Source organism: Podarcis tiliguerta (assembly GCF_965153285.1).
Source record: "Podarcis tiliguerta genome assembly, chromosome: 7".
NCBI lineage: Eukaryota > Metazoa > Chordata > Lepidosauria > Squamata > Lacertidae > Podarcis > Podarcis tiliguerta.
The window spans coordinates 87127266-87244212 of NC_139540.1; the positions used below are offsets into that span (position 1 = coordinate 87127266).

General features: G+C 43.4%; 1 protein-coding gene and 1 long non-coding RNA gene across 15 annotated transcripts; one reads left to right on the forward strand and one right to left on the reverse strand.

Moving 5' to 3' along the window:
* Positions 1–25624: 25624 nt before the first annotated feature.
* Positions 25625–43091, reverse strand: LOC310681244. 5 transcript variants are annotated; one of them, XR_014513155.1, is made up of 4 exons: positions 42586–43091; positions 41640–41744; positions 28334–28690; positions 25625–26588 (listed from the first exon to the last, which is right to left on the reverse strand). It is a non-coding gene; the product is annotated as an uncharacterized lncRNA (long non-coding RNA). The 5 variants fall into 5 exon arrangements; XR_014513159.1 differs by lacking the exons at positions 25625–26588; positions 28334–28690 and adding exons at positions 29205–32549; positions 32810–33512 and having other exon boundaries at positions 42586–43085; XR_014513156.1 differs by having other exon boundaries at positions 25625–28685; positions 42586–43088.
* A 170-nt stretch (positions 43092–43261) lies between these two features.
* On the forward strand, positions 43262–113327 carry KIZ (kizuna centrosomal protein). Of its 10 annotated transcripts, none has more exons than XM_083448684.1 (15): positions 43262–43478; positions 47965–48000; positions 56235–56297; positions 59744–59906; positions 61075–61164; positions 68506–69133; positions 70295–70526; positions 74447–74581; positions 82725–82889; positions 84738–84888; positions 85237–85393; positions 86537–86602; positions 101607–101706; positions 111314–111357; positions 112619–113327. In XM_083448684.1, the coding sequence occupies exons 3-15, from the start codon at positions 56266–56268 to the stop codon at positions 112720–112722; spliced, it is 2067 nt and encodes a 688-aa protein (XP_083304810.1). In that variant the 5' UTR covers positions 43262–43478; positions 47965–48000; positions 56235–56265; the 3' UTR covers positions 112723–113327. The 10 variants fall into 10 exon arrangements, with proteins under 10 accessions (XP_083304810.1, XP_083304802.1, XP_083304811.1 ...); XM_083448685.1 differs by having other exon boundaries at positions 43292–43478; positions 85237–85369; XM_083448683.1 differs by having other exon boundaries at positions 43335–43478; positions 70283–70526.
* Positions 113328–116947: the final 3620 nt, after the last annotated feature.

The window sequence follows — 116947 nt, forward strand, 5'->3', positions numbered from 1 at the left end:
GGGAAGAGGAGGAAATCTAAGAAGGAGCAGTGTGAGATGCAGTGAGGAAGCAGATTTTGGATGCTATGGTGAAAGTATGAGACCTTGAGGTAGATGGAAAGATAACAGGAACTGCTTTTAAAGGAATGGTTCTATTTAAAGGGATTAATGCTATATTTATCATCATCATCATCATCATCACCATCATCATCATCATCATCAATATACTGCCTTTCTCCCAGAACTGGAATTCAAGCTATCTCACAAAAATTAAAACAAACATATAAAAGCATACTCTCCAACATTTCTCCGATGAAAATAGGGACGTCCCATTCCATAATGATAATTTTACAATTTATATCCTGCACATCTTACTGGGCTGCCCCAGCCACTCTGGCCAGCTTCCAACGTATATAAAAACATGATAAAACATTAAATGCTAAAAAACCTTCCCTATACAGGATTGCCTTCAGATGACTTGGGGGTCGGGTAACTCCATACCCTCCAACATTTCTCCAATGAAAATAGGGACATCCTAAGGAAAAGGGGGGCATTCTGGGATCAAATCAGAAACCAGGACGGCTTTGCTAAATCAAGGATGTCCCTGGAAAATAGGGACACTTGGAGGGTCTGTAAAAGTTTATGGTTACAAAGTAATTGAACTATCTATAGAATTAAAAGAACATAATAACATTTTGAATGGTTTTAAGCAATGTATTTGAAATTGTTGTCACCTACCCAGAGGGTGGGTGGTGGCAAATATTATTTTATTTTATTTTAGTCAGTGATCTTATACAGCATGGGCAACGGCATGGGGGCAACTGCCCCCCAAATCAGTAAAAATCAATACAAATCAATACAAATCTGAGGTTCTGCCCCCCCCCCAACAAAAGCCTGTCCCCCCAACAAATCCTGGCTACACCCATGTTAAACAGATTGTGTTAAACAGAAGAGGGTGAACTGTTTCTCCTTCTTGACACTTAGGCCAGATAGGACAGGGAGGTGGAACAAGTCATTGCTGGTATTAATTTGTTATCCTATGGTAACAGCAAAATATGAGCATGATCCTGCATTTTAGGGCCGAGAAATTTCAATTGGAGACTCAAGCATATGCTGGAGATCTTGCATTAAAAATAAAAATAAATTTTACATTTTTAAAAATGGGACATAATACGTATTACTTTGGTTGCTTGGTGGCCTCAGATTGTGTGTGGGGTGTTTTGTTTTTTTTAATAGACCCACTTTCAACAACAACAGAAAACCTCATGGAGAGCTTTTCAGAAATCCAGTCATAACAATATTCCACTTTTGCAGCCACCACTTACATAATCAGTCCAGACACAAAACTTCACGGGTCTTTTTGAAGAAGAAGAAGAAGAAGAGAAGAGTTTGGATTTGATATCCCGCCTTTCACTCCCCTTCAGGAGTCTCAAAGCGGCTAACATTCTCCTTTCCCTTCTCCCCCCACAACAAACACTCTGTGAGGTGAGTGGGGCTGAGAGACTTCAGAGAAGTGTGACTGGCCCAAGGTCACCCAGCAGCTGCATGTGGAGGAGCAGGGAAGCGAACCCGGTTCACCAGATTACGAGTCCACCACTCATAACCACTACACCACACTGGCGTTTTTGATGCCATTATGCTCTAGTGTTTTGTTGTTTTTGCCAAGGTTGCCAACATTTGAATTGTTTTGGTATTTTCATCACCAGACTATGAATATACATCTTTAAGTGATAAATTCACAAAAACACTTTAAATAGAACAGGTCTGTCCAACTGTTTGCCCAAGGACATTCTAATCTGCTGGGCCTACCAAATTTGAGAAAATGTATGTAAAAAGAAAATTCCCACAGTTGTAACTCATAAGGAAAAAAACACATTTTCAAGTTTTAAGAAATAAATGCTTTGACTTTTCAATTGTGCACATAATATTGGTGGTATGATAAAGTGAATGTGGATTTTAAAAATCACTGTATTAGAAGTGCCATATTAAAAATTAGGAATAAATACAAGCCCAGGTTGTGGCAAAAAACACCTTTATGAATTTCACCACAAGAAGCTTTTGCCGAAAAAGAGATGACAGGCAAAGGGAAATGGACAACATACCAAGAATTAATAGAACCGCATCAAGGAGGTTGCAAAATTAAAACAAGGGAGCCATTAATAATGGAAGCTTACAATCTCCATTGGTTCCCTTATATACAGTTAGTTGAGAGATTCAAGCTGGAAATAATTTTGCCGTAGAGCAAGAAAAGACAGACTTTGAAAATCAGCTGTGCACAGATGATGAACATGAAATTTGCAGAAATTTGAACTGAAGAACAGGTTAAAGAATACATGATTAAATGGGGGGGGGGGGTTCATTCATTCATTCACATACATACATACATACATAGCCACCCAACGGACTGGGTGACCCCAGCCATTTGGGCAGCTTCCAATAAATTAAAACACAAGATACATATAGAACAGTGGGAACATATGTGGACTAAGGGGTTAAATTTTACATTGTGTTATGATCTTAAAGAGATTTTTTTTAAAATAAAATGATGTTTTGCTTGTATTTAACTCTTGAGAAACTATTCAGAATGTATAAAGATGTTTCAAATGTTTGCTGGAAATCAGTGGCGGAGGAAGAGGGGGGGAGCGCACTGCCCCTGGCAACACGGTCCTGGTGGGGTGCCATCGCGGCTGCCCCCCTTGCGCTGGGCGCCATGCCCCTGCAGGCAGTGTCCCACGCCCCCAGGTCACGCGCCAGCCACCCTGCCTGCTCTCCGCCCCCCCCCCCCCCCCCGGTGCAGGAGCATGAAGCTCTGCCACTGCTGGAAATGCTAAGAACATGAAGGGACGTTCTATCATGCTTGGTGGACTTGTAAAAAGGCTAAAGAATATTGGACACAAATACACGCATTAGTACAGCAGATTTTAAAGCTTAATATTCAGTTGAAGCCATAACTCTTTCCTTTAGGGTTAAATATAAACGGCTGGAAAAGGATTGTGGAAGTTTACTCCAAAAAGTGATTACAGTGGTGAGATTGCTATATGCACCAATATCAAAAGATACAGCCTTACCCACTATAGAAGAATGCTGATAAAACTATTGGACTTGGCTGATATGGCAAAGTTAACATGCTTAATTAGAGAAAAAACATTACTGACATTGATTAGGGATTGGAAGTTTCTTATGAATTTTTTCCGTTAAAGAGCAAATGGACTTGAATAGCTGGATTTTGAAGTCTGAAAAAAATACTGATTTATAGAAGATAGAATGTTTGGCTCTTATGGAGTGAATACTATATTTAGCTGCAGAACAGAGAGTTAGAAATCCCTTTATTCTTTTTTATCTTTCTGTAATCTTTTCTCTCTCTTTCTCTTCTCTCACTTCTCTTTCTTTAGATTTTCCTTTTTCTTGTGTTTTCTTCTTTCTGCCTTCATTCTTTTTTAGACTAAGTAGCTGTTTTATATATAAAATATATTTTGTAATTGTATTTTGTATTTTGTATTTTGTATTTTGTATTTTGTATTTTGTATTTTGTAATTTTGTAATTATAAAATATACTTTGTAATTGGTAAGTATTTTTGGTATATCTGTGAATAAGTATCAATAAATACAATTTATTTATTTTTTTAAAAGAACAAATTTATTTGTCTGTGCCTGCTCCATAACTGGGCAGATCTGTGAATCCTGCACCACCACCCAAAAAAGAGACATTCCCACAGAACCAAAAGGGTGGCCAAAAGGCTGGTCAGAGGGATTCAGGATGGAGAATCTCCATGTGGAAAGTCTCCTGTTTACAGAGAAAAGAGCATTGCCTGGAAACTAGGTAGGGTTGCCACCTGTCCTGTTTAATACAAGAATGTCCCTTATTTCAATGTAAAATGTTGTGTCCTGTGCTTATTCAATACAGAATGCAGCTTGTCCTGTATTCACCTCTTTCCGCTCTGCTCTCTCTCCCCCACCTGGAGCCCCTCATCGTCCACCGGCCACCTTCACGGGTATCTCCTCATTAATGCAGGAGAGAGGACCTAAAATTTAAAAACAGCCGAGTTAAGGAGGGAACGGAAAATAAAAAAGTGTGGGCTTCCAATTCAGTATCTGCCAATTGTATATATAGTGATCATTCAAATTATTCAAAACCTATACTACAGGATAACATCTATCAGGATTCAAAATGACCTTAAGTGATTGGAGACTTTGGCTGAAACTCACAAAATGAATTTCAACAGGGACAAATGTCAGGTTCTGCACTTAGGCAGGAAGAACTAGATGCACAAATATAAGACGGAGGCCACCTGGTTTGCTAGCGGTACATGTGTAAAGGATCATGGGGTCTTAGTGGTCCACAAGCTTAACATGAGTCAACAGTGTGATGCAGCAGCAAAAAAAGCTAATGCTATTCTAGGCTGCATCAACAGCAGTATAGTGTCCAGATCAAGGGAAGTAATAGTACCCCTCTATTCTGCCTTGGTCAGAACACATCTGGAATACTGTAACCAAATCTGGGCTCCACAGTTTAAGAAGCATGCAGTATTGATAAGCTGGAACTTGTGCAGAGGAGGGCAACCAAAATGATCAGGGGGGTGGAAACCAGGCCTTATGAGGAAAGGTTGAAGGAGTTGGGTATAGTTAGCCTGCAAAAAAATGGAGACAGAGAAGATATGATAGCCATCTTCAGATATCTAAAGGGCTGTCACATGGGAGATGAAGCAAGCTTGCTTTTTCCTGCCCCAGAGGGCAGGCTTCAAAACAATGGCTTCAAATAAAAAGAAATGAGATTCTGACTAAACATCAGGAAGAAGTTTCTGACAGTAAGAGCTGCTTGACAGTAGAATGGTCTCCATTGGAGGTTGTGGACTCTTCCTGCCTTGGAGATTTCTAAACAGAGGCTGGATGGCCATCTGTCAGGGATGCTTTAGCTGAGATTCCTGCATTGCAGGGGTTTGGACTAGATGACCCCGAGGGATCCATTCCAACTACACAATTCTATAATTCTATTATTCTAAGATCTAGGTATATCATATTATATAGCTGCTTATCATTCTGCCAGGCATAATTCTTCTGAGGCATCACCTACCCATCTTTTTCCAATCCAGAAATCCAAAAGTGGTTCTTAAATTTTTATGGAGATAATCACATACTCATGAGCTGAAAGTGCTATGTTTAATTCCTAGCTTGTCTGTTTCATATGGTTTCTTTTTTAATACAGAAACTTCCAAATAAGCTGACACAAGAGAAGGGTGAGCATCCTCAAGATACTGTAATCCAGTTCCACTTTGTGGTCTGGAAGTAGTTAACTATAAAACATGGAGTGCTAGTATTATCTGACTTGACTCCTAGAGCAAAACAAAAAAGTTCTTATGAGAACTTTGTTATTACTAGAGAAGGCCCATTGTAATATCGGCTATATCAGTTCAGATCTCACATAGAACTAGTTACCTACCACTTGTTACATTCAGACAAAGCAACTGAATTAAAACCGTCAGAAGGTAGGTCAAGGCCTTTCCACTCCTTTTTTAATTGCCTGTGTACTGAGCCTTTGGAAAAGGACTTTTGGGAAATGGATCCCACTGCTGGGTCATGCTGGGTCCCATTCTCTATACAATCTGTTGCATCCAGCCCAAATACAGCACTTAAGCTAAAGAGCTCAAATTTTGCTTTCCACAAGAGTTGCATGATGAGAACTTTATTTCCCCCGTGTCTGCAGTGAGAAAATACAAAAGAGATGGAGGACATCATCCTGTATTCAAGTGAACACTCCTGGCAATTTTTTTGTTTTGTGATATTCACCCAGCTCTAATAAGCGAGGTTTCTCTCATTCAGCCACATGCCTGGCAGTATGATCTTTTAAAAGAGGTCTGGGAAGTGGATTGTTATTAGGGCCTGAAGATTGTTTGCCGGTATTTAAGGATCAGCAGTGCCATGTTCTCATTAAAGTGCAAGGACATCCAGTGTATTTACTTCTTATTCAGAACTCCTCTGAACTGTTGGGTGTAGTTTTCAATGACTTCAAGTGTCCATCCAGCCAATGCCATATTTAAGAGGGAAAGAACACTCTTCTCTTATGTACAGCTGACTCAGCTACAGAGTTAAACAAACAAATATTAAAAAGGCAAACTTAAGTGATGATCTTGCCAAGTTAAACACTTTGAACTTTGTTGGTTTCATGAAAGTGTTAAGCACATGCTTAACTTTCTCTTATACAATGATAGGGTTTAAAAATAGCTGGATCTTAGCTGGATTGCTCACAATTTACTATGAAAACATACTTTAAAGGATGCCTCTATTATGTGAAGATTTGAGAGGGTAGCAGTATTAGTTTCAACAAAAAAGCAGATAGTTTTGTGGCAATCAGATAGTTGATTTATTGTGGCACAAGTTTTCATGAATTTGAGCCAGATTCCAGATTTCTTGAATGTGTAACTAACTGGGCTCTGGTTCACAAAAGCTTATGCCAAATAACTTCATCTTTAAAATTGCTGCAAAATTGCTGTGCTATGCTTACTATGAAAAATGATCTCTATTGCAATATATTAAGTTTACTATTATAATAGGACCCATTCACACAGGCATGCACATCACTTGATTAAACTGAGAATATTCACATGCATACAGTAATGTGTGAACTGACTCCAGTGGAATGCACTGTATCTGAGGTGCACACCTGCTTAAAGGCCCATCTGTGTTGTTAGACCTGTGATAACACATTCACACACAGAGATCTTCACCATGTTGCTGCAGTCATCAAGCAATGAGCATGAATGTCTGAAACAGTCATGAGTTCCTCTTCTAAACTTCATTACAGTTTTTGATGAACAAGGCAGAGGAGGAAAGTGGAGAAACTGAACTGAGAGCTGCTGCTTCCCTGTATTATCAACCTTGAAAAATATTAAAGCTCCGCATGAGGCAGCTTATTGGGGACAGGGGCTGCTTCATCTAAGTGGGACCAGTTCACACATGAGTTCATTTCTATTCACTTGATTACTCATCTCTTAATGGCTCACAACTGAATGCTAATTCTGTCCTTTTCGATGTCTGGTTTCGGAAGTGATAGCCAAATTCTGCCTGTGGCTCCTCCACACATGCAATTTCCAGAGTAATAGTTATGTTAGCCCTTTGCTTATTTATATATTTCATAAAATTTATATACTGCTTGATTGTAAAAAAAATCAAAGCAGTAGCAAGAATCATTGTGGCACCTTAAAAACAAAAGGTGCTGTTGTGGTATAAGATTATGTGGTACTGAAGTCCACTTTATCAAATGCTTGAACCACTATCCACTGCTGGAAGATAATATCTAATATTAGCTGAAATAGATATGGCGTGGGATCCAATGCACTCCCTCCATTAGCATAATGATATCCCTCCTTCCCTGTGCGCACCCCTCACCCCTCCAAAACCTCTGAAGGGTTTAGGAAAACCCCCGAACAGATTTAGGGTGTGGGTTGTATACAAGGAGAGGAAGTTCCAATGGCACAGCCCACGGTCCTTGCACTGATGGAACAAATTCATTGAAATAGATACATGGCAGCAGAAACGGGGAAAGGCTGTTAAAAAGTGAGTCCAAGAAGTCGGTCCAATAGGCCCTATCATGCAAAGCATAACAGAATAGACTTGTACTTGCTGATAAAGCCTATTTAACCTATTTCAGGCTAGAGCAGGCATCCCCAACCTGCAGCCCTCCAGATGTTTTGGCCTACAACTCCCATGATCCCTAGTTAACAGGACCAGTGGTCAGGGATGATGGGAATTATAGTCCAAAACATCTGGAGGGCCGAAGGTTGGGGATGCCGGGCTAGAGCCTTCCTGCTCTTGTATACCTACAGCAGGACTGGGGAACCTGAGTGCCAACTCATTCTAGTTTTGTCCCCATCCTCCCTGCTGAATTCCACCAGAGGCAACTCTGAGGAAACTGATAGGCAGTCCAGGATGCCAAGGACTGAACGTTGGGCTCCTCCAATTCCCATCATGATTGTCCATGGCTTTTGGGGTTGATAGGACCCACGCTGCAGGTCCCCCAGTACAGTGGCAGCCGTCCACTGCAGTGGGCAAGGACATTAAGTACTTGTGAGGGCCTCTCCTTCACACATTCAAGCCATCACCAGATGTTCAGCAGCTGAGCTAGTGCACGGACCCCTTCCAGCGACAGGGCCTGCTGCAGACCAGGATGCTTGCATTCAGTTCACTGCTTGTCCAGAGGATGCTTCCCCTACATTGTCTGAGGAGCATTTTAGACCCCCATCTCCTTCTCCTGCCCAGGTAGACCTGCCTACCCCACCCCACCATGGGTGCAGCCAGGATTTATTTTGGGGGGAGCAGAACCAAGTTATCTGTGACACAATTGGTCAGTTAGTTAAGTATTTTTATTTATTTACGTGATTTGGGGGGCAGCTGCCCCCCTGCACCCCCTGGCTATGCCCCTGCCCATGCACCCCACCTTCCCCTGGAAGCATAGGGGCCAACTCCTAGGGGCCGAGGTGCCTTCACCCCCCTAAAATATTTGAAGGCGTTAGGCTCCCCAAAGTTGATGGACATTCAAATGTTGTGTGTGCACCGAGTCATGTGATCGATTATGCGGGGCGGGGCTTACCTGGGCTCCCACAATATTTTCTCAAGTTGGCTGGAAGCATCTTGAATCACCTCTCCCCAGCAGCCCCACAGCCCGCCCTTGTTGCTAATTGCTGGTCGTGCCCCCCCCCCGCCCCTTACTGAAAGGCGCCGGTTCTGCAGCGGAGCAGGCGGGCGGGAGCAGGGCGCCGCCCGGGCAACTAGGGCGCCCAGGATGGGAGGCTGCCCAGCGGCGGCGAGGCGAGCCTTGGCGCGGGAGGCCCTGCCAAACGTTTCAACCCTGAATAGTCCCGGCTTGGCAGATAATTCAGAAACTATTTGTATGAGCTATTTATCAAATTATTAACTGCACAGATGTTGTTTGGCTGAAGAGCAGCTGAACCTTCTCGCTGCCAGCCGCGGAGACAAAGGTCTGGAGGAATAATTGAAGATGTGCATGGAATATTAAATTAATTTACTGCTCTTAATTCTTATGCTAATCCTGACCTCTCCTAGAGCCTATCAATTACCCTACACAGAGGAAGAAGAAAGAAGGGAAAACAGTTTCTTCTCGCGTCGTCTTCTCCTCCTCCCCCCCCTTTTTTTAAGGGAAATATTTGCAATGAAGCCAGAAGCAAAGACTGGGATTGTTTAATTGAAGCGCCGCGTTGCAATTACGGGGTGTGGGAAGCAAGGCTTACTCAGTAGTCTAAAGGCGGCGGCGGGGATCTGGGGAGAAGGAAGGAGAGCGAAGGCGAGAATCTTCTGAAATAGCTACGCATCTGCGAGGACTATTTTTTTAATAAAGGGGGGGGGCGGTCTTAGTGCTGGGATAAAGGAACCCGGGCTGGTATCTCGCATCCTTAAACAGAAAATACAAGCTTTTGGGTAATCACCGGGTTTTTTGTGTATGTCTGAATGACCAAGACGCGTGTATTTGCTTTTACTGGAGGGGGAAAATCCCAAACCCCAAAAGAGTTCGTCGTCGACCTCCTTCTGAAGCCGCACAGCTGAGCGAAGGAGGAAGCGCTCTTGCACAGCTCCAGCTCCGTGCGGAGGAGAACTTCCTGCTGAAGCAAACCAATTTCTTTTGCATTCGAGTTGTTAGCTAAGGACGGTTGCGTATTCGGGGCCTTTGGGCGTCTCTCCCTTTCGCGTCCCTTTTCTCACTGCCTTCTTCCACCAAGGGCGGTGGCAGGAGGCGGCAATGGAGTGCGCCGGAAAGGTTTCCGTCCCGCCGCGCCCCCCCCCCCGGCCCGCGAATATTTGCTTGGCCCTTTTTCAAAAGAAGAAAAACAAAGCAGACCTCTTACATGTTGTGATGTCATGACAGGCGGGATTAAATCAAATTGTCTTTGGGAAAGGGCTATTTTTCTAATAAGCAAAGGGGAAGGGGAGAGAAATAGAGCGGGGAGGGGGCTGCCCCACCCGGCGCGCTCCGCAGCAGCATTTCTTCAGCAAAAGGCTCCTGGCTTCCCCCCGCTTTCGTCGCTTTTTCTATTAAGAGGTAAATAAATAGGAGCAAATAAGCGCGATCCGTCTCGTCCCTCCTCCCCCCGGACGACCTTTGCGGGACCTCGGCGGCGCAAAGGCGGTCTCTGGCGCGCCTGGGCTGGGGCTCCTGCGCTGCAACGCGCTGGCGGCCCCCCGCCTCCTCCTCCTCCGGCCCCCGCTCTAGCACAATATCAATTAATCATGCGGCAGGCAAACAAGGAGATTTATTCCACTACAAATAGCCTCAAAGAGAGCTGCTGAATGGAGGTGATTAGCATGAGAAAAGCGGAGCAAAACTCCACAGTTCAACAGCTAAAGAGCAATTTGATGGGGCTGGGATGGGGAAATTACTTGATTAGCGTCTGTTGGAAAAGGATCACGCTGAAAGAGCCCCGCAGTCGCGAAGCCGGAGAGGCGCCGATCAAAACGCGGCGGCCGAGGAAGCCAAGGCGGCGAGAGCCCTGTGGGCTCCTCGGGGCAGGCCTTTCTGCCGCTTGCTCGCTTGCTTGTCCGCACCTTGTACGTCCTGAGCGTTCTAGCAATAGAAGCGCGGTAGAGTCGAATGGCAAGGTCTGTTTTGGGCTTTTTGTCGCTCCGTCTGAAGGAACCAGAAATCACACGGAAGAAATGGCACCTTGTTCTGCTGGGAAGCCGGAGCCTGCGCGTCCTAAACGCTGACCTGAATTCTGGGTTTCAATGGGACTTGCTCCCAAATAAGCGAGTGCGCGGGAGCAGTTCTAAATATCTGCGTTCATTTAAAAGGCAATTACTCCCAAGTAAGCGTATACAGTGGGTCAGAGTGTTGGACACGATCCTGGCAGAGTTAAACATCATTTAATGCACTTCATTTCAACGGGAGAGATTTAAGCACTTCCTTAAATCGCGCGGGTGCAGAAGGCAGAAGACATAGAAAGGACAACAGTGTCAATTCAACAGAGGATTTCATTCCTCTCACCTGGAAGCGGCCCCGTTGGATACGGTGTGATCTGCTAACGAGCAAATATGCATAAGATTGCGTTGTAAGGCTGCTATATATGTATACTTGAGTAAACATGGACTGGACTGCAGTTTTGGCTTTACCGTGTCCTTTAGCGTAGCCAATGAGACAATGGCGGCTTTGAATCCACACACTTCAGGTCGATAGGGTGGGATAAAAGTTAATTCGACGTTGCCGCCAACCTCTCTCTTCTTATTAGCTGTAAGAATCACACGCCACTTTTCCTGGAATTAGATGGAGACCGGTCTTCCGATGCCTCCTTCCTAAACTGCTGCATAGTATGTGCCAAGAGCACGTCAGGTGCTGCAGTCCTGAGAAAAAAGAGCATAACAGTGGAGCCAAGTCATCTATCCCAAAAGGGAGGCCGAAGGTTCTGTTTCTTTGGAAGCAGAAGTGGGTACCTGGAGTCCAGAGAGGGAGAGAGGGAGAGAAAGAGAGAGAGCGAAACCAAAAGTTTGAGCCATGCAAAAGAGAGCAGTAGGCAAGTTACGGTACTAAATATGCTGGGTTTCTCTTATATGCGGGGAATATCGCTTTCTCTCTGTGCAGAGAATCACATCATTATAGAAGGAACGTTGGCTCTACACTGGAGATCCCACAAGATCTACAAGGAAGGAAGCGTGCAGCTGCAGCTTCGCTCACAGGTGGCGCTATAGCGTCTGCTTTAGAGTCTCCAGCGATGGAGAACCCAACCACCTCCGGAGGCTGTCTGTTCCAGAGGCCAGCAGCTATTGCCGTTAGGAGGTTCCTCGCTGTGTTTTGGCTGAGCACTTCTTCCCTGCCGCTTCCACCCGTTTCTGGAGCAAACAGGGAACAAGTCTGCTCCTTTTCTGTATTACAACCCTTTATAGGAAGATAATTTGATTTATTTCGTATATCTTTCTAGGTAACATATATGAAATGTGACTTCTTCTTGGCTGCATCTTATAGTAACCAAACTATTCTGGATTATAACGGATGCATTTCACAAGCACCTGTATCCGAAATCTTGAAATCCAACCAGATATGTCATCTGGGTGAAAAATGTCCACGGCATCAAAGCATATCCTATGGATTTCAGTGGAAACTATTTCCAGGTCATAGCCTGCTCACCATGTAGGCATGCTTTCAACGATAAGGGCTGCAGCAGAGCCAAAGATAATGACTATGGATGTGCATTTTAAACTACTGCTTGGCAAAGCCAATGGAAATGGGCAAACCCACCCAAACTTTGGCAATAGCAAGTGTTTCCCAATTCAGCCAGAGCAGCGAGCTGCTTCTGCAGTGTCTCTCAGGCTGGGTCCCTCGTGTGTTTTGCTTTCGGAGTTTAGAGACATAGGACCCTGTGCAAAGGCGCCCAGTCTAGCTTTCTCCCTAATGTGTTACTTTTCAACGCGCGGAGAGGATCCCATTGGGCGGAGCATTGGGAAATCTTCAAATATTCCGTTCTCCATTAGAATTCGGAAACGCGACTTTTAAAAACTCCTAGAATAAGGGAAGTGCAATCCTATTCAGGCCTTTCCTGAAATATACTCCCACTGAGCAGAGTGGGATATTTCCTTATAAACATACGTAACATCGGACTGCGTGGCTAAATCCAAAATAGGCATAGTTAGAAGTAGACCTATGAAAAGCAACAGGGCACCAGATTTCTTCAAAAGCAAGTGACAACTTGCATATGTGAATAAGTTATCACAGACCTAATAATACAGCCATAAAGTGCATAGCTCTCCCAGTCAGCTCAAACTCAGTGCTTTTCAACTGGAACCAATTTACATATTCAACTGGAAGTCATCCCGTGTGCAGAGAAAATAAGATAATCAGGGCACGTGGGAGGCCTCTTTATCCCATGTTAACAGGTATCGGATCTGTTGATTTCGCTTTCAGGAAGATCGAAGCAAAAAACGTTTCTTTACATTCTGGTTTTGCAGAAGCTCGCTCTGCTTTTCTTAGAGACACAGGTGTAACCTGGTCGTGGGTGGTAGTAAAGAGGCGACGTCTGGCCTCTGTAAAGACGCCTATTGTAGTCATCGCAAAGCCTGAGCACGTTGCAAGGGATCTTAGAGGTCCTTATCCGGGGGAAAGCTGTGAATGGAATAAATGGCTCATCACCTGCCATGAACAGCTATCTCGAAAAACAAAATCAACATCTCAAGTCGTCCACAAACCTCAATGGTAATTCGGTATTTCCTTTTCCTTTAGATTATTTCAGTGCTACAAGGATTGCCTTTGTTCTTCCAGGAGGCTTAAAGAAGCGTGGTCTTTGGTCAAAGAACGGAATGATCTCGCGCTTCTGTTTGTGAAGAATTCTGGCTCTCAACCTGGCTTTTCAAATTAAAAGCAAGGAACACGATGCGGCTTACAGAACTGTCTCCAGAGAAATAAGTACTGCCCTCCAGCCGGGGTATCTGCTTCCTGCCGACCCAGACCATAAAAATATATGTTTACCCCACCCTGAAGAGATTGGTGTCACTTAGCGGCGGGAGAAACAAACCTAAAAAGTCCTGAAAACTCCGGTTAGCATCTCCGCTCGTCAATAAACTCACTTTCGGAAGGGCCTTATTCTCTCAGCCTCCGTCCTCCATCTGCAACATGGAGGGAATAACCTTAACGTGCCTTTGCTACATACGTGGCTGTATTATAGGAATTACAAGAAGATAACGCCTTGGACCGTAAGATCTATAGCCGGGAGGCGGAGAAGTTATAGGAGACCGGAAACCTACGCTCGTGATTTAGCCTTAGGCTACCGTCCTTAGTATAATTTACTTCGGAGTAAGGCCTGTTAAATTCAATGGGACCGTTCCGAGCAAACAATGCACAAACAGTATAAAAGGTTCAGCTTGCCTATGTTCACTTTCCATGTGCTGGGTTTTGTTTTTTAAAATATGTTTTTTAATTTATTTTCAGAAGCGGATCAGTCAAACACTAGGTTGCAACGGAGTTCTGATCACACACTTTCTTGATCTGAAACAGATCCATTGGGGAAGAGCTGGTGTCCTGGGCAGGCACAGGCTGACGTTACATCCTCGCCCCTGCGGGGGTTTCTTTGTCCACTGTAGCCAGATGAGCTCGGGTGGGAGACGGCATCGGCCGTTCCTCAGTGGGCTCTGCGCGAAGCCCGAGAGCCGGTGTGCGCAGGGCAGAAGGTCTTTCAGAGCCACTGACGCACAGGAGCCAAGGGGGCTTCGTGGCCCAAATAAAACATTTTGATGGGCATTGCCATTCAAATGTCGTGCGTGCACCGCGTCATGTGATCGATTGTGTGGGGCGGGGCTGACCTGCCCCCCGCAATATTCTTGGCCCCCCTGCTCCGACCAACTGGCTCCGGCGGTTCTTGGTTCTCACTCAGCAAGGCGCTTGCGTCCTTAAGGCAGAGAGTAGCGCTGTGTGCGGGGGCGGACTTAGCGCAAGCCTCGGCCCCGAGTCGCCTCGGTTCAACACCTCACTCAGCCACGGAGTCATTGGCTTGGATCCTAAACCACCTAAGGGGGTTGTACCTAGGATAAATAATATATATTAGTTCTACGTGGTTATTTTGCTGTGCCATTGTAGTGTTTTTGTTTCTTTAAAGTAAAATTTATCACTACGTTTAATATCTGAAAACAAGAACACCCTATTAAAATGTCCAGTCTTCAAAATGGTGTTTGGGTACATATAATGATAAAAACAGTAATATCATAATGATATTTAATGACAATAATTTATAAGCAATGTAAAATGTAGTCTTCGGTAAATTATTCGAAAACACAAAGCTGATGAAAAATAGTTGCTTCAAGAACTGAGAAACCGAGTTAACTACCCATCCGCGGGATAGAATTTTTAGCGGGCACGATCCTGCCTGAAGTTCTCCTGCGCGTGACCCACTGCAGTGAGTGGGACCTGCGCAGGAGCAGGAAATGGCATTTCGTATTGAGCGCGAAATATGGGGAATTGGGCACGACTTTTGTTTTGCTGCGTCTCAAATTACGCTGAGGCCGTATCCCGATAATTCAGCATTGGATCGGACACACAGCATTTTCTACGCGTTTCCGTATTTGTACTGGAACCCACCGCAAGCGCCGAGGATGAGAGTGGAGACGCCCATCTTGTACACAACTCCTTCCCTTAGGCGCGTATCGACTCCGGACATTTCCGCAGTTCACACGGTTCATTAGGCGGAAAAGCTTCATGTATAATGGGAGACCTTGCACTCCCGAGGACCAGCTTCACACCAAAGGTGTAAAACAGAGTACCCTAAAATAGTTAATTACACGTTTTACTTGTTTTTAACTTTTATTGTAAGCCGCCTTGGGCAGCGTATAACTACCATAAATAAATAAAGATAAGTCAATACCGCTGTTCTTCAAATCACAGCTGTTTACAAACTACGGGGAAAGAAAGGCTGTAGTCCTCAACACACTTTTTGTGGAGTAAGCTCCACACGTGAATAGGCTCGCACTGCAAATCAGATATCATCATTCATCACAATGGCTATGGGGTTCTCCGGCTTGGGCACTGATGAAGGGAAAGTAGGAAAATCTGCAAGAGAGTTGATTATTTTAGTGGCGGCGGGTTGAAGTACAAGAAGACAACTAGTCTAGGATGGACCAGCGAGATGGTTCAAAACAAAGGAGGAGAGCGAGAGTTAAGAGGTAGGGCTGGTGGCGCCACTTTTTCGTGATTTCTCAAATGCCTCCACAGTCACATCCTGTGAGCGAGAGGTTTTCAACCTTTTTGAGTCCGTGGCTCCCTTGACCCAAGTACATTCTTTCTGTAGCTCCCCTGTGGGGCTCAAGAGCCCAGTTATGTCCCCCCTTGCCTGCAGAGCTGGCAGCCTCTCACCCTTTTTCGAGGGAGGGAAGGAAAGAGGGGCAGAGAGGCCAGTGTTGCCCACGGCACCCCTGACCATCATTCAAGGCACCCCAGGGCGCCACCGCACACTGGTTGAAAACCACTGCTGTAAGCCATCAAATGTAAGCCTTTCTCAGGCTGTTCATTCATCGTACTTCCTTTACGCTTTTGTTGTAGCTGGAAAACTTTTCATTAAAAGCTATGTTTTAGAAATGCACTTCTTTTACAAATTCGACAATTGGGTGATCAAGGGGCGGTTAATTTGTGCTTTGTGAACTCTTCAGCCTTGGTCCTAGCCCGCATATTCTTAACCTCTCCCTTTAATAGCCAGTGACGACGGTGCTGCTTGGAAGCTGCTCGAACTCAGGTTGAAAGGAAGCAACGTGCTAAGAGGAAGGCACGCTCACCACCATCAACTCTCGCCCAGAAACCTATCTTCCCACTGTGGAAGGACGTGTGGATCCAGAACCGGCCTCCACAAGTCTCTTACGGACACACTGTTAAGACTGTCTTTGTGGAAGACACTCTTACTGGGCTACGAGTGACTGCCAAAGAAGAAGCAGCTTGGTAGGAGCAGGCCTGCTGCAGGTGACGAAAAGAGGTGAAAGGGAGAAAGCCAGGGAGGAAGAGAAAGTCAATCCAGTTTCTCTCTGGATAGTTGAGATTTATTCCCATCCAAGCTGAGTTGCGACTGCTTCCAAACGCAAGCTTGGGGAAGACGTAGCAGAAATAAAGTACTTACAGATTTTCGCCTTTGGTTAGACAGTTGTTAATTAACTGGGGCGGGGGGTTAAACAACTGCGATCCTGAACGTAAGTGCAGCACAATCCTATGCATGGTTACACAAAAGCGAGTCCTCTTGGACTCAGTTGGATTCAAGTGCGCATGGAATTGTAGTTTTTCAGTCTAACTGATTTAAAAATCCTTATTTTTGGCTGGGTCCAGCCCAGTGGATGTAAGAAACGTGCGTGATCAAATTTAAGTACTCCGAAGGCTGTAATCTCAAACCTGCCAATTAAGAAATAGATTTCATTCCATGGGTTTTTCTTATGTTCAGGACAAGAACAGCAAAGGGTCTTGTGGCCCCTGAAAACCCAAGCAAAGCATTTCGGCAGCAGCTTCCGCGGGATCGCCTTCGAGGTGCCACAAGGCTGTTGTTCTGCTGAAACAGCGGCGTCCAGAGGAGCCAAGGCCAACGGGGCCGAGGTCCCTTCGGCCCCCCAGTAAAATAATTGAGGGGTCCCCCATCGCTGATGGGCATCGGGATTCCAATGGTGTGGGGGCCCCGTCATGTGATCGATGGTGCGGGGCGCGCTTCCCGTCCCCCCAATATTTCCTTCCCCGGTGCCTCCGGAAGGGGCCTCCCAACCTCGGGGATGTCCTCCTCGCTGCCCCTCGGGAAGCAACCTCGACAGGGCCTCCCTTCGGCCCCGGGGCTGGATTTCGGGCTGCTCAGCCCAGGCCCCTTTCCTCAGCCGGATCGGGCCCAGGACGGGGTCTCCGGCAGCCCCCAGTCCCGCCACCGAGCCGCCTTGGACCTTCGGACTTGGACCCGGAGGGCGAGTCCACGCGCCCAGGCCAGCTCGCCGCCCCGCAGCTTCCAGCCTCTTGGCTCTCCTCGCTCCTGGCCGGGGGAATCCGGGGCGGAGATGAGGACAAAGCGGGAGGCGGCGAGCGGGAGGCGCCGCGGAGGAAGCTGCCCGGAGGCGAGAGGGGGGCGCGCGGGGCGGGAGGCCGGGGAAGCGGGCAGAAAGGCCGAGAGAGGAGGCGCGCGGCAGCCGGGCGGCGCTTTCCTCCGCCGCGAAGCCGCCCGGACACAGCCCGCCCCCGCCCCGCGCCCCTTCCGCGGCCCTGCAGCCCTGCAGCCCGGCGCCCCCTCGCCGCCCCCTCGCCCGCTCTCCCGCCGCCTTTCGGAGGCGCGCAGCCCGCGAGGCTCCCGGCTTGGAGAAGGCGGCAATTGGAGGCGGCCGGGTGTTATTTAGTGCAATATGAAATCAAATGATCCTATTTCTGAAATAACAGTGTCTGCGAGGAGAAGTGAGGACTCTGAAAGGGGTAATTGTCTCCCGGTGCTGCTGCCATTATCCCCCCTCGGGGTCTTCGCGGCGGCGCCCGGACGCGCGCGGGAAAGGGGCGGGAGCGCGCCTAGTCGGGAGGGCGAAGCGGCGGCCCGAGAGCCGAGCGAGGCGCGGGCCTGGCCCGGTGCGGGAGCCCCGGCCGCCTTCTCTGCCCCGCCGGGCGCCTTCGCTCGGGGCTCCCTCCTTCCAAGCCAACTTCCCCTGACAGCCTCCGAGGCCGCTTTGCTCCCGAGAGGCGCCCGCAGCTCCCGGTTCGGCAGCCGGCGAAGCGCCCGCTCGCGAAGAAGAAGAAGAAGCGGCGCGCGCGGCCGAGGCGACGAGCTCTGCGGGGCAGCCGCCTTTAGGACGTTGCAAACCGGTCTCATCCTGATATTGTTTAACGGCCTTTCTTAAACCAGTACATAATTTGTGCTTCCGGGTTGGAGAAACTTTAAGGTAGATTACTTTTATATTATTTGCTTCACACACTACTCCACCCTGTTTATTATCTTGCACTAGAAAATAAATGCTCCTATAGCCAACATCTCATTTATTTCGTTTTACTCTCCTGATAATGCAGCCCCCCCTCGTCCTAAGAGGCACGCACAACACTCAGATGAATTTATAAAGGGCAGTTAAATAATTCAATAATTCTAAATGTATTACAAGTAAACTATTAAAGTAACATTACTCGGACCAGGGCTTTCGCAAGTAGAGATACTTGGCACAAACTTCCACAGCGGTTATTTCTTTCACTTTTGCCTTGCTTTTTTTTGGGGGGGTATATTTATTTACAACTTCAGTGACAATCCGGTTGCATCGTGGTCTGTAGACGCATCTTTTCCGGTTTGATTAGAATACAGTATAGATCAGACTGTTCTAATTATTTTCTCCTGCAGGCGGCACTTTAAAAGCTGGACTATGGAGAGCCGCGGACCAAGGCGATCGGCGAGGAGCTGTCCACTATTTCAGCAACCCGTTAGTTTTTATTACTACGCTTAATTCGCAATTTTTTCCTAAAGCTGCTCATACATCCTGTCAGTATACTTAACAGGGCGAATTACAGAATAATTGGGTTTTGTTTTGCTTTTAAAAAGTCTGAACTTTTGAGGACTTTCCTCTTCCTTGGGCATAATTGCCCGTTTCTTTTTCCCCATGGAAACCACTTCATTGTAGTAGTTCCGGCATACTTCGGAATATTTTGAGTGATCTGAATGTGCACGCATGTTTGGGAAAATATGCACAATGTTTCTCTTTATGAGTATATATGCTTGTGGATCGTGTGTGTATTTTACACTATTTATATTGCAGTGTTGATGCTCTTCCTCTTCGTTTGTAAATGTCCGAAAATCCTTACATCCAAATCTCGGTTTTTAAACGTGACACCGGTGACTGCTGACAGCTACGTTAGGTGAAGGAGAGCATTAATCTGTGTCTGTGTCCTCCTTTTCGAAGTGTACAAAAAGGGACCACCAAAATTGTCGGCATTCCCATGTGGTCAAGGACCCTGCATTTCTGACATTCAGTGTAACATAATTGCTCTCTTCCAAGTAATATCAGGCTGTTTGGTTTGTGTTTTTTTAACCAAAACAAAACCCCTGATATGCAATATATTCTTAATATCCTTAAGGGCGTTATGTGGGTGGGTACATAAATTCGCTGAATAAATTATGCTTTTCAAAATCCCAGTAATCAGTGTAATAAGTTGGTGCACTCTCTAAGCAGGGGAAGTCTTCCTGTGCCAGCTCCATTCAAACAAATGGGAGCTGCTTTTGCGTTTTACAGGTCATTACTTCCATGTAGGGTTGTGCAGGAGACATTCCCGCCGGGTGATGGCCTTATATATATTTTTGCGTCACTTCTGTCTATTTTCCTATTAGAATTCCACACCAGGATGCTAACAACTGAAAAGTAAAGGACTGCATCTAGTGGCACGATCCCACCACCGATTCGCCTTTCCTTTAAGGGCGCTGCGATTCCCCCCCCCCCCCGGTTTTTATATCTCTTTAGGTTCAGGAATGGCAGCTTTCTGGTACAAGTGCAACACTAATTGTTCTCTTGTCTCAGGTTTCATACCTTCCCCCCAATACTTGGAAGCAACCCCCTCCTCTAATTTTAACGGAATTTACTTACAGTGCATAAGCACAAAGCCCGCTGGAATAAATTATTTTGTCCTCCTGAGCATCATTCGACAAAGAATTGCTTGTTGCTTATTGTTCTAGCTTTTTATTTTTTAATACCTGATCGCAAACAAAGGAACTTGAAATTAGTTTTTAATTGATTTTCACTGGGATTTTCGATACCAATAAAAGGGAAAGAAAGTGCAAACTGTGGAGTATGTGCGTAATGAAAAGGTGGGCAATGCCTTTGCCCGCAGGATATTAATTTCTTAAACGCAGCTCTTCCAAATGGAGGCGAACTGCTCGCTCTCAGACCGATCCACAGCGCTGACCGCCTGCATTAAAAGCAGCACGTAGAAAATGGAAATATTGCTGCAATTGAAATAAGGCTTGGAGCTGAAGAACACGCTTATTTACATGGGAGCATATCGTCACACTAAATAAAATGGGCTTAAATTCCACGAAGTGGTTTAGGATTGGTACGTATCGGTTTACTCCCGAGGTGCTTTGTTTCACTGGATTGGCTGATTTCCTTATTCCTTCTTATTGTCCTGCCAATGTGCGCGGCGCTTTTAACAGGGCTTAAGTCGCCGTCATGGTATTACTATACTTAAAAAAAAGAAGCAGCAGTCCGGAGAGAAGCAAACAAACCAATACAGAGAAGCTCCAAAAAGCAAAGGAGACCTACCTGAATCCACTAACACCTGAACTAGTAACCTCAGCCCAGCAAAGTAGATTTTAAGGTGTGATGGAGATGGGGAGACGGAGAGATCTGGCACTCTAAGCAATTTAGTCACCCGTTTAACAGAAACCCAGCACTATCAACGGACTAAAGGCTAGCTTTCACTCCCCGCCCTCCCCAGTAAACATAATTTTGACAGGAAGGATTAAACCGTGAGCCTTTTTCCGTGTCCAATATTCCCTGAAAAGCATGGGCACCAAAGCGGGAAGAGATGGGAATCGGCTTTACCTGCGGAAGGCAAAAGCTGCAAATTTAACTTTCCACGTTTCTGCTCCCGGAGCAGCTTTCTTCCGCTTTCAAAGGAAATGCATATTTACTGACATATTTAAGAAAAGGAGAAAGGAAAAGGAATTAACAACGATTCACTGGAGTACGCATGCACTCGTTAATATACAGATACGAGGTCTGTATAGGAAAGATCTCCGCAGAAAGTCAGCCCGAGATTGACCTGATATTGGAGTCCACTCTTTGGGAACAGGATAGCGGCCCTCTAGGGCGACCCCGGCGGGAGCGGAGACCGGGACGGAGAGGGAGGGGGCAAAAGTCCATGTCCCCTCTCCGGGGACAACCTCCGCCGGTGGCAGCATGCAAAAAGAGGGAGAGGCCGCGTACCTACCTCTCTGGTGGAGTCTTTGGCTTAACTCCTTAGTCCAAAGAGAACCAAAGAGAGCTCGCGTTTGCGCATCACCACCCGCTGTTATCTTTGCCTCTCCGCCCTCTCGAGTCTGCCGAAAGTTAGATTGTAAGCTGCTGGGAGCAGGGACCTGTCTTCTCTCCACATGTTACACCGCAAAAGGCCCAGCCGTGAAACAAAAACAGCAACAATAAATATTTGAAATAGCTCATCCTTCCCCACAACCAATCGTAATCTTGAACCTCTTCTCTCCTCTTCACAGACGCAGACACGTCCTTCGGAACTCTTCTAGGGGTCCTGGCGCTGCTTTTCCAGGCGGAGCATTTCAGGGGCTGGATGTCTCAGTGCAACCCTTGGGTGGAAAACTCGGAGATGCCCAGAAGAGCCTCAGGCTCGGTCGCAACGCTGCCTGCCTTCCTCCCTTTCGTGCCCATGCACAACCTCTCGAAGGCTACAGCCCCAGGTTCCGCCACTCTTTGCACTGGCGGGCAAGATTGGCTAAGGGGGTCTCACCAACCAGAAGGTCCAGGTACCCTAAAGCATAATCCATGCAGAGTGCCCCCCCACCCAGTCCAGATGTGCCCCTCTGGAAGACACGGGAGTTTCTCGCTTTCCAAAAAGGACAGATCCAAGATCTCCATCTGCTTGCAACTGTATTATGATTGGAGTTAAAATTATCAGCGAGTTAATCACACCGTTGTTAAATTTTAATACACAAAACGGGGGGGGGGGCTCTTTCCCGTTCTTCTTCAGTGCCCCATACTGAAATTATTGTTGACTTCTTAAGAACTTAAAAGTGACATCCTTTACAACTAGTAAATTAGGGATCCTCTCTTTGCCACTTTCCTCACAGGCGCCTTTGAATTTGTTGATATTTTTGTGGGGGCAGGGGAACACCACCACAAACCCTATCCAGTGTATGGATTTGTATAAATGTTTCAATTACAGCCCTTGTAACAATAACAATACTAGACATTTATTTAGAGCTCTTGTGTAAGTCCAAAACAGTTCACACACATTATTCCAGAGGTCCTTGAACAACTTTGACATGTAAATGGGACTGTTATCCCATATTGCAGATACGTCTGCGTTTGGAGAAGGTGGTGGTGCAAAGCTTGAAGTTGATACTTAGTTTGTTCACTTCCTTTTAAAAATCGAATTAGTATTTAATTAATCTTTCCTCTATTAAAATTGCAGAAACAGTGTACAACACTTCCTATAATGCCTGTTTGGAATTTGATGTGAACAAGGTTCACCAGAGGAGGCTTGTTGGAGAATAGGCTGTGCAGGCAACAGCAACCCTTTCCTTGGAATTGTAATGACTGCAGGACATCCATGACAAGCCTGGACACAGTGAAACATTCAAACAAAATTGTGCAGTCACTAAACGTAGTGAGCAACATATCTAAAAACAGTCAAGAACCACTCCCATTTCAGCCATGCACTCCTTAGGCCTCCTTAGGCAATTCTGTACCCTCTTCTCAGAGTCCCACCCATTAGGAGGATTGCTACGAGACCAGCCTATTGCTTAAAACTTGAAATGCACCTCTATAAAAATGAAAAATGTTAATAATTTCTTATATATCTTCTTCCTATTCCTACTGCACTAGTGTTAGATTAGAATTTTGGAAAGCTTACTTTCAATTCAAAAGAGGGAGGCATGAATGATGTTTATTCAACAATATTCAGTTGGGCTCCTCCAACCTGTAAGCGAGTCTCCAAGTTTGTTCTTGGAAAGTATCATTTATCTTGCAGACTAACACATGCCAATTAAAGTTATGGGTAGGTAGGTGAAAACGAACAGCCAAAATTAAGCATTCAAATGTCCCAGTGATATTTTAGGGAGAATCAAAACATCTGCTGAATTTAGGCTGAAGATTTCAATCCTTTTTTCTTTCTTTTGTAATGCACTCTGCTTATGAAGGTGGCCACACTCTTTCTCAGTGATTTACTTACACCTCTAATGCACACTCAGTCATAGGTACCACTTGTTGTAGCTGCTGACTGTTGTGCTCTATTATCCCTTATCTCTCTACAGCCAGCCATCCAGTACTTCCAGGATGTTCCCCACTTGTTGCTTTGAAGGTCACAAAAGATACTGACAAGCAGCAACCAATGGGAAGCTAGTCGTTTCTATAGGGTTGCCACCTTTCCCCTTAATAGAGCTCAAGTGCTGTTCCAAAGTGCAGGCAGAAAAGAAACAGGTGCCGGTGTTCTCAGCATGGGGATGCAGTGACAGCAGAAGCTGTATCTCCTCTGTCAATCAAGTAGCCTTCAAAAGATGCAGGATTGTTAACCCTATACTTACGTGATGCTGCCACAATTCACTCTACAACCAATGATATTCAATAAAAGCTCTGTTTCCATATTGTCTCTGTTCCTGTCAAGTTAGCAGACAGGCTGTCCATCTTCTATCTCAACTCAGATGTGACCAACACATTGGGCGCACAATGTGAGCAGCAGGCAATGGGCCTTCTACCATGACACTACCAATCCACCAGCCTTAGGATGGAAGGTCTGAATTTCTTTTTGCCTATTGCAAACCATGAAAAGGTGACTGGTTAGGCCCCAAGAGCTCACAGTCCTTTTGACTCCCCTCATGGTAACTGCTGGCATGATAAATCTGAACTGAAACTCTCAAAAGGTGAAAAAATTGAATTAAATATGTGAGAAAGGAAACGAGCAGGATTTTTATTTTTATTTTAAAGGAGGGAGGGAATGATCAACCAAGCAAGAATGTTGCTGTGCAATGATACAATGATGCTCAAGGCATGACAGCAGATTCACCAGTGAGGTGTTGCTGGAATCAAAAACATTGGTTAGGTGTTGCTGATTTTTAAGGTGAAAGAAAATACAGGTTTTTGGATGGAGGAAGACTTTACCTAAATAAAGTAGGAAATTGCTGGAGTGAGGTCATTACAGTGGTACCTTGGGTTAAGTACTTAATTCGTTCCGGAGGTCCGTACTTAACCTGAAACTGTTCTTAACCTGAAGCACCACTTTAGCTAATGGGGCCTCCTGCTGCCGCCGCACCGCCGGAGCCTGATTTCTGTTCTTATCCTGAAGAAAAGTTCTTAACCCGAGGTACTATTTTGGGTTAGTGGAGTTTGTAACCTGAAGCGTATGTAACCTGAAGTGTATGTAACCCGAGGTACCACTGTAGTCCATTTGCCAGCCATTCCATGTTCTATGACTGGTAAGGATGTGTCTGGCTGCTTCCCAACCCTTTCCCCTAGGAACCAGTAGTCAGCATCAAACCTGCCATTTCTTGTATGCTGAGCCAGTCAGGTTCCATTGACCTATAGTTTCATGTAGTGTGTCCGACAGCGAAGAAGGTGGTTTCTGCCCATGCTGTAGAGGGAAAGGTAGCCCATCTAGAAGAAAACTCTGATCCTAATCCTCCACTGCCCTGCAGGATATCTTCTGGAAAAGAAAAGGCTAAGGAGTAAAACCCTATACAAATCTGGAGTGGAACCTCCTTCCAGCAACTCCTGCAAGGTAAAGGTAAAGGGACCCCTAACCATTAGGTCCAGTCGTGGCCGACTCTGGGGTTGTGGCGCTCATCTCGCTTTATCAGCCAAGAGAGCCGGCGTACAGCTTCCGGGTCATGTGGCCAGCAGGACTAAGCCACTTCTGGCAAACCAGAACAGTGCACGGAAACGCTGTTTACCTTCCCGCCAGAGCGGTACCTATTTATCTACTTGCACTTTGACGTGCTTTCAAACTGCTAGGTTGGCAGGAGCAGGGACCAAACAACGGGAGCTCACCCCCTTGCGGGGATTCGAACCGCCGACCTTCTGATCGGCAAGTCCTAGGCTCTGTGGTTTAACCCACAGTGCCACCCGTGTCCCATAGCAACTCCTGTAGCTGGTGCCAAACTTATTGCTCTGCTTTTTTTGGACCATATCAGCAAGGCCAAAAAGGGGGAGGTCTTGTCTGGTCACCCAGGACCTCCACACACACTGCTCAGGCTTATACCCTGGTGAGGTCACTTTGGTGCTGCTAACACAGTGGTTTGACTTCACCCCCAGGGGCAAACTCCATTGTCTCTCAAGACAGTGCCAATGCAACAATCCTTCCTGTTACTCATGTCTGTGAGTGAAACATTCAAAGCGATTGGCTTAGTGTTTAGAATTAAAACACTTGGTTAGCAGAGTTTAGATCACCATCCTTTGCAGCATTTAGTGGAAACTCTGGGAGCTAGGCTGTTTAGCATTCTTACCCTCTTAATAAAACAATCAGGCAACAGACTGTAGAATAAACATAAAAAGTATTTATGTACTTACATAAAGTACTTCACTTGATTTGAGCTGTAGCAGCAACCAAAATAAGGCAGTTAAAAACTACTTCTAAGTTACAAAATATAAAATGAGCTTCTAAAATGAAGTCCAGGCTCAGATAGAGCACAGACATATGCCTGGCCTGTCTCACATCCTGGGAAGAATGAGGAGGGAGGCTAATATATCTTTAATCCTTCCCACCATGGGAAAAGACATCACACAGACCCCTTTCTACCAATTACATTCTATGGTCTGAATCCAATTGTCTAGAAATTCGAACTTTTAATTCCTTACCCCTACAGTTATGATTTGTGGGTTCCCACTTAATTTTAATTTGATTTTAAATGTGACTCAAATTGTATTTTGAATTAATCGTTTGATTTTGTGTTTTAATGTATTATATATTTGGTGTTAGCTACCCTGAGCCCGGTCTCGGCCAGGGTATAAGTAATAATAATAATAATAATAATAATAATAATAACTAAATTTGTAGCTCTGTGGTTGTTAGACTCTAGATGCAGTTATCACCAAAAGTATGCACTGTTAGTTTTGGATGCAAATCTCCCACAAACCCCTTCTCAGACAAATAGAACAATTGCATGTACAATTTTTTATTAAGCCATCCAGAGTCCCATCATGATGTGAAGGTTCTCAAAGCTATGTACAGGTTTGGTGAGAATATCATCTGTCATCTCTTTGGTATGGCAAATAGGTCAACTCAACAAGTCCATCTTGCATCCCCTCACACACAAAGTGGTACTTCACTCCAATATGCTTGGTTGTTGTATGGAACCTCTTGATCTGTGTTAGCTTCAAACAGTTCTGGTTATCCCCCATCAGCTGAATGGGCTTCTCCTACACCAGCTGGTTGAGCTAGGCTAGCTCTTTGCATGCCTCAGTAGCAGCTACATACTCAGATTCTGTAGAAGATAAAGCTACACAATTTTGTTTATAACTGTCCCAAGAAATGGAACCATTTCCAAATAACATAACCACCTATTTACTTATAGTCTTTAGTGTCCCCAGTCCATCAGCGTCCAAGTAACCTACCAGTTCAAGATTACTGTCTGCTGGCAGCTTAAGTTTGCAGTTCTTTGTTCCCATCAGATATCTGCACAACTCTTTTGATAGCTTACTCCACTGCGTTTTACAATATCTGCTCTACTTGTTGTGGTCAATTACAGTGGTCCCTTGGTTCTCAAACTTAATCCGTTCTGGAAGTCCGTTCCAAAACCAAAGCGTTCCAAAACCAAGGAGCACTTTCCCATAGAAAGTAATGCAAAACAGATTAATCTGTTCCATACTTTTAAAAACAACCCCTAAAACAGCAACATGAATTTTACTAACGAGACCATTGATCCACAAAATGAAAGCAATAATCAATGTTCTGCACTATAAAATAAATAAGACAGTATTGTAGATGATAAAAATTAAAATAATTTTTTTTCTTACCTGCACCGATAGTAATTGTTTGGATAGGGGGCTTTTATCCATTTCTACAGTCACACAATCAATCAATCATTCAATCATAAAACGAAAAACAAGCCACAGACACAAAAATAAAAAAGGCACACAAAAAATAGCAAAAACAAAAGACCAAATATCACCTCAGAACACTACAATCAGAAACGGAAGGCTTTAATTATGATGGGGTGGGGGAGACTTAAATTTGCTGCTTAAGGGTAAAACGAGAGGGGGAAAGCCTTCATTACGATGGTTTTTTTTAAAAAAATGTGGTGCAAGGGTAAAATGAGAGGGGGGAAGCCTTATTTACGATGGGGGGGGACTTAAATTTGCAGCTTAAGGGTAAAAACGGAACGGAAAAGTCTTATTTATGATGGGGCGTACTTAATTTTGCTGCTTAAGGGCAAAACGAGAGGGGGAAAGCCTTAATTACTATGTGGGGGACTCAAATTTGCTGTGCAACAGTAAAAATGGAAGCTCAGGAGCACATTCGGCTACCTGGGCAAGTTCGAAAACTGGAACACCTTCTTCGGGTTTGCAGCATTCGGGTTCTGAGTTGTTCAGGAACTAAGATATTTGGAAACCGAGGTACCACTGTACAAAAGTTTTCCTATCACTGACCTGTACTGATTGCTGTCAGTTAAGAGTTTAGATTCATATTGGCTCTTTAGAAAATCAGAGGCCATAGGTATGGTTACAGCTTCAGCCTGCCGAGCAATTCAACAACTTGTTTTTGGCTTGGAAGATTGGATCCACCCTCTGATCCTCCTCTTTCAATTTAGATTCCTAGGTAGTAGTAGACTTTTCCTGATTCTCTGACTGACACATCCTTTGCCACTTCCTTTACTACTTAATCTCAGTCACTCTTAGTTGCAATGATCAGGTCATCCACAAATGCTAGAACATAAGGACATCGTCCATTTTTGTGTTTTGTGTACAAACACTTGTCTGTGTGACCTTGTGTGTGACCTGTGTGAGCTGTATGAACATGCTATGCAAATTCTCGTCCAATAGCAGCTAAATTAGATTTATTTGGTTTGACAAAACCATTCGGCTGCTTCATGTAAATCTCTAAAGGTGTTCTAAAGTAGTGTATCTGAATACTGGAGCAAAAGTTTCATCAGTCCTCTCCAAACTTTGGAAGGAAGTCTTTCCCCACAAGCCTTGCTTTGCAGCACTGAACTTTGCCTTCTGCACCCTGTTTTATCTGGCGTACTTCCAATTGCCTTCTTCCCAGGAGGCAGCTTGGTGAGGGTCCAGGTCTTGTTCTGGTGCAGTGCATCAAACTCCTCCTGCATAGCATCTTTCCACAGAGCAGCTTCAGCGACTGGCATCTGCTCTGTCTCTTCCCAGGTGGAAGGTTCTAGGGGCTGCACCAACCCTGCAATGCAGGAGAGTCGCAGAGGTGGAACAGTTCTGTTGAGTCTGTCAGACCTCTGGTTCTGGAACTGCATCAACATCCTCATATTCACCCTCCAGTGGTAGTATCTTGACATCACTCTCCATCTCATCCCCTCTGGTGGTGCTATTTGGAGTCTGGACTTCTGCTGCTTCTTTCTGTTCATCATCTGTGCTAGAAGGTACGAAAGTAAAAGCTAGATCTGGACTGCTACGTATTGTGAAAAGTACAAAGGGTCTTGTGTTTCTTTCACTGACTGCTGAGAATAATCTATCACAGAATAATCTATCTTTTGAGCTTTACTGTGCTCATCAAAATGAACGTCTTACGCTGACCTTTCCTGTTTTTAAGTCCATAACTTTTATCATTTTTGCCCCCAGAAGCATATCCTACCATAATTCCTTGTTCTGCCCTGGAGTCTGGGTTGTGCCTGCTCTCTTTGTGTACAAAAGCATAAGCAATACTGCCAAATATACTTATGTGTGACAAGTTAGGTATTCTTCCATGCCAAAGTTTAAAAGGTGTGTGTAACTCCCTTGATTGGCAGTCAGTTTTGGAGATACACAGCAGTGGCTACTGCATCTCCCCACATGTACTTGGGAAGGCCTGCATCAGTCAGCATGCATCTTGTCATTTCCAAAGAGACCTAAACCTTCTCTCTGCATCTGAGTTCTGTTCAGTGTTTGAATTTTTTTGAGAATAAATGTGCTTTATTGATTAAGCTCAAAAATAAACGTAACATAAAGTGTGCATTACAACTTGAGAAAAAAAGAACAGAAAAACACACAAGAAAAAACAGTAAAAACGTTTAAATAGGCCAAAATAGCAATCATCTTCTATTCTGTTATTCTGTATTTTATAGCTTTATACATGACTTCCTGTCAACACCCAATGAGTTTACCTTTTCTGCAAAACATTTGTAGATTTCATAATTCAATCAAATTTATCATACACCTTACATATTTTTCACTAATCCTTTTCTCTAATTTTACTTCAAACACAGTATTGTTTACAGAGATCATTCAAATGCTGCCATAGTTAACACACCCTGATTATTGTTCTGTAAATATTTTTTAAACATGTCCCATTTCTGAATAAAGCATTGATTTGAATTGCCTCTCTTGTCATCTGTGCCATCTCAACGTATTCTAAAAGTTTGTTTAAACACTCTGATTCGGAAGGAACCCTTTCCCCCTTCCAATTCATTGCAACCAGGGTCCTTGCAGCCGTCGTGCCATATAGAAAAAAATCCTTAAGCCCTTTTGGTATTTCTTTATCTAAGATGCCTAGAAGGAAGGCCTCCAGCTTTTTTGGAAAAGATACTTGCATCATTCTTTTCTGTTCATCATTTTCGATATTCCATAATTCTTTAATTTTTATACTGAGCCACCACATGTGGTACATATTTCCTTCTGTATCTCCACACCACCAGCATGTGCTCAGGATATTTTTATACATCCTAGATAGCTTTGACAGCATCAAATACCACCTGAACTGCATTTTCATGAGATTTTCCTTAATATTATAACGGGCCGTAAATTTCATATTCGTTTTCTACAAATTTTCCCAATCACTCATCAGAACATTATGACCAACGTCCTGGGCCCACCTAATCATCACTTATTTGATCTCCTCCTCCTTGACTTCCCAGTCAAGGAGGAGTCGGTACATTTTAGGAAGTATCTTAGTTTTATTATTTAACAATTCTGTTTCCAATTTAGAGGGTTCTTTGGCAAAGCCCTTCTTTTTATCAAGTTTAAAGGTCTCGTTTAGTTGGAAGTACTGTAGCCATCCTGAAAAAATGTTCTTTCATATCATCATACTGCTTTAACTTTAGTTGGGTGCCTTCCTCCATTAATAATGACTTATACGTGAGCCAGCCTACCTGCATATTCTTTTCTTTTCTTTACTGCATTAGCCTCCAAGGGGGAGATCCTTCAATCAGGTCTTTATATTTTATCCAAACCATATATAGCGCTTTTCTAATAATATGATTAAAAAATCCCTTGTGTGCCTTAGTCTTGTCGTAGTTAAGGTAGGCATGCCAACCAAAACAATTGTCATGCCCTTCCAAATCAACCAAGCTCATATTTTGGAGTAGACATCAATCCCTTATCCAGAATAGGCAGGCTGCCTCATAATAAAGCTCCAGGTCGGTTTGTGTAGCTCCCTTGGTTGGCAGACAGTTTTGGAGATACACAGCAGTGGCTACTGCATCTCCCCACATGTACTTGGGAAGGCCTGCATCAGTCAGCATGCATCTTGTCATTTCCAAAGAGACCTAAACCTTCTCTCTGCATCTGAGTTCTGTCCAGTGTTTGAAATTAACCAGGCGCTAGTAGCATTTTGTGACAAGCAACTGGCCTTTTGAAAAGATGGGTAAAGGAGGAAGATGATGATGATACCCCAGCCATCTGGCTGGGTTTCCCCAGCCACTCCAGGTGGCTTCCAGCTTAATATTATTAATAATATTAATAATAATTTATTGAATTTTGAAACATAATAAAACGTTAAACATTAAAAACAGAGTTTCCTTCAGATATCTTCTAAAAGTTGTGCAGTTATTTATCTCCTTGACATCTGATGAGAGGGCATTCCACAGGGAGGGCGCCACTGCTGAGAAGGCCCTCTGCCTGGTTCCCTGTACTTCTCGCAGGGAGGGAACCACCAGAAGGCCTTTGTAGGTGGACCTCAGTGTCCAAACTGAATGATGGGGGTGGAGACTATATATCCCCTTCAGGTGTACTGGGCCAGGGTTGTTTAGGACTTTAAAGGTCAGCACCAAGACTTTGAATTGTGCTCGGAAACATACTGGGAGCCTTTAGGACCAGTGTTGTATGGTTCCAGTGCCACGTTTGGTGCCTAACATCTCCATCTGGCTGGCTGCAATGCTGCACCATTCAGCTAGACTTGGGGGCATCAGGGAACAAAAAGATATGCCTGTTTTGCTGCTGCACAAATCACCAGGTCAACAGGGTAGCATGGCACCAGAAGATGCATGTCCTTTGGTGCCGCAGTGCCCTATGGATTTCCTGGCTCACGCAGCACTGAAAGAAAAATATATTTTGGTGCTGCATGAGACAGGCGATTTGCCACAGCTGGCCAGTCACTCCAGCTTGTTGGGCTTCAGCGGCTCTTCCTCCATGAGGTTGGTATTCTCCCCGGCTCTCCCTGTTGCCAAAACATCTGCCGGTGCCCGTCCAGCCATGCAGGGGGCGCTGCCTTCCTTAAGCCTGCTCAGGAGACCGCTGGCTGCCTCAGCATTGATGGAAAGGAGAGGTTCTGTGCCAAATTTCTGTATCTGCTTCATCCTTCTGGCATTAGTATGCCACATTTGCAGACTGGGGTCCTGAAAGATTGGTCTCATATACACCATTAGTTAAGTGTGCCCCCATCTCTGGTCACTTGGCACTTCCCATATTTAAACAGCCTATCAAAACCTTTTCAGTCCAAAGCAGACATACTAAGCATGACATATTTCAATTGTGGGACATGCAGGACCTGCTGCACAGTATTCTCTCTCAGTTCATTGCTTAGCTGCAATTTAAGGTTCATGAACCTGTGCCACATACCTTTATGGTTTTGTGCTCTGCAATTTGGATATTACCATGTTAATGCCTCCAAAGAAATTTTTATCATAACTCATGTGTGAAGGACACCCAGAATCAATCAACCATTTGTTTCATTTCTCATCATTAAAATTTGCGGTTAGATTCATCTGTTGTTCCCCTTATTTTGTCTTGGTTGCTTGTTTTCAGGGAATTTCTTTGACTTTTGTGCTTTATAAAATTTGGCTAGGTATCCCTCTTTGTAGAAACTGTAGCAAACAACTTTTCTGGATATGGCCTTGACTCTCTTCTGGGATTGGGACACATAAATTGTGTCACTTCCATTCCTGATTCAAGAGTGTTCGCTCCTCTTCACGTTTTCCTCTTAGGTGTCCAACTGCATCACCAAGTGGTAAGTTTGGAATGTTATAGCCATGTGAGCTATAAACATAACAAATTTGTGTCCTAGTGACCCCAGGAAATAACTACCGTATTTTTTGCTCTATAAGACTCACTTTTTCTCTCCTAAAAAGTAAGGGGAAATGTGTGTGCGTCTTATGGAGCGAATGCAGGTTGCGCAGCTATCCCAGAAGCCAGAACAGCAAGAGGGATTGCTGCTTTCACTGCGCAGCGATCCCTCTTGCTGTTCTGGCTTCTGAGATTCAGAATATTATTTTTCTTGTTTTCCTCCTCCAAAAACTAGGTGCGTCTTGTGGTCTGGTGCGTCTTATAGAGCGAAAAATACGGGTAATTTTGCATTCCTCATCCATTTTGCATTAGGAAATTTATATCTTTTCAATAATGGTTAGGAACTGTGTTTCATGATTTTTACAGTCCTCCTTGGATTCATGCCCTAAATGAATCTCTCATGATGTGAGTGCTTGCTTGTAAATCCAAATGCCTTTTCCAAGTTCTGAAGCATCTGAGCAGCTGTTTTTCTTTCCTTTGGGCATCTGTTGGATTTTCCTAGATAATAGACACTGCTAATTTATCTTGCTCCTCCCATAACTTTAAGGCTTCAGCCTCACCAGGTTTGGCTCTCTTGATACAATCTAAAATACACACTCTATCAAATCTGGTTCTCAGTCATCTCCTCCACTGCATGAAATTTCCTTCTGTTGACTTAGGTAACTTGGGGCTTTCTTCCTCAACTAAATTCTTCCTATTCATGTGCACATTTGTTTTTCCAGGCAGCCTGCTTGTCCGTTCTGTGTGAAATAGAGTTAATAGGTTGGGTAACATTGTCAGCCAGTGTTCCTGATGTTGCAGGTTTATTTTGGCACTGTTGGTGCTTATCATGCATGTCTGGTGGGGAGAAGCATTGCTAGGCAGTCATTGTGACTGGCAGTTTCCAAGGATGGAGTATGAGTTCACTGTAAATGTTGTGACATGCAAGCCTTGATTCACAAAAGGAAGGAACTCATACAGAATAGTGCCATTTAGATTGCCTGGAAGAAGGAAGGAGAAATGGTTAATGGAGCAGGCCTTTTCTTCAAGGAAGCTGTGTAGGGTCAATACTGGAACTTTAATTGGGCCTAGAAGCTAACAGTCAAAATGGGGCAACATGATCTCCCTATAACAGCTGGGTCTCGGCATTCTGCACTGGTAGAAGTGTTTAGACCATTTTAAAAGGCAACCATAACACGTTACAATAATCCAAAATAAAGTTGATCAGAGCTTAAATGAGAGCTGCTGAATCCCACTTCCAAAGGCTTTTGCAGCTGGGAAGTTCTATTAAATACCTTGATAAGAGAGACTTTTCTCACTTTTAGCAGCCCTCCAAGGGATTACTTTTCTAACTCTGTTTCGGATCATCCTCTGGAAAATCAGCCAAGGGACTCCTGACTGCATGAAGAGTACACAAGGTCAAACTAGGAAAGACCAAGAAAGTATGATACAGCTGTTACTGAATCCACACCTTCCTTTTCCCTAGACAAGGAAATGCAAATTATGAACACCTACTATAGGATGGAACCAATATTTGTGAATTTACCCTCCCCATTGTAGCCCTCCCCCACTGCCTTCAACCTTGTTCTGGAAGGTCCCTCCATTCTCTGGAGCCCATTTCTGGGAGGGGATGAAGCTGGCAAATACTTCTTCCCTCTTTTTCCATTAGTGGAAGCACCCACTGGATCACTCCATGAACAGAAGGCCATCAATGGGATGACACCCATATAAAGGAAAAATACATTATTAAGCTGTTCCCCGCCCCCGTACTATGCAATGTCTGCTTTCAGTAGACGCTTATAATTTAATGTTGAACTTAAGTAACTTTCTAAAAAAGCAGTTATAATTTTCATGCATAAGGTAGATCAGGAAGTTTATGTTTCAGTGTTGGCATAAGTCTAAAACATTGGAGTGGGAGTGCTGAGCAGCATAATTCACATACTTTTAAAAATGGTACACCTGGAACATAATCCAGCCAAAATTAAATCAGTTTTAGATTGATTTCAATAGGAACAGCTGCTTAACTGGTAACATTAGTTAGCCTAATATTGTGCCTTCATTGATGCATAGCTCTTCCCACAAGATCAGTTTAACCTAAAATTCCTTACCTTTTTATTAGATTGCACCTCATGTTAGCTGTTTGTTGGGTTATCAAGTTGCAAACATAAATTGATTCACCAACAGATTGTTACCACTTTGCCTCTGATCAGAAGGCAAGGTGAGTAGAAAGCATTGCAACTGATCAAGATTGATCAAAGATATATTTAATGATGTAATGCACAGAGGAGGAAGTGTCTCTGCAGACCTTTAATTCTGCATCTTCTAGTAACCACTGAAAATTTTCTGCACTCTGGAAGTGGGGCATTCAGGACTGAGGTCTTCGTTGTCTTTGGCAAAGCTCAAAACAATGGACAGCAGATGTTTCAATCATTTACCCACCATCCTCTGGTTGCCTAACTCTTGTGGGGAATGTTTGCAGCAGCTTTAAACAAGGTAGAAGCCCATGATGCAGTAGCGTCAACCTGAAAGCTACACTTGGGGAACTGAATAGGCTTTTGGGTTCCAGCCAGCAAGTGGAATGGGGTGGGGTGGGGAAAAACAAGGTGGCAATTGTTTCCTGCTTGGCAGGGGGTTGGACTCGATGACCCTTGTGGTCTCTTCCAACTCTATGATTCTATGATTCTAACTGGCTGGTAGCAGGAAGCTATCAGTTACTCTACACACCGTCACTCCACTTCCTGGCTGGCTAGCAGCTGCTCTCTTTTACATCAACAATGGAACAACCCAAGGGTAGACCAAACACTTCTTTTATTTCAAACTCTGTTAAGCTTTGTGTACTTGTTCAACCTGCTGAGAAGGGTATCCAAGTGGCAGATAATTATAGATATCATAAACAAATTTAACTTGAAACACTTCACATTTTACAGGACAATCCTGTCCTATGTGCGGTAATTTATTGATGCTGTTATCATATTGACTATTATTCATAGCCCTCTTAGTCTTATTGTACTAGAGCATTCCATAGAAAATGTATTATCCTACTATATAAAGGATCCATTAATCAGAAAAGTCAAATCTGTTTTTTTTTTGGAGGGGGGGAGTTTCAGGGTGGGGTTCCCCCCCCCTTTTGTAAATCAACCTTTCCTATGATAGCTCATTTCTGTCAGCAGAGAAATTAATTTTGGGGGCAGGGTGATGGTGGAATCAAACAAAATGCCATGTAACTTTCTTACTCAGAAGTAGATTAAAATATATTAAGTTTTTGTAGCTATATGTAGCTATAGGACATAATTCAAGTAGGTCAGTTTATGTAATGCTAAACCATGGTTTGGTGTTATGAGAACAAACCTTGTGCTCATGTGCTTTGATTAGTTATGCTGTAGTTTGTGGAAAACCATAGTCTGCTGTGACATTTGGGGGGGAAAGCAAGCTATGGTTTACATTCTCCCTCTAAACTATTGTTTAAGCTGGTCTGAAATTCTGGTTTGGAGGGCAAACATAAGTTTGCAGATTTGGATGAACAGTAAATTATGGTTTCTCAGCAACAAACTAGGAAATGACTAATCAGAGTGTGAAAGCACTGACTGTTTGCCTCCATTTTGTGATGTGCACCATTTGTCACCTGAAGCGGCTTTTTTCATTCATATAACTTGTTATGCACCAATTCAGCCCACTGGATCTGAATACTGAGTCAAACTAGAGATTAAACAGGAGATCCAAAATCAAGGTTTTCTAGGAGCTAAAAGCAGCCACAGGAGGAAGAACTGAACTGAGGAAGGGATCGTGCACAAGAGGTTTTAACTGCTTGCTCCCATTCCATTTGCTTCAAACAGGGGATTCCTTCTCATAATATGCCTCAGAATGCCTGTTGCTGAGAACATGAGTGGGAGTGCGCTACTGCATCTGTGCCTTGCTTGTGGACTTCCACAGGCATTTGGATAGCCAGTGTGAGAACAGAGCTGGACTGTGTAGGCTTTTGGTCTGATCTAGAAGTGCCCTTCCTATTTCTAGTATCTATCTGCATAGCAATATCATAAATATATTAAAAATTAACTATAATATTTAAAGTACAGAATATGTGACAACATAATTCATATGAAGTCACAAATTCTTTATATATTCTGCTCTCATACATCTCCGCTTCATATTATCTACAAAAAGGAGACACTCACTATTTTACTTTTCCAGGAATCTCCTGTCCTTTACATAAAGTTAATTTTACCAATTAATAGTAGTTTTAACAATTTCTAATTGTATTATGCTTGCATTTCAATATTTTGTATATAGTAGCTTGACTGCTGCTAGAGATTTAAGACTACATCTTGATTCTCACTCCCCTCCCCGACTACACAATCCTTCGTGTAATAACAGGCCAGAAGAACCTTTGGAATAAAAATCCTAGTATTGCTCTGATGATTTCAAGGATATTTCCCCCAGACTTCTTAGCTTTTATATTCTCTCCAGATGCATGAAATCTCATTACAGTACTAACAGCTGTGTTCAATCATTCCATAAATACTGTTTAACTTCCAAGGTATTAGGTGCCATTGTGATGCAAAGAAAATACTGCTTTGAGATGGTGAGACATGAAGTGTCAAACTCTCCCTCCATTGTCTTAGATTGTTTACAGCACAATCCTCTGCAGGTTTACCCAGAAGTAAGTTCCACCAGCTCCGTGGGGATTACTTCTGGGGAAGAGTGGTAAGATTGCAACTGTAGACACACTTTCCTGGAACTGAGTCTGAGAAAACAAAGTGGTATCTGCGTAGGCATGCAAAGGATTGCACTGTTCAGTGGTACCTCAGATTACATACGCTTCAGGTTACATACGCTTCAGGTTACAGACTCTGCTAACCCTGAAATAGTGCTTCAGGTTAAGAACTTTGCTTCAGGATAAGAACAGAAATTGGGCTCCGGTGGCGCGGCAGCAGCAGGAGGTCCATTAGCTAAAGTGGTGCTTCAGGTTAAGAACAGTTTCAGGTTAAGTACGGACCTCCGGAACGAATTAAGTACTTAACCTGAGGTACCCCTGTATAGGACTTAATATAGGACTTAATTCTAGTGCAATCTCTCCCAAGTAGTATCTGAGCTAGAAACTGCCTTTTTCTTTAAACTATGAAAACTGAATTTAATAAGTTCTTACTCATCTTGCTTGCCACTGTTATGAAGTGTTGGATTTGAAGATTTTGAAAGAATAAAAACAAAGAAAGATATGTTGGTCCATAAGAAAAAGCTTCAAAATCTGGAGTTGGGCAAATATACCTATTAGGAGCAATCAAAATGTCAAATATAGGGAACAAGCTTTTGAGTTCTCCATATAACCCTCAAAATGCAGGCCACCTTCAGGTGATAGAAATGTTTCCTTTGGCTTTAGATTTTTCCCCAAACAGTTACGTTTGGTATTCTCCAAGGCACAAAAAAGACCAAGGCAGTCAATTGAATTCACACACACACCAACTAGGAATGCCCTGAGAAATTTCACTAATCTTATATAACCACTTTCCTTCCCACAAAAATTCTGAGTTGTTTCTCCTGGACAAATTCTCCAAATTTATGTGGGACAAAATCACAGCTCTCATCTCAGGCAATATTAGCTTTCTCTACTTCCTCAAATCTTTTTATTGGGCAGGAACCACCAAATTTTCTTAAAATGTTGCCTTGCAAGCAATGCAGTGCAACTGTGGTAGCAACATATAAGTAAGTTCTCATCTGCTACAAACACAAGAACAGTCAATGTGGTGTATTGGCTAGCATGTTGAAATGTGGCCTGTGCGATCTGGATCCCTAGCCAATCTGGAGATCTTAGGCAAATTACTGTCCCTCAAAACAAGGTGGTTCTGAAGATAAAATGTGCTGACTTTATGTTCGTAATCTCCTTGGAGGAAGAGCAAGGTACAAATACAATGGATAGAATTATTCTAGCAACACGAAGGATCCAGGCCTCCATGTGCAGTGAAGAAATGACTCTGAAAACATTGGTATTTGAACAGCTGTTTGTAGCTTGATTATATCTAGGTTCTACATACTTCAGTAAGTGTTCCTGAACATGAACCATCTTTGGTTCCTAAGCAGCATGTGCAAACTTATTCTAAAATGGATGATGACCTCTTCATTGAGAGATTCCTTTGGCCCAGGCCCTAAGATTCTTACAAAACATCTGAAGATTAAAACCAATACAGTCTTGTTATTCAAGTTTTAACACTTTTAGCACAAGCTTCTTCTGAACTGAGAACTGTCAGAGCTCATTTGACTGATACTGCAGTATGCAAAATGCCTATTTTTTTCCAACAAAACAATATATTTGTACATCAGAGAAAAGCAATTATTCATTTCAAGGAACTGTAGGCCTGAATGAAAGCGTTTCATTGCATATAAATTTATTAAAATTTAAACATTAAATTCAACATGTTAATTAGGACTGTATGCCATGCACTGACACTGACAGTAAGAAATGGATCTCAACAACTGCTCTGCAGAGATATGTTCACTGGTATTATTTGCTCTTTGATTACTAATATATTTATAGCACTCTTAATTTAAGACTTTTCATTAAAAAAGGTCTTATATGGGCATTATGTAAATTTGCTGTATGTCTTTTACATCAGGACAAGTGCTACCAATTTAAAGGGGGATGGTAAATAAAATGCATTTATATGTATGCCAAATGGTGCATAAGACTGCACAGTTAAATCAAATAAAGAAACACAATTTCATTTTAAAATATATAGATCACAGTTGAATTTATGCAAATCCATGATCTGCAAAACTGCAGAGTAACAGAATCGGTGCAATTTACCAGAAGCAAAGGAGTCTTGATACAACAGAGAACATCATTTTCAGATTTCCCCCCCTTCCCTGCCACTTGCATATAGTCTGTTGTTTTACTGCTCCTACTTTTAAAAGTTCATTTTGCATTGATGCAACCCCAAAGCAAGGCAAGGAGAGGTGGTTGCCTCAAGAGATCTATTTCCAAGGCAGCAGACAGCAGGAGAGCAGAAGACAAACAGACTTGAGAAACTGAGTCTGTTAATCCATCAGCACGTTCCGCTGGGGAAGCTGGCTGAGCCTTAAAAGAGAAGTGAGACACTGAGACCCCCTTCATGTTCTTGGCTCGGACAAACTGTCATTTAGCTCCTCCCCTCCTAGAATAATCCCCCCAGCAAGCTTCCACCTGGTCCTTATGTAACAGTACTGTGTTGCGTTAGGTAAGAAAGAGTTGCCACTTGGATTTGCTGGTCTTCCTGTTTCATCTCGATTCCTTTTAAAATTATGTCTCTTAAGATTATAAACTGTTCTTATAAAATGTAAACTACTGTGAGTGCTTTGGCATAATGGTGGCATGAAAATACCAAAACCAATAACTGAAATGAACATCACATTCCTCTCTCTTGCAAAGATATATCAAATTGATATTTCAAGGCAAAGCAGGCTTTCCACACCAATATTGTTCTTGAAAGTAGTACTGAGCATTGATAAGCAGGTTAATACTTCTCCCTGAGAAACTAGATTGAAGTGCACTTCCACAATTTGCTTCAGCAGCATGGATAAACAGCACATCCTAGTTACTGAATATCAGCATTGATACTTAAAAGTCCAGTCTGGACTTTGGAATAAAGATAATGATATCAAACTGCGTGGTTATCTACTCTGTGCTCCTTGCTTAGACCTGAACCTTATATTTCCCTTGTAAAGCAATTAGAAGCTGCAATAAATTATATGCCAGGACAAGAAAGGCAAGCAATGTGAAAAAACAGACAAGTATAAAAAACAAAAGGGAGCTTGTGAGGAATTCTGTAGACAGTGTATCAATCAGAACATATGTAAGTTATTATTTGTAAAGAAATGCTCAAGGAATAGCTAAGTCTGTATTCTGTAGTTTGGTAGGCTCCAAGAAGAAACTCCTGCATGGGAGCAATTGATTTTTTTACTGTGGAAATCAAGGCAGAAGCAGGTCTTTTCTGTCTGAATACAAACAGGGGGTTTGGGGTTGGGTAGTACCTCTGGTGTGGGACATGTCGTGCTCCTTCTGGCTTAGTTTGTCCATCTCCGGTTCCCACCCTACACTCAGCTCTCACCTGTGGCTCCTAGGCTGTCAGCATGTGACAGCAACCATACCCCGGGAAACAGCTTCGACTGGCCAGCTGTTGGGTCTCAAAACCTCAATGAATTAGGGACTTCCCCTGCATGCGAGGATAGGCTTCAGCAGTTTGAGTGGACAAGATCAATAGTGGGTCCAATGGAGCAAAATGGCAGTTTCTGCATGTGCTGTAGAGGGAAATGAGGGGCAGATGGGGCTCATCAATCTGGGAAGGGAGCCCATCTAAGAGAAGGAAAACTCTGATCCTAATTCCCCACTGACTTGCGGCTATGCTCATTTATGAGAAAGGCTTCAGGAGTAAACCCTGAGCAAAAATCTGCACCCACTGCCTTGTGGGACACCATTGGGAGAAGAAAAGGCTAAGGAATAAACCATACACAAATCCAGAGTGGAGTCGCTAAAACAGCTGGATGGTGCCTTGTACACCGCCTCCTGGCAAGTCCTGTAGCTAAGCTGGTGCCAAATGTATTGCTCTGCTTTCCTTTGGACGACACCAGCAAGGCACAGAGGGGGTTCTTGTCACCTGGATAGCCCAGGACCTCCATACACACTAACCAGGCTTCCACCCTGGAGAGGTCACCTTGCTGCTGCTAATGCAGAAAAAAACAAGGCAGCAGGCAGCAGTTATGAATTACCAGTCCTTGCAGTCACTGTGTTTCTCCAGTAATTTAACTTCATTCCTGTCTCTCAAGACAGAGGCATTACAACAGGTGCCCCTTTCCAAAGGAAAAGCAGAAGGACCTCCAGTAGACAGTTATGATTTTCCCATGCAGAAGCAGAGAATGCTAGATTTTTTCTCCTTTCCTGCTGGACTAAACTTGATGCTGAATCTATTAGGCTAAAGTAGACATGTGGAAAATGTGAGGAATTCACTCCATTATCTTGCTGGTTTCCCAGCTTTCTTCCTGTCCTGTGGCTTTATGGTAAACCCATCTTTGTGTCCACTGGGTACATAATCTAAGTATTGTTTCTGAGTGCGGATTAAGTAAATAAAAGGATCCACTAAAAATATTAAATGCATTATTCTTACTAACATTCTCATGGTGCTGTTACTTCCCTTATCCCAAAATAAAGTTCTCTTAAACATATTTTGTTCTACTTCTGTTTCCCTCCATATCGCCATTCTTATCCCAAACTAAAATAAAACAAACACAAATATTAATCATACAGATCCCAATTTAGTTTTAGATCTCAATTATACCACAATTCAGAGAACATTATCAAGGTGCAAACAGGCTACTGCTCCTATCTGCTAGGATAGCAGATCAGCTGACCAAGGATGAATCCAAAGGATTGTCAATATGACTAAGTACTCTTATACATTGTGGTTTTTTTTATTACTGCTCCTTAGTATATAATCTCATGTGCATTTGCTCAGCCTTTATGTAGATAGCTCTCTGCAGTAGCTGTTGCCTTGTATTGTGCAACAGGATTTGGTGAAGTGGAAAGTGATTTCACACAAGAAGGGTCTATAGTTTTGAGAGATAGATGGATTGAGGACATTGTTCAACAAGCCATTTTATTGTACAATTGTATCCAATTGTTTTCTCAGAATAGACCCACCAAAATTAATGAACCAAATTTAGTCATGCCTATTAATTCCAGCGGGCCTACTTTGAGTGGAACTAACATTGGACAAAACCCTTAAAACACAGTAATAAAAAAGAACAAACCGCAGAAGTGTGCTGACAGTAGAATCCTGCTACGCAATGCAGGTTTGCAGTGATAATAAATTAGTTCAAGCCACTTCACAGCATTAGAACTGCAGAGTTGGAAGGGACCCCATTTAGTCCAAGGTGTTTGGACGCTGGGTTTGACCTCCATTTGGTTCCTCTCCTAACACGATTTTACTTTGGAGGCACTGTGGGCAAATCCTGCGACCTCCACTAAACAGCTCTGAAATACACCAAGCAAAGATTTCATGGCACAAACTGTTCACACCAAGAAGGAAGGAATGTCCCTTGAGACACACCTACCTGGGACCAAACCCCTTTCGATGCGACTTACTCGCGGGAAACAAGGCACGTGATCCGGCAGCACGCTTGCAATCCAAGGTTAAGCAATCCAATTGAAGCACTTGAAAAACAACAAGAAGAAATCCAGTTGATTTTATCCGGTAGGAAACTTACGCAGGAGCTCTGCTCTGCACTTACTACCGAGGTGGTCCAACTGGACTCGGCAGGGCTTACTTCTGAGTAACTGCACTCAGAAGCAGGCCTCAACCAGGGGCGGAGCAGGGGGGCAGTGGCCCCCATCAAGTAAATACAAATACAGTGGTACCTCGGGTTAAGTACTTAATTCGTTCCAGAGGTCCGTTCTTAACCTGAAACTGTTCTTAACCTGAAGCACCACTTCAGCTAATGGGGCCTCCCGCTGCCGGAGCACGATTTCTGTTCTCATCCTGAAGCAAAGTTCTTAACCTGAGGTAATATTTCTGGGCTAGCGGAGTCCGTAACCTGAAGCGCCTGTAACCCGAGGTACCACTGTACTGAACTGTCCTCGCAGTTAGTTCGGCTCTGCCCCCCGCCCAGCCCCGCTCACCTGCCCGGCTCCCCTCAGGGCTTCCTTCCGAGTCAGGACCAGCCGGGACGCCCCTCCCCCCCCCGCCCGCAATCCGAAGGAAGAGAAAGGGGCGTGGCCTCTTCTCGGCCGGGCCGCGACTGGCTGAGTGTGGGAGGAGGCGGGGCTAGCCGCGGTGCACCTCGGGAGCGCGGCCTCGTCGCGCAGGAGACGCCCCCAAAACAAGCGCGGCTGACAGGCCCCTTTGCCGCGCTCGCCCCATGGCCGGCAGCCTCCGTGGGACCCCCGGCCCTCCCGCCGCCGCTTGCGGAGGGCAGCTGCGCCGCCTTCGGGAGAGTCTCCGGGACAGGTGAGGTCGCCCCCCCCCGCCCTCAGGGGAACCGGGTCCTTTCCTGGGCTCCCCGCCCCGTGGTCCAGTCCGGGGGTCCAGTCCGGAGCTCCCGCTCCCCTCGGGCCGAGCCGCCTTGCCCGGTGCTGGGCGCGACGCGAGGATCCCGGGCTCCGCGGAGGCGCCGGGGCGGCTTCTGTCGGGGAAGTTGGGGCCGAAGGGGCGGAGTTGGCGCGGAGCTCCCGATAGACTCGCTCGTGTCCTTTTTATTTAAATACTTTACTTCCTGGGCGCTGCCAGGCTTCATTTTAGTAGGACGCCCACCTGTCAGCCCCCTCTGTGGGGCAATGAAATGTCTCAGCGACCGTTGTTTTAAATTACTGTCTTTTCACCCCAAGTGCTCAGAAAAATACAGTATGTCTAAATAGTTCAACAATTTCTACATTTAGTTAAGTATTTTTATTTATTGATGGGGGGCAGGCAGCTGCCCCTCTGGCTATGCCAACACTTTATTTAAATATCAACTATTCAAATGTGTTTTCCTGTGCAATGTCCCGTGGCAGCTGCCACAAGAGGTACCGGCTTGCTTGTAGGAGGACAGAGTGTACAGAGGCTACAAAAGCTCTGGTGCCAGGCTATTTTGTGCCATAGGCAAAGCTGGCTACTTGCATGCACACTCCCCCCCCCCCAATAAAATTGCTAGCTTCAGTTTTCAAAAACAGATGCTTTGCAGGAAAAACAAAAAGCCGCAAAACTTTAAACAGCTCAGTTTCTTTTAAATGGCAAAACTAAGTAATGCAACTGTATTTTATCGCCTTTTTCAAATACAAAAGAAAATGCTTGCATCCACAAATCATTTTGAATAAGCTTGCAGGTTGCAGTGTTAAAGTTTAAGTCTCTCAGAAGTTTCATTTCCTGGCACATCAACACCTCATTTTCTCTTTACTAGTTTTCCTTCAGGTCAAGTGCTAGTGCTTGGGCATGTGCAATTGGCATAGTTGCCAAGCCCACAACATTGTAAGTTTTTTTAAGCTTGAGCTTCAAGAAACTGCGTTCAAAATATAAAATAAAAGTAAAATATTATCAGGAATGTATAAGACATAGCAACAGCAAATTGTATGAAACTGTGGCCCTCTGAGGTCTCTTCTGTAGGCAGCAGCCTAGTTGGCCTAATAATAGTGCCCTGGGTGTCTGCATATGCATTTTAATGTCCTGCTCCTGCTGCCCAAACAATCCTCCCTGGAAGCAGAAAACTTGCATATATAATATATATATATATATATATATATATGACTGTTTTACAGTCTGGTGTGCAGGGGAGTTGTTTTTTTAACGTGTAGCGATTTTTGTGTGTTTTCTGGAGTGCTCAAAATCAGAAGCTCACCAGGTTAAGTCTTACACTTAATGATTCTTCCATCTCATTCTGGGGTGCGTGTGCTTACCTGTGTTATGGTGGCTAGGTCTTGGAGCTGTTCTATACATTATGCTGAATGAGATGAAATAAAGTGATAGAATTCTGGACTGAAGCACTCCAGGTGTGAGAGTCATATTTTTGAATGCGCCACCATGTGAAAAAGTTTCCTACCAGTGTTAGAAACTCAGGTATATGAGCTAGGCACCAAATGGCTCCTTAAACCAGGGTTATAGTTGCAAAAATGGAATACCTAGCTGCCATTTTGGGGCCAGACAGCTCGAAAGTTGTATTTTTCTGTAAAACGTTTTGGTTCCTGAAATTCATTCTAATTGTGCAGATAAAATATAATGGATAGCATTCTACAGCATATTGCTGGTGTCTCCCCCTCTCTCTCTGCATGTACCGTATTTTTCGTCCCATAGGACGCACCTAGTTTTTTGGGGGTGAAACAAAGGAAATTTTTTTTCCCTTTATTTCCCCCCCAAAAGCAGGTCGGGGAAACCCAACCAGGTCGAGGAACAGCGGGATGGCGGCGCTGCGCCTCCCTGCTGTACCCCGAGCTTGTGGGGCTGGCAGATGTCTGCCCGGCGCGTGGGGCGCTCTGCTTCAGGGCGCCCCGCCCGCCGGGCGGCAGGCTGCTATCCGCAGCGTGGGGAGCGCTGCGGGGAACTCCTGGAGGGCTCCCGATGCTGCGGATGTCTGCCTGGCGTGAGGGGCGCTCTGCTTCAGGGCGCCCCTCGCGCCAGGCGGCAGGCTGCTATCCGCAGCGTGGGGAGCCCTGCGGGGAACTCCTGCAGGGTTCCCCATGCTGCGGATGTCTGTCCGGCGCGCGGGGCGCTCTGCTTCAGGGTGCCCCGCCCGCCGGGCGGCAGGCTGCTATTCGCAGCGTGGGGAGCCCTGCGGGGAACTCCTGCAGGGTTCCCCACGCTGCGGATGTCTGTCCGGCGCGCAGGGCGCTCTGCTTCAGGGCGCCCCGCCCGCCGGGCGGCAGGCTGCTATCCGCAGCGTGGGGAGCCCTGCGGGGAACTCCTGGAGGGCTCCCGACGCTGCGGATGTCTGCCTGGCGCGAGGAGCGCTCTGCTTCAGGGCACCCGTCGCGCCAGGCGGCAGGCTGCTATGCGCAGCCTGGGGAGCCCTGCGGGGACCTCCCGTAGGGCTGCCTAGGCTGCGGATGTGTTCCCGAAGTGCCGGGCGCTCTGCTTTCAGGGTGCCCGACGCTCCGGGAAACAGGCTGCTATTCGCAGCCTAGACATCCCTGCGGGACCTCCCGCAGGGCTGCCTAGGCTGCGGATGTGTTTCTGAAGCCTGGAGAGCGAGAGGGGTCGGTGCGCACCGACCCCTCTCTCTCTTCAAGCTTCAGCCAAAGCCTGCATTCGCCCCATAGGACGCACCCTGATTTCCCCTTCATTTTTGGAGGGGGAAAAGTGCGTCCTATAGGGCGAAAAATACGGTATATCCCTGCCACCTTCCTTTTGTTTATTTTTCTGGACAGCCTGGATGGCTGTCTCTGTTGCCGCAGCCTCTCAGGTTGCAGCGTATCTCCAGGATAAAACAACTTCAACGAAGGGCCTGGTGGCAGGAGTCACATACCTACTGGTGCTCTCCCTCTCCCTCTTGTTTGCCGGAACCGGCCCAGCTTTTGTGGAGCCCTGACAGGGGTGGCAACAGTCGAAGGAGGCAGGCACTGCCTGAGGCGGCGGATGTGTTGCGCTGGGTGTGCATGTGCTTCCATCACTCTTCTTGGAATGTAGCCGCCACCTGAAGGGCTGGCTCAACGTTTGTGGTCATGGCATGGAAAGCGAGGCAGATCCTTTTGCCGTGACCTGTAAACCTGGCAGCAGGCTGAAGCAAGGCACAGCCCTCCCCTCACAACCCTCCCCTCACTCACCTGCGCCATCTCCCTCCCTCAGCATGCCTTCCTTCTTGCCCCAGAATGGAGCTTTTCCAAGCCAAGGACCATTACTTCTTGCAGCAAAGTGAGCAGGAGCTGTGATGCGGATGGGAGAGCCAGGCAGGCTGGGCAAGAAAGGAGTGCACTGCTGCCGCCACTGCCTGAGTGGCTTCAGTCGCTCTGGCGGAGGGGGAGTAGCAACTCTCCTCAGATGAAAAGACTGGAGGTCAGCTGGTTGGTGCTGTGTGAGGGAGCTTCGAGTCCGGTTCATCCAGTGCCCCCCCCAATGCCGCTAAGGCGGTCTGACCCCCTCACTACAATAGTGTAGCTGGCTGAAGTGTAATTATTGAACTGGCATGATATTGGCACACGTGTTTAAAAATATAGTAACACGATTTTTTCTTAACCATTTTGATGATTCCTGTTTGTTGACATAGGTCGTCAGATTCATGTCAAAGAATGTTGAATATTAATAGCTAAGTGGATAGATACAGTTATGGAATATTGAGGTTCTTAATATCCTATTCTTAAATAATGCTCTTGTATTGAAGTCACTGCCACTTTCTAACAGTAAAAACAGTGCAAGAAAATTCTGTTAAAGGGATGGTTTTAAACTTGCATCTAGACTTGGTTGCCAGTTTACCTGGAGCTTTCTTCTGAGTAGGCAAAAGATTACTTCTGGTGATGTAAATCTCCCATTAAACATATTCCAAATTTCCACCAGCAACATCCAGGAGATACCATACTCACCAGGATAATCTTCTCAGTGTACCTGGGTAATCTTATACCATCCAACTACTGGTGTATATTTTATACCATCAATCCTGGGCAAGTTCAAGTCTTACTCAAGTGGCTGCCTTGTTCCTACTTTCCCAGGAAGACATTAGTGAGACTTGAACCATATCCTTCCCTGTCTTTGGGGCTAAGCTCAGATTGACCCATTCACACAGATTCTATGGGCACGTGTCCAAACTTAGCTAGGTCTGCCTGAAGGTGACTAGCAGTTAAGTGCATGGAGGATGAGCACTTGAGCGTATACATTACTGCACATGAAACGTATTTCATATAAGAGTACAGTATGTTTAAAAATTAATTAGAAAATAAGGGGGGGGGAGTCAGAAGAGATTCACTTCATTCTGTCATTGCAGCAAATGGGAATATAGCAAATGCATATCAACTGTGACTGAATTTATTCTTAACAGGGTCAAACAGGCACCATGAATGGGGAGATAAAGCAGGTAGGTTACTCATAAGGAAAATTAAAATGCTTTCATTGAGCAATGTAATAATGTAATTTCTTGCCTATTACTGGGAGATGGAAATTCCACTCTTGAAGTAGGAGAGATCAACAATCAGGTTAAAAATTATGGGTCTCTGTATTCTTCACTTTGTGATTGACAGACTGATCCTACAGTCCTGCTGTGCCAGTCAGGGCTAATGTTTGTGGAATGTCATTGAGAGCTTATACATGCCCAGCAGCAGATGTGAAAAATACATCTGGACTACAGCATTATGATACATGCATACATATATACATTTATTTAAATCAAATGATACTTCTAAATAGCAAAAAAGTTGTCCATAGACTCTCCATTTGAAAGGTAAAGTTTTAAAATGAACAATTTCTTAAACTTATTACCAATTGACAGTAATATTTACTAATAGATCATCTTACAGTTAACAAGAAAGCATACAAAGGTGGTATAAATGTGAAAGATGGAGATTTCAAGAATGTACACTTAATCACATAAATTGTAGTCCTGTTCATGTATTCTTAAATTTGTGCAAGGGCAGAGAGGCAATTGCAGGGTTCCTGATTGTGGGGAGCACTGCAATTGCGTTCAGCCCAACTTGCTTACCCCACCCCGCCCCGCTCAGTCGCAGACCTTCCTGTTCAACATGTGGACCCTCTGTCCTGCTACAGACACAAATTAAGATTACCTGAATAGGGGCTGCCAGATCCATGTGTATCTAGAGAGTTCAAGGATAAAAAGATCTGTGGTATAAAGTTTTACATATATCCTTTATAAAGCTTCTTATCTAAGTGCCATTGTGAATGACTGCAAACTTGAACCCTTTGAGAATGCTGGAGGAGTCAGATTGCTATAATTTGCATCCAGGCCACTGGAGAATGCCGTAAGGTCAGAATGCTTTTGGCAATTTGGATTTTATAGTGATGCCAATGTTGAGGGCTTTAACAGTGGTAGGCTTAGAAAACTATTGGCTTTGAAATTTTAGCTCTTGAACGGAGAGTCTTTGTACAACTTGCTTTTATTGTTTTGGTGATTTTGAAATATGTTATTAATGTTTTAAATATAGTTATATGGGTAACTTATAATATAGCCTTGACTTACTTTTTTTGTTTATTAGTTGCTGTTAGGGACAGTGTCTCTTTTTCCTGTTTGTGCTCAGTGGCAATACGACTTAGGTCATATTGACACCATACATTTAAAGCACATAGCTCCGCCCCCTGCCCCACCCCACCCCCCAAATCCTGAGCTACAATTCCCAGCATTCTTAACAACTTACAGTTCCCATGATTCTGCAGAAGGGAACTATGTGCTTTAAAGGTGATTGGTTTGGTATGGTATGGTATGGTATGGTATGGTATGGATGTATGCTGTGGCCATGTATGGTGTGGCCATACACTCGTGGCCATGTATCTGAAATACTGCAGACTGGCTTCTAGTCAGTCTGACTGGCACCTTGACCAGTCTGATAAATAAGCTGATATAACTGTTCAATCCATTCATGCCACAGGGTATGTTTCATCTTGCCCTGCCCCTTTCAGCCCAGCCACCCCACAACCCTCTTCATTTGTTGATTACCAGTATCTGCTAAGAGGCCAGTTATCTTCGTCTTCTCACTGCTTCCAATTTATGCTTCTTAATGCTGAGTTGATTAATTGGGGTGGAATAAAAAGAGAATAAGCTACTGGAATAGAAGGAGAGTAGGCTGTTGGTGTATGGTGCCGCTTGGATTGAGTCTCTCCCCATGTTACTTAACATAAACATAAACGTGGAGAGGTCAGTCAAGGTTTGAAGTATGCTGTGATCAATATGACAAGCTGCTCTTATACTTAGGAAACTTTTGGGGTTCTGAACCAGTGTCTGGAGGTGGTAGTAGGCTGGTAAGATGAATCCACATGTGAGAGATATGTTCCTCCTCAGGCGGGAGGGGAACTCTGGAATTGAGATCCAGTTTTGGATGGAATTTCATTCCCCTTGAAAAATCAGCTTTGTAGTTTAGGAGCTTTACATCTGAATGATGGGGTGGCTTTGTCCAGTTTAGACTGGAACACCGCTGGGCTAATTCCTGAGGAAATCAGACCTGGTTATGGTAACACGTGGCTTTAGTTACAAGATTGGATTACAGTAGTATGCTTTATTTCCCGCTCCTCCCCGGCTCGGGTGGCAAACCTATTTGGGCTCGTCCGTGAAAACTGATGGATCCTGATAGATTCCGACAAGCCTTGCGGAACCCTGCTCCTCCTGGCGACTCATTAGATGACCTTGTTGAGGACTGGAATAACCGGCTCTTGGCAGCCATTGATGAGATCGCGCCTAAGCGCCCTCTGCAACCCCGTCGAAACTGGGCCCCTTGGTTTACTGAGGAACTCCGGAAAATGAAGTGGGATCTCAGACGGCTAGAGCGAGTATGGCGACGGACTCGTGACGGAGCCTCAAGAACATCTTATAGGACGCTTATGAAAGCCTATGAGATGGCTATGAAAGCCGCTAAGAAATATTACTTTGCAGCTTCCATTGCATCCGCTAGCTCTCGCCCGGCACAACTTTTTAGAATAATTAGGTCAATAACGTCCTTAGGAGGACAACCAAATTTAAGCACAAATTCGACCCACAGCTGTGAGGCATTCGCGAGCTTTTTTGCGGAGAAAGTCCTGTTGCTCTGCCGTGACCTCCCTGCCAATTCAGATACAGTGACTGAACTGGAGGCCCCTCGACTGACTTCAGGTCCAGTGTTGGACCATTTCGATTGGATACTCCCTACTGATGTGGATAGATTCCTCCAAGTTGGTAGGCCCACCACCTGCCTCCTTGATCCGTGCCCGTCTTGGCTGATTAGGGAGTGTCCAGATGTTGCGTGGACCCCCCTGGCTGAAATTATCAATTTGTCGCTTGACACGGGGACATTCCCAGGGGAACTGAAGGAAGCAGTGGTGTGTCCACTCTTAAAGAAAACTTCATCAGATCCCTTAGACCTATCCAATTACCGCCCAGTTTCAAATCTTCCATACCTGGGTAAGGTAATTGAGAGAGCGGTTGTGGAACAGCTTGGTAGGTTTCTGGAGGAAACATCGGCATTAGATCCATTTCAGTCCGGTTTCCGTCCTGGTTTTGGGACGGAGACGGCTCTGGTTGCCCTAACAGATGATTTCCGTAGACAACTGGATCGAGGCGGGTCAGGACTGCTGATCCTTTTAGATTTGTCAGCAGCCTTTGACATGGTCGATCATGATCTTCTGGACCACCGCCTCGCAGACGTGGGGATACAGGGCATAGCCCGTAACTGGTTGTGCTCTTTTATCTCTGGTCGGGGACAGAGGGTGGCACTAGGGAGGGAAATGTCGTCGCGCCACTCCTTGGTGTGTGGAGTGCCGCAGGGCGCAATTCTCTCCCCGATGCTTTTTAACATCTTTATGCGCCCCCTTGCCCAGATTATCCGGAGCTTTGGGCTGGGCTGTCACCAATATGCTGATGACACTCAGCTCTATCTGCTGATGGATGGCCACACCGACTCGGCCCCGAACACACTGACCAGATGCTTGGAAGCTGTAGCTGGATGGTTTCGTGGGAGCCGATTGAAACTAAATCCTTCAAAGACAGAGGTCCTATGGCTAGGTCAGGATGGCATGGGGATGAGGGACCAACTCCCTTCTCTTGCGGGGTCCCAATTAGTGCCATTGCCTTCCGTTAAGAGTTTGGGTGTAATCCTTGACGCCTCCCTTTCCATGGAGGCGCAAGTTACAGCAACAGCCAAGGCGACATTTTTCCACCTTCGCCGCATCAAGCAGTTGGTCCCTTACCTTTCCCGCCCCGACCTGGCCACAGTGATACATGTGACGGTCATCTCCAGGCTTGACTACTGTAATTCGCTCTACGCAGGGCTGCCCTTGAAGCTGTCCCAGAAACTCCAGCGGGTACAGAATGCTGCAGCAAGGCTCCTCACGGGGTCTCTGCCATGGGAGCATATTCACCCAGTGCTTTTCAAGCTACACTGGCTCCCGGTGGAGTACAGGGTCAGATTTAAGGTGCTGCTTTTGACCTTTAAAGCCCTTCACGGCCTAGGACCCTCGTACCTACGGGACCGCCTCTCCTGGTATGCCCCACGGAGAGCCTCAAGGTCCATAAATAACAACACCCTAGTGGTCCCAGGCCCTAAGGAAGTTAGATTGGCTTCAACCAGAGCCAGGGCCTTTTCAACTCTGGCCCCGGCCTGGTGGAACGCTCTGCCTCATGAGACCAGGGCCCTGCAGGATCTGATTTCTTTCCGCAGGGCCTGTAAGACAGAGTTGTTCTGCCTGGCCTTTGGCTTGGAGCCAATTTGATTCCCTCCCTCCCTCTCTTTCTTTTTTCTTTTCCTTCTCCTCCTGCGATGAGGCTACATTTTAATATTTTAATGTTCCATTATTTTAATGTTGTATTTTACTTTTGTTTTTAAGTTGTAATCATTCATCTTGTTTTTATTATTGCTTGTAAGCCGCTCTGAGCCTGGCCTTGGCTGGGGAGGGCGGGGTATAGATAAAAATTATTATTATTATTATTATTATTATTATTATTATTATTTCTTTACTCATTCATCTTTTTATGCTGCATAACCGTATAAATATATCTGGTGTAGAAAATGTGAAACTAATACAAAATAAAACAAATAAATACAGAAAACATACTACATTTATGTTTGCATAAATCCAGAGGAGTAATATATGGGCCAGCTTCAAGAGAAGGCTTAAAGGTAAAGGGACCCCTTGCGGACGACTCTGGGGTTGCGGCGCTCATCTCGCTTTATTGGCCGAGGGAGCCGGCATACAGCTTCCAGGTCATGTGGCCAGCATGACTAAGCCGCTTCTGGCGAACCAGAACAGTGCACGGAAACACCGTTTACCTTCCCGCCTATTTATCTACTTGCACTTTGACATGCTTTCGAACTGCTAGGTGGGCAGTGGGTCGAACCGCCGACCTTCTGATCGGCAAGTCTAGGCTCTGTGGTTTAACCCACAGTGCCACCCGCTGGTGCCTAAAACCCATTACAGGTGGTGCCAGCCTAATCTTAGTGAAGAGTTGTATCTTCAGAAGCTGCAGTTGGCATATCCGCAGTATTTAGCTGCTGGTATATCACAATGTTGAGAACGAGGTATTGTCCAGCCCTATTATTTACATCTACCATCTTTCTTCCTGCCTTCAGTGGCTTCCTTATGATGCAGTCAAGCACTAGTTATTGGTGTCTTCCCCACCGCCCACCAATGAGACATGATTGCTACTTGGATAGTAACTATGGGAACAATCCTAAGCATGGGAAGCCTAAATCTGTGCCAACTTAAAATTGTCAATGCATCTTATCTCAAAGCAGGAACTCAAGTAACATTCACACACCTCCCTCGAACCCATGGATATGGTACATTGCCTCTACAAGCAAAGCCAAATGGTTCTGTTACAGAAGAACAAGCAACTGTTCCTCCGGATTAGGATCTAGTATAATTCTACTCTGCCCACTCCCGCCCTTGCCACTCCTGCAGAATGCCCACTTTTCAGAGCTTATGGTGATGTAAGTTCCCTGGTCTCGGCTCAGCCCACTAAACCCTAGCTGAAGACTTGCCTCTGCGTAGCCCATCTGAGCTGGAGATCTGCCACATCCTAACTTGTTTATCCCATCAGATCTGGGGTTAGGATTGCACCCTACATATTTTATATAATCCTAATATATAATCCTAATCCTATATATATATATGATGATATATAAACACTTCCACCTTCCCTGATCATAAAAGAAATGAGACTATTCCAGAGTCCTTGTGTTTGCTGCAAGTAAAATCAAAACTGATCACCATTTTAGTTTTGTTTGTGCTTTCACTTGCAGTCTGAGACTATATAAGAATTTTAGCTTTGGTTTTTGTTTGGCCTACACAGTCAATGAGGAAGAAGTTGACATTTGGTTTGGATTTATTTTAGAATTTATAAATACTGTCTCTCTAAATATGTTCGTGTGCATTATATAATCATTCCTGAGGAATGGTTGTAAAGTTATGGAATTGTCATGTTTAACATATCCTTTTAAATATAGATAAATGAGTTAAATAGTGACTATCCTCTGGGAGTTTTCTTCCCTTGGCCTCAGAAATGGAGAAGAGAATGTTAACATGTCATTTCTTCCTCCTGCTCAGTCTTATCTCCCAGCATTGGGACCTAAGCTGCCTCCTTAGCATCCTGCCCACACTTGCCATATATAATGCTGCAACCAGTACAATCTCATGAGAGTTTCTTGGCTTCTCATGAGAGAAGATGGGTTTGCATCCCAGCTGCCATGGCAACATGACTGCATGATCCCAGATACCTAAGAATGGGAGATATGAAACTGGGTGGTAGGTTTTTTAAAATTAATCTTCCCGTCCTTTCTTTTTGTTCTCCCTAGCTGTTGAGCGTGCAAAAAGCCACATCACTGAAGTTCCCATTATCAGATCCCTCACTATGTGCTCATAGCACACTAGATATGGGAGCAGAGATTTGTAGCTCTATGTTGTGTGGCTTTGTATTGCATTTATGTTCCATGGGTGGCTTTATAACCTTGTGTTGTGCTGTGATTGGCTGCAGGGTTCGTTGAAATCCTACCCTTTGTAGCTATGGTGGCAAAGAGGAAGGGTGGGAGGTAATTCAGGACTCTGCATTTACTCTAATGAGAATACTTAAACTTATGTCATCTCTTTTGCAGGTGTAACATTGTACCTGTGTTGGGAGGGGACAGCAGGATCACTGATTCAACTAGGATTCTAGCAATGGCCTGTTTATCCCTAATGATGCTCCAAACTCTCACCAGTTTTCCTCTTTTGCTGGCTGTCTTGATGATATAAAAGTTATCTTACCAGTGGCTTCTAATTGGGGCAAGGGTATTACTAGATGGGTTTAGTATTTTTCCACTAACATAACGTTATAGTTTGCCAATACAGGGTTTTTTTTGAGTGATGCTGTTCCTACATATTGGATATAATTTATGGGCAGAATTGCTCTAATAGATTACTGTATGATTTCTTTGAGATGTTTGGGGAAGGGTCGCCTTTGAATATACTGACAGCACCATTGGTTGAATATATCAAAGAAAATACATCCATATAAAAGATTAAAGAAGCAATTGAAACAATTGCTTCACAGAAACCTTCAAGGGAGGTAGATTTTTCCTGCTTATAGAAAGCAGTGTTCTACAAGGTTGTCAGGAATCTACTAGTGCCAATCTTCACATCTAAGAACAGTGAAATACTTGTTTAAAAGTGTTTGTCCTAAGATAAGTGTTGAGGTGGGTTTTATTTGATAAGTGTATATTTACTGCTATTAACCATGACAGCAGATGGGGAGACACCCTCAACATGTTTTTAATTTATTTCTTAGTATTTCTAATGTTGTCATATTTACATTTTACTTTTCTGAAGCTCAAAGGAGATTACAATTAAAAATAGCATTAGCATGAATGAACCCAGATTTACCACCAAGTGTACTGCTGTTGTTGTTGTTGTTAACATTTATTTATATCCTACTGCTCCTCCAAGGAGGTCAAGGTGGACTACATACTTCTCTCCCCTCCTAATTTCATCCTCTCAACAACCCTGTCAGGGAAGCAAGGCTCAGAGATGGTGACTGGCCCAAAGTGAACCTTTGTGGCTAGTTGGGGATTTGAACCTTGGTCTCCCAGGTTCTAGTCAAACACTTTTACCACTATGCTACATCGTTAGTGAGCCACAGCCAGTATCTACTCTCAGTGTGTTAAAGATATTTTGTAAGAGAAGGAGAATAGGATGGAGGCTCTGTTAGAATCCTATGTGTGGTACATGCATGGGAAGCCAGTTGTCTTAGCCATGTAGCAGGGAGTACTTGAACCATATGTCTGTTTCTGCATTCTTGTAAGCAGTGGATGATGTTATTCCTCCTACCATGTGGCCAAATGTTACAAATGACTGATTTCCTACATCATTTCAAGGTGTGCTTTCCAAGAGTTGGTAATCCTGTATCTACCTCCAGAAGAGGCAAGTTGTTCCAGTGATAGCTGCTACCTCAGATAGATTAGGATCAAAGCAGTTTGATTAATAATGATAATGTTTCTTGATGGCTTGGAATTCACAGTGAAAAAATAATGTTCCTTGGGTGTCTAGCTCTTCTGAAACCTGTAAAATATCTTCCTTTTCTTTACTGCAAAGTGATTTGTAGTGTACCATTTGTACAATAACTTCATCACTCTGTACTTTTAGTGAAACAAAGAGGTTGGAGTTGGAAAGAAAAATGCTTGAATACACCACATGCGATACCCGCACGTAAGTCTGCTTAAGCAGATTTTGCATTGTTTTATTTTTTATTGATAATTTATTTTAATGGATCTGTGACTACATAGTATTGACACGATAGCATGCCTCTGCTGAGGGAGCTGCACTGGCTGTCAGTATACTACCAGGCCCATTCAAGATTGTGCTTTTAGCATTTAAAATCAGCTTGGGACCAGGTTACCTCTTTCCCCCCATATATCTCTGCCTGGCAACTGCACTCTTCAGATGGGGCTCCGCTGAGGAGAGTGCCACATGCACCAGATGTGCATTTAGTTTGTACCAGAAACCAGAGTTTTAGTGTTGTAGCTCTAGCCCTCTGTAATCCGTTACCAACTGAAATTAGGCATGCACATAGCTTCATGATGTCTGGGTGGGTACCTAAGATGTTTTTGTTTAAGCAAGCTTTTCCTGAAGTGTGACTCAGTCATTTATGGAATATTAATTGTACATCTGTAGAAATGATTTTATTGCTTTTAGTTTGTAGAAATGGTTTTATTGCTTTTAGAGCTTGTATTTTTTTCTCAATTTTTGATGACTTCAGCTTGTGAAGTGGTTTATACAAGTAAAACTTGGTTGGTTCACAACTAATTCTTGTTATTACAATTTTTGGAAATTCTAATTTATTATAATTTTATATTTGAAAAACTTTATAATTGGTTAAAATTAATATTCACATAACAATGCTGATTGGCATCTGTCAGCAAAGGTTGATAGTGCATCCTCTTGCTTTTCGCATTGGGGCCCTCTGGCTGGCATTTCCCTGTTCTGTCTTCCTTTTTGCCTGTTGTGCTCTAATGCTGGAAGTGCCAAAGGAACCTCACTTCGCTAGAGGCAAGTGAGGCTAGACGAAAACCCAGCCTGGTCCCTGCCCATACCCCACGGCCTGCCCATCTTCCTTTCATGGTGAATGACAGCCAGCTGCCCAGTTCCCTCTCTTTCCTCCTTGGAATGAATACAGAGAGAGAGAGAGAGAGAGAGAGAGAGAGAGAGAGAAAGAAAGAAAGAAAGAGAGAAAGAAAAGGGATTGATAGAATTGTTGCTACAGTGATTTTGTGAATTACTGAAGGAGGAATAAAATATGCACAAAAAGGAATAAATTAATTGAAGCCAGAGGATCTGGAAAGGGCAAGTTTGGGGGGAAGGGCAAATTGATTTGCTGTGATACCTGGGTTCAGTATATACACTGCTATTTTTCTAGAAAATGAGATGCCGGAACTCATCATGAACTTGTTCTCTTATAATGGCAATGGCACCCACGTGAGAGGTGTCGGAACTGGGTTTTTGCTGAGTTTCGACTGAAAAAAACCGCCCTGAAAGTATATGTGTGTATATACGCTAGCTACAAGCTGTAGCCAAGACAATTTAACCATGAGCCTGGTTTCAGACCTTGGAAGTACAGAAGCAGAAAGGATCGAGGAGCAAAACAGCTGCAAGCTGCTCTCTGGGAGCCCACACGGTTGTTTGGCTTACAGTGTCATGCAAACTGGAGGGAGAGGGAGAGAGGTGGCTCTGCCCCACCCACTTTTTGGGTATGCTGCCGCTGACAGATTACCCCAGGGATAAAGTGGTCTTGGGAGGAATAGTTTTGTATGTGAGGGTGGATCTTCACTTTAATTGATTTGAATTAAAGAGTGATTTGAAACACCGTTAACAAATGTTAGGATCTCAGTGTAGCTCATTTGTGGGTGTGCTCCCTTTGTGCACCATCAAGGTACAGTGGTATCTCGGGTTACGAACAGCCTAGTTAACGAACTTTTTGGATTATGAACACTTCAAACCTGGAAATGAATGTTCCAGGTGGTGTATTTATTTATTTTTTGGGTATATGAACGTACTCCGTTTGGGGGTGCACCTCCATTTTGTCGGCATGGCCTTCTGTCACTCAGCGCCGGCCGTGGCAGCGTCACCCAGAAGCAGAGAAAGGGGATGTTGATGCTGCAGTGATGGCTGCAGCAGAGGGACCCAGGGCTGGAGAGAGAGAGACGCGCAAGAGACACCAGCTGCTGTGCGCCAAAGCGTGCTTTGGAGAGACCCCTGTTGGGACTTGGAGAGGGACACACGGCGGCCAGGGTGGTTATTCGGGCGAGGCAGGAGGGGGTCACTTGTCCTTAGGATCCCACGGCAGATGGAGACGGGAGGGTGCAGGGAGGGGAGTCCGTGGCGGTGAGCCTGATCCGGGTTGAGTTTCCTTTTGCTTTGCACACGCCTCCCTCCCCAGGGAGTGGAGATTATCGGTTCGCCTTGGGCCTCCTTCACCCCCGAGGTGTGCTGCCTTCAGGGATCTCCTCATGAGTCGGCCTGTTGCCAACGTGGACCGGCAGTGGCTCCCTGGAGTTTCAGGCAAGGAATGGGCTCCCTCTCCCCCCCCCCAGCCCTTCCTGGAGGTGCCGTCCTCCAGAACAAGATGCCATTCCTCAAGGATCTGGGCTAAGGGTTGAAGCGGAGAAGGGGAGCGTTGCCTTGCCATGCCGAGCAGGGATGTCGCTGCTGCTCCCCGGCAATGAAGCACAGAAGGGGGACGTTGGCATCTTGTCCCTCTGCTGCCACCATCACTGCAGCATCGAAGGCTGTGCTGCTGCAGCAACCACCCCTCCCCCAGTACCGGGTGTCGCCCTCGCAGTCGCTGCTCCAGGCCCCAGAGCAACGCCAAGCAGCTCGGCCCCAGAAGTGACTGCCATGGCATTCCCTCACAGGGCACAGGACGGCGTGGGCAGGATGCTGGCACTGCTGCTGCAGTAAGGGTTTTTATACTGGGTAGTAGATTGCAGCCTGGTCTATTGCTCTCATTTTATGAATCAATGGCCTTGTTAGATAGTAAATTTCATGTCTACTTGCTGTTTTAGGGGTTGCTTTTCATTGTCTGGAACGGATTAATCCATTTTCCATTACTTTCTATGGGAAAGCACGCCTTGGTTTAAGAACGGACTTCCAGAATGGATTAAGTTCTTAACCCGAGGTACCACTGTACCTGTTTCCTGGAGCAGCAGAATTTGAATGGCACAGAGATGGAGGACTACATGGGGCTATGGAAGGCATACATGGATCTCTCAGGCTCTGTAAAGGCAGCTTGCACTTCCCAGGCACATGAGTACATGGAAGGGAAAGGGGAATGGAACGGAAAGGGTTGTACTGAGCCCTTTATAAATCCTCTGGGCACTCCACTTGAAGTGGATCAGTCCCTTACTTTTAAAATAGGAACTTTAATTTCATAATTGTAGCTTTGGACATTTTGTTGAGGAAATTGAGATGAGTGTTTAAAATGAAAAGGAGCAAAATGTAAATATCGTGTTGGAATTCTTTCTTTGTGGATTTTTCTATGAATGATGGCTTTTGGCAGGAGTCCTGTCAGAATCCTAGGTAAATATTTCTCTTCCAAGAATAAGCTCATATACACGACATGGAATTGTTTCTCTTTTTGTTTCCCACTCCTTGTGTAGAACTAAAATGAAATACAGGAAGTTAAAAAAATACCTAGAAGAAATATGTGAGCGTCAGAAAAAGTCTTTGCTCCGAAACCAAGACTTGTTGAAGGAATTTGATTGCATTGAAGCTCAAATTCAGAAGTTTGCTTCAAGATCAGAGTGCCTTCAGAGGCTGAAGGTATTATATACTTTACTTTAATAACTATAAATGATTTTGATGAAAACAGATTGGGTGCACCCACACTTTGATATAAATCAGCCCAAAAACCTTTTTTAGAATAATTTGCTTGCTGTGTGAAAAATGCAGACCTGCTGTAAAAGTAAAGCGGTGAACCAAAGTGGCCTTATAGCTTTGGAAATGAGGGAGGGTTGAGGGCACAGATAACCTTGAATACTCTTTATATACTATTGAGGCTCCGTGCTCATGTTCCTATTTGCTAAATATATGGTGTTTTAGTTCCTTGACCCATGTAACTGGATCCAAAAGAATAGAGGAAACACCTCCAGCATCTTATTACAATTTCTTATGATGTTGTTTTTTCTTGAGTAGTATGTGATTTTTATTTTTACTGGCTATTGAAGCATTCCGGAATAGCTGCAGTGCATTCTGACCCTGTTGTGGTCTTTATGAGAAGCTTGTTTGACAGATTGAACTGTGCTGTTTTGGAGTTAACCACATTACCATTCCATTTTGGTTTCTCTTCCATCAGCACTCACTTTTTGTTGGGATTTATTTCGATATCAGAGCTACCATTATTTTCTTTTTGCCATACAATCTGTACAATACTAGCTTTTTCCATGTATGCCACCTGGAACACAAAACTCTTGTGACATATGAGTTGTGTATCCATGGTAGACTACAAAGATAGTATAACAACAAATGTTACAAAATGAATTACAAGATAATGCAGTAATATTGCAATGTGTTCAAATGCATTGTCAGTTCATTTGTATTTTGAATTGAATGAAGTGTCATACATAAAGGTTTTACATTTTAAAACATGCCTTTCATCTAGTTCAGATTTCATATTGGTACAGTTTATCATCAGACAAATACAACAGTAAATAGATAAAATGTTTCAACTACATTAAAACTTTAATCAGGATAACTGCTAGGGTAAATAAGTAATGTTTTGAGAATTCTGTTCAGAATGCTTAATATATATGTTCAATATTTGTTTCACTGCCTACTGTATATTTATTACTATCTGATTGCAGTGGAAAACTATATGTTTTACCTTTCCTCAATGAAATCAGTAGAGCATACTTACGTTTGGCTGGATCACAGCCTGAATCAATATGCAGACTATTTAATCTTAAATTATGATGCCTTTTTTATATATTAGGCAGAGTATGAAGGAGGATTTAAGAGAGAGCAGATTCCTGAGAGAAAAAATATTTCAAAAAGCAATAAGAGTGATGTTATGAAACACCAGGTAAGTAAAAATATTCTAAAAGGTATATCTAACCAGAGCTAAACACTTTGGGCAAAACAATCCAAACTGGGACTGGGGACAAGTGGGATGGAGCAGAGCAATGGACCCATCACTGCATCCCAAGCACTGCCTCCTTGTGTGACCAGAGCAGAAGGCAAGGGGAGCCATTGTAAAGAATTTCCCCCCTGAATGCGTTTTCTGTGCTTTGACTCCAGCAAGTCCAAAGCCACCAGTATCCTATCCTGTTTGAAAGCTATTTTGCTAGCTACCAACTGGGTGATGCTGAGGCCTCTGTTGCGGCAGAGCCACCCAGCTGGTGGCACTCCTTTCCACAGATGTTGGCAGAGAGGCAACTATGCACCAACCAAATACTGGCCCCACGAGCCATCAGTGTAGCTGGGTTGTGATCTAAATTCATTTCAATGATGGAGTTAAAAAGGCATGGTTAAGTCTCTCCCTCTGAAATCAATGGGACTGGGAAGTAGCTCTGGCTGGAACAGATCTGTAGTCTATTAATTGGGGAGCTGTTAGAGGCTTTTATTTTATTCAAGTTTAAAAATATATTTTGCAAACCTCTTGTGTAATTACTTCCGCCGTGCAGTTTAAATCGTTCCATAGTGCTGGAAAAGAAACAAATGTTCATTGTGAAATTTAAAAATACTATCACACACACACACACACACACACACACCGTGTATGCCAAATATTTAAATTTAAGCCCCCCAAAATTAGCATTTATAATTTTGTACATTTTGACTTTTTCCTTCCAAAAGACGCCAAAAAGAAGAAAAACAACAACAACAGTCACAGACAAAGCCTGACGAGAAATACTCAAATATATTCTGCTATATATCTGCAGTAGTGCAGCCTTCTAATCCCTCCTCCTATCTCCATATAAATGATACAGTTCAAGACCAGAGCTGTTTTTCTTCCCTAAAAGCAGGAAAGCTCTTTTAGATGAAATGTCTAAAAACATCTTGTAATAACTTGGAGCATGCTGGCAAGAGTAGTCACTTGTGACTATGTGTGAAACCCCCTCAGCTAGTCGATATTGTAATAAGCCAAAATGGGTAGCATCACTCCATTATTCAGAAAAGCCAACAGCATGCTTGTCCCTTAGGCTACAGCATTCATTAAGGAAAGCTTACTGGGCTGAAAGCTGGAAACAGATGATAACAGGATATGATTTTCATATTTAATGCATTCCTTGGAAGAGTATGTGTGCTGCAGATTGATAGAAGAATCAACTGCTACTTTGCTAAAAGACTTTCTAGTTTGCCCTATAGCTACCGATGGAATCATTCAGCCAAGAAATTAACTTTTTCTCCTTTTACCTGCTTTATGTATCAGCTAAGCAGGCTGTCTTGCTGCCAGTAAATGTTATTATGCATTTAACTGTTTGGTATTTAAGACTCTTATCAGGAAAGAAACAGAGGCAACACTATTTTGTGTTTCTGTGTGTGTGTGTTTAATAGTATCAGGAAGGTTTTCATTTTTCTTTCTTCATTGCGTTAGCAGACGTTAATCTGAGTTTATAGATGTTTTTCCTTCACAGTAGATTAAAAAGGTGGAAAAACCTTGAATTTAGGCCCTTCTTAAAATATACATGGAGCAATGAGCCTCACCAGCCTTGACCTATATAAGTATGCCTTCTACAATGTTCAGATATTTAGGAAGCGATAGTGATAGAGTTCTGAAATACTAATTTTCCTGTGTTGTTTTTAAAATATTTGTCCTTGAAGTTTTTGATCTTAAATAAATCTACATTTCATTGCAGCCCTACTTACATAAATATCTGTATATCAGAACTACTAGAACCCTTATGATACCATGGTACTTTAGTACCCCATGTCATAAATTATTGCAATGGGTACCTCTTCATTTCTTTACTTACCTTCTGGAAGTAAATTAAAAAATAAACAGGCAACTATAACAATAGTTTATAATATGGGGCACTATAGTACTGCAGTCATAAGGTGTTCATTTATTTTATTTATAAAAATTCTGTCCCACCTATTTCTCCAAAGGAACTAAAGGCAGCCACTAAATATTAATGAAAACAGAAAACAAACATAACCCCTAAGAAGGCCCAATATACACTCAGAGTTAAGAGTATCAAATCCATTAAAAAAATTTCAGCAGCACAAAAATGACAAGGAACAACAGTGATGTGTCTATATAGAAGTGGCTGAGATCCAAACTGGCCCATGTGCAAGTGAAATGAGCCTCCATACATGCATCGGACTGCAGATAGAGAGTTGGTGATTCCACTTCCAAGCTGCATTTCCCTATTCTGGAGAATCCCTGATTTCCAGGAGCAATTTTTCTAGGGGTGCCAGAGGTTGCAAGTTAACTGGAAAATTCTTGCAAATAATATAACTTTTTTAAAGATGTGGAGATGTAAAAACATCAGCATTTCCCCTATTAATTCCACGAACAATCTCAAAATAGCCAGAGCAACCCAGAGAACAACTGACAGTTCACATGTGCTGTGAGGGTGATGTCAACTCTCTACAGCTGACAGTCCTCTAGCCCAGTGGGTTGGGAATCATACTATCTTTGCCTATCCTTTTTATGGACTGCTTACCGGAAGGGCCTTGATGGACTTCTTAGTAGCCATTGGGCCATGGGTTGGTGGATTATGCCATGTTGTGCATTTTCATATAAATTAAATTGTGCAGGGCCATCCTCCCAGTAGTAAACTTGAAAGCAGAACCTTGGTTTCAGAATGTTGCAGAAGGTCATGTATTACATGATTGCCTTTGTGACTCAGAATTAGGGAACAGATAGATATCTGCCAGTACTGTAGTTATCTGTATAGTGGTAGATGGTGGGTGTAATTCACTGGAAGTTCTGCATAGGTCCCATTGAAATGAATAGAACTGTATAGATTCTGTTTATTTCAATTGAATTAACTAGTTGTGCCCATAAGTCCTTTGTCCTGACCTATAGAATCATAGAGTTGGAAGAGACCACAAGGGCCATTGAGTCCAACCCCCTGCCAAGCAGGAAACACCATCAGAGCACTCCTGACATATGGTTGTCAAGCCTCTGCTTAAAGACCTCCAAAAAAGGAGACTCCATCACACTCCTTGGCAGCAAATTCCACTGTCGAACAGCTCTTACTGTCAGGAAGTTCTTCCTAATGTTTAGGTGGAATCTTCTTTCTTGTAGTTTGGATCCATTGCTCCGTGTCCGCTTCTCTGGAGCAGCAGAAAACAACCTTTCTCCCTCCTCTATGTGACATCCTTTTATATATTTGAACATGGCTATCATATCACCCCTTAACCTCCTCTTCTCCAGGCTAAACATGCCCAGCTCCCTTAGCCGTTCCTCATAAGGCATCGTTTCCAGGCCTTTGACCATTTTGGTTGCCCTCCTCTGGACACGTTCCAGTTTGTCAGTGTCCTTCTTGAACTGTGGTGCCCAGAACTGGACACAGTACTCCAGGTGAGGTCTGACCAGAGCAGAATACAGTGGCACTATTACTTCCCTTGATCTAGATGCTATACTCCTATTGATGCAGCCCAGAATTGCATTGGCTTTTTTAGCTGCCGCGTCACACTGTTGGCTCATGTCAAGTTTGTGGTCAACCAAGACTCCTAGATCCTTTTCACATGTACTGCTCTCAAGCCAGGTGTCACCCATCTTGTATTTGTGCCTCTCATTTTTTTTGCCCAAGTGCAATACTTTACATTTCTCCCTGTTAAAATTCATCTTGTTTGTTTTGGCCCAGTTCTCTAATCTGTCAAGGTCGTTTTGAAGTGTGATCCTGTCCTCTGGGGTGTTAGCCACCCCTCCCAGTTTGGTGTCATCTGCAAATTTGATCAGGACGCCCTTGAGTCCATCATCCAAGTCGTTGACTCTTGGATGCAGTTCATCTTGGCCGTGGAGACTTGAATACGTCTAAACTAGCCAAGTATTCTTGTACTATCTCCTTAGTTATTCTGGGCTGTATTTCCTCTGCTGAATCATTTGCTTCAAATTCTTCAGGTTGGGCATTGTTTTCTTTATCGGAGAAGACTGAGGCAAAGAAGGCATTGAGGAGTTCAGCCCTTTCTGTGTCCCCTGTTTGCATTTCACCATCTTCTCCTCTGAGTGACCCCACTGTTTCTTTGTTCTTCCTTTTGCTACGAACATACCCATAAAATCCTTTTTTGTTGCTTTTAACCTCTCTAGCAAGCCTGAGTTCATTCTGTGCTTTAGCTTTTCTGACTTGGTGTCTACACGTGCTGGCTATTTGTTTGAATTCCTCTTTGGTGGTTTCCCCCCTTTTCCATTTTTTGTACACATCCTTTTTTAATCTTAACTCAGTTAAAAGTTCTTTAGATAGCCACCCTGGCTTCTTTAGGCACCTTCCATGTTTCCGTCTCATTGGTATTGCCTGAAGTTGTGCTTTTACTATCTCCCTCTGAACAAACTCCCAGCCATCATGAACTCCCTTTCCTTTTAGTATTACTGTCCATGGGATCTCACCCAGCACTTCCCTAAGTTTTAGGAAGTCGGCTTTCTTAAAGTCAAGAAATTGAGTCCTAGTATGCTTGGCTGCTCCTTTCTGCTGTATAGTAAACTTCAGAAGAGCATGATCACTCGCGCCTAAGGATCCTTCCACTTCTACCCCACTAACCAGGTCATCAACATTGGTTAGGACCAGATCTAAAATGGCTGTTCCTCTTGTTGCTTCTCCCACTTTCTGGACAATAAAGTTGTCTGCAAGGCCAGTGAGGAATCTGTTTGACCTTATGCTCTTGGCTGAGTTTGACATCCAACAAATATCCGGGTAATTGAAGTCCCCCATTACTACTATCTCCCTTCCTTTTGCATGCTTGGCCATCTGTTCCAGGAAGGCATCATCTTTGTCCTCCGTGTGGCTTGGGGATCTATAGTAAACTCCCACAATGAGATCACTGTTATTCTTCTCTCCCTTAATTTTGACCCAAATGCTCTCACTTTGGCTTTGAGGTTCTAAATCTTGGATCTCTTCGCAGGTATACACATCCCTGACATATAACGCCACTCCTCCTCCTTTCTTGTCTCGTCTGTTTCTCTGAAATAGATTGTATCCCTCCATTATTACATTCCAATCGTGGGACTTATCCCACCAGGTTTCAGTGATGCCTATTATGTCATATTTAGTTTGCTGTACTAAGAGCTCAAGCTTATCTTGTTTATTTCCCATGCTTTGCGCATTAGTGTACAGACATTGAAGTCCATTAATCATTCCCCCGTGTCTCTTATTTAAGGATTTTTTCCTCCCACCACTAGGTCTGCGTGCTGTTTGCTCCATTTGGTCTATGACATTTGGATGATCATCTTCCTCAATTGATAGACTCCTACCTTCAGGAGCACTGTCTCCCTCCCCCACATTAGTCAGTTTAAAGCCCTCCTGATGAGGTTTCTGAGATTTTTGGCAAAAACATTCCTCCCAACCGTTGTGAGGTGCAGCCCATCACTTGCCAGAAGTCCATCTTCAAGAAACTGCAGTCTGTGATCTAAGAATCCAAACTGTTCCTGTTTACACCATTTGCGAAGCCAGCTTCCACTATTTTCCCCTCTCTCCCTGGGCCATGTCGTTCAACTGGGAGGACAGATGAGATGACAATTTGTGCATTTAATTGCTTCAATTTCCTGCCCAGAGCCTCATAGTCTCTTTTGATCTTCTGGAGGCTATTGCTTGCAGTGTCATTGGTTCCCACATGAACCAAGAGGAAGGGGTATTTGTCAGTGGGTTTTATGATTCCTTGCAGTCGTTCAGTTACATCTTGGATCTTAGCCCCGGGGAGACAGCACACTTCCCGAGACATCTTGTCAGGCCCACAGATCACTGCTTCTGTTCCCCTCAGTAGGGAATCCCCTATCACCACTACACGCCTCCTCTTAGGTTTGGTCGGGGTTCTTCCGTGAGCTGTCCGTTCCAAGGTCGCCTGCACATTCCCTGAGGACTGACTTTGCTGCTCGTCTTCATATACCTGATCGACTGTAATGAGGGAGAGATCCTCAAATGGAGTCTGCTCTTTGTCTTCCATGCTAGGGGAGAGGACCTCAAAGCGATTGTGTATTTCTAAACAATCAGAGCGAACCCTGGGCCTCCTACTTCTTTGAGTCACGTTTCTCCATATATCTGGCTCCTGTGTTGGTGAACTAGCCTCCTTCTCAGGGGAGTCCCCTGTCTCCTCCTTGGTGGAGACGGTGTGCTCTGTTGCTTCCAAGAAGAGCTCCAGCTCTTTAATTCTTTGGAGCATAGCTGCACGTTCCTCCAGTTGCTGGACTTTGTCTTCTAAGAGGGCAATCAAAATGCAATTGCTGCAGGTAAAGCTGCCTGCAACCTTTGGCAAGATGGCAAACATTGCGCAGGAACCGCAGGCGACTGCAGCTGTTGCCTCCCCCTCCATCTTGAGAACGTGTCGTTGGGGGTGGCTACAGCGGTCCTCCATCATAAAAAGCGTGAAGACAGGACAAATAACTCCCCCCCAAAAAACCTAGGTCTCCCCCAACAAACGTTTGAGACTAGCTCCCCTAAATCTAAAAGATGGATTAAACTGCCCTGCAAGCTCTGATAAGCTCCTCCCACAGCTAATCACCTGCCTCAACAGAAACCCTGCCCCCTCTGACCTTTGCACAGGGAGAGCAGCTAATCAGCCACAAAGAAACACACACACAAGAAAACCCTTTTTGCTCCTTCTTCAGCTGCTGCCCTGCAAGCTCAAAGCCTCTGCTTCAGAATCTACTGAATGTGCTGAAAGACACAACAACTTTGGTTCAAAAAGTTTCAGAGAGCCATGCCTGCAGTTGGTTCTGGTTTTCTCTGCCCATAACCACCACACTTACATACTTGACTTTGTCTATCTGGTTATCTCTTGGAAATAGTTAATGCTTGTTCTTGGTGAGCAGGTGATTGCCAGCTTACATGTTTGGGGGGGGGGGGGGGAGAGAAACCTGCATATACAAATGCAAGTTTTCTGATATTCTGTCACCTTCTCACTTTAGTGTGACCAATTAACTATTTGTAACGTAGTTGAGAATATGGTCAAAACTGTCAGCCACATGGTAGAGCAGCTGCTTTGCATGCAGAAGATCCAAGATTCAAAGTACTTGGCAATGTGTAGAACCGTACACAGTACTTGCATTTAGAAAAGAGTGGGATACAATTCATTGGGATGTTTTCTTGTGCTCTCCAACTCATTTCAGCGGGCTTTACATAAGAGACCATCTGGTTTGATTGTGCCTATAAGAGAGCCTTGCAGGTGTGCACATATATTTTAAATGGGTAACACCTTGTTCATTTTTAAATCCCCATCCGCAACAACAAAAATTACTCTGGTTTCAAACTGTGTTTTTCAGATGGTGCCAGAAGTAAGACAGACAGGAATTAACAGCAGGACAGCCATGTCAAGAGGACTGTATCATACAGCAACAATCTTTATGGGACGCCAAATGTCAGCTGTCTCAAGCGTTGAAGATTTCAGTGTGCCGCCGAAATCTTCTGAGCTCACAAAGAGCTTTTCAATTTCTGACCCACATTCACATAGACAACCATCACAGAGCAGTTATGTGACAGACAGCTGTGTAGTACGAACTAATAGTGATCTACAGCGCTCAAATAAGTCTGACAAAATAGATGGAAAGACATATCTGCTGATGGGCAAGGAAACGCCAGTCACATCCAGTGTATCATATGAGAATGAAAGAACTTGCTGTTTAACAGTAGAAAGCAAGACAAATAATTGCAGTAGTAATTTTGTGGAAAGCAAAATGTCTCCTGAACCTAACTCCCTGTTACATGGAAGATTAAGTCCAGAGAACAGAACCACCGATTTAAAAAGTGACAGTTCCTACAAATCGTTTGAAGAAATACTGACACATGAGTACTCTGTACGAAATGAACAAGGATCTAAACGGCCGATCTTATTGGTGTGTCGCCCTGAGCAGCTTGTTTCTGGAAATGAGCACTCGAGAGCAAAATTCCCAGGTATAGTGATGATGTGTGTAATGGAAATAGCTCTCCTCCTGCCTAGTTGGATTTTTACAATGGTATCCATCACTGCATTATCTGCAGATGCAAAGGAACTGCATTTTTATATACTAACAATGGCGGGGATGCATTGAGGGCTATCTATTGCTTGCATTAAGTTTTGTTTACTGCCTGAGCTACTATAGTGAGAGTCCATGCAAGAGACCTATGTCCTTTATTTACTTTTTGGGTGCAGCTTTCTAGATCTCTTTCATGTTCTTGAATAGAAATATTTGTCCTGTTGTCTTCATTACTTTCTGAGGAACACAGTACTGTAGTGGAAAAGAATTTAACTTGACAGTCCTTTAAAGGGGCATTCAGCAGGAGTACACAGTTACCTGGCCTCTCTAAGCACCCAGTTCCACTGCTGTTGATCTTGCTGTTCAGGAATGGAAGTCAGACTTGTTTTTGTCTGTCTGCTTATTCCATGATTTTTAAATTGGATTTTCATTGAACTTTTCAGTGCTATAACTGATTTCTCTCTCTCTGTTGGTTCTTGATTGTATTTTCTTCTTCATTAGTTTCTGTGGTAGAGATATCTAGCTTCAATTCTGAATACGTATTCCTCGTTATTTGTTCATATTTATAGCCTGTCTTTTTTGAAAGAAAAACTCAAAGTGGCTAACATAAGAAGTATAAAGTATACAAGAGGCCTTGTGGTCTTATTCGATTGTTCTATAGGAAAACTAATCATTGGTGAAATATGCTGGTGGAATTGACTCCAGCAGACAAACAGAAGACAATCTCCTTTGGTCTCTACTTTTCCATTGATTGAGTTTTTCAGTACAGTTTTTAAAAATTGTATATATTTCTAAAACTTTCTTCTTTAGACAGACTGTGAGATGGTTTGTTTTTATCATTTACTTTTGTACTTGGTGATGAAGATTTTTAATGGCCTTGACATTACAGTATATTTATGTATTTTACTATATATTGCTTTCAACCTTTCCTTTTTTGAAAACACAGGATTTAACATTTTTTAAGTAGCCAGTTATGACCTATGTTTGGGGATGTATTTTTAACTGAAAGATATATACAACTATTATCAAATTTGAATTAATATTTTCATTGTAATTTATCTTTATTTGTAATATTTTTAATGTTAAGCTTCTGTTACAGTTCCTGAGGATAGTCTGATGCTGGACAAAAATGCACAGGAGAAAGAAGGTGGAAGTTCAGGTGGAAGTAGTGACCTTACTGTTTCTTTCAGTGAAGAGGATGAAGAAGGGAAACCATTAAAACTACAGGATTTAGGCTGCAGCACACCATATAATGAGGAAGAACATCCATGTTCACAAGCATTATGTCATTATAGCTCAAGTGGAGGCTCATCTGCTAGTCTCACAATAAGGTAAAACCAAGCCATTGATTTCTTCATTCCTTTCAGTTGAAACACCATTTGGAACATTTTTTCTAATGATATTTTAGCGCAGGTGTGCACGACATCATTGGAAGGTTTTGCCACTTTGCCTTCTTTCTCACTGATCCTCAAGCTGTTTAACCTCCCCCTAAACCTTGTTCACTTCCAGCAATAAAACTGTGCTTGATGTCACAGTTTTACGCTTCCAGCAAACATGGTACTATTGAGAGAAAGTGATCTGTTGTTTCACTGCCCCTTGTGGCAAGTCATTCAAGGTTGCAGAGATGTGGCTGAAACTATTATGTTACCCTTTTTTGGGCAACAGACAGATTCTCTCCTTTTGGTTTGGGTCTCCAAGTAGCTGCAAGCTTTCTTGCTTAGTTCTGGTCACTCTACATGCCTTTTCCATCCTGCCTAGTCCCCCTGCAAGTGTTACCACAATATAACTGTCTGAACTCTGTCTTGTTTCTTCTTAAGCAACCAGAAATGCTCATTTTCTGAGTAAGTGCTAAAACTGAGGAATTTCCAATGGTATTTGTGATGCATCGTAGTCTTTGTGCGGTTCTATTTGTGCACGGGCAGCGCAACGTTACACAGGAGGAGCATGGCGATTTAAGTAATATCCTCCGTCTGCACCTTTAACTTCAACAAAACATCACGCCTTGCGCTCCTCCTGTGTAATGTTGCTCCGTCCACACACAAATGGAGCCGCATGAAGACACCACACGGCAAAAACGGACTTCCTACAGCCTCCCTCCCAGCTGTAGGGGGGGCAGAGTGGGAGGAGGCAAGCAGAATACTGTACGCAGGCTCCACGGGAAAGGCGAGAAGTGGTAAAAGTAATTGGAAAAAAAGCTTCACCACTCTTCCCCCCCCCCCCCAGCTCATATCTGCACCCCCCCCCCAAAGCTCAGCGATTGCCGGCAAAGGAACAGCTGATAGGTGGCCTGTTAGACGCGTGGGGCTGTTAGCCTCTGGGCAATCTTCCCCTCCTAAAATTTCAACAAGTCAGGGCAATTTCCCCCCCATTTTCTTAATTTGGGGTTCCCCAAAAATAGGGGGCATCCTATACATGGGGGCGTCCAATACATGGAAATATATGGTAAATGTAATTAGTCATCTTTACACACAGCATAATTTTGTACCTTATTTGAAAATAACCTCTTTGTGAAGAAAACGACATAATCAGCCTTTATTGTAAGTGAAGATTCTGTGTTTAGTTCAAGTGGTATGTTGCTACAGATAATGGATTCACTTTGTATTTTAGACCTAGACTAGCTCCCCTTCCCCAAAAAATAAATAAAATGATTTTAAGCTTTATTCACAGCACATTTCTTTTATGTTTCACCATTTGTTTTAGTACATAACAGTACATCCAGATTTCCAACCTTCCCCAATCACAAATTGAAGTTTTGTGCTCTGAGCTTCCTACAAGATGTCTAAATAGTGCCGTCTGGTAGTTATCAATCTGTTTCTATTATTGATACTTCAGGTCTCCACCATCCACCATAAGAAATCAGAAAGAAATTTGATAGTTCAGGGAGTTGTGAAATTTGCTACATGTCAGTATTGTCAAACTCTTAAATGAAAGTCTTGCCCAGCACTTTGCCAGTTCCCATAACTAACCTGTGCTTCATTTAGAGCCTTAAAAACTTCAGCCTCTCGGATTTAGCACTTAGGAAGATAATGAGTATTTCAAGCTCATGTTTAAGAAGGAACAAGGCAGAGACCTTTTGCTTGTGCTGCTTCAGCTGCATTCAAGAGGACTTAGCACAGATGGATTGTGCATTACAAAATGTAACACATAATTCAAGCTGTCAGCTTAATCAGACTGTTTCCAGGAAGCAACCTGTAAAAGAGAAAGACCCCTTGTTTGCTGACCCCTGATCCATAGCCTGCTGCATCATGTCATCCATTTTGCTTTTCTTTATTTATGTGTCCCTTCCTTCCCCTCCTTTTTATTAATGTATTCCCTTCAAGTGGCACCCTGGAAAGACCACCCAGGGGGAGGAGCACAATAGGGAGCGAGCGAGCTGAAATAGAGATTTTGTAAGACTTCAGCGCAATGAAAAGCCCCGTTGAACTGCCTGTGTGTTCTCACTGCCTCAATGTGTGTTAGGTCTAAACTTGAAAACGTCACTCCCGCACCATCTTCATTTTCCACTGTTCTTAGTCACTGTTGTGGAATTGCATTGCAGTAGAGTTTAGCAATTTGGGAGAATATTTTACAATTTCATGTGTGTAATTTGCAATATATATTAAAGTTATAGATTTTTCAAAAACCTTGATAAGGCTAATGAATGTTGCTGCTGCTGTTCTTGAACAGTTTATAGGCTAGCTGTGTGTTTTGCTTTGTGGAGTTCTGCTGTTGAATGTGGAAACAAAACAGGCAGTCTGAAATAAAAACCTGAATAGCTATTTACACCTCTGTAAAAGGATTAGCAATTCCCCATTGTTAAAAAGCTTAAACTTCAATTTGCATCATTATAGAGGTATCACTTACTCCAATCTCTCCAGTAATATTTTATACCTGTAGGGAACCACTAGCTTTGTCCATTTATATAGGTGTAAGATTTATAAAAATACAATCATGCTTGGGTACTGTTAAATTAGAAAGGGCTAAATGCTAAGTTGTTTGAGCTATCATTTGCAGCTCACTGCCTCATTGTTAAAACGTACATTTGAGATGTATTCAGTGCCTGATCTGAACATGAGGTAAGTTTTCTATTTTTAAAGAAGACAAAGCAATACACTAATGTATTATATAGCTCTGGAGGTTAGGACTCAAATCAATGGCTTCAAGATACAAGAAAGGAGATTCTGACTTAAACCTCAGGAAAACTGTTCGAGCTGTTCGACAGTGTAACCTTCTCCCTTGGGAGATTGAGAGCTCTCCTTCCTTGGAGGTTTTTAAGCAGAGGTTGGATGGCCATCTGCCATGGATGCTTTAATTGAGATTCCTGCATTGCAGGGGGTTGGGCTAGATGACCCTTGGGGTCCCTTCCTACTCTACACTTCTAATATTCTAAAAGGGTCACAATTTCTAATAATAAAATCAGGACAGTGTTTGCTGTCAGATACAGAAACCTGAGGGCTGATGGGAATTGTAGTCTAAATCATCTCAAGGTTCAGGAAGACTGCTTTAATGTCTAGGTCCTGTTTGTGGGCGTCCCACAGGCATTTTGTTGCCTACTAGGAAAACAGGATCCTGCCCTAGATCAACTTTTGGTCTGATCCAGTATGGCTGCCTTATGTTCTTAGGTGGGGATACCCAGTGTGCATGATGACATCTTGACGCTGTGTCTCTGCCTGTGCTCTGCTTCATGGGCTGGAAGCTCACAACGTGATAATGCCCTGTAGTTTAGAAACAAGAGCTGGGCCAGTCCTCATGCACACATGAATCTAAAGGTACTATAGAAGATTGGGGTGTGTGCTAGAAATGAAGTGATCCATTCCAACTTTCCTGCTCTTTATCAAAAGTGCTAGCTCCATTCAAAAATATGAATATATGGAAGATAGAATAGTTATCCCATTGTCATTTTATACAACACATTCATTACCATGAGCACACAGTGCATATTGTAATTATTATTTTTTAAAGTGTTCATATTGTTTCATGAAGTTTTCAAAATCTTTTTATTTATGTGAAAAATTAGATATGACAGATTTGTGTACACCCCATTCATGTATAAAGTGGAAAATGGAGACTGTTCTGTTTTATTATACCAAAGGAGGAGGAGGAAGATTCACCTGATTTTAAGTGGAAGATCCCACCTTCTTCTTTATATGCAAATACGTCATACACATGAATAAGCAAATATGACTCCCTCCCCATGTACAGTTGTGTGCCCATTTTGGTTTTATATGTGAATATTTTAATAGGTTATAATAGCATTTGTTTATTTCTGCAGAAAATCTTTGACATTTGAAGGATTTGCTCATGTCTTGACATTCATAGAGCAGTTTGTGGCCACAGCAGATCAGGAACACCTGATGTTATACCAGAGGAAAGCTGTGAATACAGTAGAGCTGGAGACCCTTATAAGGTTCAAATATTATTTTCTTTTAATTGGGAGACAGTAATAGTGTTTGTCTATGTATCAAATCAAATCTTTATTACGGTCATAGACCAGCACAAGTAGGGCAGGGTACAATCATTTAAAAATCTGTAAAACGTTTTGGAAAGCTGAAATTATTAAAACAGAAGGTATATATATTAAAACTATAAGAAGCTAAAAGAAGGGTTAGGAGCATTAATCGGCTGTGGAAGAGCATACAAGGTTAGTATATAAAAGGCTATGGCTATCAATTTACAAAGCACTCCAATATGAGTGTTCATTAAATCTAGTTTGTGGCACAGGTCATCATTCAACAAATTTTGAGCACTGCTATGCAGAACCTGGCAACATTGTTTGTTGTAGCAGGGTTGATACCTGAAAGCAGCATGGAGGTATAGAATTGCCCTGTGCACCCTGGGTCCTTATGGGGAGATGAGTGGGTAGATGAGGCTAATACGAATGTCTCTGTAATACAGGCACTGGAGAAGCACATGCTCTATTGTTTCTGATTGTCCAGAATCACAGGGGCATTGTCTCTCGGAGTAAGCAATCTTCCTGGCATGACATCGTGCCAGGGTAAAGGCCCTCCGATGCTTAGGGACTTTAGTTAGATATGCCATGGGGGAGGCAGAGTATCTGATGGATTCATTGGCAATAAAAGTTGGGGTACTGGCTAGATCCAATTGGCTGTGTGTCTACTGCACATTGTTTAATGAGTGCTTTGGCCTGATCATATCCCATGCTGGGTAGAAGACCTGGAGAGAAGCCCAGGGATGAGATTTTAGTTGCCACTGCCTGTTTCCATGTGGATTGAAAATCATCACTCATAGTTGGTGGGGCAAGGCCAAGGGGAAATAGAGATAGTCTGAGCCAATAGTTGAGTATAGTCACCCACACTCTAGCCTCCACTTTTGTGAAGCTTGTCTAGTCTCAGAGTGACATTAAAGACACATTTTGGGACTTGAAGGACTGATCTTAGAAATTTGGATTGTACAGGTTCTAGTGTAGTGAGAGCCACTGTGGTGTAGTGGTTAAGAGCAGTGGACTCGTAATCTGGTGAACTGGTTTGATTCCCCGCTCCTCCACATGCAGCTGCTGGGTGAACTTGGGCTTGTCACACTTCTCTGAAGTCTCTCAGCCCCACTCAACCTCAGAGTGTTTGTTGTGGGGGAGGAAGGGAAAGGAGATTGTGAGCCGCTTTGAGACTCCTTAGGGTAGTGCTGAAGCGGGATATCAAATCCAAACTCTCTTCTAGTCGTACAAAATTGGAGAAGGGGCCCAGCCGGGCACCATAGAGAAGTTGTGCTATTGGCTTGGCTTCAAATAATTTGAGTGTTGCAGGTATATAGTGGCCACCTCTTGTTTTAAAAAAATTAAGGATTGAAGATGCGCTCCTCTGAGCAATAACAGCAACATAGTCTCCATGAGCTTTCCTACTGCCAGCAGAATGAAAAACTACCCCCAGATATTTGAAACAGGAGACCTGCTCAATCTTATAGCCATCTATGCTCCAGGAGTGGCTCATAGGCCTTTTGGCAAATGCCATTATTTTCGTTTTCTGATAGTTGAGTTCTAGCTGGTCCTCCTTGCAATACTGTGTTAGTGCTCTCAGTGCTCTTTTGAGGCCAATAGGTGTTCTTGAAAATATTGCTGCATTGTCTGCATAGAGCAGAACAGGGATGTGTCTTCCAGCAAGTTTTGGGAAGTGAAAGTTTGTGCTATGGAGGTGGCTTACCATTGAGTTGATGTAGAAATTAAATAAGAGTGGGGGCCATATGCAGCCTTGCTTGACACCTTTCTTGGTTCCAGTGGCATTGGTGAGATGGCCCCAGGGGTTACATTTTACATTAAGTGAGGTCCCTTCATGTAGCATACAAATTAGATGGAGTAGACGTCTATTGAGGTGGCCTCCAGTTTTTTCCACAGTTTAGCTCTGGGTGTGGAATCAAATGCTGCTTTGAAATCTATAAAAGCAGCATAAAGGGAGGTTGTGTTGTGGGAGGAGTACTTCTCAATGAGATGATGGAGGCATTGGTCAATAGTGGATCAGCCTTCCCTAAAGCCAGCTTGCTCCTCTCAAAGTATATTTTCTTGTTCCATCCAGTTGTGGAATTTCCATTGTTAGGTGTCTTGTGTAAAGTTTGCTACCCCAATGTGGGGTAATGGTTAAGAGCGGTAGTCTCGTAATCTGGGGAACTGGGTTCGCGTCTCCACTTCTCCACATGCAGCTGCTGGGTGACCTTGGGCCAGTCACACTTCTTTGAAGTCTCTCAGCCCCACTCACCTCACAGAGTGTTTGTTGTGATGGAGGAAAGGAAAGGAGAATGTTAGCTGCTTTGAGACTCCTGAAGGGGAGTGGAAGGAGGGATATCAAATCCAAACTCTTCTTCTTCTTCTAATCGGTCTGTAGTTTGCAGTATCATCCCTTTTTCCTTTTTTATATATGGGGGCAATGATTTTATATATGGGGGCAATGATTACAAGCTCCCAGTCCTTGGGGGCTCGGCCATGGGTGTCAATGCAGGTGAAGAGTGAGGCCAGAATAGAGGCCCAGAAGTCCATATTGTTTTTAATGGCCTCTTGAGGAATTAGGTCTTCCCCTGGGGCCTTCTCCAGTCTTAGCTGAGCTACCAGGTTGTTAATCTCTCGTTACCATCACTGGTGCCCACATAGGCAGATTCTCTATAGTTGACTAGAGTCTCCACTTTTAGCAGAGGTGTCCAAGTAGAGTTCCTGAAAGCGAGCCTCCCAGGTCCCTGGGGGGATGTGACAGTCCACCATGGTTGGGCCATTGCTTTGTGGGCTGGATGTAATATGCCAAAATGTGGCTGAATCATTGGATTTGGCTGCCGGGATAAGTCGTGTCCAGGTGTTCTTCATGGCATCCCTTTTCTTTTGTGCCAGCAGATGCTTATAGTATCTCTTCTGCTGGAGGAGGTCCAATGCAGCTGTTGGTTTGCTCTTGGATACATAAGCCTTGTAAGTGGCAGCAAGAACTTTTCTGGCATTAACACAGTCCTTGTCAAATCATGTCTTGGAGTGGTGCTGTTGTTGTCTCAAGCGTGTGCTATTATTCCAGATTAGGAACTATAAGGGTGTTATAGTTCTCCAAGAGTGCATCAGGAGAGACAGCAGATATCAGGGCACTGCAGGCGATCTGAGGCCAGTAGTTCAGTTATCATTTGGCTTAGATGAGGAGTCCACTTGGGTCGATGGTAAGTTCTTCCTGCTGGCATTAGGAAGGACTGGTAGCAGTCCTCAGTATGTACAGGTATCTCTTGAGTGAAGGCTTTTAGCTGAAGGAGAATTGGGAAGTGATCACTGCCAAATTTAGGCATAACTTCTAGGGTCTTAACATAAGGAAGGAGGTCCCTAGAAACAGTTATATAGTCCATAGCACTCATTCCGGAGCCAGATAGGTAGGTGAATTCAGCTGGGTAGTCGCTTTCAAGGGCACCATTTAAAATGTAGATGTTTAGCCTAAATGCTGTTTGAGCCAAGCAGAGGCCTGCAAAGTTTGATTTCTGATCTTTTGAGCAGCGGGTGAGGAGGAATCCATCGGCTTCACGGCTGAGAGGAGGACATTTGTGCTGTTCATAGAGAATGTGGCCATTAGGGCCCAATCTGGTGCTGAGGTCCCCTCCCAGAACTACAAATGCATTTGGGTTGAGCAGGATAAGGTCACTGATTTAGTTTCCAGTTCAGTCCACGAGACTCTGATCTGTTGTCTGTGTAGTTTGCTTGTTTTGGTAACTGTGGTTGAATTTAATAAGTAGGAAAGGTTTCCTTGGGTGGCTCTCAGCCTGGTCAAGTCTGCAGAGAAGAAGAATGTAAAGGTGGAAACTCTTAACAATGATATTTGCTTTGTGCGCTAAGCATGCTCTTTTGGGGAGCAGCCACGTAGCTCTTGTAGGGAGAAGGGAGGCCATCACAAAGTTGGCAGCAGCCATGTATGTTGGGGTACATATAAAAGAGAATTAAGTCCTTGGAACTTTATACACAGCTGTTTCAGAGTGTGCAAAGTGGCTTTGTTTGGTTTTCTTTTTGTTTGTTGTTTGGGGGTGGGTAAGAGTCTTTGTTGTTGTTTTTAAGCTGGAGCAGGGTGGGGGTGGGGACTGTGTGTGGCACCCCCACCCTGCCCCCCAGTTGTGGGGCCTGAGGCATATTGAGTGACATTTACTATTTAAGATGAGCAATACAACTAAATGTTCTCTTCCTCTCTTCTTCCCTTGATTCTTTGGCTACTGGCAGTGTCACTTTCCATGCAGAGTTCTTTTGGAGTTTGCTCCCTGAGGGGTGTGAGCAAAACAAAACAAGCATTAATGCATCTGAATCTGAAAAAAGAATTTACAGGACTGTTTTTGCAGAGGGGACACACCCAGCTCTAACCCTTATTCTTCATGTGCCTGCTAGCCAGCAATGTGGACTGTGTTTTTCCCACATGCATGACTTAGTCCAGGGGTAGTCAACCTTTTTATACTTACCACGCACTAATGCATCTTTCTTGATGGTAAAATTTCCTTATTGCCCACTAGGCCTCAATGGAAGGAGGACTGTGCCGTAGAACTCCCTACCGCCCACCTAGGATCTTGAAACGCCCACTAGTGGGCAGTAGGGACCAGGTTGATAACCCCTGGCTTAGTCAGTAGCAAAAAGGAACATTGGACCTCCCTGAGTTCTTCCTCCTGATCACTCCAGAAGCCAGGGCATATACCTGTTGCGCCCTGCGTGTGAGAGAGTGTCTCTCCCACCGGTTCAGGATGGAATACGGCTTCACACTGATGCTGGGACCACTGTTCGCTGGGCTGGGAACTGGGTCTGCTCTGATTCTCTGCCTTCTTGGCCCTAAAACCACTGCCTAAAGAGATGAGAGGAACTATTCCCAATCTGCTTTTTTCTTCTTTGGATCACCTTATTTTTATCCTCCTCAAGAGCCTTGCCAAATAGCCTGCCCCCTTTTAAATGGAGTGGACGGCAGATTAATCTTGGATTAATCCAGCCAGGAACCTGGGAGTAAACTGCAAAGAGTCTTAAACCAACATCCACTATAAAGGCATCAGTCTCAGTTAGCTTCTTAATATCCTGTTTGATCTTAAGATTGGTTTTGGGACCTCTCTGTGTAGTTTCTTCATCTAAAGGAGAGAAGGCCTGACAAATATTAAAATAAAAGCTGCAGTCCTGACAGCTGGAGCAAATGCCTCATAGGACTTAAGCAAAATGTATCACTTTTACGGTGTTTTAAAACCTCATTTCCACTACTGGATACTACTGTCCCAGACACTACTACTGCCACAGGAGCTTTCTTCAGGTTTTTCTTGGGCAGCATGTAGGATTTCATTGAAATGGTCTCACTTGGCTTGGATGACTTTGAGTTCAGCTCACTCACCGTCTGCAATATGCCCTCAGGAGGGGAACAGTCCTGCCACTCTGAGTATACTTCCCCACTCCCCCAGTTTGTGGCACTAATAGTTCTAAGCCCTAGCAATGCCTCTCTGAATGGTCCTCAGAACAGTCCTGAAAGAGAACTGGGTATCCCCTGTGTGAGGGTCCAAAGACATACTCTCATAACTAGACTCTTCCCATAAGTCTCAGGCTTTGCTTATGTGTTGATTAGAGAACAGTAAAAGGGCAGAGCTATAAGGAGAAAGGACATAAGATGAGGGAGAAGTGAACAAATTGAGAAAAATAACAAGGGGGGGGGATCAACTATAGAACAGCATTGCCTGAGTCTGTTGATGAGGCTGGACAGAAACAGGGAGATGGATGCTGTCCCAAACAGGGATAACAGTTGTCTGATTTGTATAGGTTCTGCCTTCTGGAGTAAGTGGGAGGAACAACCCAGACACCCATGGGAAAATTATTCTCTGATATTACTAGAAGCTGAAACTACCTTTTGCAAACACTCTTGGCTCAATAAAATACTTAAGGAAGGCTAAATGTAGTCCCTGATTCATGTGTCTTCTAGCCTAAAGAGAGAACTAAAAGGGGACCGGCTATATCAGTAAGGAAGCCTCTTTTCACTAACAGTTCATAGCAGGTTGTGTGATACTCTCTGACCTCTATAGAGATTTCTGGATCGAGCTCGGCAGCATCTTCTCTTGCTGGCTGTGAATTGCATTCACTACCACACTGAATTGCCCTGCACTAAACTCAAGTACTGTGTCTGAATCCCAAAATAAAAGTTAATCTAAATGCATATAACAGCACCCCAATTAAAATATGAAAACACCATTTCCTGTGGGAATTAGGAATAGGAGGAGGTTTTAGATCTTTTTCAACCTGCTATTTCCATGTTGCAAATCTTCCCAAGTAGCTCTCCCACTGGCTGGGGTTTCTAATGCACGTTTCATCACATTTTAAATCTTGCCTGCAAATAAGCTGTCAAAGAGGTCGTGATGATTCAGAACAGGAAGTGTGTATGTTCTCCCTTCACCCTGCTATTTCTGTATTTTGATTTTCCCGCCTCTCCTGCCCTTTAGAAAGTTTCCCCTATACTTCAGGGCCCATTACATCCTGTTACATATACTTTTAAGGTAGGTGTAGTTTGTGCTTGACTTCTGCTTGCCTTTAGGAACAGCGAGTTTGTTTGTTTATCCCACTCTTCAGCTAAAAAAGGTTCCCAGAGTGGCTTACAAATCACTACAAAGAAGTGTTAGTGATCACCATGCATGAGCAGTCTGCTTGAGAGAATCCATGTGTGGCACAGATAATTTGGTTGCTTCAGAGACATGGATTCCTCATGAATGTTCAAAATTAGTTGAAATGCACAGTAAAACTAAACATTCATGACTTTGGTTCAGGTTAGTGATATGATGGTTATACCTGGACACTGTCCCATTGGGCAGACTCCAGTTCAAGCCCCTGCAGGCTGTGTTTCTCCATTCCATGCCAAAATAAGTGAAATAACTGTATGTGTGTTTTCCTCTTGAAAGGAGTACACTGCTGGAAATGACTGACTAGTCTCCTAATTTCCCTTGAACTCCAGTTCAAAACCCTCTGTGGGTTCAAGCCCTGAAATAAAAGAAAGAATCATCCTTTCCAAATATCCCACCATATACTTCCTCAAAGGAGACTTCACTGGGAGAGTTACTCTACTGAATCACCATCATCATCATCGTCATTTTCATTTATTACTTATACCCCACCCATCTGGCCAGGCCTCCCCAGCCACTCTGGGCGGCTTCCAACAGGATATTAAAAACACAATAAAAGGTCTAACATTAAAAACTTCCCTAAACAGGGCTGCCTTCAGATGTCTTCTAAAAGTCAGATAGTTGTTTATTTCCTTGACATCTGATGGGAGGGTATTCCACGGGGCGGACGCCACTGCCGAGAAGGCCCTCTGCCTGGTTCCCTGTAACCTCACTTCTCGCAGTGAGGGAAAGGAACTGAGAATCATGACTTTAGTTGTGGTTATTCTTTTGGCATCAGAAGGGGAGAACACTAACTTTCAGGGAAATAACTTTTAGGGTAATAAAAGTACAGTGGATGCTTGGGCTGTGATCGTGATCCGTGCGGGAGGCACGTTAGCAACCTGCAGTGTTCGCAACCCGCGACTCAATGCGTCTGTGCACGTGCGGATCGTGATTTGGTGCTTCTGCACATGCGCAAGCGGTGAAATGCGGAAGTAACCCATTCCGGTACTTTTGGGTTCGGTGCAGTGCACAACCCAAAGCATCTGTAACCCGAGGTATGACTGTATCACAGAAGAAGAAGAGGAGTTTGGATTTGATATCCCACTTTATCACTACCCGAAGGAGTCTCAAAGCGGCTAACATTCTCCTTTCCCTTCCTCCCCCACAACAAACACTCTGTGAGGTGAGTGGGGCTGAGAGACTTCAAAGAAGTGTGACTGGCCCAAGGTCACCCAGCAGCTGCATGTGGAGGAGCGGAGACGCGAACCCAGTTCACCAGATTACGAGACTACCGCTCTTAACCACTACACCACACTGGCTCTCACAACTGAGGAGGTTGTTCTAGATGATATTCAATATCTTTTAACTTTGCTGTTTACAGTCTATATTGAAGCCAATTGCTGTGGGAACTATTATAGATTACATGGATAAGAATGGTGCTTATAATTAATGGGTTTAAGCAAATACTTCATTAAGCACCTGTTATTGTTTTATAGCGTCTGTAATGAAATTGGCAGCTTAAAACCAGAAGGCCTTGAGGTATGTGAAGCACTTGTCCTTCATCATCTTGAGAGATTATTGAAATTTACAATTGATAGATGCCTTCTACCAGAGAAAACGCTTAAATACAAAAGTGGGACGCTGGATGAAAAGCATGATAGGTATGATCATTGTTAAGATTTACACAATTCACTTTATTTTTCGTCATGCTATTGAAATCAGAGAATTTATAGGGAGGAACTTCATATACCTGAAATTTCATGTGTATGATTTAACCATTCAAAATGCACTGTTTAAAGATTTTACAGCTGAGATGGCTAACCTGTGGCTCTCCAGATATTCCTAGACTTCAGCTCCCATCATCCCTGCCTATCAGCCATGGTGACGGGCTGGTGAGAGTTGGAGTTCAACAGCATCTAAGAGGCCACAAGTTAGCCCTGCTGTAGATCAGGTGACAAGACACGAAGGGCCACAGGTTAGCCACCCCTGTTTTGCAGCATAATCCGAAGCGTGTCTACTCTTGTGTTCAGTGGAACTTACATCCAGGTAAGTGTGTGTAGGGTTGCAGCTTTGAAGGACATACTGAACAATTGTTTTGTGTTTTATATGTAAAGCTTATGCCTTGTCTATAATCGCTTAGGGTTCATGAAGCAAACTGATGCTATGTGCCAGGCCCAGAGGGGCGAATAGCTCTGGATCCTCAGAGGAGTGCTGCAGAGGGATGGGAAAGCAGGACTCCTCATGTGTTGCTTGCTTGTTTTAGTCTTGTTTGCAGTTCCATGTTGTTCTTGCTTTTTATCTTTTAATTTTTATTCAAGTTGAAGAGGTCTGCTTTTCACCAATGCTTGTAGATGACAGGGCTGTAACTCTGAGATAGGGATCTAGAAACAGTGACTCAAGCATTCATAATCTTGAGTCTTAAACAATGATGTGTAAGCCCTATTCAGGCATTATCCCTCACACCAGTTGCGGGGGGGGGGGGGAGGACTGAATCACTGGTCCTGCCCCCACACTTCACACAACCTACTGTATTTTTCGCCCTATAGGACGCACTTTTTCCCCTCCAAAAATGAAGGGGAAATGTGTGTGCGTCCTATGGGGCGAATGCAGGCTTTCGCTGAAGCCTGGAGAGCGAGAGGGTTCGGTGCGCACCGACCCCTCTCGCTCTCCAGGCTTCAGGAGAGCCGCAACGCCAGCCCCACAAGGTCGGGGGACAGCGGGGAGGCAGAACGCTGCCATCCCGCTGTCCCCCTATGTGGTTTGGAGGCTGACGGCAGGGAGATGCGTGCTTCTCCCCGCTGCCAGCCCCGCAAGCTCCTGGGACAGCGGGGAGGCGCAGCGCGCCTTCCCCCTGTCCCCGGACCTGATCTGAAGGCGGGCGGCAGGGAGAAGAGCGCTTCTCCCCGCTTCTTGCCCCGCAAGCTCCGGGGACAGTGGGGAGGCGCAGCGCGTCTTCTCCCTGTCCCCGGACCTGATCTGAAGGCGGGCTGCGGGGAGAAGAGCGCTTCTCCCCGCTCCCGGCCCCACAAGCGCCTGGGGGGGAAATAAATTTTTTTTCTTTATTTCCCCCCCAAAAAACATGGTGCGTCCTATGGGCCTGTGCGTCCTATGGGGCGAAAAATACGGTAAGCTATCTCACCCACATTTGAGCATATGGGTGAGATCGCTTAGGTTGTGAGCTACATGGACATGTGAATATGGACTATAGTTTCCCTGGTCCAACTCTACAATCTCTGCTACTACCTGTGCTATACTGACCACTAATATTTAGATACTAATTATACAGACCTTAATTTTAAGTTTTGCTTGGGATGAGTTAAAATACATGTAATTTCAACTCTTCTCTTAGTGTCTATTTGAGCAAATAAGAATTTCAGAAAATAAGTTAATGGTGTTTTTATTAAATAAATTTGTATTTCATTATTTGGCTAACTGTGAAGATTGATAGTCTTACATCTTTATTGGTATGTGCTGTTTTGTCTACCATATTTGCTTTTTTCTTTCCCTAGGTCTGAATTGACATCTTATTTTGCTAAGACATGGAAACGTTTAAGTGAACATATTTTATTGTTGAAGAAGTACAATGTTTTATTCGAACAAGAAGTGAAAGACATGCTTAGTACCATATTGACTTTGGAGAGCCACGAGCAACGTGGCCTGGTCAGTTCTTGTTTCATTTTCTTTTGTTCTTTCCAAAATATACCTTGAAGAAACAGATTGGTGACACTAGAAGTTTGGTTTTCCAGAATGCCTATGAAGCAACAATGCAATAAATTGTGTAGGAGACACATTGACTAGTGTATATATTAAGGCAAAACCTGAATGAGATTAAGCTGTTTTTTTTCATTTAAACATGTTATTTCTTGTTCTATTTACTGTTATAATGCTGCTAAATATTGTGACAACAGCAGTTTTTAAACATTTTCCTGTCTAACGGGTTACAAAAAGGAATAGTAATGTACTTATTGTTATTGTTATAATCATACAGTTTTATTTCTGTTTCTGTAGGCTACATCATTATTGAAAGAAAGCTTTTCAGTAGAATATGAAGACAGCTCACTTGCTTGTAGCGATAAAACATCTTGTGATTTGCAAACAAACAATAACACAATAAAGCAAGGAAGATATGAACAACGGCTTGGTAATAATGCTGAAAGGGAAAAGGGTAATTTTTGTTAAGGCTCATTCTTAGTCTAACATACTATAACGCATTATAACATAATATAATACCTCAGGATATGCAGTAGTGAAAACTGCAGGATATATTTTCCCCACTCCCCACTGTGGACGTATAAGAGTCCTCGTGTGCTACCCTGCTCATAAATGCAGGATTAGGTGTATGAAGCTAAAACAAGGCAGCTCCAGTTCCTCTGAAGCTCCATGTGTGCAATTGAGTCCTGGCTTTATGAAGTGAATAGAGAAGTATATTTGAACTTACCTTTGAGTAAGGTGTTTTTGTTTGTGGCTTATCTACAGTAGTAATTTCTGTGTTTCGGAAAATCATGTGCTCTGTTTCTGGTGTAAATTAGAAATGGAATCATGTATAAACTCATTAAAACATGTTATGAAAAGGAAACACCTATAGATTGTAAAATGCATTTCTCTACAAAACATTGAAGAACATATATACAGTATTAGAAACATGGTTATTAGTGCAAAGGAAGCATAGGCAGATTCTCCCCCCCCCCCCTTTTTTAGAAGAAGCTTCATACTGAGAAAAACATGTATTGGTTTTTAAAAAATATTAAATGAATGTTAGATGAATTTGTTTTGCTAAAGGAAGTAATTTGATTTAGGAGCGGGAGATGGTGACTCAGTGTGTCCTTGCATCAAAGCCCAGAAAAGATGAGCAATTAGGACCCAGATGCCTTTACACGGCAAACATAAGCAATGCTGTTTAGGTTGCCTTCCTAGATTTTTATTGATAAAAGAGAGGGGCTATGATTTAAACTAATTTTCTGGGTAAATTTGTTTTATGTATATCAAATATTGAAAATGGGTTAATAGCCAAAATGGTGAAGTAATCACAATTAAAAAGAAAAAAGTCTCATGACCTAAACTATTCAAGGTATTTTGCCAGTTTACTGTTTTCTTTGGCAGTTGCACAGAGATACAGCAACAGCATATTTGGCTAAAGTTCACAGTAGGGTCCTTTTGTAAAGAACTGTAATAGACATTTTAGATCAATAAACAAGACATAACAAAAGTAGGGCTTAAAAGAAAGGGAATAGGGCTTAAAAAGAAAACAAACTGGTCTGATCACTGTGACTTTGAAATGTGCTTCATTATTGTGTGTGTTCACATACAGAAGTCACAAGCTGGTGTGAAGATGAGAGCAAGGAAGAAAGCCTGGTGGAAAAGATTCCTATTACAGGTAAAAGTCATGGCTGCATAATAGCCTCAAATGCGGGGTTTGACTTTATTATATAATCAAAACATTGCATTTCAGCAGCTTGTGAATTCCCCTAATAGTGAGTAAATTCAGCTACTACATACTGAGCACAGAGATTAAACGCAAGATCATAAAGTCCACGCTTATGTTAACATAAACCAAGATGGAAAATAACAGTGCCTATTTTAATTCCTTGTAATCATGTTATACATTTTAAACCTTGTGAATATCCTGTTATTTTAGCCTTTCAGGTCTTGGTATCGGTGTTACAAAGGTCAGTCTCCATGGGGAAGAATCAGTAATTAGATGGCAAACTACAGATGTTTCTGATTTGACTCTTTTCTTTTCTGTGGTAATTGAATGTGTATCATTAGAATAAGAGAAGGGAGGAAAAATTGTGCCAGACAAAAAGCTGGGTTTGTGCCTCAGTTACAAAGGCATACTGATAATTTGAAAATATTTTGCAATAAGGTCTCATCAGGACCTGTTAAGACCTCTTTTTCTGGCAGCTAATTATGTTTGTTTATAAAGAATATCCAAGATATCATGGCAGTTTTGGTTTGTGGATAGTGTGCACATTAGCATCCTTGACAGATATCCATTTCTTGTAAATAAATCTAGAACTTCCTCTCTTATACAAAGAATAAACACCTTAATTGAAAATATAGATACCGGGGGGGGGGGGGGGGTGCGCGTGCGCGTGCATACAACATAAAAGAAGCATGCTACTTTAAATAGCCGTTTTGGATTTTTAATGTGAAAGTGCTTACACTGATATTTATATATGGCATGAAATACGTGAGGAGAAGAATCGGAAAAGATTTACATCCTACTTGCATTACACCTACCGTGAAACACCCAGTTAGTGTTATGATCTGGGGTTGTATGACAGCAAAAGGTGTGGGCAGAATTTGTGTCATTGATGGGAATAAAAGGTAAATGGACCCCTGACAGTTAAGTCCAGTTGCGAACGACTCTGTGGTTGCGGCGCTCATCTCGCTTTACAGGCTGAGGGAGCCGGCGTTTGTCCACTTCCGCAGACAGTTTTTCTGGGTCATGTGATCCAGCAGGACTAAACCGCTTCTGGTGAAACCAGAGCAGTGCACGGAAACGCCGTTTACCTTCCCGCCAGAGCAGTACCTATTTATCTACTTTCACTGCGTGCTTTTGAACTGCTAGGTTGGCAGGAGCAGGAGCTCACCCTGTCGCAGGGCCTTGAACCACGACCTTCCGATCGGCAAGTCCCAAGTGGCACAGTGGTTTAAACCACAGCTCCACCCGCATCCCAATGGGAATATAAATGCCTAAAAATACGTAGCCTAGACCTTAACACAATCAAACATCTATGGCGCTGACTAAATAAACTTGTTAGTCAGAAGCAACCCAGCAGTAAAGCCCAATTAATAGAGACAATAATTCAATCTTGGTTTCACATTATTACAGCTGCAGAACTAAAAAAAACTTGGTTTACTCTGTGGGAAGGAGTTGTAAGGCTGTAATTAAAGCTAAAGGTTACCAAACTAGTATTAACTGGCACAAGAATTTTTGTATATCTCATTTTTTCTATGTGTTTCACGTTTCTTCTTAATGAATGCTGTTGTAATTAATAATCCTTCATAAAAGTTATTGCATTACATTCTTCATTAAATTATCTTTCCATTAATATATAATTTTAAGGTATTACTAAAAAAAAAAAAAGGTAGTGTTATGTTCCATCAAACCTTGGAAATACACTTCCCCCAAAAAAGGTTTCTACAATTTTGGTCACTAGTGCATGTTTTATTTCACCCTGGTCAAAGATCCAGCTTGGCGCACACACTCATGCACATTTGTGTACACACACGGGCTGGGACCCTCTGGAGGCTTAACTCAGCACAGAAACCCCAGCTCTGCCTTAGGCTTCCTTGCTGCTGGGTTTTTCCATGGGAGAAATTAGTGCTTCTGTAACTTCCCTATTACTAGTAGTAGTAGTAGTAGTAGTAGTAGTAGTAGTATACCACCCTATACCTGTAGATCTCACTTCCAGGTACATCTGTTCACTGTTGTTGAAACTTCTCTGCAGTTGGGTTGAAAGTATTTTTATTTAAGAAGTGTTGCCCTTACTTCTTTTGCCCTCAGTAATTCAGATGGGCTGCTTTCTGCATATCAGGCAGTATTCTAGGGAGCTCCCTAACTCCAAACCAGCAATAGATAGGATAACAGTGGAATTTTAAAATTGTGGAACTATGATATATTTTCCCCACCCTCAATTAATTATTGCCTAAAATTAAAAGAGGGAAATGCTTAGCACACTATTACATTAAGCAGGGAAGTGACATGATGAGATGGCAGCTGCTTTCACCTCCAAATATACCCAGGGCTGACTCTCTCTTTGTGTTTTTTCCTTGTTTTGAAAATGGTCTGTGCCGACAGAGACGAGCCTGTAGAGACTAGCTTCAGAGCAAAGAGGGACAACCAAAAATGATAATTGCAGACAGCGACCATTGGTGTAGGCTCATATTGTTGGGATTACTTCAAATGTTATGCGTTTTGTTTGCATAAACTACTTCAGTGCAAGAAAAAACCTGTAGACCATGGGTCTGATTCAGCCACGCTTATGCCTGTCTGTGACCAGCACCCAGGGCTGGAGCAGCAGCTGAGCTAGAAGCAGCTGGAGCAGGACTTGGAGTTCAGGAGGGAGCTGTTGTCCCAACAAGAGCCCAGAAGAATCTGGCTTCTATTCTCACTGCCAGGCCCTTCCTTTCCATCTGCTGGCTTGCTGTTCTCAGCTGAATATTTTCCCTTCTCCTGAGAAGACCCTCTTTAGGAGACAGTTGACAAGAAAGCCTCCTGGCAGACAAATGTATACTCTTGGCCAACTGGGCTTCCCCCTGGGCCTGCTATCATTTTCACTTTTCTGGTCTGGGGGTGAAGGGGGAGAAGTGGTAGATGAGGCAGGAAATCCAGGACAAGCAATACAGAAAGGAAGGCATCATCAGCCATGATGTCACCTTGTTATCTTCTCTCCTGCCAGCTGCATCCGTATTCAGTGCTGCTTTGCCAGTTCATCATGGACTGGAGAATTCTGCAATTGTGTTTCTCTGGCAGAGCTGTTGCCTTAGCTTCCTAGCAGATGGGTCACTTTTACTACCAAGAGAGGGAGGGGTGGGGAGGTCAGTCTAACGCAGATGCAGCAGCAGAGCCAATCCAGTGCTCCTGTTAATATGTTTGCATTGCCTCCTCTCATCTTTGCCCTCTTGGTAAGCATCAGTGACTCACCTGCCAGGAAGACAGTCACCTGGCAAGCCACTTCTGTATTGTGGTGTAGACTACATTTCTTCTGAATTACAGGTGCTGGGCATGCAAAAACTGATTTAAGTGTCTTGTGGAAACAACTATTTGAAGGAATACTTGGAATTTAGGAGATCTGAGATAACAGGAACTGAGAAGAGAATGGTGTGCTTAAGTTTGATATATTGTCATTCCTCTTTTTTGAGATTAGATCGTACAGCAATATTGAAAAAGGATGAAAGGGCAATTTTCAGTTAACCACATAATAGAGTTCTCATTTTTCATAATCTTGATTTCATAATGATGATAAGATTTTAAATTAAGGAATCTAAACTTACGTGCAACAATAGAAAAAACTTGCATGTTGAAATAGAAATTTGGGATATTAATAGCTTTGTTTTCATACCATGTTCCCAACATAGACTAGGATTCAGGGAGGTTCGTGTGTGCAAAGTGCTTCTGTGTGTATATCTCTGCATATGCATGTAGGTACATGTGTGTGTGTGTGTGTGTGTGTGTGTGAGAGAGAGAGAGAGAGAGAGAGAGACTGAAACGAAGACCGAGACCAAGACTGACTTTTCTTTCCAGTGTCCCCCTCTCTTGTGTCATAGGGTGCTACTACTCTGGAAGGCTCCTGACCCTCAAGGAGGCTTTTTAGGGAAGCGAGGGTCTGCCACTCTTGAATGTGCACTGATATCATTAAGTGCATGTTTTCAAATTATTTTCCACATAGGGAAAGTAGAATTTTTCATCTCTCTTTACCATTTGATTATTATTCAGCAAGGTGGCTTAAGTTGTCTTTTGCAATGTAAAGTATTTGAAAGATCTGATGGCTTGATATTTCTCCTGCCATTTAAGGGAGCAATCACTTAATGCAGACCAGCTGCCCCTTAATGATACCCTTCTCTTCATCTCCTCCCAGGCAACATAGTACTTGAAATCAGTGTGGTTAAGAAGTGGTTTAATTCTTTTCCATGCATGCTTATTATTGGTAAAGCTCCAATTCTGATCTGTGCTAGTGAGGCTGGAGAGGGTTAACACAAGGCATTATTTGTCTGTATGTGTCCAAATGCGCATGCGACACAGCTTATTGCCATGTGGCTAGAGCTTAGGTTTGACTCAGTTTGTCTTCTAGCACAAGAATTTGCCGGAAACTTAGGTTGCTTGTAATTATCTGGGGGGAGACCTTACGGTATTTGAGCATTTTAGATGTTAACAAGAATAGGATGCTGGGCTTCTGGTAGCTGTGTGTGGCTTTTAAGGGGGGGGATGAGTAGGGATTGCCTTTAGATTGTTTTAGGAAGCCAAGAAGCTTCCATCCACTTCAACTGCAGCACCACCTAGTGTCCAATAACTGTGCGTTACTGTTTTGGAATGAAATGTGTGTAACTAGATTTTGATGGAAACGGTGTAGGGCAGAGCTTTCCAAACAGTGTGTCGCACAAACCCTCCCCACACTCCTCCAGAGGCTGGAAAGGGGTTAGTTTAACTTTTGGTTTACTACTGAATTACTGTGCCGTGAAATGATGCATGTCTAAACAGTGTGTCACTAACATGAAAAGTTTGGAAAGCTCTGGAGTAGGGGAACTGTGAGTAAGAAAATGAGATTCACTGCTAGCTAATATGTGCCTGCTTTGGTTTGGTGCATGTTTGGCTTACAGATTCTTGTAGAGATGGTGTTCACAAATCAAACTTCAGAAGACGATAGCAGAGCCTAGCACATTCTTTGGCTGGTCTGTAGCTAGAAGAGACCTAGACTTTGGAAAGTGAAGAATTTTGATGTCAGTGAGTAGTACAGAATTAACCATTCCTCATCTTTTTAATTCTATATATAACTTTCATAATCTTTTGCATAGTTTTTGGTTTTGGTTTTGATTCCTGAGGGAACATTTATTCAGCCCAAGGGTTATCTTTTTTTATGGGCAATCCTGTGGGGTGGGGGCATATGCCAGTGGTGGAAGGAGCTATTGGGCAGAGCACTGAATGTAAGTTTTGCCCTTTGTCCAGTAGGCTAAATTTTCATACCCCTCTCTATCCTCCACCCTCTCAAGCCAGAGTCATCATCAGAATTCAGGGATATATTCCAGCCAGGCAAAAACACTGAGGGGGTGTGTGAGTAAGTCCCAGGGAAGGATGTGGTGTGGAGAAAGAGGGAGAGGAGTGGGTGTGGCTTGGGGGAGGTCCCATAGGTCAGACAGAGAGGCCTGAAGAGCCACATTTGGTCTCTGGGCCTGATTTTCCCCTCCCCTGTTCTGCATTATGCTTATTTAAATATGTGTGTTGTTTTGGTTCTATCTCAGCTTCCTTGGTGTTGCATCTATATTAAGAAATGTTAATATGCACCTTCGCCGCATCAAGCAGTTGGTCCCTTACCTTTCCCGCCCCGACCTGGCCACAGTGATCCATGAGATGGTCACCTCCAGGCTTGACTACTGAAATTTGCTCTACGCGGGGCTGCCCTTGAAGCTGTCCCAGAAACTCCAGCGGGTGCAGAATGCTGCAGCGAGGCTCCTCACGGGGTCCCTGCCATGGAAGCATATTCACCCAGTGCTTTTCAAGCTGCACTGGTGGAGTACAGGGTCAGATTTAAGGTGCTGGTTTTGACTTTTAAAGCCCTTCACGGCCTAGGGCCCTCGTACCTACGAGATCGTCTCTCCTGGTATGCCCCACGGAGGACCTTAAGGTCCATATATAGCAACACCCTAGAGGTCCCGGGCCCTAAGGAAGTTAGATTAGCCTCAACCAGAGCCAGGGCCTTCTCAACACTGGCTCCGGCCTGGTGGAATGCTCTGTCTTTAGAGACCAGGGCCCTGCGGGATCTGATCTCTTTCCGCAGGGACTGTAAGACAGAGTTGTTCCACCTGGCCTTTGGCTCAGAATCAGTTTGATTCCCTCCCCCTTTTTCTTTTTCCTTTCTCCTCCTATGATGAGATTGTTCCCTAATTGTTTTAATATTGTATCTTAATCTTTTAAATTGTATTTTAATCAACTTTTTTTTATTATTGGTTGTTAGCCATCCTGAGCCCGGTCTTGGCTGGGGAGGGCAGGGTATGTATGTATAAATAAATAAATAAATAAATAAATAAATAAATAAATAAATAAATATTATACTACACAGCATCTAATCTTGCCTGGGACATTGTTGGGAGTTAAAGAAGAGCCTTTGCAACAGATCTTACGTAGTGAGCAGGCTGGTGTTGGAGTTAGGTTTTATTTTTATGGCTGGCAGCTTTTAGTGTTGTGGATGCAGCTTTGTGGAATCAGGCCTAGATTGAACTTAGACAAGTGCCTAACATTTTTGTTATTTGGTAGCTGTTGAATACATCTTTTAAAGAGTACTTTGCTTCAATATTAACTCAGCCATTTTATATTACATACTATATGGAATCTGCATGATTTGATGTTTTTAAGATCAATTTTTAGATAGTTATGGACTGGCAACTCGCAACATATGTGCATTTAGCTTGCACATTCAGTTTTATGCACTTGCCTAAAAAATAAAAAAATAGAAAGGGTGTGTGTGTCTGAGGAAAAAGACTTTGGCAGTCCCACCTGCCATTGAACCCAATGTGTATTGACTATATGCAGTCTGGGCTTTGGCACTATTCCCAGAACAGAACCCTAGTGTAAGTTAAGAATCACCTGCATGTACATTTTTTTGATATTCCTGTTGTACACAGCTATGGAAACATTTGCTGGGAAGTAGTATATAAATATTTAAATGAACATGCAGCTAACTTTCCCACAGTTGCCCATGCCCAGAGTGACTCACAATAAAGCTAAAATGCAACATCTTATCTGAAAAACCAATTTGTCCCACAACATAGCAGAAACAGAACATAACAGAAACATAACAGAAACAAAAAAGTCTTCAATAAACAAATTGTAGCATAAATTCAGTTTCACAGTAAAATCATATGAAATGCAAAAACAGCATTAACCTAACCCAACCCACACAGCTACTCCTTGTCTCCCTGCACCAAGACACCACAACAGCCTAAATTTAAATAGAGAAAGGTCCCTATAGCTTAGTGGCTCAGCACATGTTTTGCATCCAAAAGCTCCAAATATATCTGAGAAACTCTCCTGTCTGAAACCCTGGAGAGCTCCTGCCAGTCAATGCTGCGACTCTATAAGGCAACTTCACATACCAGGCTAGAATATTCATAGCTGCCTCCAAGGAGGCCCTGGTAGCAGCCAAGGGGAAATGTTGGGGAGTGGTAATGATGTTAAGGCTTCCCGACCCAGCTTTTGAGTGATGGTCTTATTGAGAGAAGGCAGTCTTTTAAATAGCCTGGACCCAAGCCATTCATTGCAAAACATTTATGGAGATGTTGAGAGCTGTTCAACAGTGGAAAAGACTCCCATGAGAGAAGGTGGACTCTCCTTCCTTGGAGGTTTTAAAGCAAAAGTTGGATGGTCATCTGCCAGGGATGATCTAGATGAGATTCCTGCATTGCAGGGGGCTGGACTCTCAGAATCCTTTCAAGCTCTACAATTCTATGAAATGAGCATATGTATAAAGGTGATCCAGTTCATTCTGAAACTTATACGTAACTAGAAGCATAAGGCTGCATCCACCCCTAGTTCACTAATGGGTGAATTAAATGAACAGCTTTCAGCCCCAAGTAATGCTTAATGAAGAAGTCTTAATAAAACATGGGTCAAAGCACAGATATGAATATGTCTGTTAAGGATCTGAATACATTTTGAGCTGACAATATTTAAAGATCTGAATTATTCCAGTGAAATTCCATATGGCTACTTGGGGTATTTGGCCTCTTTCCCTTGACCTTTGCCCATCCCTTCCATCTACTGCTTCACTATTTCCCCCTTTCTTTTCTTCTAAGAGTTCTTACATCAATACTGACATGCTAAGTCATAATGTTGAGTTTAAAAAAGGAAAATGACACATTGCTGCAGTTCATGGGGCACAAATCCTGTGTCTGCTCAGAAGTAAGCCCCACCTAATTAACTTGGGCTTACTCCCAGGAAAGTATGCGTCTAGGATTGGAGCTTGTTCCTTGTGCATTAGTGTGTTTACTGGCTTACATTCTAAACTACCAAGTACAGCTGGATGAACATCGGGCTGTAAGATGGTGGTATATAAATGTCTACTAAAATACCTATCATGGCCAATCAAATAATATACAAATATTGGTTTCTGCCTTATAAAAGAGACAGAATAATAAAACATTAGTAAGCTCATCAGTCATACATGCCACAAAGTGCAATATCTAGAAACACTGGATCAGAAAACCAATGCATCCTGATCCAAGAATCCACCTCCTCACCACAGCTGTCAACTTTTCCCATTTTTAAAGGGGAAAATCCTATTCAGAATAAGGGAATTTCCCTTTAAAAAATAGGAAACGTTGACAGCTATGCCACACACACACACACACACACACACACACACAAATCTTACTACAGCCAACCAAAGACCACCAACCAAACGCTAGGCCACCGCCAGCCTCTCTCACCACCAAGGAAATGTAACAAGCGAGCAGAAAGAGAACCCACACAAGTGACGCTGACACAAAACCCCACACATAGGGTAGAAGAATAGAAGCATTGCCACCCCCCTCCCCATCCCCCTCCCCCTTTTTTCTTTCCAGCGTTATACTGCATGCAACACTAATGTCTCGCAACAGATGAAACTGATCTGTAGAAAACGAAGAAATCTTTAATAAAAATTATTTTTTTAAAAAAGGAAAGAAAACCAATGCAGCCAACTGTTCCTAAACAACTGTTCTGGATAGAGAAATGTCCTTTAAAAAAGAGAACTACCGTAAGAATCTTTAATAAGTACCATTAAAATCCTGCATGAATGGCTTTGAGGAACTTGGTGCAGAACGCATGGTTTCTCCACTTTTATAGTCTGCCTATTTTAAGGTTCACTACTACGTTTGCACTCAAACTATGCCAAAGTTTAGACTTTAGAGCTCTATGGGAGCTCAGGCTGATTAACTCTGTTTTAAAGGAGACTTCTTGAGCATTCAAATGATTGAAATACTAATTTGTAGCAGTAGAACCTAGGCTTGCATTGCTTAACATCAAATGCCTATATAAGCAATGATTGGAGGTTGGCTGTCTTTGCATGGTACAAAGAATAATCACATGGTTTCGCCCAGAAAAGTAACATATAACTTTACTTTCCTATTCATTAGTGAAGCAACACATAACCAAATGATTAATGTTTAGGACGATGTAAAATGCTTTCTTGTATGAGATATGTCAAATCAGTGATGATAGTGGGTTTGGGGAAATGTTTGCTCAAGGCAGTAACTGGGATGGAGATTTATATGATTGTAAAGATAAGCTGAACTGATCTTTTTTAAGTGTGGTTTGTTGAGCTGAAAGTGAGCCATAGGCCTGGCTGACTCAGGGGCACACCTGTTGCATTAACATTTTTGCAGTTCCTTTGTTGCCTTTCTCTTAGAAAACTGGCATAAAAATGAATTTAAAATAGTGAAAACATTGCAGACACTGGGATAGTTAAACTGTGACCATATGCAAAGCAAACACACATTTGAGTCTGTTAAGATAGGTAACAGCGGTTCAGATGTTAGGTTCAGTGGAATAAAATCTAGGTTCAGATGTAGCCCTTAGTACCATAGGGTTATCTTGGATTATCTTGGATGTTGCACTATATGTTCTGGAGACATTAATTGCCCTTGGATGAATGAGGTAACTCTCTGAGAATTATTCTTCTTATCTTCAGAATATATTGTTGAACTGGGGCAGAATTTAGCCTAAGTTCAGCATTTTTAGTTCCCCCAATTCCAGTGGAGCTAAGCATGTAGTTAGCTGTCACCACTGAAATCAATGGGGCTTTAGCTTTGACTAAATTTTAGTCCTAATGTTTCTACTCAAATACTTTATGGCATTTGGACTTATGTTCTTGTATCAATTTGAAACACTTTAACCCCCTTTTTAGCCAAAAGGTTCCTAGAGCAGCATACTAAAATGAGCAGTAAGACATTATAATGGCAGAACAACCCAAACCTCCTTTGCTGAGGAAGTGAACTGAGTGGAGGTTGCATGTGCCCAGCCCTACAGGCCTCCATCAGCCTCCTGCTAGACACCTCCTTCAGAGTGATACATGGAGCACCTCCTTCCACCCTCATCAGATCTCTAGCTTATGAAATCTCTTCCATCCATATGACTATGATATTATAAGCGGAATCTTCTCATTGCTATGACATTAGCAGAGCTGGCCCAGTCATTAGGCAGGGTGAGGCTGCTGCCTCAGGTGACAGAAGCCCCTCCAGATGGCACACACATTGGGTGCCTTGCCACTTCTGCCAGCAGCGCCAATTTTCAGCAAGATCACATCCATTTGGGGCAAGATCTCACCTGAAATTGTGTGAGATCTTTTGGAGCATACAAGATCTCACACAAATTTGAGCAAGATTTCACCCAAAATTGGCATGAACTTGCCTGAAATAGGCACCGCTGGTGGCGTCTCTTTGCCAGCAGCAGATGTGTCAAGGCAGGCGGTGGTTGCAGGAACAGGTAGGTGGTGGTGGGAGTGGTGGCAAGGTTGCACTTCCTGTTTACTCTCAAGCAGCGGAACGAGATGCACAACCCCTGAACATTAATCTTGTTCAACTGCAAATTCCAGTACTAATGAAACTGCAGCGTTAAACAACTAAAACCAGTCATTGCCTGAGTTCCACATTGAACACTCCAGTCCTCACCATGCCATTATATATATTGGCAGCTCAATAACTGATCCATGCCAAGGATGAGAGGCATATGAAAGCATGAAGAACACATTTCAATATGAAAGAAGAAACATTTTGGGGGCTGCCTCCCTGCTTATCATGTTAGAGCAACAGGAAAGCCATGAGCTTCTGAGACGAGGTTTAGAGATGTTCTGGTGTCTAACGGTTGCAGTCTTTTATTAGCAGGACCAAATTCCACTCTCTAGAGCTCTTGTTCAGTTATTGAGCTGGTTCACAAGTAATATTAAACCACATTTGAAGCATGAGTGCCCTGCTCCTTCTCTGTCTCTGGTTGTGTAGCACAGGAGAATAAAGCTAGGAACAAGCCAGGGTCATACAGGACCCGATTTGTTTCTTTCCAACCAAACCAGGAGCCATAAGGAACATTGGTTACGGTTTGTGGTTTCCCATATAGTGAGTGACAAGGTCTGGCTCATGGGAAGGCAAACTAAGGCCTGGGAGCCGGATCTGGCCCAATCGCCTTCTCAATCCGGCCCGCGGATGGTCCAGGAATCAGCGTGTTTTTACATGAGTAGAATGTGTGCTTTTATTTAAAATGCATCTCTGGGTTATTTGTGGGGGATAGGAATTTGTTCTCTCCCCCCCTCAAAATATAGCCTGTCCCCCCACAAGGTCTGAGGGACAGGTTTGCTGACCCCTGGTCTGGCTTGTTGCCGCCTTATACCTTCCTCCACGTGGCACAGTCAGGAGCAGGGGCACGCAAAAGTGCTTGTGCATTTTAAGCTGTGGTTTAACACGGCATGTAAACCAGGCCAAACGGAGGACACTTGTGCCAGAGCTTATACTTCTAATTCTGCCCAGAACATATGTATAAGCAAGCCCAGCCGTCATAGACTGGCTTAATGCAGAGGAGTGAGGGGAGGCATCAGCTAGGGAATCCCCAGGGGAAGAAGGCTCAGAGCCAGGGTGTGGGATGATGATGAGTGATCAGAGGGAGAAGAGGGAGCAGACTGGAGGGAAGAGGTGTTGGAAGCTGAAGAGGTCACAGGAAGTAGTGAGCAGGAAGAATTTCTGGCAATGAGCAGTCAAGAATCACAGGCAGAAGCAGAGGCTGGAGAGGAGGGGGGGGCGTCAAGAGGCAGAAATGAGACAAGCTGCTGAAGAAGCCTTCCTGTCCTGCTGCAGCCAGGTTCCCCCCCCCCCCCCAGTTTCCCAGAACCCAAAGAGGTATGAAGAGGGCAGAGGAAAGACAGGCAAGATGAAGGCGCCTCTGGTTGCTTGGGAATGAACCAGGGGAGGAGGAACCTTAGGAAGTGGTGGGAAGGTGGGGACCTTTAGCCTCTGGACAAGTTGCTGTGCTCACCGGACCTGAGCTGTTTTGCTTCTTTGAATAAAGACTTAACTTCAGTGATACCTTGTGAGTTCTTGCTGACATGTTCCTGATAGCCTTCTTGAGACCAGCCTTCAGAAGAGGATGAGAGAGTTTGTTCAAGGCAGGCATGGGCGTAGCCAAGGGGGGCAGGGGATACAGCTGCCCCCCATCAAGTAAAACAATAGAAATACTTAACTAACTGAACAAACACGTTGATTCTGCCCCCCCCCCAACAAAAGTCCTCCCCCCCCACAAAAATCCTGGCTACGCCCATGTCCAGGGGGGTGCAGTGGGGGCAGCTGCCCCCCTAAATCAAGTAAATAAATAGAAATACTTCTAACTGACCAGGTGCATCACAGATAACTTGGGCCTGCCCCCCCCCAAAATAAATCCTGGCTATGCCCATGAAGGCAGGCCCCACCTTTCTACAATGGATGGCAGTGGCCCTCAGTTAAGTTCTCAGTGGGTTTGCTCACTAATGTAGGGTATCATCCATTATATATACCGTTATTTGGCTGTACTTCTGGTATTGTAGGGTTGTTTTTTATGAAGCTCAATCCTATGCTTGTTGAATCAGAAGTAAGTTCCACACAGTTGGCACCTTAACAATTATATTTAGGATTGCAGCCTTAAACTCTTCTTAACTGTTTGAGCCCTTGGAAAAAGGTGGGAAGAAATTTAGGTAAACCCGTGAAGCTGCCCTATACTGAATCAGTCCTGCTGCTTTATCTAGCTCAGTATTTATCAACCTGGAAATGGATCTCAAGGTCTCAAGCAGACAATGACAAATTAATCCATCCCATGCATGATTTTATGTATACAAGGTGTGTGTGTGCTGTGCTGTGCTGTGCTGTGCTGTGCTGTGCTGTGCTGTGCTGTATGGAACAAGCAAAGCTAGACTTCCATGTGAGTATAGATGTTTGCATTAGACCAAAACAATAAAAGGGTGGGAAAATGTATTTTTAATATAGTCTGTCCATTGGGTTGAATTTAGACTTGCCAGTTCATGAATGGAAGAGTCCTTCTATGAATGGAAATGAGTTTGATCCATTGTAGACTCCCACTTTTCAAATTTAACACTACAACACCACTTCCCACTCTGTTCTGAAGGGTCTCCCAACCCCCCAGAGGAGGTTTGTAAAGACTGCAGGGTGAGGGAGAAGATGATGTTGGGAAACTGTGTATGTGCAGCTACTTGCACAGAGTCAATTAAGGTTTGGCAGACAGCCAGAAGGTCATGTGAATGAATAGGTCTGCCTGGTGGTAACAGAGACATGGAGACAGCACCCTGATTGGTCAAGCTCTCTCAAGGGAGTGATAATGGCCTACTAACTGGGATGTGTTAGTTCAGTAGTTCAGAGGTTCAGAGTTCTGTGTGTCAGTGTAGGAGTTGTGAGTTGTGAGTCGTGTCAGAGAGAGCTAGCAAAAGATCCGTGTTCTGTTCCTGTAAATAGTCCACTGTATATAATAAACACCTAACTACAAGTTCCTGATTCCTGCTTCGTCTATCCTGTCTGCAGCCAAGTCGCCAATTGCTTCCGTGGATTCTGCGTTGACTCTGCTAGGTCTGGCTAAGGTCCTGCAACTAGTCAGAAAGTTGTGAAACACCAAATAGGTTTTGCCAATAGATGAATCAGGAAAACCTGCTTCCCCGCTTCCACCCATGGAGTTCATGGACTCCTACTCACTGCAACTCTGGATCCAACCCATTGTTCCATTAATTTGTATTTTGATTTGTGTGTGTGTGTGTTTTGATTATTTTGGTAAATTTTGTTTACTATAAACTGATTCTCAGAATGTTTGTTCCATAGTGAGTAGAGCGGGACTTGCTTCCTGGGATATTTGGCTAGGTTTATGATCTTCAGGTGTCTTCTCATTGGATGCTTGATAGTGTTTAATATTACAATAGTTGGAACAACAACATCATGGTGGCCCCTAATTATCTGTCTGCTGTATGAAAAATTCTGTATAAATGATATTATTTATAATTCCCCTCCCCCCCCCCCAGAAAATTATATCCAGAAACAGGTTCAGGATGGCCCAAACCCTTATTGCCTGTGTGCTGATCCAGATAGGAATGAGAAACCTTTGACCCTCCAGATGTTGGACTCGGTGGTCAGCGATGGGAGTTGCAGTTCAGCAAATGACTGTGCATTTTTACATGCCACACTAACAGCCCAGATTAGTAGCATATTTGTGCCTAGCCTTGTCACCTGAAAGTTATTTTAAAGAGAGTGATTGTGAGCTTGAGAAATTCACAGAATTGTTTATTAAAAAAAAAGTTCATATTAAGACCAGGAGGTGGAGACAATTGTGAACTACAAAACAGTATGGATAGAGCAAACTGCACTGAACAGAAGAACAGGAAGCATACAGTGCAAGGACAGTATAACTTGTCAGATGTTTGAAATTGTGATACAGTAGTTTTGTAGCAATAATTTGATGGAACTGAGGCCAAAAATGTCCTATAAGGTGTTTCGAGATATGAGTTGATGAAAGAGATGTTTTTGTTGTTCATGGAAAATTAATTATTACTTATTTTGCAAAATATATAACGCAAAATACATTTCCCTCTGTTGCCTATATAGTATCTGTTTCCACCAGCTTCTGCTGGAAACTAATTAAAGTTTTTTGGTATTTATCCCCCTTATAGCTTTGAAAATTGACAGCAGTAGTTTAAAGGAACAGAAAAGCAATGGAACCAGTTCAGAACCCAGTGCTTCATCTCTGGAAAGAAGAAGCCCTTTGTCAAGGTAAAGTCATTAAAGGCTTTCCTTCCTGAATAGTTTCAACCTAGTGATAAATGCCTCTAGAAAGTTAATGAAGCACTGGCAAGAATATTTTGATGGATGGCCTATGGTTCAGATTCGTGTTTCACTACAACAACTTAAAATTTTGTATACCTTACAAAATATTTGCATTAAAGCCAGGTATTGTTTTGCAGCTGTTGTTTTCTCATTTTAAGACTCAATTGACATCTCAGTGAACCACAAATTAGTGTGTACAGCTGCTCTCAGTAGGACTACTTAGAGACCAAACAATGGAAGTTGTCAGGAAAAGGGCAGACGTAAAACATAAAGTCTTGAAGAAATAAAGTGGTGTGTCATCTTCTGGGTGTTGCTGAGATGTAAATGAGCTTCAGCTCAAAACATATTTTTGTATCTTTGTAAAATAAGTATTTGATACTAGATTATTTGTTACTTTCTTCTTTTGTATTTCCAAATTGAGAACATTTAATTAATGTCCTTGGGTTTTTTTCTAAAGAAATGCAATTTATCTTTTTTCAGTTCTTTAAGTAATGTTTTGTTACTTTTTTCTGTTAGCATGACTCAAATGACTAGCATTCAAGCGATAATAGCAAATGAAGTATGGTAAACAATTGTGGAATTTTACATTGGCTTTAGATTGTTACGTGATTATTTGTTAAAGCACTTCCATTGCTTGGTTCTCTTTGTTTCTCCCTTCTTGGAAACACCCGTTTATAATACCTGATATATATCTGTATGTTTGCAGACACAGGGTGAGAATACTTTTCACTGCTTTAAAATATCCTTGAAGATATATATTGTTTTATCTTTTAAGGTTCTTAGAATTTGAGAAGAACTGGCCTTGGAACAAAAGTAGTTGGCCAGTATAATGTATAAATAGCATTATAATACACTACAAAATGTAATAGAAAATGTATTTTATGTCTGATTTTCAGGAGTTGGGGTTGGAAAGTAGTACCTTTAAAATATATTTGTTGAGGTATATTTGTTAACGTTTTCTTTTCCTAAGGTAATTGTTATTTGAGGTAATGATATTCTGCAAAAGTAATATCTGTTGCCCAAAAAATTAAAATAGTTTTCAATTATTATTTCTTGTGTAGAAAGAACAAGCAAATGTGTAAACAACATGAACGTTTTCAAGAAGGGATGTTTTGCATTATGATATATGTCAGCAGTTTCTAGCATTTCTGAAATGCTGCTCATACAGTGCAGACTCTGGAGTATCAGTATTATTTCTGTAAATTTGTGTGCACGGCAGAAAGATTTTTGGGAAGCATTTATGGCATCATATGATTTTATATCTTTGATCTTAGGAGAAAATACCATTTCTAGTACAGTATGAATTATTAGGGTTTCTTTTAATGAATCGTGTGCATTTTAGCCTCCTCAATAACTTGGTAATAAAATACTTTTCAAAACCAAATCAGTTAGTAACACTTATAGCTTCACACTTGACATCTATCTTAGAAATATGTTTACAAACACAATGTAGGAATAAAGTGTGAAAGAATGGGAAATTGCTCAGGTGCTTATTTGCAGTTGGGACACAATGAAATTTCTTAGAGGCTGATGTCTAAGGATTCCACTTATTGTACTCACTTCTTGCGCTTTATTGCTTTTACAAGTGGTCTCGAAACTCAGTACTTGAAAATAAACATAACAGTCTAGTACCACTGTGGTACTCCCCCCCCCCCTTGCAGTGTTTAGTCACTGAGCTGATGAGTGGCCTCGAAAAATACCCTGATGGACCTAAATAATAATAAAAAAGGTTTCCTCTGATGTCCTACAGACAATAATTATGATGTGCTAGTTAAGCCCAAACTACAGCTGAGGGATTTTACTTTAAAGCAGAGGCTTGGGCGCAAAAATGCATTTATAGCTCTTTGTCTGGCACCTCATTATGCGTGGGCCTGATTCATTAAGTAATTGGTTTGCAGTTGTTTACATGAGTATTAAGGCTTTCTATTCAGTAGTCTTTGAGAGATACATTGTGCAAATGTTGCATGTTATGAATGCAGAATGAGGGGCAGCGGGCGAGCCCTATTGGCTAAACACTGCACTCTGTTGAAAAGCAAGAGAAAGAGATTGGGTGCTGCTTTGCATAGCAATGACTTTCTTAATAAGCTTTACAGATTAATACACACAAGCTATAAAAGATGCAAAGAGATACTCTTAGCACATTTATCCATGCTCATCTCACTATTATGGCACTGGAGATGGGAAGAATTGAGTGCTTTCATATTCGCTTTTCTTTTTCCAGTGCAACTTCGGTGCATGAGACTTAATAGAATCCAATGTTTATTGTATTATAAATCATGGGGGAAGTAGGCAGACCTGCAACAGTTTATTATTAAAGATTCTTTCAATGTAAATCTTTTTCCACCATTGTGTGTCCTACGGCAAAATCATTTTGTGGTTGAGTGGGGATGAAAGGCATAATGTACGAAGGAGTGAGTCTTAATAGGAAGCTGCTCTCCGATTGAAGGCCACTTGTTCCCCTTTGTCTGGAGGTGCCTGCCGCAGCTTCCTCTTCTCCAGCAGATATTGCCCCTTGGATCCTAGCTTAAAACCGCTTTCTCACAAGATTTCTGCAGCTTGATACAAATAGGTTTAAACTGAGGTGTGAATTTGTTAATTGATGGATTATATATTCTCAAAGGAATCAAAATAATTATTTTGCAGAATGGGTTTTCTTAGTGTTTTACTCTCTAAACCAAATGGCTGCAGTGCAATGTGTGTGGCATTTTGTAGTTCTGTAGCAATATAGTCAGCCAGCGGAGGTCAGTAGCATTCTATTGTTGCAGTTTTAGGCTAGATGCAATGCCTTTTTCCTTTGGCTTCTTCGCTTTGCAACATTTGATAGTTAAAGAGCTAAATTAGGGACCCAAATGCTGATATATTCCACTTGTAAAATAATGTGCACTGTTGACTTTAAGTTGGATTCCAGAAGTAAGCCATTAAGTTGGTTTTCAAATTTACTCCTTAAACAGAAGCTAATTTTAAAAACGTTTTTCACTTGACTAAATCACTGGTTATCAGTGATGGTTGTTTGTGTTAATGACTTCAAATTGTAATGCTTAAGACATCTATGCAATGAATGTGCCTCTAATAAGCGCCTTGGCTCATTCTTTGCAGACAACCATAATGGCCATTGGGGGTCACTCTTTCTTTGCTAAATTTCAACAGCTTTAATTCTTAGTCTCTTTCTAAACCAGATGTAAATTGTTCAGTATAATCATTGTGGCACTTTATTTCATTCTTCCCTATTGTAATTGTTTGGATAGGGGAAGGAGTATTTTGTGCACAGATATATCACCAAAACTTAGGAATGTGCCCATTGAAATATTTTGTTTAATTTTATATATGATGCCCATTAGGCATTTCTTTCTTTTTTTAAATACGATTTTATTAAAGCTTTTTCATAATACAATAAGATAAAATAAACTCATCTGAATAAAAAACAAAAACAGAGAAAGAAAGAGAGAAGAAGACACAGACCCTACTCCGAAAGGCAGCTCTTAACCCTTGTCACTCACAGAAAGTGGTGGACCCTCCCAGCTCTCACCTGGGAGATCTTCTCTTCCTTGCCTCTCACTCAGGGTCCTTCCACCACCTAACCATCACCTTCATGTGAGTATAATCCTTGGTCCCCAAGGGAGGAGACTAAAGGAAAAAAGAGGGGGGAAAGGAGAAAGATAAATAAAAGGACTTCTGATTTTCTGTCTCTTAGCTCTACATAAAATAAATTATTCAAAACATTCACTCTGGGATAACATCCAACTGTTCTGCTTTGTGTTAAGCAATAATTTCCCAGTCTCCAGGCCCAGATGTCTCAGATTTGTTTATTTTCCTTTTCACACAAAAAGTAAAAAAGTGGTTCTCTAATTATTAGTAGTATAACAAATGTCAGCAATGGTTTTTCTCTAATCAAACATATCAACTTTGCCTACAATAACTTCAACAACCATTCCTCCATACTAAACAATAATAAATCTTTCTTATTTTGTCCATGTAAGAGTCTCACTGTGCTCATATATTAAAATGATCTCCCATAGTTCTTTCTTGTTAGGTATCCATTAATTTGCACCCAGTTCTGTATCTTCCATTCCCATTTCCTGTTGTGTTTACCATGGTTTTCCATCCTTATCTAAAAAATTATCTCTTCCATTTATGCTTCTTCCATTCTTTTTCTAAGAAAAGCACCAGAAATTTTGTAGTTTTTTCCTCTGAGTTCACTCCAAGTCATACACAGAGCCCTTTCGCTCTCAGCTCTATCAATGCCAAATCAAGATGTCTCTCCACATCTCCATCTCTCCATCCAGGGCTCATTCCGCTCCTCCAGAATCACAACTCCACCATTTGGCTGTTTCATTCCTCCAAACACCCCTGTGAAGGACTTTTCCATTTCACCATCTGTTCCCTCCAACTCTACCATTTCACCCTCCTGATCTGCCAATCTTTTATTCATATTCTTCTCCAAAGTCTCTGGGTCTGTGTGATTTTGCTTTCCATTTCAGTCGTCTCTGGTTTACTTGCATTCCCCATTCCATTTTCCATTTAATCATTCTTAGTTCTAATCAATTTTATTTGCTCATCAAACATTTGCTAAAGGATGCTAACAGTCAGCAGAATGTCCAAAGGTATATTTGCCATACTGATTGTTTTTGATCTTATTAATAATTCAGTCTCATTACATCACCTGTCTCCACCTTAAGATTTTCACAGTCTTATCTCTTACTAAAATAAACACATTCCTTTCCCATAGAGGAAGTATCAAGTGGCAGAGTTACTTTCGATTTCTAAGCAACATTTTCATAAATAAAAAAAATCATAACATACAGAACTCTTCTGTTCATTTAAAACTTTCTTGACTCAAACCATTAAAGCAGGCCTTTTTTCTGCTTTCAGCCCTTTTACGATCGACTTCCCTTCTTATTGAAGTCAGAAAGTAGCTCATGCTCCAAATGTAAATTTCCACTGGCAGACAGATAAATCTCTCTCAGTTATAAATTATAACTGTCTCAGAAATAATTAAGAAAGGAAACCTTTTGCAGATCCCATGCCCATCTCATGGGTTTTGGGTGAGATGTTGATTCCTCAGCTCACAAGTTGCTTAACTCTGTTTCCAGGAGCTGACCGTTTCTTGGTCTCTTGACACAGAAAACTGCTTTTTCAGAGCATCAGAAGTTATTTCCCTGCTAACTCTTTTCTCTAAAGTGAATTTGATAGCCAAGACTTATGTCTGGCTATCATCAATCAGCACGTAATCATCTCCGTCAGCAGCTTGACGACAAAAGATGCTTAATCTGCCATGATCCTCCCCCGGAAGTCAATAGGCGTTATGTCTGAGGTTCCACCCCTACCCCCCAAGTTTGTTGTTTTGTTGGCTAACTAATGCAAATAATTACTTTGGGTATCTTCCTGTTTCATCTCTTTGACCATATCTCTTGAAGTTCCTTCATCTGTCTTGTCCAAGGACAGGGAAACTATTGGACTACAGTTCTCATCAGCCTCAGCTGGCATGGTCAGTGGACAGGGTTTATGGGAGTTGTATTCCAGCAACATCTGGAGAAGCACAGATTCCTATCCCTTATCGAGTCCCTTTCTCCCACACCTCTCTTGGCCTCTGTGCCTCTCTCCCTCAGTCCTCCACTGATTCTTCTGTACAAGCTGTTGTACAAAAAGAGAGAATATAAATTGAGAAGTCCTATATGCAGCTGTAGTTTATTTCCTCCTCCCGATCATGGTCAATAGAAGAAAACATAGAACACAAACAGGGAAGAAAATGCTGCTTTGAAGGCAGTTGAAGTCATCCATGCTGTATGCCTTCCTGATTCCACACACATACCCCCACATATTTCAAGACTGCACCTCTTCCACTTGAGTTTTGTTGCAGTATCTGTGATAGTATGTTCCTAACACTGTGTATGTGGAGGGCTTGCTTGGAATACTGAGGACCAAATAAAATATGATGGCAAAAGGGATGTGCAGCTGAGGGGTACTGAATGCTTCCTTGCCTTGTCTTCCTGAAGTTCCTTGCCCTCAGGCACTACTGACCAGTGCGGCTTACTTCCAGCATCTCACCGAAGCTGGAAAGAAAAAGGAGTTTTGTTGATGGGGAGGCAGAGTGTCAATAAAGGGTGACAAAAATGCAGAAATGTTACCCTACTTAAACGAGGGGGGGCTATTAATCAACCTCACAATAGAAATGATCATGGGAGCAGGAAATTATGTGTAAGCTACACAAAATGGGTGCACTACTTCAGACACTGCTTTGAAAAAGCTGGGATACAATTTGCAGCATGAAAGGCAGATTGAGGAGGGTGGTACATAAAGTACACATTATGTGCAGTTGCATGCTTCTTTTCCTCACTGGTTCTCTCCACCCCACCACAAAAAGAGAACACATAGGAGATTAGAATTATGATCAGAGAACCTATAAGAATAGTTGCCCAACTCTTTCCCTGCTGGTTATTTGTGAAGCAGCCGCTTCCCCCATCACTTTTCCCTTCAAGATTTCAATTTCCTGGATGTGGTTTTTGGGGGGTGGGAGGCAGGGTTAAGACTTATGCAACAACTTAGCCCTGAGGAATTGGACTTAGGTTCATCAAAGTTGAAGATAGATGTGTGAAAAAGAAAATCTTTGATTTGTGCTTCACAAATACATTTTGTATTAAATCTGGAGTAAACTCATCTAGAAGATATTGTTCTGCAATATTATTCTCTCAATTTTAATTTGCCTTTTTCCATCTTCTTTCTGTGGAGAAATTATTTGTCTTTAATTATGAAACAAGCACAGTGTCAGATTGTGATGTTCTTGATTGTATTTGCTAGTTTCTAAATGTAAGCATTAGCTGTTAGCAGGCTTCTCACCTGTTTTCTCCATCAACTACCGTATTTTTCGCTCTATAGGACGCACCTGACCATAGGACGCACCTTGTTTTAGAGGGGGGAAACAAGAAAAAAATTCTCCCCCTCTCTGCTCAGTGCCCCTTCAACAAAGTGGCAGGAGAAACGGAGTCCCTTCCATTTCTCCTCCCGCTTGGCTGAAGGGGCGCTGCGCAGCTCTCCCTCTCTGCTGAAGCCAGGAGAGTCTTGCTCTCCCGGCTTCAGCAAAGGGAAGCCGAAGCCTCCGGAGCACAGCAGGGCCTCCCGCTGCGCTCCTTGGCTTCGCGTTGCTTTTGCTGAAGCCTGGAGAGCGAGAGGGGTCGGTGCGCACCAACCCCTCTCGCTCTCCAGGCTTCAGTGAAAGCAACGCGAAGCCAAGGAGCGCGGAGGGAGTGCTCCCTCTGCGCTTCGGAGGCTTTGCGTTGCTATTGCTGATGCCAAGGAGCCTGCATTCGCTCCATAGGACGAATTTTTGGAGGGGAAAAAGTGTGTTCTATAGAGCGAAAAATACGGTACAGTGGTACCTCGGGTTACATACGTTTCAGGTTACATATGCTTCAGGTTACAGACTCTGCTAACCCAGAAATAGTGCTTCAGTTTAAGAGCTTTGCTTCAGGTTGAGAACAGAAATTGTGCTGTGGCGGCGAGGCAGCAGCAGGAGGCCCCATTAGCTAAAGTGGTGCTTCAGATTAAGAACAGTTTCAGGCTAAGTACAGACCTCCGGAACGAATTAAGTACTTAACCCGAGGTACCACTGTACTTTCAATGTGCTTGTACATTTTGGAAAAACCTATCTGCCCCTCCCTCTGCGGACATCCTCAGCCACAGGCTCAGTACACACAGCTATGCATGGAAGATCTCTCTCTACCAAAAGGATGAGTAGTCCTGGAAACGTCAACACAGCACTGATCCCTTGTGGAAGGAAAGCAGCAGGGAAGAGAATAGCTGGAATTAGATTCCCCCAACTGGTGGTGGTGGAGTTGACAATGTGATCCATCCATTTGGCAGTGAGCATATAGGTCCAGGAGTCTCTGCATGGATTGCCAGTCATAGATTCAGGGGTTTTACAGTGTGCTGACACCCGTGGGGGGGGGGGGCTTTGTCAGATCAGCGTATATGGCTTTACAGAATTCCCAATTTTAATTTTAATTTTGTTAATTCTCACCTCTCCCTTCACTGCAGTCTGTCTCTTCCATTATTAATTAAAGCTTTTCCACAGAGAAGGCCTAGCACTGGGGGCTGCAGTAGGAAGGGTGAATCACCACAGATCAGGGGAAGCAGCTGGAGAGGGTCATGCATGAAGGTCAGAAGAATTCTCCAGTTCAGCTTTTAAAACAAAATTTCTTAGAATATGCTGTGAAGAAGTGCTACTGAGAAAGATCAAATTTGTTTGTCCTCCAATTCAAAGCAATTTGAATTTGAAACTTGATATTTACAGATTAATATTTTTTTGATGCAGGTTTGGTGACTAGACTGCAGTGAAAATGTATAATGTTTGTACTCCCAGTTTAAGGAGCTTTTGTCAGAAAACGCCATCTTTCCTCTATTAGATCTCCCACAGTAAAATAGATTGGAGGTCCGTTTTTTGGGTCCTTTATCACAAGACTCTTAATAGAATAGTTAATTCTCTAACATCATTGCCCCTTATGAGATTATTTCACAGCAACAGCAGCACAATATGCATGCAACACACAAAAGATCAAAATGATTCCAGCTTGTTTGGCAGATTCAAAAGGGTCTGTGATGCTCAAGATATGAGAGCATTCATTTAGCAGAACAGAATGGTGACTGTATTTGCATCAAGGTAGATCAAAAGCAGCTGAAAGCCTACATCATTTACATAGGAACGGGGTGAGACTATGGGAACCCAACTGTTGAGTCCTAGCAATACATATTCAAGCTGGAGAATAAGAATATAGTGGATAAATTAAATTTTATTCTAATACCTTTTAGAATCCAGATTGTTGACTTTTTAAAAGCTCAGGTATCTTTAGCCAAGGACATTCAGTATAATAAATTGGCAACTGTGAATAAATTTTGAAGCCCTTTTATACTTACAGTGGAACTAGCCTTCAGAGAAAATCTGTTTCCTACAAAATGAAGGCAGTTTCTGTGTAATACATGTTTTAAAACTTATTTACAGGTTTGGGCTTCCCATGGATATTAACAGTGAAGATGCATAACATTTTAATATTGCCACTAGTGAGTCCTGTTTCTGAGCTTTGAAGCTGACTTCTCAATTTGCCTTAGCATTTATCAGCTTGTGTCACATGGTGTGTTTGTATTTTATTGTTTTATATATATTTATGGCAAATATATGTTTATTTATATATTATTATATCTATATATTATTAAATCACAAACAATTGCAAAACTACTCTGGGTTTGAAGAAGGAAGGTGTGTTGCTAATGTTTCAAGCTGCAGCCAATAAACATCCTTCATGGTTTCTGTCCTTCACTGAAAGTGAACCAAGCTGAAAACTTGCAGAAATAGTTTTTCAGAGCTAATGCTTGTATAGAAAAAGGTAAATATGTACAGAACATGATGAAGATGCTTTCAAGGTGGCCACTCCTCTTAAAAGGATCCATGTGTTCTTGCCCTGTGCGTGTTCAGTTTCACAACTGTGTCCAAGTATGTTTGCATATAGTCACAGAAGCACTGATGTCAATGTATTTCCTAACCCATTTAAAATATCTTTTATAGGGATGAAAACCAAAGGGGAATGGTATCAACAATAAAATCCAAAGGTAAGTATAGAGTTTGTAATAACATAAACAATTGGGGTTGCCTTCCACCTTGGTTTGGCGGTTTAACAAATGGTTCATCTAGTCCATCCAGCAACTTGTTTCTACCAGTAGTCAGCCAGTGATCTGAGAAGTTGATAAGCAGGACCTGAAGGCAACAGCCCTCCAACATTTGCTTGCCCAGAGCGGTTGGTATACAGAAATCATAGATAATAGCTGCATATAAACCCCCCACTTTTGAATGCAGCCAGTGGCAATCATCACTTGTAGCAATTAATTCTATAAGACTAAAACTCCTGTCATCCTTGATCACAGGCCACTTTTGCTGAAGCTGATGACAACTGTAGTTGAAAACATCTGGAGGGCAGCAGGTTGGGGAAAGGCTAGTTTACTCTGATATTTGACCAGGCATCAGAAGAAATTTCCACCATGACAGCAATATCCCAAGATCAGCCCAAGATCATTTTTGTTCTATAGGATATATACACACATGATACTCTTTGCCCCAGTAGTCATAACATGCTGGAAAGGCAAGAGGTATGCATGGCATTTTTGTGGGTCACCCAACAACAGCTATGTTGAGAAGCTAACAGATAACTTAAAGTCCTTAATAGACCATATAGGAGTAAGAATTTAGAGTTAGGGTAGAGTTCTGTGAGTGTAAGCCATTCATACCAGCAGATCCCAACTGGAAAATGTTAATGAAAATGAAATAATTTATTCTTCAATTGATTATAAGCAGCTCCCCTTCCCACAGTTTCTGTACCAGAAATCTGTTTCATGAAACCAGTTATTCTTACCAGGGTTTCCCCCAAGAAATCTGAGACTGTGTCTGTGTGAAGCCAACCTCTCCTCTGCACTTTTCATGCTTCTCCTGGTTCTGGGAGACCAGCAGGGAGCTTGGTGCAGCAGGAGGGGGAGACACCCGTCTGACTCATCTCTGTGTCTTGGCCCCCCTCATCTCACTCTCCTGCTTCAGCCTCTGATTCTGGACTTCTCTCTGCCACAGACTCTCCCAGCTCACTAAACCCTGTTACCTCCTCAGCTTCCAACACCACCTCTTCCTACTCTTCTCACTCTGACCACTTATCGTTGTCCCACCACCACTTTCTTCTTCTTCTGTCCCACCACCACCTTCTTCCCTTGGGGGTTCCCCAGGTGGTGGTTCTTCTCATCATTCCTCTGTGTCATGACAGTTGCCTGTTGAAAACCGGATATTGCCATTTTTATTTGTTATATGCTATATTTTGTTTTCCTAATGCAGCCTTCTGGGGTGATTCTGATGACAGTAACTCTGAGATTGAAGAAGCACTGCGTCCTCAATTGCATTCCTCACAAAAAGATGAATTTGATGACTTCTATGATTGAGGACCAACATTTCCCCCACATACATGTGCTAAAAAGCTCAAAGGAAGCTTTTCCTAGGGGGTGATTTAGAACCAAGGTGAATGTAATGCTTTTCCTTGTTTGAAATTCACAAAACTTGGGCAGGGGGCACACAAATCAATTTGAAACAGGAAACAGGAAAACAGGGTAGGGTACTGTTTTCCTTCCCTCTTTGTTGCTGATTGCTCCACTAAAAGCAAGGGGGTGTTTTCTTCAAAAAAAGTCTTAACAGACTACAGTTATATGCACTTACCTATAATGTGTAGTTGGGCCAAATTTAGGGGGGAAACAGATCTGTTGTTATTCACAAAATTACTAATTGTGTGGTGTTTAAGTGATTAGCAGTCATGGGAAGGTGTATGTGATCCAGACCGAAACCATGCCCTGCTGCAGTACTGATCCAGATTTCTATTCATTTCTGTCCTAATGCCCCCCTGCAATTTTGTTCTTTTCTATTGGGATGTAGGAATAAACCATATTATTTCAGAAATCAAAGTTTCAGATGTGTGACTCAGCCACATGTTTTCTTTTGTATTTACTTTGTCTTGTTCTAATAAAATGCACTCTTGACAATGTACTTAAAGAAACTCTTATTACTGTTGTGTATTTAAAGTATTGACCTGTGTGATTTTTGTTTCATATACTGAAATCTATAAAGTCAATCTATATAGTTAAGTATTGTTCAATGGAATATTGGGCTGCTTGCAACTGCCCTGAACATGATGATGTCACACCTCCTCCTCAAGAATACATAATGGGATCCAGAAATGTACAACAACTGTTGCCCAGTCACTAATATTTCCTTCTTGGGTAAGGTGGTCAACAAAAAACTTCTGATGCTGCTCCTCAACAGCTCCCCCCACCCTGCCGCTGCAATGAATGCAAATAACCACCCCAGGATTCTTAGGAACTAGTTAGCAGTATTCTTCGGTCACTTATGGCTTACTCTGTGGCTTACTCCACTTATATGGATCAGGAGAGGCTGTAGCCTGCTCACCAGCTGCAGCCATGGCAGTCAGGATGGGTCCAAAGGACCTCCTGTGGACATTAAATAATTACAGTGCTACCTTGGTTCTCAAACTTAATCAGTAATCTGTTCCAAAACCAAAGCGTTCCAAAACCAAGGCATGCTTTCCCATGGAAAGTAATGCAAAATGTATTAATCTGTTCCAAACAATTAAAAACAACCCCTAAAACAGCAGTTTAATATGAATTTTACTATCTAATGAGTCCATAAAATGAAAGCCATAAATCAGGCTGCAATCTACTTTTTGTTGTTGTTTAGTCGTTTAGTCGTGTCCGACTCTTCGTGACCCCATGGACCAGAGCACGCCAAGCACTTCTGTCCTCCACTGCCTCCCGCAGTTTGGTCAAACTCATGCTGGTAGCTTCGAGAACCCTATCCAACCATCTCATCCTCTGTCATCCCCTTCTCCTTGTGCCCTCCATCTTTCCCAACATCAGGGTCTTTTCCAGGGAGTCTTCTCTTCTCATGAGGTGGCCAAAGTCTTGGAGCCTCAGCTTCAGGATCTGTCCTTCCAGTGAGCACTCAGGGCTGATTTCCTTCAGAATGGAGAGGTTTGATCTTCTTGCAGTCCATGGGACTCTCAAGAGTCTCCTCCAGCACCATAATTCAAAAGCGTCAATTCTTTGGCGATCAGCCTTCTTTATGGTCCAGCTCTCACTTCCATACATCACTACTGGGAAAACCATAGCTTTAACTATACGGACCTTGCAATCTTCTACCCAGTATCAAAAACTGGCAGTGATCTACCCATTGCCATTGGAGGGACGAGGGGGAGGGAGTTTAAGTGGAGGGGAGGAGAGCATGGGGTGCGTGTGGGGAAGGAGGTGGCCAACTGGATGCGGGAGCGGGAGTTTAAGTGGGGAGGAAGGAAAGGGAGGCAAAAGTTTTCTCCCCACACCCAAGCCGGCCCTTTCTCTCTCCCCCCCCCATGCATGTTTTCTGGCATCTGCCCACGTTCCCCACTTTGGGCAGCAAGACTTTGGGCACTGCCTGTGCGTCCCTGGCATGGCGGCACCCAGACACAGCAGCAGCACTGGAGCATGAAGAGGAGGCAGTGGCGGCTGCTCCTGGCTGCGCTCCTAGCTGCTGGTCGCTGAGCCGGGTGGGCTGGAGCCTGCACGCAGTGTGAGCACCCCGATCCCCTGCTCGGGAATGTGGTGCCCACACTGCCTCACCTGGACTTCGCTTGGGACGGGAGGTGGGAAGGCGAGGTGGCAGGAATGTCAACCTGCCCAGCATAGTTCCCCCACCACACACTCGGGCCCCCCCCAACACTGTCTCTCTGCGCGCTGGGGGAGAGTCGCCAACTTCCAAGTCTCCCTACTCCAGTCACTTACATTCTGAGGAGCCACCCAACTCCACTTCATACCGAGGAAATAAGCACTTCCCAGCAGAGGGAAGGGAAGGAAGTGGCGGCAGTCATTGTTGGAGCCAAAACGCTCGCTCAGAACAGAAGTGTGCATGCAAATCGGAGCACGTTCGGCTTTCCAAAAAAGTTCGGAAACCGGAACACTCATTTCTGGGTTTGAAGTGTTTGGGTTCCAAGTAGTTCGAGAACCAAGCTGTTCAAAAACCGAGGTACAAAGCTTTGTACAGAGTCCAACCCATCACACTTCTGCCCCCCCCCCCCGCTTTAGAAGCAATATGCCCAATCCCTTGTCCTCTGCCTTTCTCCTGCAGGTCTTAGCAAACAAGCGATATCTTGAGTGCAAGGCCACACTGTCTCACAACTGGTATGGGGTAGTAAGGAATGCTGCTTCTCACTGCCAGCCAGCCAAGCTGAACAGTGAATCCTCTCAAATAGCTAGCACATTTCCCTCATAGTAGGTCTGGGCTGTAAAGCAAGAATAAAAGGCTTTGGTGGGGAGCGGGGAGGAATGAAGATCGCTACAGACATCAACAGCATCCAGCAGCCTTGACTCTCAAATGCTGGACAGCTCCCATGGCACCTTGTCAAGGCAGGGAACTGTCCAACATGCTGAAGGTTGAACACTGGCCCAGGCTGGTGCTCACTGAGTTGGCAGCAGCAGCAGGCAGCCTGGGCGTGGGGCCAAGAGCACACCCAGTGCAGATTCTCTTCTACAGAGCCTTGCAGCATGCCACTCAACACCTGTACTTGGCACCATTGTGGTTCTGCTGCACTGCTAATGTGGTGCTGTCCTGAGCCAAGTTGGTGTGGCAGCTGCCATTAATGTCAAGCTGGGCAGAGGCCCCTGGGACCAAGGATGGGATGAAGGTGACCTCTGCATGGGAAGATTTGCATGGCACAAAGGCACATGACTATGTTGCCATGGAGTTATTTGGGCTGTGACGCAGCCCTCTGTACAGCCCCAGCATCCCAGCGGCATCCTCTGGTGAGCCCCATGGCCCTGGGCCCCTCAATCAGGCATGCAGAATATCAGTAGGCTGTGATGACAGCTCATGCTACTTTCTGCTGATGTTTCCCTCCACACTCCTTCCAGCTTCCCCCCGAGTTGCATCTGCTCTGCTAGAGGTAGTCCTTTTCCACTTGGGAAATGGGCCAAGTGTGGCAAGAAGCGGATGGTTAAAAAGATTATAAAACTGTTCCATAGGAAGGAACAGAAGTGCAAGGGAGGGAAGCAGAGATAATGGCAGATGGCTTCTCCAGCTGTAGTGTTCCACCCCCACCCCCCTGTATCAACAGATTTATAAAGGCGCAAGTGGAAATTTATAAAGTAAAATGTGCAGGCACCCCACTAAATGATTTCCTTGATTTCCTGGCTGCTCCCAAAGTTCAATATTTTTAGCAATATTTCACGGTCAGAACTGTGAATGATGAGTGACTTCTTTGGACTGGGGTGCTGAAGACGGGCTGTTTTGGCCTCCTTTATAGTGCACATTTCTTTCCTGCTTCTAGTCCTTGGAACAACCTGCTGGATTTCTGCTTTGGCTTTCCTTTCCTCCAACCTCAATGTTATTTTCTGCAAATGCTGAAAATACGCAATAAGTAGCTGACACCCAAGCAGTCATTAAAAAAATTCATTGCATAGTTAACTTACCATGCAAAGGCCTACATATATACTCAGAAGTCTCCTTGTGTCAATGGGGCTTACGCCCAAGTTGGTATGTACTGGATTGCAGCCTTGGTTTTCTTGTGCAGAAGGATCAGATCTTAAATACAGGCAACCCACTATGTGTAATGTTATTTTACCTTGTTCC

What these genes read in the sequence shown, in the direction of transcription:
- KIZ (XM_083448676.1), top strand. Translation starts at nt 43,390, where the DNA reads ATGGCCGGCAGCCTCCGTGGGACCCCCGGCCCTCCCGCCGCCGCTTGC. An exon ending in GGAAAAGATTCCTATTACAG is followed by an intron (nt 86,603 to 101,606) that starts GTAAAAGTCATG and finishes TCCCCCTTATAG; the next exon opens with CTTTGAAAATTGACAGCAGT. An exon ending in ATCAACAATAAAATCCAAAG is followed by an intron (nt 111,358 to 112,618) that starts GTAAGTATAGAG and finishes TTCCTAATGCAG; the next exon opens with CCTTCTGGGGTGATTCTGAT.